Source organism: Rattus norvegicus, chromosome 12, assembly GCF_036323735.1.
Source record: "Rattus norvegicus strain BN/NHsdMcwi chromosome 12, GRCr8, whole genome shotgun sequence".
Taxonomy (NCBI): domain Eukaryota; kingdom Metazoa; phylum Chordata; class Mammalia; order Rodentia; family Muridae; genus Rattus; species Rattus norvegicus.
In genome coordinates this window covers 13,359,024-13,502,326 of record NC_086030.1, presented here as the reverse complement: position 1 = coordinate 13,502,326, position 143,303 = coordinate 13,359,024, and the positions used below count along the sequence as shown (strand labels likewise).

General features: G+C 46.8%; 3 protein-coding genes, 1 long non-coding RNA gene, 2 other non-coding genes and 1 pseudogene across 14 annotated transcripts; 6 read left to right on the top strand and 1 right to left on the bottom strand.

The window, feature by feature from the left end:
• The first annotated feature begins 1,238 nt into the window (after positions 1 to 1,238).
• On the top strand, positions 1,239 to 3,399 carry LOC134481153 (uncharacterized). The gene is made up of 2 exons (XR_010056462.1): positions 1,239 to 1,607; positions 3,136 to 3,399. It is a non-coding gene; the product is annotated as an uncharacterized LOC134481153 (long non-coding RNA).
• Positions 3,400 to 24,779: 21,380 nt separating this feature from the next.
• On the bottom strand, positions 24,780 to 78,702 carry Usp12 (ubiquitin specific peptidase 12). Of its 4 annotated transcripts, none has more exons than NM_001166576.2 (9): positions 78,337 to 78,469; positions 52,134 to 52,214; positions 46,391 to 46,604; positions 37,214 to 37,443; positions 34,816 to 34,892; positions 34,622 to 34,705; positions 30,036 to 30,233; positions 28,849 to 28,927; positions 24,780 to 27,747 (listed from the first exon to the last, which is right to left on the bottom strand). In NM_001166576.2, exons 1-9 carry the CDS (start codon positions 78,382 to 78,384, stop codon positions 27,646 to 27,648), a joined length of 1,113 nt encoding a protein of 370 aa, NP_001160048.1. In that variant the 5' UTR covers positions 78,385 to 78,469; the 3' UTR covers positions 24,780 to 27,645. The 4 variants fall into 4 exon arrangements, with proteins under 4 accessions (NP_001160048.1, XP_063127514.1, XP_038945476.1 ...); XM_063271444.1 differs by lacking the exon at positions 78,337 to 78,469 and adding an exon at positions 75,704 to 75,821; XM_039089548.2 differs by lacking the exon at positions 28,849 to 28,927 and having other exon boundaries at positions 78,337 to 78,702.
• A 3,313-nt stretch (positions 78,703 to 82,015) lies between these two features.
• Lmbr1l-ps1 (limb development membrane protein 1-like, pseudogene 1) lies at positions 82,016 to 87,293 on the top strand (annotated as a pseudogene).
• A 28,880-nt stretch (positions 87,294 to 116,173) lies between these two features.
• On the top strand, positions 116,174 to 119,811 carry Rpl21 (ribosomal protein L21). 6 transcript variants are annotated; one of them, NM_053330.2, is made up of 6 exons: positions 116,174 to 116,188; positions 117,369 to 117,447; positions 117,747 to 117,808; positions 118,265 to 118,377; positions 118,830 to 118,980; positions 119,120 to 119,811. In NM_053330.2, the coding sequence occupies exons 2-6, from the start codon at positions 117,381 to 117,383 to the stop codon at positions 119,207 to 119,209; spliced, it is 483 nt and encodes a 160-aa protein (NP_445782.2). In that variant the 5' UTR covers positions 116,174 to 116,188; positions 117,369 to 117,380; the 3' UTR covers positions 119,210 to 119,811. The 6 variants fall into 6 exon arrangements, with proteins under 6 accessions (NP_445782.2, NP_001395924.1, NP_001395929.1 ...); NM_001408995.1 differs by having other exon boundaries at positions 116,174 to 116,334; NM_001409000.1 differs by having other exon boundaries at positions 116,174 to 116,441.
• Snord102 (small nucleolar RNA, C/D box 102) lies at positions 118,107 to 118,177 on the top strand. The gene has a single exon (XR_005492134.1). It is a non-coding gene; the product is annotated as a small nucleolar RNA SNORD102 (small nucleolar RNA).
• On the top strand, positions 118,419 to 118,547 carry Snora27 (small nucleolar RNA, H/ACA box 27). Its single transcript, XR_005492143.1, has one exon. It is a non-coding gene; the product is annotated as a small nucleolar RNA SNORA27 (small nucleolar RNA).
• A 7,731-nt stretch (positions 119,812 to 127,542) lies between the features above and the next one.
• Rasl11a (RAS-like family 11 member A) lies at positions 127,543 to 130,304 on the top strand. Its single transcript, NM_001401113.1, is given in 4 exon segments — positions 127,543 to 127,743; positions 128,043 to 128,099; positions 128,217 to 128,296; positions 129,456 to 130,304. Coding segments are annotated over 4 exon segments (729 nt in total). The 5' UTR covers positions 127,543 to 127,619; the 3' UTR covers positions 129,924 to 130,304.
• Positions 130,305 to 143,303: the final 12,999 nt, after the last annotated feature.

Sequence of the window (143,303 nt, the reverse complement as noted above, 5' to 3'; positions counted from 1 at the left end):
CTGCATCAGCTCCTGCCTCCAGGTTCCTGCCTTGGTGATCTGGGACACGTGAACCTTTCTTCCCAGGTTGCTTTTGGTCACGGTGTTTATCATCGCATCAATAGTAACCCTAGGTCGACACTCGGATCTACAGACCTACAACACACATGCACGTGTGCACGTGCACCCTCCCCACCACACACAAACACACGCTCTAAACCAAACCAAACCAAACCAAAGACAAAACATGCCCTGGAGCGCTGTATTCAACCTTTGAGGAGGGACAGGAGCTAACAGGTGACTTGGTGCTTTGACTGAGTCTTGAAGGAGACATAAAATGCACCGGGAAACTTGGGCACGAGTGAGAGATCCCACTGCCCCAGCTTGGAGCAGAACAAACCGGATACAGCCTGGTTAGAAAATCCAAGCACAGAGACTTCGTTCTGAGGGTCTCAGTGAGAGAACACACAGCAGAGAGTCACTGAAGTCTACAAGGGTCAAACCCAAGTGTGGGCACAGATCACCGGGGACCACAGTGGGCCACACTCTTCATCCCAGCACTCGGGAGTTTGAGGCAGAACCCTAGCTTTGGATTAGACCGGGCTATGTAGAAACGCCCTCTCCTAAGGAGAAATAAATGGAACTGTGGGTGTGGCTTCGCAAGAGGACACTTGTCTGGTGTGCATGACATCTTACATTTGGTCCCCAGAGCTGCAAAAATCAATCAGTAAAACAAATATATAATTAAAAAAAAAAAAGTAAAGTAAGGGCTCTGGGAAAACCAACAGGCTGCGCGTGATAGCCTAAAACAGAGCGTCTACTGCTGTCATTGCTGGCCCTCACAGTTGATAAACAATGTGTTTAATATGAACACTTTTGGTAGTAAGAATTAAACAAGAAGTTCTGTCTCATAGGCCAAGGAGCGTGGGCCGAGTTGGCCATAACAGGTTCAGTGACTCAACAATGACACCAGAGGCACAGCTCTCTCTCCCTTGCCATTGTCAACAGAGCTCTTGACCTCAACTGGTGTTCTTCCAACCCAAAGATGGCAGTCCTAGCTCGAGAGAGCTGCCATGGGGACCATTGTTAAGGCCTAGGTAAAACATCAAGGCCTAGATGGAATGTTGAGTCCTAGGTGACTGTTACCTGACTGGCCTGCCATTGTAAGGAAACTTTCTCCTATGTTTCTGCTGTTGCTAGGAAACTTCCTCATGCCCAGATTGGTTGCGTACCCTGTTATGTTCTGTGCCCTTGGAAACCAATCACGATACACGTCAATAGAACTGCTGTGTATAGTTACCCACAGTAAGCTTGGACTTGCATCAGCCACCCAACAGCACCTCCTGCACCAGTGTGTTAGCTTTTATGGTATAAGCTGCCTCTGGGATGGACCCCAACGTAGGAGAGACACCCGCACCGATAGAAGAAAGTATTTGGAATAAGACTCCCATTTTGAGTCATGGTGTCCGGTGAAGTTTAAGTTCTCAAGACTTCCCTGAAAACTGACATCCTACTTGGCAGAAAGAGACATGGACGTGGGTAACTGACATCCTGGTTGGAGAGTTAAGACATGAATGTTAGACAAGTCCCATCCTGGTAGACAAGTTAGGACGTGACTACTAGACAAGGTAAGTCCCCTGTCTCAGCTGAACATGCCAACGAATGGGAGCAGGATAAATGTACAAGAAAGACACGTTCCTAATGAAATCCCCTACCCCTAAATCCTGATTGGTGAAATAACTTTGGCACAAATATTTGTGGATTTTGGGCTTAAAAAAGTCCTGTAGGATCTTAACTTGGGGTCATGGTTCAGTTCCCGAATCTGGGCCATGGTTCTGGTCGACCAGTTCTGGGGTATATGCTCAATAAACTATCCCTGACTGACTGAGTCTGGTGTCCATGTGGTTTGTGAGGCAATTCCTGAAGCCCAACACCCACAGCAGAATCCTAAATAGAGCCACAGAGGCTTCTCCTCACAGGCTCATTCTTTACAACAGAGAAAGAGAGCTTTCTCAGAATGTGCTCTAGAGAAACAGAACCCACATGTATAAGACTTCATTGGCTCATATGAGCACGGAGGCTCACAAGTCCCGAACTCTGAAGGTGTGCTGGCAAGCTGGAGACCCGGGGAAGTGAATAATGTAGTTCTGGTAAGTTCAAAACCCAAGAAGAGCTGCCTTCTCTTCATGACACGAAAATCCGTCATCAGCCTTCAGCTCTCGCTTTAGACCTCTCTGTTGACAGACCTCAGGCTTCAGGGGCTGACAGCTTAGCATCGAGGAACAAGGATGCGGATAGCTTCCACAGCCAGCCTGCCTGATGGGACAGTGCTGCAATGCAGAGAAGCAACTCAAGGGCCAATGGTCCATCAAGACTTCTTCCCCAGCTGGGTGTGATGGAGCACGCCTTTAATCCTAGTGACAGGGAGGCAAAGGCAGGCAGATCTCTGTGAGTTCAAGCCCAGTCTGGTCTACAAAGCGAGTTCCAGAACAGCTAGTGCTGTTATGCAGAGATACCCTGTTGGAGGAGGAGAAGAAAAGAAGGGGAAGAGGAGGGAGGAGAGGAGGGGGAGGAGGGAGAAGAGGAGGAGGGAGAGGAGGAGGGACAGGAAGGAGAAGAGGAGGAGGGAGAAGAGGAGGAGGGAGAGGAGGAGGGAAAGGAAGGAGAAGAGGAGGAGGGAAAGGAGGAGGGAGAAGAGGAGGAGGGAGAGGAGGAGGGACAGGAAGGAGAAGAGGAGGAGGGAGAAGAGGAGGAGGGAAAGGAGGAGGGAGAGGAGGAGGGGAGGAGGGAGAAGAGGAGGGGGAGGAGGGAGAAGAGGAGGGGAGGAGGGAGAAGAGGAGGAGGAAGAAGAGGAGGAGGAAGAAGAAGAGGAGGGAGAGGAGGAGGGACAGGAAGGAGAAGAGGAGGAGGGAGAAGAGGAGGAGGGACAGGAAGGAGAAGAGGAGGAGGGAGAAGAGGAGGAGGGAAAGGAGGAGGGAGAGGAGGAGGGAGAAGAGGAGGGAAAGGATAAGAAGAAGAAGGAAGGAAGAAGAGGAGGAGGGGGGGAGGAGGAGGAGGAGACATCTTTCTTTCTCCTTAACACACACTGTATCATGACCAGCATTCAGAACCCTTCCAGGGGCTCAGAGCCTCCTCTGCCTTCGCTCTGTCCTGCAGATCCCTTGATAAGCCTGTCAGCTGTTGCAGAGTCCTCTACATCCCAGCTCCTGTCTGTCCACAGTCCATGCCCCAGCCTCCACTTCACCACTGAGTGCTCATGGAAGTGGGCAGAGCCCTGTTTTGGATATACCCTGGGATACCCCAGAACCCCTCTGCTTTCACTGAAGTCATCAGTCGTTGAACAGACATCTCAGGAAAAAAGAGCTCAAGCGTTTGGGGAGACAATCTTAGTAGGAATAAAGATCTTTTTCTCTTTTCTCTTAGACACTGTTTCATCATGTAGCCCAGGCTAGATCCCAAACCGAAACATAACTGGCTAAGTAGTCCGTATTGAGTGCTGGGAGTACGGGTGTACACCACCACCACGTCCTGCTAAAGTCAGAGCAACGCTGGGAAATGAAGTCGGAAAGGTGTATTCACTCACTCAGTCCTTCAGCAAACAGTTTGGAGGCCACACTGTGCACCAGTCACTTCTGCACACACTGTGCACCTGAAACAGTCGAGTTCTCTACCCTGAGGGCATGTACTGCACAGACTGTAGTTACCTTAGAGGCCTGCTAACTTGTTCTGGAGGGTGGCACGAGGTGACTTTCATTTTTCAATGTTCCCTCCAGGGCCCACGTGGAGGCCAGATGTGACATAAGCTCACACAGTAACTTACATAAGAAATGATCAGATCTGGAACTAAATAGTGGCCAGTGGATAGGGAGATCCCCTATAGAAACTCCCCCAATTTCGCCAGTGACATAGTATTAGAGTGTGATGGAGGGGAGACTCAACAGGGATCCACACACCCTTGACAAAAATAGTAGGAAGGGCAGTAGGCAGAAAATCACCCTGTGCATCTGAGGAGAACAGAGCAGGAGAAAGTACAGAGGAGTGTCTGAATTAAGTCAACGCAACTAGATTGAGTTCCTTTTAAATGTGCACATCCATCCCAAGAACGCTATTATGGAGTGGAAAACATAGATTTAAATACCAATTAAAGATTTAAATAATACAGCTGGGCAGGGTGGCTCAGGTCTTTGACCCCAGCACTCAGGAGGGAGAGGCAGATTGGAGCTACAGAGCAAGTTCCAGGCCAGGCAGGGCTACACAGACAAACCTTGCCTCAAACAAACAACCCCCCCCCCCAAAAAAAAGGCAGATTGTGAAACCAACACAAGAAGCAGAAAAAGAAGGGCCCTTGAGACCTATAAGGGCAAATATGGTAAAAGAAAAGACCAGGAAAAAAATATATATGTACAGACTGTGCCAAAACAAAACAAAAACCCAAAACGTTTTAATAGCAATGTAGAGGAAAGGAGAAGCAACACATGAAAATAAAATATAATAAAATATAGTCGCCTGGAAGATGGTGTGGTTGATGATGTCCACACACCTGACTACAGATCCCACACCGTGAAACCTGACAAAAGGTTCTCAGGGGAGAGACAAGCCAGCTATCAGGTGGAAAATCCCGTTCTTCTTTCTTAGCAATCGATAGAATGATCAGACAGAGTAGCAAGCAAAGATATAAAGAACTTTGAAAATACTTCTCAAGACAGTAGACACACACCTTCAAGGGCACACACACTCTCTCCAGATTAGAGTGTATTTTAGTCTAGGAAAAAAAAAAAGTGTCAAGACATAAAGGAGAATGGAGTGAGACTTCAACCATTCCCACAAGTCCCTGAGAATTAATGAAAGATCAGCCATAGGAAGAAGATTGCACAAGAACCAACAATTTGAAAGTTAATACACATTTTGTTTTAGTTAGGGTTTCTACTGCTGTGATAAAACACCAAAAGCAATGTGGGGAGGAAAGGGTTTCACTCATTTTACAGTTTACAGTCAGTCACTGATGGAGCTCAAGACAGAAGCTCAAGCAGGAACCGGGAGGCAGGAACTGAAGCAGATTCCAAAGGGGAATGCTGCTTACTGGCTGGCTCCCCCTGGCTTGCTCAGTCTGCTTTCTCCTGCCATCCAGGCCAATCAGAGGGAGATGTTTGCTCAAGTGACAGGTCTCTCTTCACAGATAACCTTAACAGGGAAAAACAAACAGCACAGTTTGCATGGGGATGCATATGGGAAGGGGGTAAAAACAACAAAACAAAACAAAAAAACCTGAAGTCAGGTACCTAGGTTTCTGCCCAAAGAAATTAAAGGAAAAAAAAAGGACAAATATGGGGTTGGGGATTTAGCTCAGCGGTAGAGTGCCTGCCTAGCGAGCGCAAGGCCCTGGGTTCGGTCCCCAGCTCCGAAAAAAAAAAAAAAAGTAAAAAAGGACAAATATAAAGTTAACAGACAAGGGGGAGAGGGAAGGGGGGGAAATAAAGTTAACAGAAATACAAGTCAATAAAATATAAAACAGAAACACAAAGAGAAAAATCAATGTAATCAGAGTTGGTTCTTTGAGTCAAAGATGTTTCTTCTGCACTGATCAAGACAAAAGGGGTTAATGAAAGAGGAAGCTGGATTTACCAAACCAATCTAAATGCCTCCCCGATGCATATAGATAGATATGGTGACCCGGTGTTACCCTGTTCTGTAAGGACAAGTGGTGGCATGCGCTTAGCCCTAGACAAAGGCAAACCATCTCATTCGTGACAACGTGGATGACTGTGGAGGACTTTAGGAGGCAGAAAGTATGAACGTGCGATTTACCGAAGTCAGTGTTTCTATTTGTCTTCATAAGGACAACTCCCTAATGCTTGGCTCACGGTCACGCTCCAGGGAGACGATGCTAACAGCAAGCAGGCAAGCATGGGACCCGCTCTTCAGACCCAGACCGTCTCACGCACCTCGCGCCTGGGGAAGCACGTGACCCAGTGACGTCACAGCTGCTTCTGCAGCCCTGGGAAAACCACATTCGGGATGAGGGATGAGATGAAACGTTCCGTTTAATTGGCCTATGAATTTTCACAACCTGTTTCTCGGCTCTTCTCCGTTTTATAAGTGTCTGGGAAAGTCATCTCCCACTGTCACCATCAGGCCCGGACGTGCCTTGTTCCACTGTCATTTGTAAAGGCCCTGTGGATGGCTCTGAGTTCACCGCAAAAGGCTAAAGTGGACCGTTGTTTTTGTTTTTTGTTTTGTTTTGTTCTTTTTTTTAAAGCAGCCAAGAGGTTTAAGCACTTAATTGGTATCAAGAAAGATAAGGCTGGGGGTTGGGGATTTAGCTCAGTGGTAGAGCGCTTGACTAGCAAGCACAAGGCCCTGAGTTCGGTCCCCAGCTCCGGAAAAAAAAAAAAAGAAGAAGAAGAAGAAGAAAGATAAGGCTGTTAGCTGTCGAGTGAACCCTAGTATAGGATACCTCGTGCTTACTACTCCCCAGCGAGTCTACGCTTCAAGTGTAGACTTCAAGTGTAGACTTGAACTTCACTCACTTCAAGTGACACTTGGTGATTGAGGCAGAAGTGTGCTTAGACACAAAGAGGATGGCAGGAGACAACTGGAAAGAGAAGAGAGGTTCTTGAGCAGGTAGGTCACTTTGATGTAGGCCCAGGAGCAAACTTAGGCTCTCCTCCCCAAACTTACTTTACTGAATATGAAAGCTTTTATTGACTGCACCGGGCTTGAGACCGAGGCATAGAAATCCTGGAAGGGAGGGTGGGCTCCATGTCCAATTGTCATGTGATGACTTCAAGCTGACCAGTGACAGTGTCAGCTGATCTCACAATAAATCAACTTAAACACAAAAGGGAGCAGTTGAAAGACCCCCAGAGAGGACCTTTCCCTCAGGAGGAGTCCCAAGCGCCCAATGACCGGGCCGAGTCCACTCGGATGCAATCAGCAAGAGGGTTTATTGGAAAACACAGCTACCTGCGGGCACACAGTCTCTTCGGAGGACTTGCGCGCCCAGCAGCTCCAGCATGGGGCTTTTATAGGGTTTGGGGAAGCAGGAGCGGGCGTACAGAAGCAGATGCATAGTTACGGGGATTGGTGGATTCAAACGAGGCACATAGACATGTTCACATATGATTGGCTATTTCACATGATGAGGTAATAAGGTATAGCTACACACATTGGCAGGTTTGGGGCGTCCTGGATGTCGGGGGCTGGGGGCTTATCTCTTCCTGCCAGGTGGCCTGAGAGTCAGATCTGGTACTCCTGGTCTGTTCTGCATTCCTTTCCTTTTATGGTCTGTTAGTTCTAGCGGCAGGGCAGGGCTGCCTGGGCTTGCTTTTCACAGTGTTTAGTCCTGAGTCTGAATTTAAAACTTATTCTTTTAACTTCATATTTTTAAACCTCAAATCTGTATAATTTTCCTTTCACAGTGACTCAAAGTCTGTGGGTTTCTCACTTCCAAAAAAAAAGTAGGGGCTGGAGAGATGCCTCAGCAGTTGCGGGCATTGATTGCTCTTCCAGAGGACCAGGGTTCAAATCCCAGCATCTGCATGGCAACTCACAACTGTCCGTAACTCCAAGATCTGACACCCTCACACAGACATACATGTAGGCAAAACAGCGATGCACAGAAAATAAAGATCGTAGCAGCTTGTGTTCTCACGCTAATTATGGTACCCCAAAACCTGTTTGCAGAGTCCTGCACGTGGGGCTAAAGGAAGTCTGTTCACAGTTGGTCTTTTGACTGGTTAATAAAGTTACCAGCAGCCAGTGGCTGGGCAGGGAGACAGAGGCAGAACTTTTAGGATTCTCAGGAAGGGACTGAGGAAGGAGGAAGAAGGGATTCTACCATGATGAGGGATTAGGAGACAGGCCACCACGCCGGAGAGGTGCGGGAGGGTGAGACAGTCAACATGTAGGTACAGGGAGAAAGTGGCCTCAGGAGGGCCGTTCAGCAGGGTCCAGGGCAGCAAGGACGAAACGTAGATTTAGTAAGTACTAACTCAGGAATATCGGAGGGGAGTGTGCCTGGGCCATGAATGAGTAGGGAGTGGCCTAGCCACTGAGCTGCTTAGGGCATATTAAAAATAAGTCTGTGTGTGTCTTTCATTCTTGAATCCAAAACATCTGGACGGGTAGCAAGGAGCACACGCATACTCACTGGGGAGTTTAGAGTGGATTAAAATACGACCGCTTCAGAAGATTAAAAAAAAAGCAGCCAACCACGTTGTTGGAGCAGGGTCCGGGGAATGAAGCAGAGTGAGAATTCTCCATGCTTGTGAGAACGTCCTCCCTGCCAGAGAAAACTCGAGTCTTGTGACCTCAGTTCCTTCAAAGCACGGAATTGTTCTTAGAATGGTTCTGTGCTCCTCCCGGGTATAGCAGACAGGAATGAGTTTACTTCGGGCTACTCATTGTCACTTGTTTCTGCAATTTTATTAAATGTTGAAACTCTCCTTTGTATGACTACGCAAAGCCATGTTTTTGGTCATCTTGTCCTTGTCCTTGTCCTTGTCTACGGCTTGAACCTGTGAGAACTTTACTCGTGTAATTTCTTTCTGCACCCTCGGAGTATAAATTGTCTGAGGCTCTGAACAGAGTTGGCTGTCACGTGAGTTTAGCCGGCTCACTTGTCGGCTCCGTTCTCCCAGATCTCACCGCCATCTATGTCGTCAGAGACAGCTTGGTGTCGCAGACCTGTCACCTCACGATTCAAGAGGCTAAGGCAGAGGGTGACGAAGATCAAGGCTACTATGGGCAAAACAACAGGACCCCATCTCAAGAGTGGGGTAGAGGTCATTGGGGTACCCCTCCTTATAAGTCGTCGGTGAGGTCTCTGAAGTCTCTAAACTAAGACAGGTACTCGCCGAGATTGAGCTCTGGAACTAGGCAGTGAGACCCCGTCGCTGAAGAACTCCTCTGCTTTGGTTGTAGAACGTTGAGAAAAGTCGGGGCAGAACTAACCTGGAAGTTTCCTCCCTGTTGGGTTAGTGCTTCAGCAACTGTTCTATTGCTGTGAAGAGACGCTGTGACAAGACAACTCTTCTAAGAGAATGCATTTAACAACGGCTGGCTTAGTTTCAGACACGTAGCCTCTCATCAGGATGGGGAGCAGGTGCTACATGTGGTGCCGGAGAAGCACCTGAAGGAGTTAACACCCTGATCCACAGGTAGGCAGGCAGAGAAGAAGACAGAGACTGGCATGGGGTTTCGAAACCTCAGAGCCCATCCCTAGAGACACACTTCCTCCAAGGCCACAGCCGTGGAAGCCTACGGGGGTCCATCCTTATTCAAACCACAGGCAGATATCATAGTGTGGAAAAGTGCCAGGCGTTATCCAGACATCTGGGAGAGAAAAGTCCATCCTAGTGGGGAAGCTGTCGCTGTTCACTAAACGTACATTCTCTGGCCATCGAACTGCCCTGAAATATTTATGTCCGTCTCTGTAGATTAGTGCTGCTCTCGGCATTGGTCGGGGAAATCTTCCCATTTTGCTGTGTATCCTGCACACTGCACTGCAGCCTGCTAGGCAAGGTGTGGGTACTGGTGCAATAGTGGCAGGGCTGTCCCAGGGGCAACTCACCACTCTCTGACGGGTGCCGAGTCTCACACCAAAGGAGGGAATCCATGCCTGTTACTGTAAGCCCATTCAGAAGTCTGAGATAAGGCCCTTCGTGACAAGTCGGGATTCAGGACCAGTACTTGAGCAGAGGAATACTATCTGATTCAGCTCTGCGCCAAGAGATCGCCATTTGTGCCTTACCCCAGTGCTGGCTCTCAGTGGAGGCTGTAAGAGCTTCCCAGGTGACAAGTGGAATCACCTGATGGCCTCTGCGTTATACTTTGGCACAGAATGAGAAGCCAAACCTCTTTGTTCCCACTTCTCATCCAGCACCAGCGATACCAACCAATCCTTACCCAACATGCACTTCATTCTTGTACCATGGGCTCATATTTTTATAATCTTACAGTCATCTGTCACTTCTGTCAATTTTACTGGTGGGGAACGGAAAGACAATGAGACAGAAATTCAATGGAGTTTCAAAACATTCACACACACAAAAAAAATCATAGACCCTAGAGGGGAAGTGTCTAGTGTTGTTCTACTAAGTGGACATACATGTGTCCATCAAACGGCCCTGAAATATTTATGTTCAGACCTATAGATTAGTGCTGCTCCCAGCACTGTAGGACCGGGAAAGGCACCCTGGTTTCCTGTTGGACTAAGGCTTGAAACCTTGATGACCCTGAAGGGAGGTAAGTGTTTCTCCTGACTCCCTGGATACTAGGCCCCTGTCTCTAGCCTCAGCACCCCCCCCACTCCCGCATAGATTTGTGGGCATCAGTAATGGCTGAAAGGAAAATTATACAGATTTAAGGTTTAAAAATATGAAGTTAAAAGAGTAAGTTTCAAAATTCACAAACTCAGGGCTAAACACTGTGAAGAGCAAGTCCAGGCAGCCCCGCCCTGCCGCTAGAACTAACAGACCATAAAAGGAAAGGAATGCAGAACAGACCAGGAGTACCGGATCTGACTCACAGTCCACCTGGCAGGAAGAGATAAGCCCCCAGCCCCCGACATCCAGGATGCCCCAAACCTGCCAATGTGTGTAGCTATACCTTATTACCTCATCATGTGAAATAGCCAATCATATGTGAACATGTCTATGTGCCTCGTTTGAATCCACCAATCCCCGTAACTATGCATCTGCTTCTGTACGCCCGCTCCTGCTTCCCCAATCCCTATAAAAGCCCCATGCTGGAGCTGCTGGGCACGCAAGTCCTCCGAAGAGACTGTGTGCCCGCAGGTACCTGTGTTTTCCAATAAACCCTCTTGCTGATTGCATCCCAGTGGACTCGGCTCGGTCACTGGGCGCTTGGGTCTCCTCCTGAGGGAAAGGTCCTCTCCGGAGGTCTTTCAGGGCAATGCTCCAAGCCCCTCTACAGGTACATGATGTGACCACAGATCACACAGGCTCAAGACAGATCTCTGTTATAATGAGATGCCCAAAGGCCTGGAGGCTTAGCCAATAACCTCTCCTTCCCAGACACTCCTCCCTGCAAAAGGTATTTAATCTCCAGGCCCACCCTGAGAACTGAGGTACGGTTTGACTCATCCACTTTCCGCCATGACAATAAACGTCTTAAAACCGTGGACTGCCTCTTTTCACTGGGATCCACCGTGGGGAGCCACAGAGGAGGCCTTGCCTACAGAGCTGTGTAACCTCCTGTAGAAGGCCTCTCTGTGCTCCCAGCCACAGCTGCCACAGCCAGCAAGCTCAAACCGGCTAGCAGCTCCTACTCCATTCTCTGCTCTTCCAAGGCATCCAGCGGTGCCTGGATATCCAAGAGCCCGGATGCCCAAGAGCCGGAGAACCCAACGGCCCCGCCCTCCTTGCAGCGCCCCCCCCCCCCCATCCAGTGTCTCAGACTGCACTTCCCCAACCCCAGAGTGGTGTCCCGAGGCTTCCCTACAGTTCAATACCTACCCTCGCCTTCCCCCACACACACACCCCAACCCCTGTCATGGCGTAAGCATGATCAAACTTCCCTAGTCCTGCCTCCCTGAGCAGCTGAGCCCTGTGGTGGAGCAGTCGTGGGACCCACGCTATATAGCACTGGTCAGAGCAGCCTCTTTTTGAAGTAGGTGGTGGTTACCATAGAGACTCACAATTGGTCAGAGAGCTGACAGTAAGTGACTGTTGAGTATCTAGTGCTAAATGGAACATCTGTGTCACCCCCTCCCAGCCAAGGGAGCATCACAGAGGAGGGGACGGGAAGGCTGCAAGAGCTGGAGGAGTGCTGTATAATGAATGCCGTCTAATAGGTATGCCGTGACCATTGACGAATGAACTCACACAAGTAGGAAACAAAGAAAACTCCATTTCTATATGATTATTAAACTGACTTCAGGACACGGCCATTAACTATCTGAAGTATGCGGGGTTGGGGATTTAGCTCAGTGGTAGAGCGCTTGCCTAGCAAGCGCAAGGCCCTGGGTTTGGTCCACAGCTCAAAAAAAAAAAAAAAAAAACTATCTGAAGTATGTAGGCACCCAAAGATAGAGCTTCAAATTCAATGAGGAAAAATGTCAGTGGAGGCATAACACAGTCCGGCCAGCTCATTTGATCAAGCAAGGGATGCTAAAAAAATCTCCACAATTACCGCTGGGGTGTTCAACATTCTTCTCACTGGGAAAGAGGATCAGCAGAAAAATCGATGAGAACATAGATGAACAAGACAAGAGCATCAACCAACTGCGCCCGACCGATGAGGAACGGGGTCTGGAAGAACCGCAAACGATGTATATTTTAAGTGCACATGACACCCGTGGACCATACAAACCAACCTTAACGACGTTTTAAAAACTGAAATTGAATGAAAGACAAGACAACTAAGCTATAAATAACAGAATACACTTATGTCAGCAGGAGCAGATGGCTGGCGTTTGGAGCTGGAGAGCTGGAGAGGGGACGCATGCGCTGGCAGGCTGTGAAGTTGAGCAGAGCCGGGCTCCATCGCTGCGAAGTACCCACGTGCCTATGACATTTCTCCTCCGTCGCCATCGGCAACAGGGGGAAGAGGTTAGCGGGGAGTGGGGGGTGGACGGGTGAACCGCAATCCCGCACGGGCTTCAGTGGCATTCCGCGCACACACACGAAGGACGAGTGATCCTGTACCCATCCCTAAGATGCCAGGCTCAGAATGAGTCATTTCAATATCCACACCGCAGCAGGAAAGCAGCCGCAGGAGCCAACCTCTAGGCCTGGGGATTTTCCCTTAAATCACATTCCTGCGGGACACCTGCGAAGCTCCCCGTGCATTCCTGATCTCAGAGGAAGCACACCCTCAGCCTGCTACTTCCCACAGGAAGCTGGCACGCAAAGGTTCGATGTTCTTCCCTGCCCCTGAAGACACAGGTGGCTTTATAAACTGTCCCTAAAACCAGGCACTCTTGGGGTGTTTGGGACAGGTGGTTTGGAGACACTCCTGCTAGGATGGGTGTTGAACTGTAACAGCGTTGGAGAACCTGGCTTTTCATTGTAGATGTTTCTGGAATGCTCTATGTATCCCTCTTTGCCCAAGACAGCCTTAGCTTATAGCCTATCTTCCAGCAGACAACTTAGGGTCCCATCCATGACTCTCAAAAGCATCCCGCTTTGACATTATGATTTTGTCATTCTGGACAGCCCAGGTCTTGGGGATGAATGTTAAAGCTATTGTCCCTAGCATGTCTAGTGATTCCCAATCTCGTGTAACTCCAGCACCAAGGACTCTGATGCCTTTTTTTGGCCTCTGTAGGTACTGCATATATTCTTCACACATACATATAACTAAAGATATAATAGAGCTCAGTAGTTAAGATCACTGGCCGCTCTTCAGAGGACCCAGGTTGTTACCACATGGTTGCTCATAACCATCCATATGCAACCAGTCCTTGGCAAGGCAACATCTCCTTGAGGACCACTGATACTGGCCAGGCAGCCTCCACTAAGGGACCAGTGCAGTCCTCTTCAGCCACCACAGCATTTTATATCACCAGTTCTTTAAAAAGATATGAATACCCATCCTCAAAGCAGATAAACTAACTGGACAGTGGTGGTGCTCACCTTTAATCCCAACACTTGGGAGGCAGAGGCAGGTAGATCTCTGAGTTTGAGGCCAGCCTGGTCTACAAAGGAAGTTCCAGGACAGCCAGGGCTACACAGGAGGAAAAAACATCACACCATGGCCACCACCAAAAGCAGGTGAGCTAAAATTAGAGTTTACAGTAAGCCCTTTTCAGAAGCACCCAGAAGAGTCTCTAAGCATTGGGAGCTAACAGCCACTGGCATTATGTGCTTCTCTTCCCAGAGGGCAGAAAGAGAGACCTCCTGCTCTGGAATTAATCCCAGTGGCATCGTGCTCTGCATCCCACGAAATGCCTTCGCTGTGGGCTAGCCACGTACTGAGGTCGAGTTCTTAGACAGGATCTCATTTCACAGCCCATCCTGACCCCAAACTCAAGGCAGTTTTCCTGCCTCACTCAAGGGCTGGCTGGGATTACAGACGTGAGTCGCCTCACCTTTTACACACAGTGTCTGAACCGCCGGAAAGCAATCCTACAAAGCAGCTACCTTTTTTTTTTTTTTTTTCCCTCCAAGTTTTATTCTATTCGAAACAGCCCGAATACGGTTAAGTGATGTGAAGTTTACACAGCTGGTGGGACAGAGAAGTCGATATCGGAGTCCAAAGCTTTTGTCTTCAGCCCATGCCGTCTTCAGACAGCCTTCAGTGGGCACAGGAGCTGTGACTCAGTGTGGGGATGATCAGTACTTCCCCCCCTGGTAGTTCAGGAATAGAAAATCCGTGTCAGAAGCCCATTTCTCCGGAGTCCTGGCATCAGGACAGCTGCCTGAGTACAAGAGGCTCTGCTCCTGTATTACCATAATCTCATTTTGGAGAACAGTAAACCAGAGGATAACTCAGGACTAAATCACATTTGTGTTTTTAATCAAGCGGCTAATGTCATTGATTATGGAATAATTCCATCCTCTGGTTATGTTTAATCCTCAGGAAAATAGTAACTCTCCCTATTAAACTCTTTCTGACCCTGATTTTGAAGACTTGTGGCAATACTCGAATCTGACAAGACTCACACCCCAAACACGGAAATGAGGTGCATAGAACACCAAAATGGAGAGAGCCCCTTAAACGGCAGAAGCGACTTCCTACAAGAACCCAGACACCATCCTAAAAGGGCTTATGGAGAAACTTCCTCTGTCTTGTTGCCACAGTGACTGCACTGACCCTGACACCCACCCTCTGTTTTGATTTTATAACTGCTGCTGGGAAACCAAGGAGCTTGGCTAAGTTAGCCAAACACAGCATCGCCTGGTACTCTGATAAAGTCACGAATTGCTTACGAGGTTAGACCTGGGACAGCCATCCTCACTTCATTTGAAGTGGGAAGACTCAGTTCTTTTTTTTTTTTTTTTAAAAGATTTATTCATTTAGGGGTTGGGGATTTAGCTCATTGGTAGAGCGCTTGCCTAGCGAGAGCAAGGCCCTGGGTTTGGTCCCCAGCTCTGAAAAAAGAAAAAAAAAAGAAAAAAAAAACAAGATTTATTCATTTATTATATATAAGTACATTGCAGCTGTCCTCAGACACACCAGAAGAGGGCATCAGATCCCATTACAGATGGTTGTGAGCCACCATGTGGTTGCTGGGATTTGAACTCAGGACCTCTGGAAGAGCAATCGGGTGCTCTTAACTGCTGAGCCATCTCTCCAGCCTGGAAGACTCATTTCTAATCTGGACCTTCCGAGGCCAGAAGACCATTAGAGCCTACTTCTTTGGGATTCCAGGCTATACTGAAGACCAGCTGAGACACTCAGCCTCATGGACTTCTGGATTCTTGGACCTTCTGTTGGTTAACAGCCATTGTTGGACTAGCTAGACCTATATGCCATATACTATGGCCTATAAGCCATTCTAAAAAATGTCCATATACATACATATACACACACACGTATATACATACACACAGACATATATACACACATATATACACATACATACATACATATACACATACATACACATAGACATATACACAGACATACATACACACATACACATACACATAGACATACACACATACATACACACAGATGTACATACACATGCATGCACACACACATACATACACACACATACATGTACTCACACACACACTGTGGGTACTGCATTCAAATGCACATACTACCCCTACGCACCCTCACAAACATAATTTAAAAAAAAAAAGACAAGGCTCAGCAGTTAAGAGAACCTGCTGCTCTTGCAGAGAACACAGGTTCAATAAATATACATATTCATTCTGTAAGTTCAATATCCTTCCACAAACCAAAAAATTAACCTTCAGCAGTCATTGTGTAGGGGACATGGGCATGTGCAGGACAGGTCAACTAAGAGGCCTCATAGAAACAGAAATGGACGACCCATGCTGACACTGGCTTTCCAGGTTTGTGGCAGTCTGTGGTTTTGCGAGTATTCCGGGTTGAAACTAACACTGAGCGCACACACAACGGTCAGCCCTGTGCATTAGCCTTCAAGGAGGCTCATATTTAGTGAGAAGGTGAGGGAGCTGAGGGAAAGTGGAACACACGTCCGTCCAACGTGTAGGCAGAGCTGTACAAGCAGACTGAGCTGTAAAGAGACCTTCCTCCCTTCACACAGAAGTGTTGGGGCCAGTTTTCAAACCAGTTCTAATTGTGAGCTTGACCTTTCTGTGTTTTTTTTTTTTTTTTTTTTTTTTTTTTTTTTTTTTTGGTTCTTTTTTTCGGAGCTGGGGATCGAACCCAGGACCTTTCTGTGTTTTGTTTTGTTGAACTGTACTGCTTATCGAGAGTGTGGGAAAGCCATGGTGTACTGGTTCTGCCGACTTGACACACAATAGAATCGGCCATCTTTGCTACACTGCAAGGAAGGACACTGAAACTCGGTCTTGGGACACTTGAAATGGCAGCCCATTTCAACTCTACCTAACCTCAAGTCCCAGTGGGATGGTTTGGCCCCTGACTGGGTGCGGCCCAAGCACGAGGAGTCTAGTTAATGGCTCGCTGTCTTCTCATTAGCATCCCCGGCCTCTGGGAATAATAGGCAAAGTCAATTTACTGGAAACAAATGCTAGTACCGGAACTCTAACCACCCCATGCCGTTGCCAGGTAACCGTGGGGTGGAGCCTAGACGAAATGCTAAGGGCCCACCCACTGCACTCTCGGGTCTTTCCCATCCACCTCCGGAAACTGGGCAAACGGGAATCTTCACTGGTGCCCCGACCGTCCCAGTCTTACAGCCGAGTCCCACCTGAGTCTCATCACAGCCTCCACACGCCCTGCCCCGTACCGTAGCCCAGGAGCACCCTGCACCAGGCAAAGCTTTCCGCCGTCCACTTTGGCAGACCATCTCGCTCTGCGTAACATCAAATTAATGTACTTTGCAATTAGCACTAAAAGTTTAGCATGAAAAACAGAAAGTCAATAATACATATATATTGGCATCACAATGTTCATACTCCATTTTAAACGGGCCTTTCTTCTTGGTGGGTGTGTTGGTTTGAAAGAGAATGAACCCCGGAGGCTCATATGTTTGAATACTTGATCCCCAAGTTGGTGGAAGTGTTTGGGAAGGATTAGGGGTGCCCTTGTTGGAGGAGGTGTGTGTGTCACTGTGGACTGACAGTGTGGTTCCAAAAGCCACTTAGCATTCCCAGTGTTCACCTCTCTGCCTCTTTTAGATCAAGATGTGACACACTCGGGAGGCAGAGGCAGGTAGATATCTGTGAGTTTGAGGCCAACCTGGACTACAGAGTGAGTTCCAGGACAGCTGGGGTTACACAGAGAAATCTTGTCAGGGGGGAAGGGAGGGGAGAGAATGGAGATGTGAGCTCTTGGCTATTTCTGAAGCCATGCCTTTGCCCCACCACCACAGATTCGAACCCTCTCAAAGTGTCAGACCAATTAACACTTTTTTTATAGGTTGCCTTGATCGTGTGTCTACTCTCCAAGTCATGTGATCAGCACCACACCCCCACCTGAAATCCAGACACAATTTTGGTATACTATTTTTTTTTTCCTTTTTTTCGGAGCTGGGGACCAAACCCAGGGCCTTGCGCTTGCTAGGCAAGCGCTCTACCACTGAGCTAAATCCCCAACCCCCAATTTTGGTATACTATAAAAAAAGAAAAATTAGTTGCCAGTAAAAGTCTAACCAAGAACATATCCATGCTTGTGGCCTGAAATAAACACCACTTGGAAAATGGTCTCTAGCCAAAAAGCTTCACTGGCAAAATTGTGGCTAGGAGGTTAAAAACTAAATGGTCCAAATATGCACACAGAATATTACGCTTGCAATGGATGAAGGCTTTATAAATTGTTTGATGGTTTGAAGGAGAATGGCTCCTTATAGGCTCATTTGAATTTTCTTTCACCATCCACGTCTTCCCCCACCAGGGTCTTTCTGTGTAGTTCTGGATATCTCGGAACTTGCTCTGTAGACCAAGCTGGTCTTGAACTCAGAGACTCACATGTCTCTGCCTTCCCAGTGCTGGGATTAATGCTTGCGCTTCTTGTTTACACCTGGCTGCTTCAATCCTTGCCCCGCCCCCCCATTGGTGGAAGTGTTTGGGAAGGATCAGCTGTCAGGGACTGGTAGACTTTGAGGTTTCCTGGTATTCAGTGTGCTCTCTGCTCCCACGCCTTTACTCAACCACCATGGACTCTAACCTTCTTGAAACCATAAGCCCAATTAAACACTTTCTTTTATAAGTTACACTGGTCATGATATTTTATAACAGTAATAGAAAAGTGTCCGACACACCGAGAGTAGCATTTTTTAAAAAAACGTGGTAAAATTGTTTTTCTCTTCCTTCAATACTGTCTACAAGTGGCCCAATGTGTATTTTCAGGAATTTCTGGGAAGTTATTACAAATTGATACTATGACGTGGTAGGACATGTTGCTGACACTTCATTTTGGAGACAGGGTCTCATGTGGCCTAGGATGGCCTTAAATCTCCTGTGTAGCTGTCGCCACCTTTGAATCCCCAATCTTGCGTCTACTTTCGGTGTGCTGGGTCTGTAGGCACACATCACCATGCCTGGCTTCCTTGGATATTTTTAAATGTAAGCCTTTCATTACAGAGGCTATAGAATAAAGTATCTTCAACCGCCCAAGTCTGAACCTCCTTCTGGGTAAGGTGTTCTGTGTATGCAGAGCGGATGTGCCCAGTGCCACCGACTTCACTTTGACACATCAGCTCAACTCTTTCTCTTTGAAACCTGGATGCAGGCATATTCCACTCACCCTCCCCATTTCTTAGGTAGAGGACCAGAGGCAACTTCCCAATGGTCAACTGCAGCAATCCATGATCATCTAGTATGAACAGGAAAGGGCAGCCTGAAGCCTCGAACTCAGACACAGGAAGAGAAAATGTGGGACCGTCTGACTGCAACTGTCAGTGGGCTTCCACAGCTGAAAAGAAGGGTGAGGCTCCTAATGCGACTCTGAGTAGGTTCAAAGAATCTGACTTAGCTTACACTGGGGGATGGCAGAGGCAGGGGGAATCTCTGAGTGCACGCACACGTGCACACACACACACACACACACACTCACACACAGCTGAACAAGCAGTCCCAGGGATACAGTACCACACTCTCCCTGCTTCCCAATGCTGTCCCAGTTTAACTCAAGCACATCAACCCACAAGGCAACTTTCAAGCACTGTGCTCTTACACTGGCTAAGATGTGTTTAGGATCTGGTTGATAACTCTCAGGTCAGATCAATGCTACACTGCACGGAGCCATATTGGATTTGGGCCTAGCCGCTTTTTGACTGCATGGTTCAAAGTGACTCTGGGCTGTTTGGCCACAGAGACTCACCCCAAAGATGACTGCCATAAATCTTAAGATTGTTGGATAAAGCCTCTCCCATGAATTTACGGCACAGGAGTATAACATTCAAGGGATGCCTCAGCTCGAGCAGATACCAGTTATCTCCTCAGTCAACACCCAGTGTCTCCACCACCTGACCTCATCGCCTGACTTCTTTGCCTCCAGCTATCACTGCCTATACCCTCATCTCCCCCTCCTTCATATTTCACAAAGGTCACTCCCCCTACCTGAAAGCCTTAAAAGCTGTAATGTTCATCCCAATAAACGAGACCTTGACAACAGAACTTTTGCTTGGTCTCCTTCTTCTCTTCACCCCCATTTTGGCCCACAGGTAGAAAGCCTCTTCGGGACCCTGAATAACTGGGTCCCCGCTGGCGGGGACACTACACTGACAGTGAGCTCACAGAAATGGGATGCAGAACTCCAAATCTGTTCCAAACTTGTTGAGATTCGGGAAGCCCAGAATCTGATTAGACCCTCCTAGGTTGAGGAGGTGGGGGAATTCTTCATCTCCAGTCAGTGAAAGAAAATCTTTCAGGATTTATCTCAGGAGTCAGAACATTCTACAGTTATCCAGATTTAAGAATGACGAGTCTGACCGTTGAAACAGGGCTATTTTTCTTGATATTAAGCCAGTGTGTGTGTGGTGGTGGTGGTGGTGGTGGTGTTGGTTTTTAGTTTTTAGAGACAGGGTTTCTCTGTGTAGCCCTGGAACTCACTCTGTAGACCAGGCTGACCTCCAACACCTGCTTCTGTCTCCTACATGCTGGGATTAAAGGTGTGCACTACCACCACTGTGTGTGATATTAAGACAGTTCTTTTAAGTTTTTTTAAATTGTTTTTTGATTATTTATTTAATGTATATAAGTATACTGTAGCACCAGAAGAGGGCATCTGATCCTATTACAGATGGTTGTGAGCCACCATGTGGTTGCTGGGAATTGAACTCAGGACCTCTGGAAGAGCGGACAGTGCTCTTCACCGCTGAGCCATCTCTCCAGCCCTTAAGACAGTTCTTAAAGTGATCACACTGTGAGCTTTTTTTCCTCCCCAAAGTTTGAAACCAGATTAAAAACTGAGAAAACACTTGAAATCACCGTGAACTACAATAAATGAGTGTGGTGTGAGATATTTTACAGCTTTTCTCAGGAGTCCGTGGCTGCCTCGATGAGTGACTTCGGAAGCGATCAGGGCAAAAGTGAAATACTTGTTTCGGCATGGGCTTCTCATTTCTGTTCCCAACCACATCGTTAATTAGCATCCCTCCATCCCCAGTCCTTTCAACCAATCTTGACCTGCAATCCATGAGTACCACTGTCACCCCCCCCCCCCCAGAGCTGGGGACCGAACCCAGGGCCTTGCGCTTCCTAGGCAAGAGCTCTACCTCTGAGCTAAATCCCCAACCCCTCACTATCACCTCCTTAAAAGCTGTATGTTCCTTCCCACCAAACGAGGCTGCTTTTGCCTCCTTAGGTGATTTCTTTTTTCTTTTCTTTTCTTTTTTTTTTTTCCGGAGCTGGGGACCAAACCCAGGGCCTCGCGCTTGCTAGGCAAGCGCTCTACCACTGAGCTAAATCCCTAACCCCTTAGGTGATTTCTTTAGTGACAAAGACTGTATGGCTTCCAATTCCTCAAGAATGACAAATATAGGTGTCAGTTACTGGTTAAAAACAAAGAAAAACAAAAACAAAAAACAAAAAACCGTTGCTCTTACATTGCCCCAAATGTCTAAAGTCTAACGGAGGACAACTTCCTAACTCATTCTGCGAGGCCACTGTCACTCTGATAGAAAGGTCAAAGACAGTACACAAAACAGAAATGAAGTCTGGGGTACAGCTCAGTGATAAGAGGGTCCAAGGTCCCAGATTTGATTCTCAGCATCACAAGAGAAAGGGAAAGGAAAAACAAAAACTACAGACCTGTATGTTATGGGTTTGTCTAAGACTCTTGTGTCTTAGGGTTTCTATTCCTGCACAAACATCATGACCAAGAAGCAAGTTGGGGAGGAAAGGGTTTATTCAGCTTACACTTCCACATTGCTGTTCATCATCACAGGAAGTCAGGACTGAAACTCACACAGGGCAGGAAGCAGGAGCTGATGCAGAGGCCATGGAGGGGTGCTGCTTACTGGATTGCTTCCCCTGGCTTGCTCAGCCTGCTTTCTCATAGAGCCCATGGACTACCACCAAGGGATGGCACCCACCCACCCTTGATCATTGAGAAAATGCTTTACAGCTGGTTTCCTCAAGGGGGGCTCCTTTCTCTGTGATAACTCCAGCTTTTATCACGTTGACACACACAACCAGTCAGTACGACTTATTTGGGTTCCCTCAATATTGTAAGAGAAGGGTCCCGGCCCCCAGTAAATAAAGTTGCCAGCAGCCAATGGCTGGGCAGGGAAGTAGGCGACACGTTAGGATTCAAAGGCAAGGGGAAGGAGAGAAGGGAGAATCACCATACCAGGAGAGGAGTAAGATCCAGGCTTGAGAGTGCAGGAGAGCACATCGATCAGTAACAAGCAGAGGAAGAGCGGCCCCAGTCTCTCTGCTCCCAATTAGGTCGAGGGTAGCAAAGACGGAATATAGATTTTAGTAAGTAATAACTCAGGAGTATCAGAGGGGAGGCATTAGCAACATGGAGGTTTGGGCGTGGCCCAGCCATTAAGCTGATTAAGGCTGCATCTGTCTTTCATTTGGGAACTCAGAACACTGGGGCGGGTATCGAGGAATGCACGCTACTGCTGCTGCATCAATGTCAACGGGGGAACCGGCCAATCAAATTCTACCAAATGGAACTCAGGAGCCACATCAAAAGCCTACATACCGAAACCTTGTGGCGCTCACTTCCAGAAGACAAGGATAGCTCCTTAAATGACCAGAACTGTCACATGCCATACTGATACAAGGGGCGAACAGCACCTGATGACCTCAGTAGCTCAGACATGTGAGGGAATGTGATGTTTTCAATCTGCCCTCGAAATGATAAAGGCCACGTAGGGAAAACTATAGATTACGTCATCCTCAGTGTAAAAGGCGGAAGGAAGCTCACCCTGGGGAATCAGGAAGATGCCCTGCCCACTTCTACAGCTTCCGATCAGAGCGGTGCTGGAGGTTCTAGCCCTAGCAACTGGACAACAAAAGGAAATGTGAGACACCCGAATTGCAGAGGCCCGGCTACTGGTCTACAAGCACCTCGAGTATCACTGCTACAATCTTAGGGTCAATGGGTGTGAGAGCGGACAACGGGGGTTCACAAACCAAACCATTAGGGGATACATTACTTCACACCTATCTTGATGGCAGCCACTCAACCCAAAAGCACAACAGAGAGGGGTAAACACCCGGAGGCTGAGAAGGCAGAAGACTGGAGAGGTGCTGGCATGGTTGGTTCTTTAAACTTAATGGCATAGAATTCCCTATGCTCCAGCATTTCCCACACACTCGCCCAGGAAGACTCAAGGGCTCCAATGTGCACACCAGTCCTAACCTGTCATCAAATGATGCATGGGGGCAGGGACAATGAAATGTTACTTAAGCTTTATTTATTTCTTTGGGTTTTGTAAAACAGAGTTTCCCCTGTGTCATTTAAACTTTATAAGAAAGGAAATTCTCTCAGAAGCAGGATGGTGAGTATAGGATAGCAATGACCAGCCTGTGATATTTACCAAAACTGAATTAAAAAAAAAAAATAAAGGAAAGTAAATGTTGGCACACTCTACTGCACACCTGAGCCTTGGGAACCATTTAATAACAGGCAGGAAACAAATCCTTCCCAATTCCACCTGCGAGGGGTGTACATCAGTCACACGGACACATCTGTGGTGACCAGAGGCTCAGCAAGTGGGAGAGCGAGCGCCTCCCAGGTAGGCAGATCCGGTAGGGAGAAGGGCCACGGCTACATAATAAAGATGGAGAATTCCCAAGGTGGCTGGCTTCCTTACCTTCCGGATCTGAGGCTTAGACAAAAGCTTTGTGGGTGCCTATCTCCCACCAGCAGCAACCCCCATGCCTGCACCCCACAGTTGGACCGGCTCAACAAGTTTGAGGCCAGAACAGGACAGATTATAAAACAGTGGTGAGCCAATCAAGCATTTATCTTCAATTTGACTGACCCTGATTACAGGACACCTTCAGGTACTGAAAACAAAAGACTGAAATTGTCTGTTCCTTGAATTCCCGCCCCTGCTTTGCAGAGGGTCTGTGCCTGTGTTTCTACCCCACCCCAAACTGCCTTTCCTCAACCACTCAGTCTGCTGCGGTCTTCTGTGTTTGAGATTTCTCCACTACCACGTCATGCCAGAGGTATTTTTCCTGCCTTTTGACTCTAACTGACAGAGAAAAGTCACTGTTTAACATGGACAGAGTCCTGCCCAGGTGGACAACATGGGCAACTGCACGAAATGCTAGGTGCACGTGGCTCCGTTATCTGGACCCACAAGAAGGGTCAGGAGTGGCCATCATTTCACCTCACCGCAATGAGAAACCGGCTATGGCTCAGGTACCCAAGTCATAACCACCTAGAGCATGATGGGATATTCTCATCTGAGTGTGTCTGGCAGAGCTCTGGTAAGATGATGTCATGACTGACTGACAGCAGAAGTCAGACACTCTGTCCAGGATCAGAGAGACCAGCATCCAAACACTCTTCCTTCAGAAGCCAGTGCGGAGGGCTGGGAGGGACTGAGAGGGACTGTGGGGGGTAGGGATGGGTTACTGACCAGTGAGAAAGGCTTTGAGGCTGTGAGCAAACCTGGGAGGCGTGACTTCATCTGCTCCAGGCTTGGAAAAAAGGAGTGGCCAGGCCTAATGTCCTCTCACTGCTGGGAACTGTCTTTCAGAGCCCTAACAAAGCAGCCGCAACAGGCGGCCCTCAGGACTCAGGACAGAGGGCTGCTGGGAAAACAAAGGGAGGCGCAGAGATGCTGACCTCACCTACTCAGATGCTCGGCCCAGAGCCTGAGTACATGCAGAGGAGGAGGGGCAGACGGACACTGGCCTCTGGGAACTTACCTCTAGGATCTGTCTCAAAAGGCATGCCCCGAATGGCAGCCAGTCTGGACCTGGCACTCCCCCAGGCCACAGTTGCTGGGGCCAACAGTAGGAAGTTGACTGTGGCTTCCACGATGCAAGGTGCAAGCCTAGATCCCTTGCCCAAACAAACCTTTCCCTGTTATAAGATGTTCGACTTGGGGAGTCTGTCACAGGCTGGAGAACGAGCTGTGGAGAACGTGGGCTGGAGAAAGCACTGTTTTATATGTGTGTGGGTTTTTAGGGGCTCTGGAGAACAAAAGTTGCAACTCACAAAAGGTCTAATACATATTCCTAAAATGTATGCTTCTAATTTCAAATACATTTTGGGCAAAAGGAAAAAACATATAGTTAAAAACCGACAAGCACAAATAAGCCAACTTTAATAGATATTATTTTGTATTTATATAGCGCCTTCTTCAAGAACCTTTTAAATGCTTTACAGACTTCCTCTCTAATTAATCCCCACAACAACCCTGTGAGGTAGGTATTACTCCCATTTACAAGAGGGAGACTGAAGCACAGAGAGGTTAGGTGACTTGCCCAAGGTCACACAGCTAAGTTCACTGCAGTCCCTTGCCTCCCAGCTCCCAGCCACATCCCTCACGAGAGACTGCTTATGAAGAACATCTTTACAGAAAGCATCAGGAGGAGCATGTTATCAAAGTGAGGTCTTCTATGGCCATCATGGAAAGAAAACCCCGAGGGATGCTGATGGCTGAGGCCACAGGCCGCTACAGCACATTTCCTTGCCCCTTCCTAAGCCACCGGCTCCTGTCTTGAGTAACCTTCTAAAGGTAAAATCCTCGTGACAGAGGCTGATGATCGCAAGTGGGCTCCACTTAGAATATTTACTTTAGTTATGATAATTCATAGAAACTCTTGTTCTAATATACAAAATTTGGGACGGCTGCCCAAGCAAACATGTACATAATTACAGAGCAACCAGCCTTGTCCAAACTCGCATCTGCCCTCATCATAATCACAGGCAAACAATCACCTGAAATGTGTGCTGGGTGGGTCACCTTTCTTTCTCACTTCTTATACCTGTTATCCCAGTCCCCAACCCAAACCCTGTATGTTTTTTTAAGTTTACTGAGTTTCTGATAAAATTCAAAATGTCTTACTCAGATCCATCTGCACTAAGGATAAAAAGTAAATTTAGAGCCAACACCCAGGATTCCGTCCCCTGCAAACCGTACAGCACAGACCTGAGCCAAGCAAGGCTGCCTGCCTGGAGCTTGGCCCCCTGCTATAACTTGCCTTGTGGAGAACTTAACTAGGCTTTTCCTGCTTCAAAATAACGTGTGCAAGCAGACACAGTACTTCAGGGCTGCGCACGGCAGCCTCAAGGCCTCAGCCCTACTTTATGCCTTTTCTTTGAACACAAAGCTGCAGAGAATGCAGTTCTGAATTCCAACACAGTCTGGTGTGGGCCCGACGGGCGTGTGCTCTCTCGCGCGCAGCTCTAACCCCCGTGCTCTTGGTTGCCGTTCTCTGTGCAATGCTGGCAGATCACGAAACCCAGCCAGGGTAAGGCTTCAGAAACTATCAAAATGAGTTTGCCAAAAGGTCATCTTTTTCTCCCAGCACATCTGTCTACGAAGCCCGATTAGCTAAGTGACCCCGTTGCAAATCTGCTTATGGGATGAATAGATGAAGTCATTTCCTGAGCTAAAGGTAGAAAATAAATGTTAATCATAGCAGCACAAAAAACATTTCTTTTTGCTGTTTTCTTCTCAGTCAACAGTTTTAGTAAAATAGCTTTAGAAAACCAGGGGCTTTATCAACAGGCCGCCACCACACTATGAGGAGTGTGTGTGAGGATGGCTACCCAGAGTCTGAAGCTGGACTTTGAGTAGAATCCTCAACCACTTACTGCAAGTTACATTCAGCCACTGTCATACACTTGATGCCTGGCCATATGTGGAGACTCCCGTACTGTTCCCTAAACTCCCAACAGATCTAGCTGTAAGTGTCTGAACAGCGCTCTAATAGGACACTCAGGTCAGGAGGGCGAGGGGCTTCTTTTTGAGATTACTACACTACCAAAATGTAATCTTCCAAAGGGCTTGAGCTGCCCTGGCTGATGGGGTTCTGGCTGCTCTATTAGTCCTTCCCAAGGCTAAAACAGGACTAAAGACTGCCACAGCTGTACGCACCGACGTCCTGGGGTTCGGGCTGGCAGCACGCCAGCCTCATGCTGGGGCTTCCTTTATCACTCTAGCAACAGGGAACTCCTACTTCACTGCATTTAAAGCTTTAAAAAAAAGTGACAAACTATAACCAAGGAGCAAGTGCTCAGCCAGAGACAGTCCCTCGGGACAGCACTGACCCCCCCGCTCACTGCTCAGCCAGAGACAGTCCCTCGGGACAGCACTGACCCCGCTCACTACGATCCTCTCATGATTACCTTAGTGATTCAGTTACAATGTTCAGTTCACCTTGAAAACAGAAACGGACAACAGGACTGCCTCAGCTGACAAACTAATCAAATACGCCAAGACTAGCTGGTAGAATCACGGGCACTTCATACAATGCTTGGACTCAACCAGTTTAAGTAAAATAAATAAGGAAAAAAGATCATTACAAAGCCAGTCTCTCCCCTTGGGGAATCAAGAAGCCAGTTTTGACCAGCTGTTCCCTCCATGTACATACACTGTATATGATCACACGCTTCTCCAGAGAAGCAGGTATCTTTGACCTCCTGACACTGGGCTCCGTGTCTGTGCTCTGTGCGTCAGGAAGGCAACTGCAAGTGTTGGGCCCAAAGGTACTTTTCGGGATGCTTGAAGAGACCGTCACTGCTCCATGCACAGTGCACACACGCATCCCGCGCGCTGGCGCACAGTGCGGTGTGCTCAATCACCCTAGCACATCCTAACTCCTCCACTGCCCTCCCGAAGAACTCACATCATCCTTGGTGCGATGACTACGGAAACCGTGTCGGCAGCTGGCAGCTGCTTCACAAGAGCTGGTATCTCTGATCACGTCCTTGTGTGGAACTGCAGACAGCATGATTCCTGAGCAAAAAATTCAACTAACGTGACCGGAAGGGCGTGTTAATCCAGCCTTTGCTTTATTGTATGCAAAGTGAGCTACTGCCCTGAGCGTCCTGCGTCTGTCTGTCTCTCTTTCTCTCTTCTTAAACATCAGCTCGATCCTTTCGGAAGCAACCAGAGAAGCAAGCAGAAGCTTCTTTCCACTGCGGCACCTTTCAGTCCCGAGACTGATAGAAAAGGATGTACCCAGACTCAGAGTTCTTGGAGATGTCAGATGTCAGTCCGTAGAATTCTTCAATAGCTTGTGCGTCTATTTTCTGAAAGGCAGAACAGAGGCATGAGCACTTCCGGCTTGGACAACCATGACAACCGTGCTTAAACTCAATGAACAAGTGTCCAGTGTTATGAAGAATGAGGCCAAAGAGTTGGGGGAAGTCATGTTGGAAACACCTTGAGCAACAGGTTCAAAGAACACAGTAGCTACCCTGGAGCCAGCACCTCTCCTTCCAAGTGACAAGTAACAGCTGAACCATGTGAAAAACATTAACTGTCAACTACTTTGGATGTGTAAAAATGGTCAACCCAACAGTGTAGCCTAGAATCAAGAAAGGTGAGAGACGCTGTTGGTGAAGCACCAGCACGAGGAGGACTGTTCAGAACGGTCATCCTTGATGACCACCACATCTCAAGTGCTCTATCCATCCATACCGCAGCCAACTACAGGGTGAGCAGGAGCCCTGGCGCTCACAGCAACGTAGGAATGAGAGGCAGGCTCAGAGCTGTGAGGATGTGCTCACAAAGCACAGGACAACACTAGTCGCCATGGTAAAATGAAACAGCAAGTAGCAGCAAGGAGGGCAGAGATGTGGAGTGCTGTGCTGGCCAAACAGGAACCCGGGAGCCTGTCAGGGTGCGGACAGCACACTCTCATCTGCCCAGTGGCTATGAACATCCATGAGAGTATGTTCACCTTGGCAAAGCAAAGTTCACAGTAGGTTTGGTGCATTGACTGAGAATGGCCCCTAGGAACTCGGATGTTTGGGTGCCTGGTCTCAGTTGGAGACGCTGTTTGGGAAGGGTTAGGAGGTGTGTCACTGGGGTGACACTGGGGGTTAGCTTTGTACTTTATTCCCACTCTCCCCACTCCCACTGTGGTTTCTCTGCCTCCTGCATGCAGATCAAGGTGTGAGCTCTTCCTGCCTCTACCATGGGCTCGAGTCTGAAAGCATAAGCTCAATTGCAAGCCTATCGTATAGGGCACCTTGGTTTTATCACGGCAAAGCCTTACTACACTGCTTTAGGTGTCCATACTTGAGCTCTGACTTCTCACTATGCCACCAGCCACACATGAATGAACAGCTCTGAAGGGAAAAAGTAAAGAAAACGCACAACTCCAAGGAAATTAAGAAGCTACTTACTTCTACAATGTCGTCATCAAATAACAACCAAAAATCATGACTCTTAACTATTGCAATATAATGGCCTCGATTGGGACCACTAAAACAAAAGAAAAAAAGCAAAAGTTAATTTAAAAAGAAAACATTTATATTACCTTCTTGTCCTAAATTTCAAAGTTAAAAAAATTCCAGTGTGTGTCTGTGTGCAGTACACGCTCACACTCTTGCACGCTTGCACTCAAGAGCAGGTGCCTCAACAGGCCTGAGGAGGGAGGGCTTCTGAGCCCTTGGGCAGGTGTCAGCCTCCTGAGGCGGGTGCTGGGAGTTAACTTCCCTGCTCGAGAGGAATGCTCTGTCCTCTTCGAGGTCTGGGCAGGCAGCTGGGTGGAATGGCATTTACTTGTCTCGTGTAAGACTCCGGGTTTAGCCCCCACATCACAAGAAAGGGCTATAAGCATATGTGTCCACACAGGGAACACATGTCCTGTGGATTCGAGTGGGATTCGAGTGGGACTGTCCGTGAGTCTGGCTGTCTGGGAGTGGAGGTACAATCAGAGCGGTGAACTGTTGAGTGGAATGTCCACCACCACTCAAAGGCTTCTCGCAGCCACTGATGAGAACACACCCTACTAACCACACTCGGAAACAGTCTGTCTTGCAAAATCTATTCAGGCTGCATCATTTCAACACCAAAACCAACAGACAGTCATATTGTATAAGCTGTGACATCAGGCCCTCAGACTAAGCCAGACAAGAATAAAAATGAAAGCATAAATTTAAAGTGTTGAAGGTTTAAGGAAGGGCTGATGAAGTATGTATTTCAAAAGCTAATTTCAAAGCAAACTGATCTTGAGCAAGATGAAGGACATCAGTGTCCAGCCAGGAGTGGGAGCGCAGACCTAAGACTCTAGCACTGAGGAGACTGAGGCCACCCTGGGCTTCACAACAAAGATTCCGTCTTTAAAAAAAAAAGGGGGTGGGGGGCTGGAGAGATGGCTCAGTGGTTAGAGCACCGGCTGCTCTTGCTCCCAGCACCACCCGGTGGCTCGCAACTGTCTGTAACTCCAGTTCCAGTGGATCTGACGCCCCCTTCAGGCCTCTGAGGACACCAGGCAGGAAAAACACACACATGACTTGTTTTTTCTACACAGTCTCTACTTTTGCTCAGTCACTGTGAACACCCTGAACATGCTCTCAGTCCCAGTTACCTTCCACAGTGAACCACAACAGCGACCAGGTCATACATTCTGTCAGGGTTGGTTGCGTCTCCTGAAGTGTTAAACAGACGGAGTTCTAAAGGAAACACCACCCGGTAAGAAAGCTTTGTATATCGATGAAGCTGGTCCATGTACTTAAACCTCTTCAGGTGCAGAGCCAGGATCATGGGTAGTTTCTTAACTTTCATCCTGAAAAATAAGACTGAATTTCAGAAAACATTCACTGTGAGCTGAAAAGAAGTATTAAGTTGGTGCAAAAGAATTGCTTTTGCCCCTGTTGTAATCTAACGTTGATACTGGAGTAATTTACTGGAATAATTTTCCCCCTCTGTGTAGCCCTGGCTGTCCTGGAACTCATTTTGTAGACCAGACTGGCCTCAAAGTCACAAAGATCCCCTGCTTGTGCCGCCTGAGTGCCGGGATGAAAGGCGTGCACCACTGCGTGCTTACTAGGTTTGCTTCTGTTAGACAGCATGCCAGAGCACACACCTCACTGCCTGTTTTTGACAATGATTTATTTACTTATATTCATTTTACATTATAGAACTGGCATTAGACAGAGAGCAGACGTGAGAAGCTTTCTTGTTTGAGTTGAAAACGGGTTGTAAAGCAGCAGAGACAGCTGGGAACATCAGCGGCTCCTCTGACCCAGGAGCGCTAAGGACGCACAGCGGTGCTGGGTGAAGATGGTTCACAGAGAGGAGTCCCTGATGATGAAGAGCACCGCGGTGCATCAGAGGCTGACAGTGACCAAGTGAGAGCGGCCACAGAGCCAGTCCTCCTGCAGCTGCAGAGGTGGTCATTTGTCCCCTCTTCCCAAAGGTTACCCACTCTTGCTCTGACTGTGACCTGGGAACAAGTGGAGTGTGGCCAGTGGCAATGACTGGCTAAGCAGCAGCTGCAGCAACCCCAGAGCCAGCCGCTGTCCGTCTGCTGCCCTCGGAGCCACTACAACCTTCTGGATCCCAGCAAAGCCCGTGCCTCTGAGGCAATGCTCACAGCAAAGTGCACTGCCGCAGCCGGCACTCTGCAGACAGGTTTGTTTCTCTTCCACAGTGAAGCCAGACCTCACACAGCTCAGCCAATGCTTCAGTTAACTAGTAGGGCTGTGGAGCTCTGTCTCTCTCGACTACCATGTTCACCCAACCAGTACTTTCCAGGCATCTTGACAGCATTTTCCAGGGAAGACCCTTCCATAAGCAGAAGGGTTCAGAAAATGCTTTCTTGGAGTTTGATGGGTCCCAAAGCGCAGATTTTTACACTAAAGGAACAAATAAACCTATTTCTCACTGGCAAAAATGTCTTGATTGTTTTAGTTCCTACTCTGATTGATAAGCATATGCTTGAGCCTCATTATGACCTAAAACATCTATGCCCATGTAGTAAGGCGATAAAAGGAGCTTTTCCCAAGAGTCTCTGTATCAAGCAGTGGCCCTTAAATTCGATCAAATCTCTCAACATTAATCCTATTGGTTCTTCTCCCTAGGAAACTCAAACTACTCTGGGAAAGGGAAGACTCTTCCTGGGAGCAGCCTGCACACTGAGCAGGGAGATCCAGGGACGTGGTCACTGGCCATGCTTCAGGGGGCCACTGCAACAAACCCAATGCTATTATACCGAGCTAGACATGCAATCGCCTTGGTCTATCTTCTGTACCCGAGCTGAACTGAATGGTTACCTCCACGAGGAAACTCCCACAACAGTACTCAAGATGAATTCAGACAGAGTGTCTGCCACAGTTAACAGTCACAAGGTGTAACAATGACATATATTCTACAAGGGGATAAATTCATCTGGGAATCAAAGAATTTGGCTTTTAACTGGGAAACATTCTAACACTGTATTTGTTTTCTTCTTTACTGCTATTTCTCCCACTGTTGCTTACCCTCACAGTCCTTGCTCAACAGTCAATCCTCTTAAAAGCAAAGCTCATCTTACTGCTCAATCCTCCACTTTACATGCTGGCCTTGACCCCTGCACTGCTCCACGCCCCAATATCATCTTTCCCCCCCTTCTTTTTATGAGCAACCCATTCAAACTATTGGGACCAGAAAAGAGCAATTTGCATAAGCAAGGAGGAGGGACTGAGGGTATCTGCAGGAGGGTTGAGAGAAGGTCAGGCTGGGTCAGGCTGGGAAAGAGAGACCAGCTACTTACAGGGGTGCTAACCAAAAATGGAGTAAATGTTGCAGGTTATTTGATCACACTGTGAACCCCAAGACTGTGTTGTTTACTGGAAAAACTTGTTTTTGGTTTGTGGTGTGGCTCAGACTTAGCACACACCTTTCATTCCTCTGCTGGAATACAGACAAGCTCTTAGCACACACCTTTAATCCCAACAATGAAGGTAAAGTTTGTAGAAGGAAGCAACCATGTTTGAAAGTGATGTCTAGTTGAGAGGCCAAGAGACAAATCAGAGAAAGGTTTGACAGAATAGGATATGCCCACCTCTCATGAGAACAGAGAGCAGAGCAAGTCTACTTAAGAGCGGGCAGAGAGGGAGGAGGCAGGTGTACCAGGACAGCTATAGAGAAACAGGCTGCAGAAAGAACAAGCTAGACACAGGTGAAGACAAAAAAAGCCAGAGAATGAGAAGGAGCCAGATTAGAACAGACTGTCAAAGTTCGTCTAAGGCCAAACAGCAATTCCATCAGAAGCTGGGAGAAGCAGACTAAATCAGTCAGCTGAGAGAGGAGTTTGAGCCAGGACAGCCGAGCTGACCGGCCAGCCAGAGCTCAGAAAGAACTAGAGGGTGAGCTTACTGAACTCACTCTGGCCTGTGTAAGATTGTACAGAACCTAGCCGCTTCCAGGACTAGGTCCAGATTAGTAAACAGAGACAATAAGCCTCCAGGCAACAGTTGTACCAGGCAAATAAAAGATACTTTTACGAGTAGAGACAACAGGAGCCAACCTTCACTACCAGAGGCGGGAATTAAAAGGCTAAAGAGGAAGCACGGCAAGGAAGCCATGCTGTCGGCTAACGGGAGCCACAGCAAATTCATGGCTTTCAGCACACACAGGTACAGACGCAGACACATGCCTGTGCACACGCCTGCTCAGTTCAGGAAAGGCTCAGGAGTCCTGACATCTCACCAGCAGGGCACATATCCAGAGTCCTGGGTGCCATTTCCCCTAGAGCAGGACCACAGAGCCGAGAGGGCTCAGCTAGGTCCAAGGTGAGCGAAGAAGCTCAAGTGAGGTCAGAACAAACATCACCCAGGAGCCACAGGGGCCTCCCCGGCCACCAGCTGGGCTGGAATAGCCAGAACACAGAAACAGGAAGAGTAATGACTGTGTGCGTGTGCCTGAAGTTTTAAATGGCAGCTTAATGAAGGAGGAAATATTCGTAATCCTTAAATATCCCTACACTAAATACTTAAAAACTCCAACAGGAGAAAACGTAGCTTTCATGAGGAATTCTAGGAAATACCTTAGCCAAGAGTTGGGTGACAGTGGTGGCAGCAGTGTCACGTACAGAGACCCAGCATGGCCAGCAGACTCCCAGGAAGCCTGGCTCTAGGAATTAGAGTGAGTGGCACTTGGGAACTCAGGTCTAAGGAGCACGTCAAACCCCACACATCAGCTATCCTCTTGGGCCCAAACTGTCTGACCAGTGTGTGAGTGCTGAACACCTGCTTCCCTTCTGAGAGCCTGGAATTCAGTGTGAAGTAACAGAGAAAGCCTGTATGACGAGCACAGAATGGGAAACCCGGGCATGGAGCCTGCAAAGAGTTTCCCATGCAAAGAGTTTCCAAGAGTTTCAGGCAGGGGAAATTCAGTTTCTTGTGTCACTTCACTGCAACAGGGCCTCTGAAGTCTGCCTGTCTTTGTCCTTTGCTCTGTATCTTTTTCAGTGATGATATTAGCCATAAGCATGACTACATACCAAGTACTGAGTCCTAGAAAATCAGCAAGCATAGGGACATTCAAACACCAAGAGCACACTACAATTACACATCACGAAACACGACGCTGCAAGACTCCGTTCTAAGACATCTGAGCCAAACACCCGAAGACATGAATCCCAGATGTAAGGTATGGTTCCAGCCTGGGTAGCTGCCGCTCATCTAGCAATTCTCACTGAGCCTTCACTGCTAACACCGGCAAGAAGAATGTGGGGCTGGGGCTGGAGCTAAGGCTGTGCTTAGCTGGAGAGTCGGCTCAATGGGTAAGAACGCAAGCATGGGACTCCGCATTTAGACCCCAGTACCCATGTTTAAAAAGGAACAAAACAAACCCTGAGTCAGGCATGTGGGACATACCTTTATCCCAGCACTCAGGAGGCAGAAGCAGGCTGCATGATCTCTCTCTCTCTCTCTCTCTCTCTCTCTCTCTCTCTCTCTCTCTCTCTCTCATATGCACACGCACAGAGTCAAGAAGGAGCACTCGATGCACAGTCAAAGAATCATTAGAATAATTTGAAAAAGGCTGGCAGAACAGTTCTGCCCGAAGCCCAGAGTTCGATCCCCAGGTGGTGGAAGGACCGAGTCCTGACCCAGGTCCTCTGATCTCTCTGTGGTCCCCGGGGCACACACACAGTGTGCACACACACTCACAGTGTGGCGTCCGGCCTACCGTTTGTGTGCCTCCTGCTTGCTCCGGCATTCTTCACAGTAGTATTTGTATTCACTGCACAGAGTCTCCGTGTTACTGAACCCTCTAAAACACAAGACGAGCTTGTTAGGCATCCTGAGGCTTACTCATCCACTTACAAATACTCCAAACCAAAAGTAAGCATTACACTGCAAAGGAAAGGCTCTTGCACAAACCTTAGGCAGTGAGTGATTGATGTGTTTTGTTCCACGTCAACAGAAAGGTCTAAAAAATCTTCATCTTTGCTGCTTATCTGTAAAACAGGAGTTATTTCAATGACCAGGAGAGCAGGTTCCAGCCGCCAGGTTAAACGTACAGTGCTCAGAAGACAACTAACTGGTCTGAGATACCAAAGAAGCACCGAGCAACTGCCCGCCCCTTACATCTCCCGTATGGGAAGACACTGACCACCCGCCATCTCCTGGGCTGAGGACGAGGGGATGAGAATGTGCTGCTCCCAGAGTGATGACACTCAAAGTTCGTCGTGTCACACACTCTGGTTATCAGAGGCCCAGTCGCTCTGGACTAGATCCTCAAGACCAGGACTTGTAGGAGGAGCCATCTAGGTTGGAGATCTGGATGGGGCTCACACGACCCGTGTTAATGACTATGGACTGATGCCCCTGATGCAGAATGAGAGCCACATACAATGTAACTCGGGAACATCCACATTTAATGGGAAACAGTGGAAAAAGGAAAGACAAGGCGTGTGACGGCAATCAACCTTGGGGGAACACAGAGAGGTGCAGCAGTGGTGGCCCAGCTCCCTTCTGAACCCTTCCACTGTATCCACTGCACACTTAACTCAGGATGGAACCCGTCCTGGCCTCTACTCTAACACCGTCTGGACACCACTGCTCAATCTTTGTTCCCTGCTGGGCATCTTGCAGGTAAGATTCCAGCTTAATAATCTTCTACTACCTTCTACCCTGGCGGGATTGTGTCTTAAATGAGTGTTATAAAGGAATGACGTGTATTTACACTCTGGAGAACGCCGCGATTTCACCCCCAGCTGATTTCGATAAAGGCAGCAACCTGAGCACTTACTGATGGCTTAAGATCGTAAGGAAATTCTCTGCGATGTATACTGCAGGCCACAGAAATTATTGGTAGAACAACAGTACCCATCCCACACAAGTCATTTTAATAAATAGTCAAACATTTGAACAGAATGGCTAATATCGCTTTCTCCTTCAAAAAGGTTTCTTCTCTGTCTTCCTCATCCAATACAAACCTTCAAAGGCCTGGCAGAGCACTCCAAGTCTACCAGAGGCCTTAAATCTACATGAGTCTTACCTGTTACTACATTTCTCAGCATGTTAAGTAACTATTTTGTTTTATTGACAACTGAGGTGTATGTACCACACACGTACATGTATACATATACTGATGTCTTGTAACAGATCAAAGTTCATTATAGTACACATAAAAAACGTCGGGGTTGGGGATTTAGCTCAGAAGGGGTTGGGGATTTAGCTCAGTGGTAGAGCGCTTACCTAGGAAGCACAAGGCCCTGGGTTCGGTCCCCAGCTCCGAAAAAAAGAACCAAAAAAAAAAAAAAAAAAGTCTACTTCCCTGATCCTATCTAATATTCCAGTGGCAACATTGCTGTAATAATTAGCAATCAAACATTGCCCTGCACCACTGACTGCTGGTCCGGGCAATGAAAAGGCCCACTTGACAGCCAGCCTTTCTCTAGCCAAAAGCATCTTCACACAGTGCTGTGCAGTTTGCCTCTGCCCTGACCCGGAGGAGACCCACCACTAAGACTCACACAGGAAGGGCACTTTTATTTATTTCCTAGTCAAGGCTATTTGATTCTTGGCAACAAATATGAAGCTTCGTCTTGACCAAGTGTCCACCCAAAGGGTGCTCCTGTCCTTCAGGGCACACGGTACTGTTCTATTCCAACAATGGACACATGCACAACTGTAGAAAAGGGGAAATAAATACCCAGTCATGGGCCACACTGCTGTCCTAACAGCCCACACAGGACAGTGGCCTTGTATAAGTATTCTGGGACTGGGACGTCCCCATCACCTAGCAACAATGTAGCCACCTCATAGCATGTGTGCAGTTGCTAACACAGGTCCTGGAGACGACCATATCAGTAACCACTGTGCTGCTGGTCGGGCCAGAGGTAGGGCACATCACGTTTAACTGACATCAGTTAATGCTCGCTCCACCCTAGTTTCTGCTTTACATTCCTGGACCTTAGCAAATATTCACAAGAGAAGAGCGCTGTGTCTAGTGGTGGCACCACACGCCCCTATGCTGAGCATGTCCTTTGATGCTATTCAGACTCAGCAGACGGACCATGCTTGGTTCAGTACTGTCCCTGAGGTGAAGACCTGGAGCTATGCTTCCAAGTGTGCCCTTCCTTATGTGTCCTCTAATCTCACCTTACAGAAAGTTTCAGTGACCTGTCGTTCTAAAGCCTCTTAAACTAAGCAACATCACGCTGCAAACTGCAGCGAGCACCCTTGCATCCTCCTCACAGGCACGCAGCACCTGACAGGGCTACACAAAAGCACAGGCAGGGCCTTAGACTGACAGCTACGCTGATGGACTTACAGTTTCACAAGTAAGACACCTGGTTTCATTAGTTAATGTTCCCTGAAAAATCTCGTGGACCCACGTTGGGTCTGGTGTGCTGTTGTTATCCTCGCTGTCCACATCCCCGTTACGTAATCGGCCATTTTGCTTCTCCTGCTTTCTTTCTTCTTGTAGAATATCAGCAATTGTATTGAGTAGGTAATTTAAGAATTCATGGGCATCTTGTTGCATGTAGTTATCAAACAGCTCTAAAAATAAAACAGGAAAGTCAATGTCTGGTATAAAATCTGGAATTTTATCAGAACTAGAAGCACATGTTAATTATACACAATATACAGGAAAACAGACAACTTCACACCTAAAACTTCTGACTGAATTGGAGGGAAATGAAGTTAGGATGAATGAAGGCTTTGAAAACGCAGCACTACAGATCCATGACGAGGGGCAGTGGGGGTGCGGAGTGGGGATGGCGAGTGGCAGCTGATTGTCATCACCTGGGTCCTTCGGCAGATGCTTCAGCAAAGGCAAACTTGTCAGCAGGAGCGCGACACCGCTCACTGACAAGGCTGGGTGTACGCTGAGAGCTGGTTTATGAAAGGAAATTACCAGGCCATGTAGAGTCTGATTTAGTAGGAGAGGGATGAGGCTTTTCACTCCTACAGGTGACTGACATGCAGTCAGGTGTGGATGTGGCATCAAGAACTTTCCACTCAGGCCACATGATCACTACAGTCTACTTGGATTCTGAGCTCCACGGCCACTCCTCCCCAGCAGCCATGGATACATATGACAGACTGGATGCTCCTCGGATCCGCTAAGTGCATGTGAGTTCCCTGCAGTCAACAGGCTCACGCCCTGCTTTGGACTGGGGACCTTATTTTATAAGGACTGGAGAAAGTAGCCTTCCTGCCAGGAAAAACAGACCCAAAAAATAAAATGAAGACGCTCCCGCACCCCCAGCAATATACAAAGCAGACCTACTAACTGCAAGCCCACAAGCTGAAAAGCAGGCCTACTAACTGCGAGCCCACAAGCTGAAAAGAGCTACACTAGCAATCTTTACTTTTATATCCTCACTGCATAGTTAAGGAAAACCACAACTGCCTCTTTTTAAAGCAACACAGGGCTGGGAATAAAGCTCAATGGTGGAGCACTTGCCTAGCATCTTGAGACCCTAGGTCAACTCCTAGCACCTCAGTACATACATACGCATGCATGCCAACAAACGCAAGGGAACAACAAAAATACATATTTAGAAAAAAAAAGTAGGGAATATCTAAGACAGAAACTACTGAATGCTGTTTTTAAAGAACTCCAGGTAAGCACATTAAAGTCAGTTCTGTGCATTAAGTCATTTCCAAAGCCAGGGCCTTTACAACATTCTGGTGGCGAGTGTAGCTGTTGGACCAAGAGTGTCTGACACCGCAGACCGCAGGAAGTGTCATTCACCTGAGGCACCGTCTTCACTCAACACCAGGGGCCCGCCTCCTGCAGTTGTAACAAAGAGTCTGTGTGCTGAGAACACAGCACTATAAGCTCAAAGGCCACTGCACTGGCCCCCACGGCTGCTGTCGCTGATGGGGACACCAGCTTCACAGACAGCAAGAACACAGGACAGAGCAAAAGAGGAGTGCACACTACATAATCAGTAATCCATGTGTTCTAGATCAAACATAAGACCAACTCCTAAACCTTCTTTGTAAAGGTAGGAGAAAACCAACAGAAAACTGGCAGAGGAGATGAACAGGTGACACAGACTAAAAACTCAGGTATGTAAACAATACTTAACTGGGAGACAAAAATTAAAACAGGGAAACCACAACTCTGGCTATCCCTTTGACAATAGTAGAACATGGCTTAGTTGGCTTGAGTGGAAAGGGTCAGTCTCTAGCACTGGTGCTAGGGCCATGCAATGGCACAGCATGTGCTGAAGGGCTGTGTGGTGGTTCTAATAAAATGCAGTCTAGCTCTCGCAAAAGTGCATCCAGGTAAATCTGACCCGGACATTGAAAGCCTAGGCATGGCCACCCATTCATAACAAAAGTCTGGAAATATTCTAAATGCTTATGAAAAGAATGGGTAGCTTACTTACGTCATGATATGGCTCTGCTATGGACGAGAGGAAACAGGTCTCCATGAATGAGAATGGCTACATTTATCAAACAGTAGAACGGAAGTGGAGCCCGTCAATCCTGACCTGCACGCCATCAATCCTGCTGCACACCATCAATCCTGACCTGCACTTTCTGTGGATGTGTGAAGTGCATACAGAGAACTCTGCTAAGATCCAGTTCTTCCTCAGGAGCTTCTAGTTTTTCTGGAGAGTCTCTTGGACCACAGTGCATACTGATTGTATACTAATGGTCTCATTCCATAACTCATGGCAATCCTCATGCTTCAACCCCACAAGTGCTGTGTAGGAGCCATCATTCCTACCCATTTCCACCACAGCTTACCAAGTGTAGGGTGCCTCCCCTTACTTGGCCCACAAAGTCTCCCTCTTCTCTATACTGAGAATAACAAGTTTGACTTGCAGATCTGAGCCTTTCTACTTCCTGTACTGCAGGGTAAATTCACACAAAGCCTGCCCGGCTTGTTCCTGAATTGCTTCTACATACTGCGAATTTCATTCTCAAACTAATACAGCAGTAATGTAGCCGGAGCGCCCTTCCCCTCACTGCCTGCTGGATTCCAGCCCCTGAAGCCTCCTGTGATATGTGTAAGAGTCCAAACAAACCCCATGCATCCCAAAGCTGCCTGCCACATGCCCCAGTCCAAACAGACTTAACTAACATCAACTTGATCTCTGTACGTACATGGGGTTTGCCATCAGCGACAGTTGATCCAAAGCACTGTGGCCCACTTCCCATCCCTGCCCAGCGTGAGCACTGCAGCCTACCCCTGCACTTGTGTATGCTGCCGGCCACTCTACGACCCCTCTCAGAAAGAACATTCCACCTGAAGCCATGCAAATCACACACTACAAGCACCAGACAGCTCCAACAAGGCAAGCTCTAAAGTGAAGGTGAGATAATGGAAGCCAATGACCTTTGACCTTTGCTCTCAATGGGGCAAACCCTCTCCTGAGGCACTACTTCTAATGCTGGGGCTCCCTTCACAGTCCACCCTCCCTGATGCTTCTGGAGTTGTGTCTCACCTACCTCTGCTGCTTCCCAGCCTGCAGCTGCCACTTCTTTTTTTTTTTTTTTCTCTTTTCTTTTTTTTTTCGGAGCTGGGGACCGAACCCAGGGCCTTGCGCTTGCTAGGCAAGCGCTCTACCACTGAGCTAAATCCCCAACCCCGCAGCTGCCACTTCTAACTTACTCTCACTTGCTTGAGTATCAGAAAGGAAAAGCATACGATCTAGCCACACAGACAGCCTCGCTCCTTTCACTGACTTCATAAGCCAACTTCTCCCAACTCACGGACCACTTCAACATCCTAGTGTCAAGGTCACTTCCTTGAATGGAATCTCTTTTTCTTTAAAACACAAAAACAGCAAACAAAGCAAAACAAGAGACAGCTTTTCACTTGCTCTCCAGTTTTAATGACCAGAAGAATGATAAAAAGACATTAGAAAACAGAAATGGCCTGGGTGATACCTCTTGCCTGTGACCTTGACACTGGAGGCTGAGACATAGTGAGTTTGATGCCAACCCAAGCTACAGAATTCAAGGCTGGTGCAGGCTTCAGAGATCCAAGGGAGAGGAAAAGCAGAGAGTGGGGAAGGGAAGGGAGGCACGAAAGCTTTCTAAGAAGAGCTGGGTGCCTAGTTGGCAGCCTTGGGTGATTACCTCACTGCAGTGGGCAGCAAACGGGATCAATGCCACCATCTACAACCCTGCAATCCTCCCCCAACCACTCTCACATATATGCATGTTCTTTCAAAATAACTGCTACGTTTATCGCCCAAAAATGCAAGTGAATTTTTAATGAAAATCTTCTTGGGGAGGAGAAAGGGGTGGTCCACATAACAGTGACTTCAGATCCATTAAAAATGCCCTATCTTGGGCTGGAGAGATGGCTCAGTGGTTAAGGGCACCGACTGCTCTTCCCGAGGTCCTGAGTTCAAATCCCAGCAATCACATGGTGGCTCACAACCATCTGTAATGAGATCTGATGCCCTCTTCTGGTGTGTCTGAAGACAGCTACAGTGTACTCATATATATAATAAAATAAATAAAATATTAAAAAAAAAAATGCCCTATCTTCGGGGTTGGGGATTTAGCTCAGTGGTAGAGAGTTTGCCAAGCAAGCACAAGGCCCTGGGTTCAGTCCCCAGCTCCGAAAAAAAGAAAAGAAAAGAAAGAAAAATGTCCTATCTTGAACTTTTAGAAACGGCCCACGAGGCTGCTGCCTGGCCTCGTGTGGGTTCAGTAAATGTTATGCTCGGTATACCGCCATCTTGCCATCCCTGGAAAATGGCTACTTATAGTTTAAAGGGATCAGCAGGATTACACAATATCAACATACAAGCCAGAGAGAAGAGCTGAGGGTTCGCACTGTCTCATTTTAAAACACTGGTTTTCTTATGGGTGGTTTTCTACTCTACTAAATATTATAAATGAGAAAGATGGACTTCAAAATTGCTTTGGTAAGTTATACAAATTCATTCATTCACTCAACAAATATTCAGTAAGCACCTACTATGTGCCAGGAACTAGGTTATGTGCTGGGAATTCAATGAGGAGGGAAAACAAATGGGTTCCCGCCATCAGGGAACTCACAGTGTAGTGGGAGAGGCAGGAATTTCAGTATTAAATAGTGGATGGAAAGAAGCTCAAGTCCACTACAGCTGCAACATTAACACAAAGAGTAAGGATGACGTCAGTGCTTACACTGGCCATGCTTTCTTCCTAATACAGAAAGAGCTAGAGCTTCCATAGGAAAGCACTGTGCTGTTCTTGGGGTGAACAGAACTGGATAAAGTAAATATGAGAAACTTACTCAAATCTTTCTAATTAGTGTCGCTTGCACACGACTGGCATCTGCGCGTGTGACGCACACCAGGCTTAAATACACACATTTAGCTTCCACAGACACACGCTTCTGTCGGTGTTCCAGAGCCCAAGACACTGCTCTTCACACTCGGACTCCTTCAGAGCCAAGCCCTTAGTCAGCCACAGCTGCAGCGCTAGCACCACAGGGGTGGTGGGTGGGTGGGCAGGCGCTATCAGGATGTGCTTAACATTTTTTGATGAACGAATGAATAAATGAACTGAACAAAAGACAGGTGTTCAAATAGCTATGATGATATGTGCAAAGAAAATGTGACTCCTAACTTGAAAAATGTTAACGCACACGAATACACACATGCACACACACATACATACACACACACACACATGCACACACACCATGTATAGTACACATGCTGGGGTTTATGAAGTCAGACCTCAAGCCTGCCTTAATGCCTGAGTTGTTCAGGTGACAGTGAGCACTAATGGTTACCTCACTGGCCTGGGCTGCATTTCCTCCACAGTAAAATGGTGAGTCTACAGGAAGCTGCACTGGCTAGAGGGTCTCATGTCCTCCTGAGGCCTGCAGCAGCCTCTGCTGCAGCCCTGCTCAACCCCTCGAATGCTGTTCTTGCCAGCTGACACCCATCCATAGGGCTCTTGCCCTAATGACAATGACTTCCCTGAGCCCTAACTTCCCAAGCTCTGGGCTCAGGCCTGCACCTAATGGTCTTCGCAGTACCACACGGTTGCCAACTGTGAACTTTCTAGCTGGCCACCCTCCAGTGCACCTGCACAGCACTTCCGGCTTCCATCATGCTTCCCCTAGGCCATCAAGTGACTTCAACATGTCGAGCCTCTAATCTCACTTGATCAAGAGTGTCCCAACACCCACACCCTAGGTGGCTGCTCGCACATCCATGCCACCTCCACTTGCTTCTCCTTCCTCGTAAAGCCACACCACACACATAGCTATTATCACCGCCCTTCCCCTGTGGAGGGTCAGACTCCTGAGGGCTTATTTCTAGATTCCCAGGCCTCCACAGAGTTATATAATAATCAATGTGAACAATTACCCAGGGTCCGACCTATCATCAAAGACAGCATAGCTGTGAAGCTGGGGGAGCCATGCTGCCTGTGAGAGCCCCTGTGCTCGTGCAGATACCTGGAGTTAAAACCCAAGAAAACAGACTTACTGAATGAATAGACATCAAATCTGTTCCTTCTCCAAATACCAAACCATCAACCAGTGAAGCAGCACGCGTAACCATAGCCAGGGTGACGCTGTACTGGGAGCACAAGCCCCTCGAACCCAGGATGGAGGCTATGTCAGGCAGGAGGGCCAGCAGCAGGTACCAACAATGCTGAGGTGACCAACATTCTCTCCTTACAACAGAGCATCAGAAGGAAAACATGCGACAGCAAAAACACTTTCGCCTGTGTATCCTCATGCAGTTCTCAAGGAGAAATCCAAAACCCTGAAGTAAATATTAATGTATTCCAAAACATATTTACAGAGGCCAGCAATACCAAGAAATAAGAATTCTTTTCTAGCAAACTGATTTCTGAAGTTGAGAAAAAAGAATAGAAAGTATGAGAAGACACATTTATCATAAATATTTATTCAGGCATCTGTCTCATTGAAGCAAGTATTAAGTAGGTCTGTTGCTTTATCAATTTACTCTTCCTAAAAACAAAAAAACTTTAAAAACTCTCTACAAAAATCTCTCAGGTTTTGGCAAGCAGGAAAAGTCTTTAAGCACGTAATTGAATAGGACATTTAAAACACTATAACTTCAGGGCTTGGGCCTGTGTGTGTGTGTGTGTGTGTGTGTGTGTGTGTGTGTGTGTGAGAGAGAGAGAGAGAGAGAGAGAGAGAGAGAGAGAGAGAGAGAGACACCTGTGTCCAGCATGAATCAATTAACCTTTAAGAAAAACAAGACAAAGTGCATTTAAAAAGCACAGGTAATCAATTTAAATGACAATAAGGGCTTACTGCTACACACATGAAAAACAGTGTGTGCTCTGTATAAACACAGAGGCATGGCGCACAAGTTTCCCAGCAGACACACCTGCAGAGGTGAGCATCGACAGGCAAGAGGACAAGACTGCGTTATATTAGTTTAAACCATAGTCCAAAGGCTTTGTGTCTGTCTGTCTGTCTGTCTGTCTGTCTGTCTTTCTCTCTTTCTCTCTTTCCCTTCTTTCTTGGTTTTGAAGACAGGGTTTCTCTGTGTAGCCCTGGCTGTCCCAAGAACTTGCTCTGTAGACCAGGCTGGCCTGGAACTTAGAAATCTGCTTGTCGGGCTGGAGAGATGGCTCAGCAGTTAAGAGCACCGACTGCTCTTCCAGAGGTCCTGAGTTCAATTCCCAGCAACCACATGGTAGCTCACAACCTCCGTAATGAGATCTGATGTCCCCTTCTGGTGTGTCTGAAGACAGCTACAGTGTACTCAGATACAAAATAAATAAATAAATCAGATAGGTGAATTTAAAAAAAAAAAAAGGAAATCTGCTTGCCTTGGAGGCATGCCACCACCGCCTAGGCCTGTGATCTTAAAAATAGAAAAAACTGCAGGTCTGGAATCTAAACCTCTCATGAGAGGGAAATGTGGTCTGCAAGAAAGACTCAAAGGTTCCGTATATGAGGAAAACAAACGCCTCTTACATCTCTTCAGCAATAGCTCTAGCCCACCATTCAGGCTAGGAGTCGGGACAGCTCTTACAAGACTCATTCCAATTCACTTGGTGTCCAATGTAACTGACTACCTTAAAGGTACAGTACATTGCACATCCGTGTACTCAACAACCAGTCATAAAGTCACACCTGTGAGTCTCTACAAGATAGGCAGATCAAACTCAACAGCTCAGCATCATTTCTACTTTGACTGAAATATCTACACGGAACAGAAGGCTGGACCCACAGGTTACCCAACTCTCACTCATGTTTCTGAGGCAGCAGCACTGTCATAGGACACAGAGCTGGCTTGTGAAGGAAGGAAGCCACCGCCAGCTCTGCCACTTCCCAGGAACTCTGTAGCCTTGGGCAAAATAATGCCCATCTCCTGGAAGGACTGTCTGACTTACAGAAATTACATGAGAAGTACCTCACATTAGAAAGAGATGGGGGCCAGGCAGTAGTGGCAATGGTCCCCACCTTTTAATCCTGGCATTCAGGAGGCAAAGTTAGATGGATTTCTGTGAGTTCGCGGTCAGCCTAGTCTACAGAATGAGCTCCAAGACAGCCAGGACTACACAGAGAAACCCTGTCACAAACAGAATAAAACAAAAACAAAAATGAGAAACAAAACAACAACAAAAAACAGGAAAGAAAAAGATGAGGCTTCTCAGTAGCTAAACTTAGGTGACTTTTGGGGCCAAAGTGAGGGGAATAATTACCCTCTATCTTAAGATTTTTGTTTTAAGAGAAATGAATTAACATAGGAAAGCAATGGACAACCAAGAAATCACACTCCATAGAAAAGTTTTGTTTGTTTTGCTTTGTCTTACAGGGCAGATGTGGGGATACAGCATCTCATGTGGTCCAGGCTGGCTACAAACTGGTTATCTCCATGTCTCTGTCTCCTGAGGGCTAGAGTTCCAGGCACATGCCACCACAGAAGGCAAAAAACAACCACTCCTGGGAGAAATGTCAAGCGGGCAGAAGAGAGCAGGGCTTCCTCACTCGCTGGTGCACAGGATGTCGGCTGAGTGACACACTCCCAACACTGATCACACTTCCCATGAACCTCTGGACCTGAAACAGGAGCCCCACATCTCTGCTTCCCCATGGCTCGTGCGTTTGAACTTGGGTCCAGTTACTGATGCTTTGGGAAGGTTATGGAACGATCCAGAGGAGGAGACTTCCTAGGTTAGTAGTCACTGGGGAAGACGTGAACTTTTACAACTTGACTCACTCTACTCCGTGTTCTTTCTCTGTGTGCTTCCTGTGTCAGGTTGAAATGTGGTCGCTCTAATGGGCAGCCTCTCAAGTTCCTGCTGCTATATTTTTCCAGACAAAACAAAACACATGTCCTTCTAGATGAACATCAGAACAAACAATCTCCCCTGGCCTGCCTTAGTCAGAATATTCTAGTAAAACGGCTAACACAGAATGAAGTATAAACAGATGGTGCTCGAAACAAACAAACAACCAAACCCCCAGCAACCTGCATCACGGCACACTGTTTACCTGCCTAGGACACAAGCAACAGTACACAGGAAACAGACGGTTTACCGTTTTCCTTCCGCAATCTGGTGATGAACTTCTTGGGCGGGATCACGCCGACCTTCTTCTTCTGGGTGGCTATGCTGTGGAAGAGGTCTGCCAGGCAGGTGAGGAGGCTTTCCTTTTTTCTGGGCTGACTCTTGTATGCCAGAACTTTGTCCCGAAACGGACGACAAAAATAAAGTGCTTGGAGAACGGAGTTGCAGTAGCAGGTATTCCCAAACTACAAGAGCAAAGAGTGGAGCGTTAGTGCATGGAGCGCATGAGTGAGGAGCCTGAGGAAAGCAGAGGGCTGCATGTGCGCTCTGTTCTACAGCCCGTCGCGATTACCTCTGCCCTGACCCTAAGGGTCTCACAGAATGGTTTAAACAGACTCAGGCTGCTTGTGGTCCCCTTTGATCCCAGCACTCGGGAGGCAGAGGAAGGCAGATCTCTGAGTTCTAGCCCAGCCTGGTCTACAGAGTGAGTTCCAGGACAGCCAGGACTACACAGAGAAACCCTATCACAAAAACAAATAAACAAAACACAAACCCTCAACAGAAACCCTTCAAGAAATAAACTAAACATTTTCTATCAAGGTCTCACAGGCGCCACATACCAAGCACAAACAGAAAACAAAAAACTAAAACCAAAGCTGACTGGGACGTTAGTCATGGAGGAGACAGCCTTGGAGGATCAGAGAAGGCAGCAGGCAGTGCTGGCAGCAGTGTCACCCACATAGGTCTTGGGGAAGTGCTGCTTACTCAACTCCTACTTCTTCCCTTCAAAAGCACAGAGGACACTACCTTACGGAGCAAACACAGGGCTGAAAATTCCCTTCTCTGGGTTAAATGGAACCATCATATGCCAAGTTAAAAGCAAATACAGAATCTGTGTAGAGTAACAGCAGCAAGGCAGAAGCAGGCCTAGCCCACAGTTGCAGAGTTAAGAAAGCTCACAGCACAGCAACAGCAAACCTTCTGTTTGCATGTCCTTCTCTAAGGGACAAAGCCCTCAGAATAGCTGCAACTTTTTTTGTTTGTAAAGAAATCGATTTTAAAAGCTATGAAGGCCCAGTGAGAACGTGTGACTTCCCATCTCCACACCTGCTTGGGAGGGCAAAGCACTGGCTTCAGGAACAGTGTGAAATGTAGACCTCCCAGGAAAGATACTCAATCTAGGCTACGGCTCGCTAGTACTGTTGGCTATCTCTGGAGAACGTGCCCCTGCAGAATACACATCACTAAGACTCATCACTAATTAGCCAGCTTCATTTCATCTGCAAAGTAGAAGCCATACCACAGCCATAGAAGTCTAGTGGTCAGCACACTCTGGTTCTGTCAAAGAGAGACGACATCCAAAATGTAGAAAATAACCAGCATTTGGAGATCCTTACCAAGAGATATGTAACAGATATTTAACAACTTCACCAGAAATAAGAGAAAAACACAGCACCTCACACCATGTCAGTTGGCCCTTGGCAAATTCTAACTCCAGTTCCAGGCTCTTACTCCCTCTCCTAAGTTTTTAAAACCGAGAATGGTGGCACACATCTTTCACCCCAGCACTTGAGAAGCAGAGGCTGGTGGATCTCGGTGAGTTCAAGGCCAGCCTAGTTTACATAGTGTGTTCCCGGACAACACAACCATGGCTACACAAAGAGAAACCCTGTATTGAAAAACCTCACGTTACATCAGAAAGACAATAAGGGACTCATCATCTGTTCTAAGAAGCAAATGGCACAAGCTGAGAAACCAGGGGGCATCTACGACATGTACAATACAGAGAAGACTATAAACGAGGCTCTGACTGCATCAGGGTCACTACTGCTGTGATGAATCACCACGACCAAAGCAACCTGGAGAGGAGAGGGTTTATCTGGCTTACACTTCCACATCATAGTCCACCACTGAAGAAGGCCAGGGCAGGAGCTCAAGCAGGACAGGATCCTGGAGGCAGGAGCTGAGTCAGAGCCCATGGAGGGGTGCTGCTTACTAGGTTGCTCCCCGTGGTCTGCTCAGCCTGCTTTCTTACAGAACTCAAGACCACCAGCCCAGGGATGGTACCACGTACAGTGGGCTGGGCCCTCCCCTATGAACTACTAACTAAGAACATGCCTACAGGGTTACATGCAGTCTGATCTATGATTTTAGTCTGCATCAAGCTGACATAAAACATTCCAGTGTAGGTCCCTACTATGTCAATACAGCCAGTCCATCTTCTGAAGCAGCACATACCCAGCCCTGAGCCCTGCCATTGGGTCGTTTTTCCTTTACATATTCAGTTCTATTAAGGAAATCATTAAAGAGTCAGGATTCTTTCTCAACAATCAGTTTATATTAAATCTTCTTTATCATCGTCATCATCATCATCATTGTCATAATAACAATCATCATCATTAACATCATCATCATCATCATCATCATCATCATCATCATCATCATCATCATCATCATCCCCCTGTGGTGGTTTGAAGATGCTTGGCCCAGGGAGTGGCACTAGTAGGTGTGGCCTTGGAATAGGCTTTGAGACACTCCTCCTAGGGTGATCCTGACTTCCTTTGGATGAAGATGCAGAATTCTCAGCCCCTCCAGCACCATGGGCACTGCTGTGCTTCCTACCAGGACGATAACAGACTCCTGACCCACTTAAATGTTGTCCTTTATAAGAGTTGCCTTAGTCATGTAGTCTGTTCATAGCAGTAAAACCCTAACTAAGAACACACACACACACACACACACACACACACACACACACACACACACAAACACAAACACATATACCCTCTTCTTTTGTTTTTCAATACAGGGTTTCTCTTTGTGTAGCCATGGTTGTGGTTGTCTGGGAACACACTATGTAAACTAGGCCAGCCTTGAACTCACCAAGACCCACCAGCCTCTGCCTCCCAAGTGCTGGGGTGAAAGATGTGTGCCACCATTCTTGGTTTTAAAAACTTAGGAGAGTGAGCCTGGAACTGGAGTTACAATTGGCTGAGGGCCAACTGACATGGCGTGTCTAGAGCCAAATTTTCTCCAGCCCCTAAAATACTTCTTATAATTCATATTAATTATATATGGGCATGCATGTACACAACAAGGTAGCATTTTTACCTGTTCAGCTATCTCCCTGGCCACTAAGAAAATACCTTCTTCAACCAGTGGGCCCTGGTGACCCCAACCTCTGTATTCGCCCAAGTGGTCCAAAGGTTGTTAATTGAACTGGAAGCCTTTCCACCCCTGCACGGACAGTGATGCTCACTCCCACTCTACTGCCCTTGCCTCCTTGTGGGGGCCGACTCCTCTCCACATCCTGTCCAGTAGCTGTGTCTCATCACATCTGTGAGGGGACAGGGCACCTTGACAATCTAGCTAGCATCCCTGGACCAGCTTTCTTTGACCAGGAAATCTCTGGCATCTCTGGAACACATCCCAAAACCAGGCTGTGGTTGTCAAGTAGAGAGTCACAGGACAAGAAAGAAATTGATTTTAAGAAAACAGAACCAGGCGCCTTCACCTAATCAAGTCCATAACCCACGGAGGCAAAGAAAGCAACTTTATTCTCTCTTCTCCACACCAGGCCTTGTTCCAAACAGCTCAGCTTAAACAGTCATCGTAAGAGGAAGGCAACGTAATTTTTAAAAAATTTTTAGAATTTTATTTCCATTTTATGTGTACAGGTACTTTGCCAGCACACGTATGAACCTCTTTATGCAGTGCCCAGGGAGGCCAGGGAAGGTAGATAATCTCCTGAGACTGGAGCCACCATGTAAGAGCTGGGAACTGAACCCAGGTCCTCTGTAAGAACAGCCAGTGCGCTTAACCTGAGCCTTCTCTCCGGCCCCAGCAATCCTGATTTTGCCAATGCGGCTCCATAGGAGGCTCGCAATGGAGTCACTGTGCGTGTACAGGAAGAGTGGTGTGAGAACTACATTGCCACAGGAGGCGCACACACAGCAGTGAGGGGTTAGCATTCCACTCTCTGCTCTCCTCTGTGACCTGCACCACACACATTCAGAAGCTCGTTGGTCCTGCAAGCTCCTCGCCAGCAAATACCAGATGTGCTCACACATGATCAAAGTTCAAAACAATGTTTTCAAAGAACTTAGCTAATACAAATTTTAAAAGATTAAAAACAAAACAAAAACAACCTGTAACTAAAAATAGATTAACCAGTTGATCATTAACAATGCTGAGAATAACCCCGTTTGTCTCTGGTAGGTCAATTAAATTGGTTATCTCACTGTTTTGCAAACACAAAGGGCCTGCTCCCACAGGTGAGTGTTTATTATGAACCCTCCTTCTTAGCCTGAAAGGGACCCAGAAGGTGGGTCTAGCAGCAACTCTTCCACATGTACTCCTTGGCAAAGCAAAGAAGCCTGGACATGTCGCTATTACAGGCTGATGGAAGCGGTCTCTCTCCTTTACCAAACCCCAAAGTTTCTTCCCCCTCCTGTAAGCCCCCTTGAAGTTTGGGAGCATGGAATCCAGGGCGGTGAGCACACTGCACAGTGCTCACCACCCAGATGTCTGACCCCGCTTCAGAGTTTCTACAACAGCTCCATGGATGCAGTACTGCTCACAGCGCACATACGTTCCAGAGTCAGAAACGTGACTAAAACACTGGCCTCTGAGTTCCCCACCCATCCCTACATCACCGCCCCCAGGCCATACTGTTGTTTTTAAGCAAAGCTGGAGTTTTGATACAGACTTAATCACACACAACAATATAGAAAGCCGTGCTTGTGAAGGACAGACAGTTGTACACCCCATGTGTGGGTGCAGGCGTCTCAAGAGAGTTGAGCCAATCTTGATATTTAAGGGACACCTCTATGAGTAAGCAGTGTTATAACTCTAAAAATAAAAAAGCAGCCAAGCTAGTGAGAGAAAAGCAGAGAGACGGAAAAGTAAGGGCTGGGCAGAAGAAGGGGAAGCAACAGAAGCTGTCTGAGAGTGTAAGTCACAGAGTGGAGTCCAAGACTCTCGGCCACCTTACCTTGCGGTCGGTCCTGAGACCCCTCAGAGGTGGCAGGATTTGTATAATAATAGTTATTGTTATTGTTGTATGTATATAATTATTATATATTATATATAATAATGAGACAAGAAGGTCAGAAGCTGCATTTCCATCCATCAATGCAGCCATCAACTCAATGGTCTCTTCTCAGCTTATGCCTCCGTTTTTCCTGACGTGGCTGCTATGTGGCTTCAAGGGAAGCACAAACACTGTTTATATTTACACTGACTCAGGGTATCTTTTAAAAAAACTCAAAATTAACCGGACCTGAATATGATATGGCTTTATGACTGTCTAGCAAGAGCAGCCGTTCTGGACAGGGCTGCAGAGTTTCACTATCAAATGCATTTTTATGCCGTATCTACACCAAGACTGAATATCCAGGACAGACCTGGAACTAGGAAAATAATAATTTTTTCTTTGTTAAGTTTCAGTAGTGTAAAGTCGTGTTCAGTTAAATTCCAAAGTTCTTACCAGGCTTTAAGGACACAGGCACCTCCCAGCGGGGAGCTTTTACGTAGCCTTACATGTGCAATGCCACTAGCTAAAGAACTCTTAAATACTGAGAGGTCACTCTTATAATTATAAGTCAAACTTTTGCTAGGAGAATTCTGTTGCCAGAACTGTGAAATTAGGCTGAAAGTGTTACCTCCTTTCAACCACAGGTCACTTTAAATCCTCATGACACAAGCGGGTCCTGTAAGGAAGGGGGAAGTACACTGACTCAGTGCTCGAAGCGTCAAGGCTGGAGCGCACTTACATTGACTAATCCAAAATAGTGCTCGTTGACCGGAAACTGTTCTGGACCAATCTCTTTCTCTAATGCCGAGGCATTGGCGCCCTGTAAAACGAAAACCACAAATATCAGGATTTATAGTATTTCTATAATGTCCAGTCATATAGGCTGAGACATCCTTTAAAAGGCCATACTCAAATTACAGCAAATTAACATTATTCAAAAACAGTTGATATTGAAAATGAATAGCTTTTAGTCATATGACTTAATACTAGTTTATACAAATCAGTCAGGAATCACGCTCCTAGCACACTCCCCACCCCCAAGTAATCAAGGAAAACTTCTGACTTGTATGCCGTAATAGGACAAGACTTTGCTGGCAACCACCGTGGAGCCAAAAGGAAGGAAGGGAAGGCTCGCACAGTGCAGGACCCAGCCAGCCTGGGCAGCAGGACCCCTAAAGGACGGGAGATCCAACTGGACCAGTGCCGATAACCTACTGTCCTACAGGAAGACCCAGAAGTATCAGTCAGATGCCCACAGGGTAAGCAGCATCAATGACCCTGCATGGCACAGGAACTCCCAATAGGGAGGCAGACTTTCTGGACTCAGAAACACTAGAAGGGAGCCAGAAGCAAGCAGACAGACAGACAGACAGAGCATGCACTTCCTCCCATTCACATCAATACCCGTGCAGCCCCTGCTCTGTGTCCTGACCTCCCCACTGCCCCCTCCCTAAGGCTGCTTTCTTCCCTACTCTCCCTTTTTCATGGTCTTCTCCCAAAGTCAGCCACTGGCCTGACTGCTGGGCCCCAATGTCCCAGCCTCCTGAGAGATGGCACTTTTCTGAGCATATTTATTATTTTTAAAAATGGTTTATATTTTTCCTATTTTTTATGTGTATGTGTGTACTGAGTGTGGTTATTACATGCATGTGAGTGCAGGTGTCCCGGGAGCTGGAGTGACAGGAGCTGGGAGCTGTCCGACATGGGGGATGAAGTGGCCTCAGGTCCTCCTGAAGAACAGCTGAGCAAACTCTCCAGAACCTGGTCCTACTTCTTTTTTTTTTCTTTTTTCTTTTCTTTTTTTTTTCGGAGCTGGGGACCGAACCCAGGGCCTTGCACTTGCTAGGCAAACGCTCTACCACTGAGCTAAATCCCCAACCCCCTGGTCCCACTTCTTTACCTTTCCTTTCAGTCTACTTTTAGCCAAGAAATAGTTCAGCCCCACAGGAAGACAAGAAGGAAATGTGCCTGACTCATGGCTACTGCTGAGAGGGCAGAAAGAGAAAATAAATCCCTTCCAACGGCGACTCACAGCCACAAGCTGGACCCTATGAAACCTAACATGTGGGTCAGTGCAATTACCAACAGCGTCAGACCCACCCAGGAAAGCAGCTCAACCGTGCCTTAAAGGAAGTGTCTTTTCTATCCCACAAACGGCAAAATTACTCACACTGTGGAAGGTGGATTCAATTCCCCCACACAAAAAAAGTTGGAGCAACATGCTAAGAAGTTTGAGTTCTGAGTGAGAATTACTAACGCAGGTTAGCGCACATGAAGAGCAAAGGCAACAGATCACAAAGCTCCAAGGCAGAAGTCCCCAGAGCGGCAGCGGCAGAGAGAAGCCAGCACTGCCAACAAAGAGCAGGCACCGGGCATGAGCCTGAGACCCTAAAGGTCAACAGTGTTCCTAGAAAAGACAGAATACTTCAGCAGTCATAATAAAACCTGTGATGTCAATCAAGCAAGGTTGCTTTAACCCATTTTTCTGCCAATGGGTGGCCAACTAAAACTCATTTTATTAATAACAGAAATGGTGGTGCACACCTTGAATCCCAGTGCTCAGGAGACAGAGGCAGGTGGATCTCACCAGCCTGGTCTACAGATCGAGTTTTAGGAGAGAAACCCCTGTGTTCACCCCCTACCCAAATATTTTACAAAAACCGATCAAATGAGAATATGAATCCACTATGGAAGGGACGGGAAGCAGGCACGCTAGACTGTAAAGCTACAGGCCCAAGTCTGGCCTGGGCGCTGCTGCTCTGCCTGGGCCTGGGTTTCCTGAGGAGCACAGTCCCATGCCTGCGCTGTCTTCCCGTCCACAAGTAGGCATGGCAGCTCACTACACTTCACTAAAGCATGGGCTACAATGTAGCACACTCCGCCAAAGACCAGCGTCTAGAACAAGAGACAGAGGAGCCAGTCTCACAGGTCAATTGTTACAGAGAATTATGGTGTTAGGTTATATTAGATACAGATAATTAAGATACACAGACAGTAAGACTTGCCGGCCACAGGCAAAGGCCAGGTGTACCTCTCCCAACCGCTCACAACATATTTTTGGAAAGGTGAGGACTTTCCATACAGAGAGATTATCATCAAAGGATGACACTGGCCTGTCGCCCTGACAGTAAGAAAGCAGTAATATGCTAGCCTCTGCTGGTAAAGCAAGGAGAGCATCTGACCGTTTCCCTCTCCAACATAGGAACTCATCCAACAAGTCTTCCTTCTACCTGTTTCAGAAATACAAAATCACACGAAAGCACGCTGATACCCTGTGCTGTTTTCATTAAAATAATTCACTTACTTTAGGATAAGCATGATGTCTGTAGAAATAAGCTAGAAATTAGAAGTCTCCTGCCTCCAAAGTCCACATTCAAGGCCAGATGTGTGTGTTTTGGGGACATGAGGACATGCTACTTTGGAAAGTTAATTATGAGTAATGTTCATGTTTGTGTGAAATGGTAATGCATGTCACTGAGAAATAAGTGATTGTGTAGCATCTGGACCTGCTACCTAAGAAATGGAAGTATGCATTGTGTTTGCATGCTACACAGTTATTCTAAACTATTATATCTCACTTTTCCTGTTGTTTAATGAGAAAATTCAATAAATTCTTCTCAGTTTCATGTTTCAACCTTATTTTAGAAGCTAGCACTTCTCATTGCCAGGTTGAGCACTGAACAGTCGGCTGAGGTAAGTGCATTAAAGAGAACAGCCAAACCAGGAAGGAAAGAAGCCGCTGTGGGGTGAGGAAGCCAGTGACCTTGGAAAACTAAGAAAGCTTCTGGAGGGAAGGAAGGACGGAAGCAGCCGTGCAGTGGGAGGGCATGAACGCCACATCCTGAGAGCAGGCAGAACCTTCTCAAGTACAGGGCAATGCCCACACCACAGCTTCATACCGTACAGGAGAACGGAGCTTAACCCTCTCTCACACCTGTCCTAGAATGAACTAAAAATCCACTGAGGTCAACAAATGATACAAGAAAACAAACCCTATTTATACGGAGTTAGGAAGCACCAGAGAGAGAGAAAACAGGCCAGGATCAGAGAAGACGTCTAATCTGATGTCTGCCAAAAGGCTAGGAAGCAATGAAACTCCAAATGTGTGTGTCTCTCATCTCTGGACTTGCTTGCTGAATTTGATTCTTGAAATAAAAGCCACATATGCATTTAATGCTGGTACTCAGGCGGTTGAGGCCCTGTGGGTTCAAGGCCATCCTGGTCTACATAGAGTTCCAGGCCAACTTGATCTACATAGTGGGTTCCAGGACAGACATAGTTGCACAGTGAGACCCTGTGTAGAAAATAAGGGGGGGGGGGGGGAGGTGAGGAGGAAGAGGGGGGAAGGGAGGAGGAAGAAAAAGAGTAGTAGAAGGCAAAACAAAATAAAAACCCATGCTCCAACACTGACCAGCCAGCCTATGAGGACAAGAGTAGACGACACTGTGGAATATTTGAGGTGCACATCAGGGATTTTCCCTTTAGGGAACCTTACTACAGTTACTGGGTTATGACACTGGCCTGCTGGAGCCCACAGACAGGCTGGCAGTGAACTGGCTGAGCGGCAACTGCCCATTCGGAAGCTGCACCCCTAACCTAGTTCTCACATGAACTGCAGCATCACCCGGGATAACCAGGTGGCCTCAGTCTTCTCCCCGGCAAAGAAGGGAGCAGAGAAGCATGCACTGCAGGCCCTCAGCACTGCCACACAGAATCTAAATGGTGACAACGAAGTGGAAACTTAGGAGTTCTTTGGAAAGTTGGTTGGATGATGCTTTGCTGGGGCAAACACGTGAAGAAATGTTTTCTTAAAGTGGACACAGGTGGGAGCTGGAGAGATGGCTCAGTGGTTAAGAGCACCGACTGCTCTTCCCAAGGTCCTGAGTTCAAATCCCAGCAACCACATGGTGGCTCACAACCATCTGTAATGAGATCTGATGCCCTCTTCTGGTGTGTCTGAAGACAGCTACAGTGTACTCCTATATAATAAATAAAATATTAAAAAAAAAAAAAAGACTCAAAGGGGCATGGGGACCAGCCCTTCCTTTAAAAAGTGGACACAGGTGTGAAAGGCTAAGTTGGACTTCACTGAGGCAGACGCAGGAGAGAGGACGTTCTGCTAAAGCAAGCACGTGAGAGGACACGTGATGAAGGATTCTGAGCTAACCACACGCATGTATTAGTCTGCCTTACATTGTGTAGTTGGGCTGCATTTGTCATGATGCCGTAAAGAGAACCCGCACCAAAAACCTTTTGGGGGTGTGTTGCAGTTTCTTCTGCGGACTCGGACGGGCTGACTGGATGCACGTGCTGAGACAAGACCAATGCTGAGGCAAGACATGTGGAGACGCGTGCTGTTTGGAGGGTATAAATAAGACTCCACAGAATGACAGAGAGAGAACATGGCTTGCTGGTACAGTGCAACCCTTGTGAGTGTCAAGTCTTCGCTGATCTTCTCTTCCCTGAGAGAGGCACATTGGAGAACTTCTCCTGGTGTTCCTCCTGGTCCCTCCTGCTGATTCGAGCCGAGGCTGAGGCCGGGCTGTCTCTGCTAGGTGTGTCACCACTGTTGCTAACCCAACTCTACCAAACTAGACTGCTGGTGTATCCGTGGAGTGTTTGTGAATGGACCAAGCTGCCACTGCCTGCTAACCTAGGAGCTGATTTCCAGACAACACAAATGGGAATTGCTCCAAAGAACCTTTCTAAAAAGGTCCACTCCACCCCCAACCCTGTAACCTTTCTTTTCCACTACCTCTGGTAGGTAGGCGGTGGGTTACAAGGGAGGCTAAAACGTTTAAGAACCATCATTAAAAATAAGGTTTGAAGAAAAGAGTTACAGTGTCCTAGTACAGACACAGCTCAAGTCTGACTTGTGAGGAAGATTGAGCTCCTTTGAGCTCCATATTCACAAAGCCACAGAGCAGGGTAAAGAGCATCAATCGAGGCCTGCTTCTCTAGAAACACGAAAAGGAAGATGGAAGCCAGTGCCTCTCAGATGAGGACTTGGCACAAAGCTGGATAATCACCTCCTACGACTGTGGCCAAATGGAGAAGGAGCAGGAAGCTGGTACGGTTTGCTGTCTCTGGGAGAGATCACACCCTGTACAAGCTGCCACCATGCTCTTCAATAGCAGTCGCTCTGCCTCTGCTGCCCCAAGGCCGTGGGGAAAGTGGCTCAGGGCAGGAGTGAGGCCTGACTGTTTCCCAGGAGCATCTAGGCCTGCTCATCTCACCCTCCCACCTGCTGTCCATCACTCCCCAACCTCCAACCCCAGAGGGAAACCTTCCAGCAAGCAAGTCTTCCAAGTTTTTGATGTTTTTTTTTTTTCTCACGGGATAGTATAAGTGGCTGTTTTCTCTTTTATCCATCATCTCAACAGCACATGGATAACACTGAACATGACCATTAGTCAGCTCAGAAAACCTCAAACTATGACTAAATTAATGGCCAATGATTGCAGATCTTACTGTACTCCTTCTCATCCAATGACATAATACGTACCACCACATCACATAAGAACGCCAAGCAACAAGTGACAGTTGCCTCTTTCTATAGTTCATTAATAAAATTATCAATAAAAACAACAGGCATGCAATATTAACCTATTAATAAAACAATGTGCATACACATACATATACACACACGTATATGCGTATACATGTAATTGCTTAGTCCACATCATCTTACCTGTGTATACAATTCTATGGCTAATCAACTGGTACTGGATAACCAGTTAGGGTGCTCATCCCTAAAGATGATTTCTCCCCCTCTCGGAGGTCATTAGTTTTCTGTCCCTTTTAGTCTGGGGGCCGGGCCCTGTGAGAAGTCCCTTTCCATGTGAACGTGTCTATTGACTGGTGGTGTACCTGTCTTGTTTAGGCAGTAAGCGTACTTAAGGGACCATGGGAGAAGCTTCCCTGCCATTTCTAGAAGACACTCATTCACGCACAGCACATGTATGCACACTGTTTTTGTGCCCTGTGTAAAGATTTTCCTTGTATTATTCAAACGCTGAGGTCTCTGCTCCCAATCAGAACATGACACTGCCATGCTCATTCTAAGTATGGCCTGCCTGAATGCTGTGTAAACAGTGCTCCCCATTTATTCTGACTTGTTGATAGAAAACGATCAACAGTGGCTGACAGACAAGAGAACAGGGCTGAACTCCTATCCATGGGATTGGGGGACGGGGGGACTGGGGGGGACCAAGAGCTGCCTACCATGGAACACACCTAGGGCAGAAAGAGCCAGCCAGATCCATTCTGAAACACTAGTATCTCAGGGACTTTGGCTGGGAGGTGGCCAGATCAGCTTAGAGGAATAGAATAGATTGACAACTGCTCAGAGTTCTCTGCTGTAAAGCTTATTAAATAAATCTTAATAGTCTCTGTCTCTTATCTGGGAGGTAGCCAGGATAGAGAAAAACCATCACCTTTAAAATTGACTCAACACACATTTCCTGGTCCTCTGACTCTCACGATTTCCCATAAGCTCTTTAGTGATGGTCCTTAAGCCCTGCAAGAACTGTATTGCAGACGGAGGCTAGGTTCCCTGATCACTTTTCTACACACTTTAACCAGTTGTAGGGTTTTTTGCAATGTCTCCACCTAGTGCAAAGATAAGTTTCTTTGATGAGAAGTGGGAGTTCCATTTATCTGTGGTACAAGGATAAGTACTTAGAACACAGGGAGGAAGTATGCTGGTATTGCTCTCCACCAGGGTCCATGATTTTACATTCAGTTACCTCCTATTAAGGTTGGTCTTAAGCTGTGGTTGCTGCCAAGACGTAAGTGCCACAATTACCCCCACCATGCTAGACACTGCTGTGGATCCTAGGCGCTACAGCTTCCCTCTCTGGGAAGCTTGACTAGCACCTTCCAGCACTATGAAAGCTTGTCCTCAGGGAGGAGGAGGCTTTCTGGTCAGATGGAGGTCAGATCCTCCAAGTCCTGTGTTTAAAGTGAGGCATTCACACAGGCCTATTTAGTCTCAAACTCAGTAAGGTATATGCTTACGTTAAACTTTCATTTTCAAGTTGTATAGTTCTAAGTTTTAGAATATGAGATTTTAAATCTACATCACAAGTGTAGAAACATGTAAGCATGAATTTCATGCTCTTTATGCCTATTAAGGATAATATTCATCTACAGTAGAAAAGGCCCCAGTTCAGTTCCCAGCACCCATGTCAGATACCTTACTACCAAGAACTCAAGCTCCAGGGGACCTGACACCCTCTTCTGTTCTCCACGAGTACTGCACATACCCACAAGAAAGCAGGCACACAGGCGGGCAAGCAGATGCAATTTGTAAATATTTCAAAAAGGAAAAAAACCTACACCTAGAAATTATATACATTACCTTAAAAATTTTGGAACTTAATCCTCTAAACAAACTCTTTAGAGATTCTAATTTTATATACAACAAAACCAGTATTTTCCGTTAAGCCCTAAGACATTTCTATTAACTATATTCTTTCTTCACTATGTAATAAGAATTCTTTAGATAGAACAGATCCAGACATTTTAGCTTGAAATACAATTTTTCACACTTTGAAATGTTCATCCGCTCTAAGAAAAGAGGTCAGTGACTGTTCAGCCAAAAGAACGAAGCAAAGTTATGCTGAGTTTCAGAAATGCCATAAGAATTCTTCTAAAGCAATCTGTAATACTAATTTGATTTGAAATTATGATAAACTCACAGAAGGAAGGAAGGAAGGAAGGAAGGAAGGAAGGAAGGAAGGGAGGGAGGGAGGGAGGGAGGGAGGGAGGGAGAGAGGGAGGGAGGGAGGGAGGGAGCAAGGAAGGAAGGAAGGAAGGAAGGAAGGGTGGGGGGGGGGGACACAGGAAAGCACCTGTTTGTAAGCACTATTCTCCACTGCAAGGCACTGCAGAGTGCAAGGCGGGGTGTTGCGGGGGTGGGGGAGGGGACACACAGAGGAATACAGAGCAGGACAAGGAGCACAGAGTCCGTCTGACGCCCGCTGACCATGCGGGGCAATCGGAGCCTTCACTGTCAGTGTTGACAAGGATCACAGTCTGTACAGGCAAAGTCCATGCTGCTTTAAGGACACGAACAAATGAATGACAGGAACCCTCCTTCTTAAAATGAACTGCCAACTCCACACAGAAAACCCCAAATCTAATGAATAAAATTTGATGAGAAACAGTATATTTACAGTCATCTTTTTTTTTTTTTTTGGTTCTTTTTTTCGGAGCTGGGGACCGAACCCAGGGCCTTGCACTTCCTAGGTAAGCGCTCTACCACTGAGCTAAATCCCCAACCCCTATTTACAGTCATCTTGAAAGCATCTCCCCAGAAATTAATTACAAAGTAAAAACACTAAGGTAATGTCACACTGGAAAAACTTGATGAACCAGTTTCCGTACTTGGAAAAAAATGTATAATGTGAATCTAATCATGAAGGAACATCGGCCAAACCCACCTGAGGAACAACATGCAGAATGGCTGGCTTGTCCCACTCATCACGTCAAGGTCAAATGAGACCAAAACAGCTGGCAATACTAGGAAAGACATTATCAGAAGGTCCAGAGAGATGGCATATGTGCAAACATCATATTTGCAAAGCAGATTTAGCAAAATGCAAATAAGCAGTAGAGAAAGTCTGGGCAACTCTCGCACTTGCAACTTGCCTAAGACTTCTGAGCAGATTCAGTCTCCACAATGGGGTAGCCTCCACTCACAAACCTGGAGAACTCGTGCGTGGAACGTGAAAGTGACTAGCATGCACAAGGGCCCGCGCGGCTTCTCAGCACACGGCACCCTTCGTTATTCTTGTGGGACAGCACAGTCCTAATTCACTCCTCCTGCTGTACTGATGGGCAGCTGTCTCGGGGACTGCAGTTGAAGGATAGCTCCTATACTCTAAGAGCCAGTGCTCAAGCCCCCAGTTTCCAGTCTTACTGTGGGCAACCGGTGTGCACAGCCTGCCCACAAATGCTGTGCTGAGCCGCCTGTGCTGATCTACCCTAACTGTTTTTAAGGTCACGCTGGAGTGCTCATTCAGGATTGTAGCTGGCTGTTGACTCAATAACTGATCACTCTTCTCTCCATGGATGCCCTGTGGAAGGCGGTGGCAAAGCGGCAAGCCCCATGACTTTGGCTATCTGGAAGTAAAGCGATTTGCTTACAGGGAGGATGCTTCAGTCTCCATCTGGAGCAGTGGCACTTCTCCCAGCTCCGTCCCACAGTGAGTCACTGAGCATTCTTCCCAGCACACTCCAGGCCTTAGCACCTACTTCCCCTTTACAGCAAATCAAAGGGCAAAGAAGCACATCTAAAGACCACAGGAAACACTCAAACACAGCAAGTTCTCGGTGTGACAACCAGCCTGCCTGCTCAACAGCCATGGAAAGGAGGAGGCCGCACTTGGTTAATGGAACACGGCACCCAAATCAACAGCATGAGTCACTACTGGACCATGACTCCGAAGAACAGAAGACAAAAGACCACACAAGACGTGCTGGAGACAACCCGAGCTACTGAAATGTGGCCTGAATATTAGTCAGTGTTAGTAAGGAAATCACATTAGTCTCTTTGGGTAAGAAGTGGAGATATGGGGCTGTGGAAATAGCTCGGTCAGTTAGTGGTTACTAAACAATCTATTTGGAGCCGAGTTCAATTAGGAGAAACGACATGTAAAAATAAAAGTAAAGTCTGGTATGGTGGTACACACCTTTAACCCAGTGCTGGGGGAGAGGGGACAGAGGCAGGTGAATCTCTGTGTCTAAGGCCAGCATGGTCTACATAGCAAGCTCCAAGACAGCCAGGACTACAGAAATTCTGCCTCTAAAATGAAGAGGGAAAAAAAGAAAAGAAAAAGTGTAGTGGAGGGAGGGAGACACAGACAGCCCCACTACTTGTTGAGCTCCACGTCAGTGAAAGGCCCTGCCCCCAGATCCCCCCCCCCACAAAAAAGGAAGTGGATAATGCCCAATTGACTGAATTACAGCTGAGGTTGTCCTCTGGCATGTTCATGCACACATGTGCACGCGGGGACACAAGTTACGGCGTCATGGAGCAGTGGGGAACTTAGACAGCTGGGGCCCTGTGTAGTCTGGAGATGCCTGCAGTTTGGACTGCTAATGGCAGTGGGTCAATGCCCCTCTACTTGACGACCTCTAGGTAACCACACTAGCTTATGGCAGAGCTGTCTCAGGACCACCCAGTCACCTTGTACACCAGAAGGGAAGTCCTGCTTGCATCCCCACTGTTGCTCACCTGCCCCGCAGCCACCTAAAAGCATGCAGCCTCGGCAGCCTGCACCTTAACCTCTGCGCCCCTCTGCTTCATGAGCACCTCTTTTGCTTTCTAACAATCTGCACGATCTACATGGGTTTCAGACCTCATTCCCTGCAGGACCGATGAGGCTCACGATGATTGCTGTTAACAGATCTTGCACTTCCCTCCAAATGTCAATGTCCCCACGTGACTGTCAAAGTTCAGATACTTCCCAGGGAGTTCCCCTCTCGGTGGACAGAGCGCTGCCTTGCTTCTAGCAGAGGTAACCCTTCACCAACTTTTCCATCAAACTAAGGCTACAGTACAGATGAGGTGACACCTGGCCAAGGAACTGTATTTCAACACTTTCTGCAGAGAAAACTAAGCTCCAAGAGAGAATCTTTGGAACTCAATTGGTTCACTGATGTCCTCCTACACAGCATTTACTTCCAAAGTTTGTTGTTCCATACGGGGACTTTTCAGGGGGAAAGGCAAACCAATAACCTCAACCCAAACTAGCCCCACGGACCTGCTCTGAATCACTGGGCTGCACTCACTCAGACTCTACTCACTACCGTGAAACACGAGCTCAGCTTAGTCCCACAGCCAGACTTATCTGTCACAAAAGAATCACTGCCCCAAAGTCCTTTCTAACAGTATTTTTATAACACTAAATTTTTATTATAATAGACTAGCAATAAAAATGTGTTAAAAGACTACAGAATGAGAAAAAAAGTTAACAGCAAAATGTCCTTGATTTTAAGAGTACTGGGGTGCCAGAGATGGTTCGCAGTTGAGAGCACAACCAACCCTCCAGAGGAATCCAGCCTGGGTCACACACCCACGTGGCAGCTCGAAACTGTCTGACTCCCACTCTACTACAGCACCCTCTTCTGGCCTCCTCTGGCACAGCATACACCTGGTACACTTACTTGTGGCCAAAACACTCAGACACAGAAAATAAAACCAACCTAAAGCATGAGTTGAAAACAAGTGGACAGTGAGTGTGGTGTACACACCAGCAATCCCAACACGTGGGAGGCTAAGGCAGGACGGCTGTGACTTGAGGCCACCCTACCCGCATAGCAAGACTGTCCTAAAGCCAGACCATCAGAAACAGCTACACTGCTCCATGAAAACTCACGCTCTGTGCTGCTTAAGCAACTAATAAAGGAAGAGTGTGTTGTAGCTCCAGGTTTGACTTTGGTGGGAGAAGGCATGGAGGCAACCTGAGGCAGCTGGCCAGACTGCACCCACAGTGCAGAAGCAAAGACCGATGCTGGGGCTCAGTTCAGGTCTGGAACCTTCATCCACGGAAGGGTCCCCACCCACACTCAGGCTAGGTGACCCCACCTTAGGTAAGGCTTTTAGGAAATCCTCTCAGGCATGCCCGGGGGCTTGTGCAATAGGTGATTATAAATCCTGTCAACCTCCACACATAATACAGAAATGGTGAAGGGAACACAGACACAGGCAGCAGAAAGCAGACATGAAAACCAGATGCTGCCTCACTAACACCAGACATGAACAGGCCACACAATCTAAACTAAAGGTAGAGGTTAGCAGACTCAATCAAATAGAATCCTAGGCTGGGGAGGTGACTCACGGCTAGGAGGGCTTGCTGTCAAGCACGAGACCCTGAGTATGGACCTCTAGCACCCACATAAAAGCCACTCAAGGCCATAAGCAAACCCGGATCCCCAGCACTGGGGAAAGCTGACAGGGCTTGGCTGGGCAGATGCCAGCAGAAAATCAGTGAGTTCCAAGTTCATCAAGAGACTGTCTCAGCAGAGTAAGGTGGAGTGACAGAAGAGGCCTCCACCCAGCACACACTCATACTCCATTCACACACACAAGAAAACAAATCCCACACCAGGCACAACTGTAGGCTTGTCATCTAGCTACTGGGGAGCCTGAGGCAGGAAGACTTAGGAGTTCTAGGCTAGCCTCAGTCACATAGACAAAGGAGAAGAAAATAAACTGGTTTTCTAAAAGTACACACAAATCTCCAACACTGCCCTAGCAAATGACCTCATCGACACTCCAGAGGGCCATGCACCAGCAACCCCCAGAGTCACCCCAAGAATGCAAGGGTGGTTTGACCACCTAAAACTAATCCCTATCATAGAGCGTGCTACCTGAATTTAAGTAAGATCATGCGCTCACTTCCATAGACACAAGTGACACCTTTTCATGACCAAAGAAAAGAAACACACAAACCCAACAGAACAGGGCACAGGAGACATTCTCAACCTGATAATACGGAGACTGTTCGCCTGTTTGCAAAAGTGTGTGCCATGCAGGCACACACACAGACATGACTGTGATCCCCAGAACCCATGTCGAAAGGCCAAGAGCAGTGACATGTCTGCCATCACATCACCCAAGAGGCCAAACTAGCAGATTCCTGGGCCATCCACCTTGATTTCTGAGACAGGATCACACACACACACACACACACACACACACACACACACACACACACACCTGCACATGTACAAACAAACACAGGAAACATCCATAAAAACTCAACAGCAGGGCTGGGGATTTAGCTCAGTGGTAGAGCGCCTACCTAGGAAGCGCAAGGCCCTGGGTTCGGTCCCCAGCTCCGGAAAAAAAAAGAACCAAAAAAAAAAAAAAAAAAAAAAAAAACCTCAACAGCAGGGCTGGAGAGATGGCTCAGTGGTTAAGAGCACTGTCTGCTCTTCCAGATGTCCTGAGTTCAATTCCCAGTAACCACATGGTGGCTCCCAACCATCTGCAATGGGATCCAATCTTCTCTTCTGGTGTGTCTGAAGACAGCTACTGTGTGTGTGTGTGTGTGTGTGTGTGTGTGTGTGTGTGTGTGTGTGTGTGTGTCTTTCTTTTTTTGTTAGGCAAGTGCTCTACCACTGAGCTAAATCCCCAACCTCATGTGTCTTTTTAAAAAAGCAAACCTCAGTGTGAACGGAAGAATTAGCCTATCTCTACCCACACAGCACAATCTCACACCAAGATCTTAGGCTCATACAAGAGCTGCTGGGACAAACGGGCTCTGAGGAGCTGGGCATAAGACAAGACTGCTTATTTCCACATCTTTTACACTCAACAATCTTTAACAAGACCACAATTTCATCAAAACCATCCTAATACACCAGAATACACTCAACAAACTCTTTTAAAATTACTGAAAAAATTTAAAGCATATTGAGGGGAACAGAAAAAAAACCATCCCCACACACTATGGGCCATGTAGTGGCAATACTCCACAATCAATCCATGTAATCCCTATCAGAATCCCAGCAACTTGTTTAGACACTGACAAGCTGATCTAAAACCCATGCAGAATCAACATGAGACCCAGAAGAGTCGACTGTGATCATGAAAAGAACAAAGTCTGAGAACCCCCACTTCCTGATTTCAAAACTCACTTCAAAGCACCCATAATCAAAGCAGTAACACTGGAGGGTGGTCATATGGGCAGCTCAAGGAAACAGAGCTGAGGTTTCAGCAGGAGTGGAGGCCAGGCCTGTCACCCCAGCATCTATCTGTGAGGTCATCCTCTACTTAACAAGTTTGAAAACAGCCTTGACAGGATCTCAAAAACAGAATTAAAAAAAACCCAAGATTCCAGAAATAAAGCCGCATATTCATACATTTCTGTTTTCAGCAAGGGTACTAAGGCCATTCCATGGGAAATAGGCTGTGCATGTGTGTGCATGAGTGTGTGGTTAGAAAATGTGAGTTGCACATGCAGAGGACAGAGAACCAGAGTTGGTTCTCACCTTTACAAGGATTCCAGGGCCGGAATGCAGGCTTGAGTGGTGAAGACCTTTTCCTGCTGAGCCTCCTCATTGGCCCTAACCCTGCGATTCTAAGCAGATGCCCAAGATAAAGAGAAGGCAGGACCACCCAAAACTTACTGTCCTGACTTCACAGCAGCATTTATCCACCAAATGGCAAACAACTCAAAGCCAATGAGCCAACAGATAAAACATGTGATGTAAATACAGTAGAAAATACATCCGCTAAAAGTGACAAAATACTGGTACATCTTCTAACACAGATAGGCCTGAAAATGATACCAAGTGCAGAGAGCCAGTCACAAAAGCCACATAAAAAATACAATGGTAGCTGTCTGAGGCTGGGAGGGAGGAGAGTGGGAAAGAAGGTACAGAAGGATGGCTGCTGAAGGGAGCAATGTCTTCTGAGATGGAGAAATGTCTGACAACTGACAGGATGGTCAAAATGCTAAACCACTGAACTGTGTCCCATAAAACACAGATTACATGGAGTATGAACTGTACCTACATGTTTTAAGAGCTAGGCCTGGGGGTTGGGGATTTAGCTCAGTGGTAGAGCGCTTGCCTAGCAAGCGCAAGGCCCTGGGTTCGGCCCCCAGCTCCGGAAAAAAAAAAAAAAAAGAAAGAAAAGAAAAGAAAAAAAAAAAAAGAAAGAAAAGAAAAGAAAAAAAAAAAAAGAGAGCTAGGCCTGGTAACACAGGCTTGTAATCCTGGCTAGTACAGGCCAAGGCAGGAGAGTGGCAAATTCAAGGCCAGCTTTGCCAACTCTGCCCTTTCTCAAAGTAACACAGTAGGAAGAAGGCTGGATTTGGGGGTTGGTTATGTTTGTGAACCTAACTTGGGTGGCAGACACAGAAGAATCATGAGTTCAAGGCCGTCCTCGGCTGCACATACACTTCTAGCCAGCCTGGTTATACACAAGACCCTGCCTTTAAAAATAAATAATAAAGACAGACCCTGCCCCAGAAGCATGAAGGAGACGTAACACTGTGGTGGAGCACCGCCCGTTGGAGAAAGGCAGAAGAGTTAGATTCACTACTCCAGAACCAGAGAGCAACAGTTTTAAGAAAGAATATGGGCACCAACTGTCCAATGAGGTGCTATAGCCGATGTATTTAAACTTACTGTGTCCAAACTCAAATCCAGTTTTACTCTTCAATATAAACTTAGTTGTGTACACAAGGTACAGATCCACACAATTATATATAAAGTTAAAGTGACAGAAAGTTCCACAAACTCTAATAATAGACTTCAAAATGGGACAAGAATGGACCTTGGTTCCAACATGAAAAGCCGTCCATCATCCACTAGTTGGTACAGCGTCAGATCTTGCAACCTGCTGCCTCACAAGCTCTCAGGGAGCACCCACCTGTCAACAGTGCTCTCTGTCAGACCCGAGGCTCACCTCGAGGCACGACTACCCTACCTTGTGAACCTGAAGCACTCTCATCCTTATCCAGCTCAGACATAAATATTTGGTGTTTTCTCTCTCCCTCTCAGTATGTTTTTTTCTCTTACACTGTCATGCTGAATGTCTAGACTTAAGAAGACAATGGGAAAGATTAAGTTGTTAACTGTTTGTTTTGTTTTGTTTTGTTTTGTTTTTCCTCTGCCTAGCCAGTAGCTTTACTGAGATTCCAAATCTAATCCCAACAGTCCTGGCAGCTCAAACCTTGGGATTCTTCTGACTGGACTTTTAGCCATTTGACCCTACCTCCTTCCCCACAGCAAGCTGCAAACCTTTTGACTGGCTTAAATCAGTACCCTCTCCTGTCCTGCAGTCCTCAGAGGCAGAGTGTGTCCAATCTTTCCTGTAACCTCAGGGTAGGTTTTAATGAAACCCACCCATCCTTTTGATAGGAAGCTTTAAGACTAGCCAGGAATTTAAGACTAGAGAAAATTAGGGGGATATGAGGACCCCCTTACTCCTGCTGGCTGAAAATATCTTAAGCTTTAGAACCATGCTTGCAGTCAACCTCCCTGACTTCCTGTGGAGCACATCCGGAAGCACTCTCTGGACCTTTCTGTCTGTCTGTCATCTGTCTCACTGACTCATCTGTGCTCTTGGACTGTGACCCTCAAGATGAACCTCCAGCCACCTTGGTTTCATTCACTAAGGAAAGTTCCTAGACCAGACATGAGGGAGAAGTTTGAGGCCAGCCTGGTCTACAAGTGTAGTCCACAACAGCCAAGACTAAACAGAGCAACCTTCTCTCAAAACAACAAGCAAACAAAACAGTTCCTTGGATTAAAAACAAACACATCAGAATATTGTTTTAGACTTACTTTCACTTTATTTTATGAGTGTTTTGTGGACTGTATGTGTGTGCACCATGTGTGAGCTTAGTGCCCTTGTAGGCCAAAGGAAAGAAGCCAGCACTGGATCCCACAGAACTGGAGCTCCAGGCAGTTATGAGATGACATGGAGGTGCTGGGAACTGAATCTGGCCCCTATGAAAACATTTTTAATTTTTTAAATCCTTTGTGCAATGCAATTTCAAAAGCCACAAACATCCTATATATAGCTGTGGCTGAGACATTTAAACGTGACTCTCTTGCCTTAACATGTACTCAGTCTGTATCAAAACATTTTCTTAATAAATTCTAACTCTATTTACACAGGTATGTTCTATAATTTTTTTAATCAATGTAAATCAATAATCTCCTTCAGGGCTAGAGAAATGTCCCAGTGGTTCACCAGCCCCACCATAGGAACCCCAGAGAACCAAATTTTCTCTTCTAGTGTCTGTGGGCATCTGCACACATTAAAACAGACACGCATATATAAAAATAAAATCTTTAATTTAAAAAAAAAAAAAAACAGTAGTGGCGGCACATGCCTTTAATCCTAGCACTTAGGAGACAGAAGCAGGTAGATCTCTGAGTTCGGGGCCAGCCTGAGTTCTAGGACTGCCAGGGATACACAGAGAAACTATGCTGGGAACCCCAGCTTCACCTGAGCAGAGGAACTGGTCAGAATGGGGGGAGGAAGGTCTGCAGCAGCACAGGGCTGTCTCCTGCCACCACTGCCAGTCACATGATTCCAAAGCACTCACTGCGGCCAGACCACATAGGATCCACCTCATTTTTATCACCTCTCGAGCTACAGATCTAGCAGCTGACTCCCACAGTAAAGACTGCTCCGCTGAGACTAAGCATGGTATCAGGACTCAAGTAACCGCTCTTGTTTGCTATACTGGTCAAAGTGCAGACAGGAGGCCCATCCTACACAGGCCCCTACATAGGCCGTGCTACAGCCCTCAGAATGCACTATGTGAACTATGTGAGAAAAGCCTTCCCCAGCCCGCACCGGCGCCCGCATCCCCCCATCCCCACCCCCGCCATGCTCTAATCCCCAGAGCACGTAAATATGATGCGTTACAGGACAAGGGGAAATTAAGGTTGCATAAGGGCTTAAAGTTGCTAAAATCAAATGGCCTTGGCTTGGAGATTATCCTGGATTATCCAGATGGGCCCCTCCACCCCAAGTGTCAGTGACTGACAGGAAATCAGTATCTGAGGACCAGACATTGCTGACCTAAAGACACAGGAGAAGCTGGGGCCAGGGAACATAGGAAGCCTCTAAGGTAGAAAAGATTAAAAAAAAAAAAAAAAAGAAAGAAACTTGGGCTTCCCAGACCCTCCCAAAGAATAATCCCTCTAACATCCACTTCAAAGTTCCGGCCTCCAGAAGCACACAGTAAACGTATGGGTTGCTGTGAGTACACAGATGTGGCTACAACTGTGGCATTTATGGAGCCACTGGAGATTAATGTATACACAATGGTTTGGTTTGTTGTAAACATTACATATAGAAACAAATGCACTTTAAGTATTTAAATATTTAATATGAAAACTAAAATACTCGGCTCATCTTTGTGAATTACATATTTAAGATTCTGAAGTAGCTTTTTTAAACAAATTGGTTTAATAAATATGTGACCTCAAAATGTTTGTTTTAAAAAACAGAAATGTGCTGGGTGTGGTGGCGCGCCCCTTTAATCCTAGTGCTTGGGAGGCAGAGGCAGGAGGATCTCTGCATGAGTTCTAGAAGAGCTAAGACTGTAAAGAAACCTTGTCTCAAGGGGGGTGGGGGGGAGCGCAACCTTGAACGAATGAACAAACGACCTTTGGGGGAGTATCTGATGTCCTCTTCTAGCCCACATAGGAACTCCATGCATGTGGTTCACAGATAAACACTCACACACTTAAAATAAAATAAACAACATATTAAACATTTTAAAAGTCTAGAAAAAAAATGTCTTCAAAGTCATAAGGAATTGACAACAGGCTAAGATACTCACCAACAAAGCAGAAGAATGTCCGTTCCACAAAGTGTCCACTAAAACTGTCTACCCTACAGAGGGCTCTGCTCTAGCCTATCCTCTCCAGGCCCCTAGACTTCCTTCATGCCTTACCTGACCCACACAGGCACTTCTAACTTGGAAGAATTATTCAAGTTCTCTTCTCAGATACCCTCGAGAAAATCCAGTAGACGCAATTCTGTACACATTAACCCAACTTCTACAACTTCAGACCTTTTTAAAAATGTTATAGCATTCAGACTTTGCAGACATCAGAACTTAGCAGCTCTTAGGCTGAAATGTAGTAAAGTGCTAGCCTAGCATTCACAAAGTCCTGGGTTCGATCCCCAATACCACATAAAACCTAGCACGGACTCCTAGCCTGTAGTTCTAGCACGCATGAGGAAGATGCAGAAGGATCAGAAGTTCAGAGAGATGTCAGCAAGACGGCTCAGTGAGTTAAGACATGGACTACAGAGCCTGAGCTCCTAACCTCAATCCCCCAAACACAGAAGAACTAAGTCTGAAAGGTTGTTCCTGACCTCCACACATGCACCATGACATGTGCGCATGCATATGAATACATAAACTTTTTTTAATTAAAAAAGTTATTCTCAGCTACTGAATTCCATGTCAGACAGGGAAGCAAGGGAACCTACTTTATAAAAAAAAAAAAAAAGGTGCAGGGCACACTGAGCCTTTGATTCCAGCACTCAGGAGGCAGAGGTAGGGCGATCTCTGAGTCGGAGGCCAGCTTATCTACAGACCAAGTCCAGGACAGCCAGGGGTACACAGAGAGATCCTGTCTGAAAAACCAAAAAGAGGTTAACTGCTCTGTATCAGCAAAAGAACCAAGCTACAATACCTTACTGTAATTTTTTTAAACAAAGAGTTTAGCATCGCAGCCAGCCAGCTCCCTGGTTCGCATCACACTGTACCATCAGCAATCTGGGATTTTAGTTTTCCCCTAAGACAGGGTCTCAATACATGGCTCAAAGGTCTGCTGTTAAAGCTCATGATCCTCCTGCCTCAGCCTCCCAGGTACTTTAATTATAGGCACACAGTACCACACCCCACTTCAGTCTTGATATTCTTCCAAAACAAACTCTACACCATTCCTACCTCCTTCTATACAAACTGTGCGTATTAAACAATTATCTATATGAACATGGTAATAAGGTAAAAGCTGGCTGCTGGGGTGGCAGAGCATAGGTTTAGCATGTGCTTAGCATGTACAAATCACTGGATTCAACTGTTCTCCTCACAGTGTGCTCAAAGCTACCTGAATCTTTAAAGTAGGCCAGTCAGGCACTGCTGTTGCCAGACGAAACAAAGTAGTTCTCAAACTTTTCAAACCAGAAGATAATCAACTTCATTCTTAGCTTTAGTGTTATAATTTAATTTAAATATAAGTGAGTGTCCTCAGAGGCAGCTGCTGCTAATAACTAATGCTGGATGAACCGGTAAGTTCAGGCTCAGCAAGTGTTTGCTGGGCTGTAAGATTCACCAGGGCAACAGAAACAGCTTAACCCCACCTCACCCCATCCCCATTCCCATCCAGTGGCCACAGCAGGAGCAGTGCAACACTCCAGGCAACAGGTTACTTAGCCCAAGAAGTCACAGTTAGGAAATAAATGTGGACTCTTACATAAGGGAACCAATCCAAGTGCATGCTTTTTCTTTCAACAGTACAGGCAAAAAAGTGTCCAAACTGAGAAAGCCAGGTGTGGGGGTGCAGAGCTGTGACCCTGCACGTCCAGCTCTCAGGAGCTGAGACACATTGATCAGGCTAGAAGCATCTCAGGGCCATACACCAAGACCCTATCTCAAAGGCCAAAACTAGAACAAACAGAAAAGTGTCAAGGATGCAGCTTAGTAGTAGAGTGTCTCCCACATATAAGGTCCAGAAGTCGGAGGTTAGTAAGTAGCTATCTGGATTAGTCTGATGGTAATAAAATACTGAAATCATTAATCTGCAGTGAAGACTTGAAAGGGGGAAAATGTGTATTTACAATGGGGTGTAATTTTGCATAAATTCTGCAACACTAAAAGATGCCAGGAAAATCAAACAAGACTATGAGTTCCTGATGGGAGCACAGACAGCATCATGACATCAGCTACAACTTCTCAAAGAATGAGGCCTCAATTTTAGATCTAAAAGGAGTCAACGCAATGCTTACCAGAAGACTGTCTAATCTGGGCCAGCAAGATGGCCCCATGTGTGAAGGTGCTTGTCAGCAGCCTGACAACCCAAGTTCAATCCCCAAAACCCACCTACCCAGGAGAGGACATGCTCGCCAGTGCACACATATTTACATACACATACAAGTGATAATTTTTTTAATTAAAAGAGACATCTGATGCAATCCTTGCATTCACAGATGACAAAAAAAAAAAAAAAAACCAGTTTGGAATTATAAGAAAACTTTTTCCCACACACACATCTAAATGTCAAAATCTGGGCTCGAATTTACCTTTTTTATTATAGCATAATGCAGAATAAAATACATAATAAAACAGCCTATTGAGTTTCTGGAAGCAACTACTCAAAGAGAAACAGCCCGCCCCCAATGTGGTTAAATCTCAGTTTCTGGAATTATAAGAAATGCACTCAGGATAAGTGTTCCCTGCGATGGCAAGGTGTAGAAGTAGAGTTAACATTACTTTACAGACAGGAAGAAGGAATGTGGTCAGGGAGCAGGAGCAGCCTCATCTGCAGTGACCTGGTCAAAAGCATAGATTTTTTAAAAGCCTTGTGTGAAAGAGGGTGCTGTGTACAGATTCAGTGGCAGAAACTAACCGAGTGGATCAGGAACTAACTGGGTGGTAACTGACCAACTTGGGATCTATAGTAAGGTTGTGGAGAGGTGGGAAGGAGATATCAGGCCACTTGGCATGAGGCAGGTCCACTGTATGTACCCCATGTGCTGTTTTACTGTAGTTCAGCACAGTACCTTTACTTGTGGTGAGTGTCCAAGATTAGCAAGAGACTGTGTCTTATATATAATTTCATGCCTAATAACTATATCACTTTACCCTCTAACAACACCCACAGACGTCACATATTGATTGCCTGCATATCAGATATTACATTATGATTCATAACTAGCAAAATTACAGTTATGATACAGCAATAAAATAACGTTATGGGTGGGAATCACCACAGCATGAACGACTGTATTAAAGGTCTCAGCATCAGGAAGGTTGAGAACACAGCTCTGATCTCATAAACACAACCTGCTGGCCACCTAATTACCTACCCCTGTGACCCGGTCATCTTGCCAATTATCTTAGAGCATCCAACTCTCCATGCTTATTGGTCAACTTTTGAAACAATCATGATAGTGACTGAAGGGACAAACTGGACTGTCACCTGGATCCTGGCTTGGGGATCAGAGCAGAAAACAGGCGTATGGAATACACAGCCCAAGACTCCACTTCTTCACCAGAGTCTCCATTCCATGATCCCACAGGGACATGACCTGTGACAAACTGGGCAGGCTTCTAGTGTGTGTGCATGAACAATCACCCAAAATTAATTCCAAAATCAAACACCAGGCTTCATTAGAAAGCTCCAGGCTAAGCATTGCCAAAAAGAGAAAGAAAGAAGTGGGGTGAGTGGATGGTGGCATCTGAGGAATATGGCACCCAAGTTCCATCCACTGCCTCCACATAAAGAATTTTGATTTGGGATCAGGACAGACCAGCAAAGTTTCTTAAATGTCCCTAAACATCCTTCTGGCATTTCACAACATGTTTTATGGGAAGCAGTTTCTCACCATAGACATAAAATCAAAATATCAATCCTGATGACCACAGAAAGGAAGTACACCAAGAATGGTGGAGACCACTTTTAATCTCAGCCATTAATGGATCAGAAGACTCAGGAGTTCCAAACACAGAAAGAAGTTGGGGGGGGGGGGTGGATAGGAAGGGAAGGCAGTGACCTCCTTACTTCTCCACATTCCTTCAAATAAAGCTAAGCTTTAAGACTGTGCCCCTTCCTCTTCTGGAACGATGCTAAGTGGCACACACACACACACACACACACACACACACACACACACACTCACACACACACACACAGCAGTCAGGAGGAGCAGGAAAAGGCAAAATAGGCAGGTTTACCTGAGACTGCTTCAAAGAGTGGTTTAAAGTTTTTGCTTCAGGGTCCAGTTCACCTACACACACACACACACACACACACACACACACACACACACACACACACCTCCCTGCTTAGCAAGCAGCCAAGCCAGTGCCATCTCATGATGAGAAGCCTTCACTCAACCTCCTTGTTTCTGCTCTATCCAATTCCCCTCCCTCCCAAGTAAGTCGTTCCCACCTAGGATTCCCACAACCAACCAGAGCCAGCGGCCAGCTTCAGCCAGTGCTGCAGCTAAGGAACTCCCAGTGGGAGCACCTGGATTAGCTAGCCAACCAGAGTCCTCTGCATGCATAGATGGGCCACTTTCCCTGCCGTTTGCTGATTATTAAGTACAGAACTCAACATCTCATCAACTACACGCACCAGGCTGTGAGAAGAGAATTTCACTGAGGAGCACCAGCCAGCACATCAAGCTGAAGGTGTGCCAACAGCGGACAGCACGTAAACGATTCTGGAGGCACATGCAGAACAGGCTGAAGTCAGTCACTCTCTGAGCCAGGCTCCGAAACCAAGACCAACACATCTCATTCATCTTCACACAAAAGCAGAATAGCAGGGATCTAAATCGAGGCATATCTCACAACTTATGTTTAATCCATTTCAAACAATAAAGCTACTGCAGGTTTGCTCTCCACCTTATTTTGACAAGTGAATAAATTATGTAAACTTCCATATTTACAGAATAAAATTTCAATTCATCCTAAGTGTTCCTGTAAATGTTTCCAAAGCTGCTGACATTCCAATGCATCCATGTCTAAGTCCAGGCCCCCAGCCCTCCACTGTTCCACAGGTTCACCTCGACTTCAAACTCACCTTTTGTGAGTCAATGAAGATCTTTTCCCATTGTATGAAGATGCCAATCAAATGGCAGAAATAAACAGTAAGTTTTTCACTTTAAAGTCCTCACAGTCTAAGCCTGGTGTGATGGTACATGCCTGTTATCTCAGTGGCTGGAAAGTAGAGGCAGGAGAATCATGAGTTCAAGGCCAGCCTCCACCGCATACCAAATTCAAACTCAGCATGACCTACATAAGACCCTGCTTCAAAACACCAGCAAAGTTGGAAATCAAACAAATAAACAGACAAGGGGGACATATACAGCACAGGACACCTGAGATCACAAAAGGCCTGTGCCACTGTATAAGGCAAATGGGCAGGGTGGTGTTCAGGTCAGGTAACCGGCTTAAGAGAGAGTTACTCACTCACTGGACAATTCACATTCCAAGCAGGGCAGGACCTTTGCTGATTTTCACTTTCATTCACTCTCGGCAGATGGACAGCAGCCTTGCCTACACTCAGAACTGCAGATCACTGTGATGATGCTCAGCTCGGACTCTGGGAGGGCAGTGGGAACAGACACGCCCAATCTTAATAGCACCTCGGTAACAACCTCTCTTTGGCCAGGAATGGATGTCTATGCATTTGCCAAAAAGCATACACACACCATGTGCAATTAATGCATCTGGGCAGACGCCCTAAGGAGATGAGCTCCCAGTACACATCCTTCACCTCGGCCTCTCACTAGGTACAGAACCCTGCCTGGGCTCTGCCCTGCTGCTCTTTCTTGTTCTGTGAAGGTTGGTTTGGGTTATTTTTTTTTTTTTGGGTGGGGGGTGTGTTAGGTTTTGGATACAGGGTTTCTCTGTGTAGCCCTGGCTGTCCTGGAACTCACTCTGTAGACCAGGCTGGCTTCAAACTCAGAGATCTGCTTGTCTCTGCCTTGAGAGTGCCACCACCACACCCTTTGTGGCTCTTATTTGAAGCCCTGCTGTGGGAACTGTCTGGATCACTGCTGTACCCCTGGTTCCAGTCAGCTGCTGCGAGAACACCTGACAGACTGAGTGAATGAACGGGTCTTGGGGAATCACACCACTCCTGAAACCCTAGACTCTGTCAATGAACCATGACCCCAAAATATGTGGAGCTCGGCAATCTGGCAAAATTATCATCATAAAAGATTCAATTGGGGCTGGGGATTTAGCTCAGTGGTAGAGCGCTTACCTAGGAAGCGCAAGGCAGGCCCTGGGTTCGGTCCCCAGCTCCGAAAAAAAAGAACCAAAAAAAAAAAAAAGATTCAATTGTCCCATGTGGCAATCTAAAATTAATTACCACAACCAATCCCAGAAACTGTTAATATAGCCCCCTTCTCAACACCAGGAAAACACAATTATTCACGTGGAAAATGGATCCTTCAGTGGTTCCATAATCTTATGACTTTTTTGATGCTGTGTATGTTAATTCCACCAATTCCATCCCCCCTTTTTTTATACTGTTCCGCAGAATGCAGCAAAGAATTGACTTTTCCTACCTGATTCTCCAACACACACACACACACACACACACACACACACACACACACACACCCAGAGAGAGATCACTTGCAGGTGGGAGATGGAGAATCTCCTACATAAAATTCAAGACACAAAAAACGGAACTGAAGGGTGCAGGTCTTTGGTAATGTAACCCCGGACCCACATTGCAAAGAGTAACTCTTTTCATTGATTCATAAATCGCAACCTCTACGTCGAAGTTCATAAAGGAGGTAATGAATTTGCCATATCACGTGGGAAACCGTGGTGCTTCTGGCAATGCACAAAAGCACGTTTGGAACCCACTCGCGTTTCGCTTTTCTGGAGGGAGTGGGGGTCTGTGTACTTCAACACCACACAGCGGCATCTGCTCTATTAAAGTAAATAAATGACAGGAAAGCTAATGCAGCATTTCAAGATTAACACGGATTCCCAGAGACAAGGCTGCCATCTGGACAGACACAGGTTGGAAGCCGCAAGAGTTCCTTTCTCCACAGAGTTGAAAATAAAGAGAACATTTCAACAGCACTCTTAAAAAGTTTCCACCTTCACACGCCCCCTTCCCGAGCCCGGGCCCCGGGGCTCCACCTAACCCGAGCAGGAACTCTGCCAGGACTTCCGTCCTCCGGTAGGATCGAGACCCTTCCTTCCTGCCGCAGACCCCCGCCCTGCCCCGCGCAGGGCCCCAAGGAAATGCCTCGTCCCTTCCTCTGGCCCAATCCCCTGGCTTCCCGGTACCAGTGCCCAGTTTAAAGTTCCGGCTCGAGCCCCCGGTCTCTAGTCCCCAGCCCCCAACCTCGGTCCCCACCTCGAGTCCCCAAGTCCCCAGCCCCAGTCCGCAGCCCTGGCCCCCAACCCCGTCCCTGAGCCCCCAGGCCCTAGTCCCCAGCCACAATCTCGGAGTCCCCGGTGTCCAGACCCAGAGTTCCCCTTCCTCAGCTGCGACCCCCGGTCAGTACCCAACCCCGAGCCCCGCTCGATCCTATCCCTAGTGCCCCGGCCCCGCCTGCTGTGCCCAGCACGCCTTCCCCGCGGTCACTCGGCCCCGCGCCCCGTCCGCTCGCACTCGAACAGGCCCGCGGGCGGCGCCTCGAAGGCGGGGACCCGCCGCCCGGGCCGCGCTGCCGCCGCACCTACCATGGTACAGATGGAGGCGAATTTGGAGACTGTCATTAGGATTTCCATCCGCCCGGCGCCATCTTCCAGACAGTCGCGGCGGGCGGGGGACGCGGGGAGCCGGGCCGCCCGCTCGCTCCGCAGCCCGCGGCCGCACCCGGAGCAGCCGCGGACCCACGCTTCTAGCCTGCTGGGCCGCCGCTGCCGTCGTCGCCGCGGGCGCTCAGGCTTCCTCCGGCCCAGCCCCCGCCCGCCGGCCGCCCGCCCGCCCCCGGCTCCGCCCCGGCGCACGGCGCAGCCGCCGCCTCAGGGCCCGCGCCTGCCCGGGAAGCCGCTCGCCGCACACCCCGCCCAGCGCGCTGGGGAGCGAGCTCCGCGCAGGCCCTACCGCCCGGCCGACCTGGCAGCGTCGTTCCGCCCCGCCCCCTCCGGCGCTGTCACGCCCACCGCAGCTGTGCCACGCCCATGCTGCCCCGCCCTCCCACGGGGGAACGAGTTTGGGAGAGACGGCTCCACCCAGTGCGCGTTGGGGCGGGGCGAGACCGGTGCCGCGTTCCTCCTGCAGATGGGTCCTAGTGCCGACACAAAGTCACTACCCTAGCTTGCTAGAGCGGGTCTTAAAGGGGGAAAGCTCTATCTTTTGCTCTGCGGTGTCTGTGGCATCAAGCAGCCTTTAGAGCGACTGACCCACAGCTCTAAAGGACAGTCAGCCCCACTGTTGAAACAGAAACAGAGATCATGTCTGGGAAACTGGATGGGTTGGAAGGCAACCCCGCCAGAGTCCCAAGCACTTGGATGTTTTTCTGGGGTGAATCATCTGAGCCAAATTCCCTAAGAAAAGACTAATTAGGTTTAAACAAAAGACAAGATTTAACTATGAATTAGATAGCGGAGGAGAGGAAGCGGAGTCAATCCTGCCTGACAGTGTGAAACCAACTTGGAATTTGTAAGGGGGAGGGGGTGGGGTATGATGACCCAAGAAAGAAGCTGAAGCCAGCGTGAGAGGAGCACATACGCAATGTTAGCTAGTGGGTGGACCCTTTCTATTTTCTACATGCAGAAAATTCATAAAACTTCATAAATTACTACTTTAGAAAACCTGTGATTTGTTTTGATTGGTGACCCGAGGGTGGGACCTTTTCTACCTTCCACCCAACCCCCACCACACCCCGTCGTGTGGAACTTGCGACCCAAATTCCGAGGAAAGCCCTAAAATCTGATAAGCCTCACTTCATACTCTCAAAGCATTCAAGAGACAAAGAATGTGAACAAAATTTAGTGGAGAAACAGATTTCTGGTACGTGAATACTGTTTCCATAGCAATTCCATTGTAAGCGTTGGGGGAGGGGAACACCCACTGAATACAGCTAAATTCCTCAGGCAGCTGCCTATTCTCCAGGTATCTACCTGCGCGGAGGCGGGGCCTCCCTCTTTTCCATAGATACCACGGCAGGGGCTTGGACTCTGATTTACACCAGTACAGGTCTGTGCAGCATTTGTCTCCTCGCTCTTCTCTCTAGCCTCCGCAAGCATAGAGCATGGGCGTACGACATCTATATTTTAAAGGTCAGGATGGGAACTGGACATATGGCTTAGTTGGCAAAGTGCTTGTGTAGTGTGTAGGTGTTTCATAATCAGCACTTCATAAATCCTAGTATGGTAAGGTAATGAGCTATGTAGTGAGTTCAAGACCACCCTGGATCGCTTGAGTTCTTGTCCCAAAAAATAAAAAAATAAAATAAATGAACGAATACCCAGCCACTGGGTATGGTGGCAGGCACCTATAATCCCAGCACAGGAGACAGAGAAAAGTGAGTCTCTGTGAGTTCAAGGCCAGCCTGGACTAGATAACAAGTCTACAGATCAGCCAGCTCTACATAGGGAGACCCAGGCTCAAAACTAAGTAAAAGAGAATAAATAGTACATGTATGAAGTTGTCAAAAAGAAATTAGCAAAAGTCAACAAATAATTATTTAAAATGGCAAGCAAATAAAACCCTCGAGCCGCCAGTTTGCTGCTTCAGAATTCCTGTCAAATGCTTGGTACTCTGCTAGGTGTATTTTCTTTTTTAAGCTTTATTTATTTTTACTTGATGTGTATGGGCGTTTTACTTGCTCATAGGCATGGAGGCCAGAAGAAGGCATCAGATTCCCTGAAACTAGAGTTCTAGAAGGTTTTCAAGTCGCCACATGGGTGCTGGGAATCAACCCCAGGTCCTCTGCAAGAGCAGTCAGTGCTCTTAACCTCTAAGCCGGCTCCCCAGCCCCTTTGAATGCACTAAGTGTAACCCTTCCAGTGACCCCAGAGATCCATCATCTCAGGCTCGTTTTCTAAGTGAAGTATGGCACTCATTATTGCAACCCCAACGAGGACAGAGCCCAGGTCTACACACCCAGAGCACAGGCTCTGTCCCTGAAATCTGACGTCTTTCCCTACCTCTACCCTACTTCTTGCCAACTGAATGAGTCAACCTCCTTGGTTAGGTTAGTAATGTTGTCTAGCTGTTCAGATAGTAGGTGTCGATCAAAACAGCAATAGCCCTAAATCGTCCTGTTGGAAATTGTCTTAGTTAGGGTCTCCATTGCTTGCGAAGAAATAACATGACCAGGGCAACATTCTTAGAAAGGAAAACATTTAATTGGGGCTGGCTGACACTTTCAGAGGTTCAGTCCATTATCATCATGGCGGGAAGCATGGCAGCATCCAGGCAGACATGGTGCAGGAGGAGCTGAGAGTTCTACATACTGATCTGAAGACAGCCAGGAGGGAACTCTCCACACTGTGTGGAGCTTGAGCACTAAGAGACCTCAAAGCCTACTTATACAGTGACTTCAACAAGGCCACACCTCCTAATAGTGCCACTTCCCGTGGGCCAAACATATTCAACTCACCACAGGAATGGAACCCAGGACCTTATGTAGGCTAGGCAAGTGTCAAACCACTGAGTTACGCTCCCAGCACAATACCTTTTCAAACCTCACTTCTAATCCAGCAAATTAAGTTGAGTATCTATACAATAGGCATAGCTCTTATATAGGCTGCTCCAAATGGCCTATAACCTGTAAATCTAAAAATGTGTATTTATTTATATTGAGAAATATATATTTATTTATATATGTGAGCACACTGTTGTTGTCTTCAGACACACCGGAAGAGGACATCAGATGGTTGTGAGCCACCATGTGGTTACTGGGAATTGAACTCAAGACCCCTGGTAGAGCAGTCAGTGCTCTTAACCATTGAGCCATTGTGCCAGCTCCCATGTTTGTATTTAAACACAGATTTAAAGCCATTGGAAGGGTAAGATGTAGTTCAGGGGGAGAGCATATTCTTAGCAAGGGGTCTTAGGTTCGGTCTCCAGCATCAACAAAACAAAACGAAACTAATGAACTTAACTAAAAGAAGAGAGTTATCAGCTTCTACTTAAAATTGAAACATGGTCTCATTCATTTGAAGATAGATAGATTAGACAGATAGACACCATCAAGTTTCTGTCACAGACCGCAGTGGGAAGGCTCCTTGGCTGAGTCCTGGTGCTCAGCAGGGGGTTGCCTCTCCTGAACCCAGAAACACCCCACCATACACCCTCCTCACCCCATGCCTCGAACTCCACCCTATTCACCTCTGCTCCAGTCACACCGACCACAGTACAGAAGCAGCTGGCTGCAACATGCTCTCCTCATAGAGCAGCTGTTTCACAATGGTGTCCAGACTACGTCGCCTGGATACTTTTCTGTTTGTGACAATATGTCTTCTGCAGCTGTTCCTGACAGCCGAGTTCCTCACAGTGAGTGAGGAAGATGTCAAAGGCAACAGAGATGGTGCGGGAGATGTGCGCCTTTACCCCTGGTTGGTCCTGCTGAGAGCTCTCTAGCTTCTGCCTGCCTGCTCCGTCCACATCAACATCCCTGATGATGTTGGTACTCCTCGTTGCTCCACATCAGCCATAGTGGACAGCGATAAAGCCAGCCGTGGTTCTGTGACTTCTGGAAGATACTACCTCGTCTAAATATACTCCTGCATCTTCTTCCTTGAGGTCCTGCTGCTCCTGGTGTTCACCCAACTAGGTCTCACCTATATGTTCCTGACCACTGAGAAACTGCTGGTCAAGCCTCAGCTATTAGAACAGCTGAACCACTCTGCCTTTGAAAGGGTTGCTAGGACCCTCCTGCCCTCTTCTGGCTAGCTGCCTTCTACTCAGGGCCGATGTGTCAGACGGGTCCTGGTTCTGCAGACATAGAGGGTCCCATTGGAGACCCGGAGGAAGGCTTCAGCACAGCAACAGAACCGGGGCTACCCTCCGGCCTTGCTGTGTTTGTTGGCACTCTCTGTGGTCACCCATACCCGGAAGCTGCTCATGAACGAATGACTGTCAGTGCCTCCTTGGGCCAAGTGTCTTCCAACTGGACTTCTTTTTACAGCAGCATCCAGATGTATCTGTCCATCTCTTACCTGCCAGTGTCCTCAGTCACCAGGCCTCTCCTACAGCTCTTCTCTTCCAGAGCCGGATGGCTTGATACAGATCATTAGAAAACACGTCTATTTCCTGGCCCAAAGCTCAGCAATTCTGTCCTCTCTGGAACTGAAGAGGTCTTACTTAGCTTGCTTTGACTTGCTGTATGCCCTGGAAGTTGTGTGTGTGCGTGTGCGTGCGTGCGTGCGTACGTGTGTGCGTGCATGCATGCATGCATGTATCCACGCATGCACGCATGTGTGGCAAACTTGCTGTAGTTGGGTTTTTTTTTTTTTTCTGTTTTCTTTTTTTTGGAGCTTGGGACCGAACCCAGGGCCTTGCACTTGCACTTGCTAGGCAAGCGCTCTACCACTGAGCTAAATATCCAACCCCGGTTCTTTTTTTACCATGTGGATTCTTGGGGTTGAACTCAGGTCTTTTAGTCTTGACAACAAGTACCTTTATCTGCTGAGCCATTTCACTAACTCTGCTAAGTGACTTTGGACGTTTCAACTGGCTGGGCAAAACTTCTACACCAGGTTCCTCTATAAAGGCAGCTTTCTATGACCTCAGCACATACCCTCATCATAGTTGTGAAGACAGAGCAGATACATGTATATACACACACACACATACACATACACACACGTACACGTACACACACGTACACGTACACACATATACACTGCATATACATATACACACATATACATACAAGCACATACATATACACCGCATATACATACACATACACATTCATGCACCCAAATTTGCATGTGCACACATAAGCTTGGGAAGGAGCCTGTGTCAAAAACCAGCTAGACAACCAGACAACCAGTAAGGGGCACACGTTCATTTGGGTGGTCTCAGAGCAAGGCTACTTAAACTATTTATTGTACCTTCGAGCGACCCTGAGAAATAGCCGTGTGGCCTCAGGAATAACAGCATATAAATCATCCTGCACAAATTAGCCAGGGTGGCCCAGGTTTAAAAAGCAGCATAGTAGCTGGGTGTGGTGGTGTGGTGGTACACACCTTTAGGCCTGGCACTTGGGAGATAGAGCCAGGAGGGTCTCTGTGAGTTCAAAGCCGGCCCGGTCTACAGCCAGAACCACATAGTCGAGACCTGTTTAAAACACAACACTTACTGATAAACGTAACAGGGCCCCAGACCTTAGCATAACTGTCGCCATGATGAAAGTAACATTTCGGCTATAAATTCAGCACATGGACAGTTACCACCTGCCTAAAGAACAAAACCTAATCTATCAAAGACCACAGTTCTAGGAAAGTCTCTGAGTGTACTAACCGTGCTTTTTGGCTTCTATAGTTCTGCTGGCTAACTGTTCTTGTTAATTGAAGTATGTCAACCCAAAACATGGTTTTGGTGCTTAAAAGCTCACACTGAGGCTGGGGATTTAGCTCAGTGGTAGAGCGCTTGCCTAGGAAGCGCAAGGCCCTGGGTTCGGTCCCCAGCTCCGGAAAAAAAAAAAAAAGAACCAAAAGCTCACACTGAGAAAGACTCGGGGCTATACTGGGCTCCTGAACACCCAGTGTCGTTGGCAGCTGGCTAACAGATTTTTTTTATTGGCTTAAACCCACATTCAAGCAGTCCTCTCTGGTGAATTCCCCACCACAACAATGAACCATTATGATGGTTTGCATACACTTGGCCCAGGGGCTGGCACTATTAGGAGGTGTGGCCTTATTGGAGGAAGTATGTCACTGTAGGGTTGGGCTTTGAGACCCTCCTCCTAGCTGCCTAAAAACACCCTTCTGTTTGCCTTTGGAACAAGATGTAGAACTCTCACCTCCTTCAGCACCACTCTCACCCAGACACTGCCGTGCTTCCTCATGATGGTAATGAACTGACCCTCTGAACCTGTAAGCCAGCCCCAGTTAAATGTTGTCCTTTATAAGAGTTGCCTTGGTCGTGGTGTCTCTTCACAGCAATGGAAGCCCTAACTAAGACTGAGGTATTGCTGCAATAGGCCTGACCATGTTTTTGTTTGGAAGAATGTGGATTGGGGACTTTGGATTTGGAAAGTGGTGGAATGATTTAAGTGGGGCTTAATAGGCCATCCTAGCAGGAATATGGAAGACTTTGTTGCAGAGGGTGATTTGAACTGTTGGAGTCTAGCTCAAGAGGAATGTTAGTGACCTAGAGACTGTTCTTGTGGGTTTTGTTTGTTTGTTTGTTTGTTTGTTTGTTTTTTGGTGAAGAACATGGCTGCTTTTTGCCCTTTTCTGAAAAGTCTGATTAAGGCTGAAGTGAAAAGATTCAGATTAATTGTATTGACAAAGGAAGTCTCAAAGAAGCCTAGCTTAGGCTTTATCCTGTGGTTTAATCTTATGAAGAATATTTTGGTCAAGTATATCAAGGTTAAAAAAGAAAAAGTACAAAATGTATGGTTCAAGTCATAAAGGGGAACCAGGAAGTGAAGTATCTTGTGTTCAAGAAGATAAACAGATGGGGCTGGGGATTTAGCTCAGTGGTAGAGCGCTTACCTAGGAAGCGCAAGGCCCTGGGTTCGGTCCCCAGCTCCGAAAAAAAGAACCAAAAAAAAAAAAAAAAAAAAAAAAAAGAAGATAAACAGATTAAAGAAGTGATGATCTCAGGGCAAAGATACCACCCAGCTGGGTTTACTGTTTGTGTTTGCGGTTGAACAATGGATAGTTAGATTATTCCTCTCATTTGGACATAAGGAGATATGATCAGGTATCAACTTGACATGGGATGACACAAGCTTTTGATCTGGATCTTGAAGCATCATTGCTATGAAGAGCTTAGGCCCAGGCATGGTGGTGCATGCCTTTAATCCCAGAAGACAGAGGGCGAGCAGTTCTCTAAGTTCTAGTCCAGCCTGGTACAGAGCAAGCTCCAAGCTTAGGCAGGTGAAGGAGTTGGAAAACAGAAAACTGGCAATAGAACAAGGGGCCACGTTCCAGCCCCAGCAAGCAGTAGAACTCGGCAGCCTCAGGTATGTGGCTCTGGCTTTAGAGTCCAGAATAAAAGGGACAACTGGGACAATTAATGCTGGTTAGTTGGAGCTAAGCAATTAGCGGTGATTAAGAAAAGATCAGCATTATAAGGTGAAATCTTCTGGAAAGTGTTTTCTGAGAGCACAAAGAAGCTGTGTTCCAGAGGTAGCCAAGGTTGTACCTCATGCTGCAGCTGTGCTTGGTAATGTATAAGAGTCACCCAGGTGGCACTGGTTTTGAAGGCATGAAGGGACCATGAAGAGCAGCTGAGGCTGGGCACTGAGGGAAGCCATGGAAGGCCATTGGTAAAGGTGCAGTCTCACTTGTTGACAGCTCAGGACTGAAGAGGTCATGCAAAGAAGTTGAGGCTTGGTACCATGAAAAGAGTCTGTGAGAGGCTATTATTGGTGAAGCCTAGTTGCAGCAGAAGACTCCAACATATTGGAGATACCAGTACCATGGGATGATCACCGAGAACAGCAGCATCAGTGGAGTGGATCAACCTGAGCTTAGAGTGCTACAGAGGGCAGAGCTGGAGAAGTGACCCATGCACCTTTGGAGGAGCCCAGAAGATCATGTGTGGATCCCAGACATTGGAAAAAGAAAGAAGCTGTGAAGTTGAAGTTGACCTGTAGACCCCAGGATGTTGGAGATGCCAGAGCCATGGGCTATCTGCTGAGGAAAGCTGCTAAGAGGGAGAGGAAGCAGCCCAAGAGAACAGTTTGTTGCTGCTGAATGCCAGATCTGCCAACAGTGGTCAACAAGGATGAAAGGAGTTGGAGATCTGAAGAGCTCTTGGACGTCAGATATGGAGATACAGAGGTTGGAGTTTGCCCAGCTGGCTTCTGGTCTTGCTTTTGTCCTCTATTTCCTCACTATGACATTTTGAAATGGTAATGTACATCCTGAGATGTTAAAGGTATGCCATCTCCTTTTTTTTATTATTTTTGATTTTATAAGGAGTTATAGTTCAGTGTTTGGATGAATCTCAGAAGAGACTTGGAACTTTGGACTTTTAACATTGTTGAGACTGCTATGGATTACGCGAACTTTGGAAGTTGCACTAAATGTATTTTTCATTAGACTATGGCTAGGTGTTTGAATGACTCATGTGTTTGAATAACCCTATGTGGCGGGGCAGAGAGTAGAATGTGGTGGTTTGAATATGCTTGGCCCAGGGGCTGGCACTATTTGGAGGTGTGGCCTTGTTAGAGGAAGTGTGTCACTGTGGGTGTAGGCTTTGAGACCCTACTCCTAGCTGCCTGAAAACAGTCTTTTCCTGTTTCCCTTTGGAACAAGATGTAGAACTCTCAGCTCCTTCAGTACCAGGCCTCCCTGGACGCTGTCATGCTTCCCCCTTGATGATAATAAACTGAACCTCAGAACCTGTAAGCCAGCCCCAATTAAATGTTGTCCTTTATAAAAGTTGCCTTGATCATGGTGTCTCTTCATAGTAATGGAAACCTTAACTAAGACAAACATAAAGAAATTTATTTGAAAATAATTTTTTAGCACACACACAATTTTATCATTAAAAACTAAAGTAAATTGACCTAGTAATGAAATTATTTACTTGTTTCTTTTGTTCATAAAAATGTAAATCTTGGGCTAGTGAGATGACTCAGTGAGTAAAAGTGCTTGTTACTATGCCTGATGACTAAATTTGATCCTGGAACCCACATGGTAAAAAGAGAGAACTGGGGTTGGGGATTTAGCTCAGTGGTAGAGCGCTTGCCTAGCAAGCACAAGGCCCTGGGTTCGGTCCCCAGCTCCGAAAAAAAGAAAAAAGAAAAAAAAAAAAAAAAGAGAGTACTGACTCCCATACATCCTTCATGTGTGTGCATGAAACACACAAAATACACAAAATAAATAAATGTTTAAAATTAAGCAATTAAGGTTTGGCTGAATGTTTGACATGGCAGGACGCAGAACATTTTCTTAGCTGAATGATATTTTTATTTTATTTATTTACACATTTATTTAAGTTTTTTCAAGACAGAGTTTCTCCATGTTGGCTGACCTGGAACTCACTCAGTAGACCAGGCTAGCCTTGAACTCAGAGCTCTGCCTGTCTCTGCCTCCCAAGTGCTGGGATTAAAAAGTGTGTGCCACCACTACCAGTGATATTTTGATTTTATATTTGTCAATGCAGAGGATGAAGCTTCCCCTCAACATATAGTACAAAATGGCAGAAGAATTTGGGGCCACCATGAAAACTGTTCTAACTAAACCCAAATGAAATTATACTGAATCACAGGGGTCTCCTGTTTCATAAGCTGGCCACCTCGATGACCTTGAACTTTTGGTCTGCTCTCCAAGGCTAACATTACCCTGAGGTTCACAAATGTTTGACAAGCACTCTACCCAACTGGACTACAACCTCTGGCCCTTAGTACATTTTTATGAAATTCCTTTTAGCGATTCAAACAGTAATTTGAAAACCCAAATACTTTAACACAGTACAACCCAGAGCTATATTAATTCGATACTTATACACTGAGGAATGACGGTAGGGAAATGTTCAAAAGCCTATAGTTTCCCAAACTAAATCATGTTTCAGCAAGAGCAGAACACTTTGTGTGTACAGTAGAAACCCGGCGGTTCAAGATAGAGAAAAGTCTAGAACCAGAGCTGAGGTGTTTGGAGTGGCATGACAGCATTTGTAGCCCAAAGTCTGGGTTTTGTAGGAACAGACCCAAGGAGTCACCTGATGCAACCGAGATAGTTGCTTCCATAACACCTCAGACACAGCGTGGGCTAGATTTTCAATTAGTTTCTAGTTGTTGCATATTCAAAACAGTTTTCTTGTCAACATTTTCATAACTCCCCCATTCAGTGATCTCAACTCTGTTGGGTCTCCAAACCTACGGTTTTGAAAGCTGGGGTTTAGAACACACTCGAAAGTGGCTAAGCCTCAGTTGAGAGGCAGATACCTTCCCCTCCACCCACAAGACAAGAACCTCACTATGTAACCCTGACTGTCCTGGAACTCTAAACTAGGCTGACCCCAAACCCACAAAGATCCCCCTGCCTCTCTCTGCCTCTGCCTCCTGAGTGCTGGGATCAAAGACGTGTGCCGCCTGCCCAGCTGCAGATTCCCTTTTGAATGTTCTCACGAGGCACATTTTCTGTTTCCCTTCACCAAACAGAAGAGAGCGCAGCCGTGCAGGCTCAGCCATGACTCCCTCTGGCTGCCTCATTGCTACCTGGGGCGGGAGGCGGGGAGCAGGGGAAGGAGCGCAAATGTGATTTAAAGAAGGAGGAGTTTATTTTGACTCGCAGTTCAAGGAAGTGGACGGCAGTGAATGCAACTCCTGTCCGGACACCTTCTTTCTTATATGGTCCAGGATTTTGGGCCTGGGGAATGGTGACTTCTACTTTTTTTTTTTTTTTTTTTTTTTTTTTTTTTTTTGAGTTGGGGACCGAACCCAGGGCCTTGCGCTTGCTAGGCAAGCACTCTACCACTGAGCTAAATCCCCAACCCCGTGACTTCTACTTTTAAGCTGGATCTTTCCATCTTAACCTAATCGATGTGATCCCCAATTCCCACATATGGTCGTATGTCCAGAAGCTTGTCTCCTGAATGATTCTAGATTCGATCGAGTTGACCATCAACACAATGCGTCATGGTAGTAGCTCTGATGGGATGTTTAAGAAACAAGAGATGAGGGCTGGAAAGAGGGCTCAGTGGTTATGACTGTTCTTCCAGAAACAATGAGAGATGCTCAGGCCTCGTCTCCTAAGCCTATTTTTTTTTTAAGATTTATTTATTTACTTAATGTATAGAAGCACACTGTAGCTATCTTCAGACACACCCAACCCCATTACAGATGGTTGTGAGCCACCATGTGGTTGCTGGGAATTGAACTCAGGACCGCTGGAAGAGCAGTCACTGCTCTTTTTTTTTTTTTTTTTTCTTTTTTCTTTTTTCTTTTTTTCGGAGCTGGGGACCGAACCCAGGGCCTTGCGCTCTACCACTGAGCTAAATCCCCAACCCCTGCAGTCAGTGCTCTTAACCACTGAGCCATCTCTCCAGCCCGTCTCCTAAGCCTTTAATCCTAGCACTCAGGAGGCAAAGACAGGTGGATCTCTGCGAGCCTGCTCTATACAGTGTGTGTGTGTGTGTGTGTGTGTGTGTGTGTGTGTGTGTGTGTGTGTGAGAGAGAGAGAGAGAGAGAGAGAGAGAGAGAGGAGAGAGAGAACATGACTGCATGGTTTCTTGAAGAGAGATATTTTAGGGGCAGTACATCACACCTGGGGTTTTTCTGAAAAATTCAGGCAACATCCCCATTTGAGATAAACAAGACAAGTGCCAATCATGTGGTTTCTATCACAGCAGGGTTCATTGAGGATATACTGTCTCCTTTGTAAAATCATCTAGTGGTCACACACTAACTACATTCCCCTTCCTCTTTTCTTTCCCCTCTCCAGCTCTTTCTTGTCCCTCCCCCACTTCTGATCCTTCCCTTTCTGCCTTCCCATCCTCCCCTCCTCTCACTCTTTCCTCCATTTTTTCCTCAGATACCATCAAGTTTCCTCGAGCCTCTGAGTGTCCACACTTGCCATCCCTCCCTTCTAGAACTCGTTCCCTCCTTTTTACCATGGGAGACATTCGACGCCAGATCTCTACCTACATAGTACCTCAAAGAGGCCAGGCCTGAGCCTGGTGTCACACCCGTGCCGACTGGGAAACTGTCAGGTGACATTTTTGTTCACTGGCAGAGAATAGTACATGCTCAGTAAGTCATTGTTACCGAATGAACTGAAACATATAAATGCCTGTCCAACTCCAGAGGAGGTAAAAACGAACTTCTGCACTTAAGGTGTTGCCTGTTTGCCCAGAGTGTAGGAGGCCCTGGTTTCATTGCCACTACTGAGGGGAAAAAGTAAAATAAATTCTGATGGATATGCCCTGCAGTGGTGGTGCACACCTTTAATCCCAGCACTTGGGAGAAAGAGGCAGGTAGATCTCTGAGTTTGAGGCCAGCCTGGTCTACAGAGCGACATCCAGGGCTCCACAGAGAAACCATGTCTCAAACAGTATTTTTCTGATATATAAAGTTTATAATGTTCCAGCCGGCATAATAAATGTATAGTCTCCTCTGGCGCTGGCGATATTCCTCCCCACTGAACTCCCCATTTGAGGGGTCACACATCATGCTTTTGTTCCCCCAATTTGTTCCTCATTTTGCTCAACTCAAATAACTCTGGGAAATGTAAAACCCCCTGGGAAAGTCTCAAGCACTGACTTTAACTTCCCCAACCCAAACTCTCTCATTTCCTCCAATGCTGCTCACTTCTCCCTGAAAGCTGTCGTTCCCCCCCCCCCCCACATCTGCAGAGGCCCAGTTCAACTGTCTGGAGCCTGCGCTGCAAATTTGGGGCTCTGACTTGTGGCTTTGCTGTCTTCATCACATTTGGATTTGTACATCAGCACCCAACGGACCTCCTATGCCCTGATCCTGGTCAGCCCACTGAGGATGCCTTCTGAGAGGCAATGCTTCCCTTGGAGAACCCCTAAAATGTCTAAGCTGGGTCCTCAGTGGTAGGAGACAGGTGTCGCTTTCACTTCTGTGGGAAAAAAAAAAGTTGTCCAAACAAACAAACAAAAAACCACCCTGAAGCATTTTTAGAATAAAGAAATGTCTGGAGCTCCAACAATCACCAAATTGATAAAGCGTTTGGTGGGCAAGCAAACTGAGCTCAGCCCCTCTGAGCTAAAGCAGGGCACAGACCATGGGTAGCTGCACTCCCAGAGATGAGGAGGCAGAGATGGGAGGATGAGCTTCCAGGTCCAGTGAGAGACGCTGCCTCGAAAACTAAGGTGTAGTTTAGGGATGAGCCTGACTAGGGCATCAAGGGAACGAAGAAAAGACAGACAGGCAGGCAGACAGACAGATAGATGGAGGAACACCAGTTCACAGTGCTAATAGAGTTACATAGAGTTGAACATAGAGGTGGGGTTTTTGCATACAGTCAAACAAGGAGTGGTCCTATTGCATACAGTTTATGGTTTACAGATGGGTAAAGAGGGCAGGTTTAGCTGATCTAGGTGCGAGCAGTCTAGGTAGGGAAGCAGTCTTCAGGCCATACACTTCTGGATGGTAGAAAGCTAATGTGGACTTCCCCACTCCCAACCTCCAACCCCCACCCCTGCACAGAAACCTAACTTTTTTCCACTAGCTGTCACCTCTTCAGGTTTCCACTATCTCCCAAGAGCACCACGGGGTAGGGACCCAGGGTAAGACAGAACGCCAAGTGGTCGGTTTTGAGCTTGTCCACCCAAAGAACCCATCGCTTTGGCTGCTTTGCGGTCCCTGCAGAGCAGCTGTTCTCAACCTGTGGGTCGCGACCCCTGTGGGGGGTCATCACATAGCAGACGTCCTGTACGTCAGATGTTTACAGTATGATTCATAACAGTAGCAACATCACAATTATGAAATAGCAAAAAAAAAAAATTATGGCTGGAGGTCACCACCACATGAACTGTGTTAAAGGTTCGCAGCACTGGGAAGGTTATCACCCAGAGCTGCAGATTCTCCTTTTCTGTCCCCCACCCTAAACCCTTTCATGTCCTTTTGGTTCTTCCTGGAGGTCACCTGCTGCCATCATGGTCTTAATGCAAAGATGGCGATGCACAAAGCGTGCTTGGTGCCCGCCGACCAGCATCCGTGCATTGTACTTTGTGCTAATAGACCTTTCCGGTCCCGAGAGGCACCTTCACCCTCTCTTTTGCATCGATGCTCATTCTTTCGATTTAGTGAGTCAGCTTCTGAGTTGGCCGCTTGCCTTCTGTCAGATTCAGCACCTTGCCTCTCCCTCCCTGTAAACTCTCAGAATCAACCAAATAGTGGAGGCCATTCTCTCTCCTTTAAACCACCTTAGGGGGAGCCAGGCAGAAGCCACCAGTCGCCCAAGTTGGAGACCTGGGTACCGTCCTTTTTTTCTTTTGCTTCCCAGCGCTGTCTCTTCTGGATGCCCAGTCATTTACGTCTCTGGAGTCACGTGTTGGGTACATTTCCTTCGGAACCCCCACCTTCATTCTGTTGGGGGTCAGGACCTCATGACTCCCCCGCAGCTCGCTGCACCTGCCTCTCTGCCTCACCTCTCTCTTCTCTAGTCTGTGCTCCTCCGGTTCCTTCTCTACATGCTTGCCCAGTTATCCCAGTTGCAGATCCGGTCACAGTTTCCGTTGCCAGCCCCTCCCCGACTGCAGCCCCATCTTTCTTCCCAACCACTTCCAGACTCACTCCAACTTCCGGAAGTTCACTGCCTTTCAAGGTTACTTCCTTTAGCCATGGAGTCTGCCCACAATTGCCCCTTCTGTCCGGAGAGATCATGTGGCTTGTTCTCTGTTGAACCATCTGTTTACCAGTGCTGTTCCTTGTCATCACAGTAGCTTCCTTCCCACGGAGTCCTGGCTTGGCCAAAGAATTATTCGATCAGGTTATGGTTGCTCTTCATTCTGGGAAATCTCTCTCCCTCCCACAAGATCTGATCGGGTGCTAGAAGTCCTGAGAAGGACCTATCCTGCAGGGAAAATGGGGTGCACCGTCTTACGTTTCCTTTTATGCATCGAGTAATACTGTGTGTTGCAGAGGGATCGTCTTTTCATCTTTTTAAAGAATATGTATTATTGACATTAATGTGTATGCATATGTGCCTGGGGGTATATATGTGCACCATGTGCATGCAGGAAGACTACGAAAAGCACCAGATCACCTGGAATTGGAGGTATAGACAATTATGAGCTGTCATGTGGACTTTGGGAACTGAACCTAGTTCCTCTGCCAAGAACACTAAATACCCTTTCTCTGTGTAGCCCTGGCTGTCCTGGAACTCACTCTGCAGACCAGGCTGGCCTCAAACTCACAAAGCTCCTCCTGCCTCTGCCTCCCCAGTGCTGGGATTACAGCCGCCTGGCAAACACTGAGCACTCTTAACCCCTGAGCATCTCTCTAGCCCTTGGATCATGTGTCCATGACCTCATGTCTGTATTCTCTGTTAGAATTATTTTTTTTTAAAAATCATTTATTTATTTATTTGTTCATTCATTTACTTCCTTTTCCTGTGTGTGCATATGTGGAGTCACACATGTGGAGGTCAGAGGACAGCTTGTAGGAATTGATCTCTCTTTCCACTGCTCTAAGTCCTGGACCTTGAACTCAGCTCATCGGCCTTGGCAGTAAGCACCTTTACCCACTGAGCCACCTACCCGTCTCTCTTGAGCGTAGCGTCTCTTCGCCTCCTCTGGACTCAGAAGAATCCCTGGCATAGAGCCAGTTAATGTTTAATTCCTTCTGAACTTTCTGTCATAAGGGGGTGTTGTGAAATATAGGCGGGTCCGTGCCAAGGTCTCTCCCTGAGAAATTATGCCATGCAACAGATCTAGAATAAGGGGCTTTAGTTGGGGGAAGGGAGGAGAAGTAGAGGCAGACAGATGGCTGAGCTATGACGGCAGAGAAAAGGATGGGGCACAGAGAAGGAAAGAGAGGGAGGAGGAGGGGAGGGAGGGAGGGGGAGAGGGAAAGAGGGAGAGAACAAGTGGGAAGAGAGAGAGAGAGAGAGAGAGAGAGAGAGAGAGCGCTGCGGTGGCTAGCAGTCCTTTTATATGCTGCCCACACCCGGTACCTGGCAGATGATGCTGTGAGCTGTTGTTAGGTCCCTGGGAGGTGCCTAGTGGAATCGTCTGTAAGCTAACAGGGAGGAAGCCATACATAGGTGCTAAGTAAAGATGTCCACCCCAGTCCGAAAGGGAGCTTGCATTCAGGTCAGAGCAGCCTTTGGAAAGGTGTTCTTTAGATCAGGGTTCTCTATATCCTGAGGTAGGCTCAGACTTACTCAAGAAGCTTTGTTTTATTTTGTTGAAACAGGGTCTCCCTATACATATCTACAGACCCATGGCTATACTGAAACTCTGTAGATCAGGGCCTCGAACTCGCAGAGATCCAATCGCCTCTGCCTCCAGATGGCTGGGATTAAAACCATACACCACCACCCCCTCTGTGAGATTAAGGTCAGCCTGGTCTACAAATCAGGTTCCAGATTCCAGTTAGCCAGAGCCACAGAGTAAGACCCTGTCTCAAAACAAAACAGACAGACAAACCAAGAAACAAACAACTTTATGTCAACTCTAGCCATCCAGTCATCACCCCATCCGCATGGTGACAGTCCAAATGTTTCCTCATGAGATCTGAAGAGAAACTTGGGTGTTTCCTCCAATCAGGAGCAAAGGCTACCCTCTCACATCACTTCTAGAGAGGGTATTGTTTTCAAATGCTTGTTAACAGGAGACTTTTAAAGCCACATCATGGTTCACCCCGCTTTTCCATGCTTGCTCACTACGGTAACTTTTCATACTCCTTAACAATGGGCACTTCGGGGGCTGGAGAGGTGGCTCAGCGGTTAGAGCACTGACTGCTCTTCCAGAGGTCCTGAGTTCAATTCCCAGCAACCACATGGTGGCTCACAACCATCTGTAAAGAGATTTGATGCCCTCTTCTGGTGTGTCTGAAGACAGCTACGGTGTACTTATATATAATAAATGAATAAATAAAAAAAAAAACAATGGGCACTTCCTGGTTTTGTCCATTCCATGTCTGTAACTTTGCCAGCGCCTCTATTGTCCCTGGGCTTCCTAATGTCCTTTTCGGGAGATTTCTATTTTTATTTTAACTATTTCTATATATTTAGAGCTTGCCATTTCTTTTTTTCTACCATGTGTTGGCCATAGATAGCAAAGATCATTTTTCTCTTTGTAATCAAAAATACTGTCTGTCTCTTCTCAATTCATGGCCTATTATTTGGGTAACCAAGTTTTCTACCAAAAAAAAAAATTATGTTGGGTGTTTCCTCCTGTGTTGCACCTGGTGTTAGGGTCATAACGCATCGAGAAATGATGACTCAGAGAATTTGCAAAAGCGACTGGAGGTCATTATGTGTAGGGTTTACACGGGGGCTCCGGGTGATAGGTCACTCTGCAAGTTTCCTTTAAAAGGCTGTGGGCTTATCTTTGAGCATATATTATAGATGCACGAGGCTTTACTATAGGATTTCACAGCAAAGCATAGTCTGGTTTGGGCTGATTGCTGCCACACTAGCTGCTTGAAATGGGCATGGAAGTTGTCTGCTGTTCAGAAAGACTGAAATGATAACCGGGTCGTAGGAGCGCAAACCTTTAACTCCAGCACTCAGGAGGCAGAGGCAGGTGGATCTCTGAGTTGGAGGCCAACCAGGACTACAGGGTGAGTTCCAGGACAGCCAGGGTTTTACACGGAGAAATCCTGTCTCAACAAAGAAAAACCAAAGCAAACCAAACCTGAAAAGAAATCATGGAATGATAAGGAGGGTGATTGAGAGTCGTTGGCAATCAGTGTGAGAGAAGGAGGAGCACCATGAGTCAGGACCAGTGGAGACTATGTCGGAGCCAGACCTGAGGTGAGACAGAGGTTTCGTGATCAACAGTGTTCAATTTTCTAAAAATGAGATCTTTTGTGTGTGTGTGTGGGGGGGGTGTTTGAGATGAGGAGTCTCAAATAACTGAGGCTGGCCTTGAACTTATTATGTTCCTCTTACTTCTACCTCCCAAGTACCGTGATGTGCGCAACTGTATTCAACAAGGAACTTTTTTTTTTTTTTTGGTAACTTTTTCTTTTTTCCGGAACTGAGGACGGAACCCAGGGCCTTGGGCTTGCATAGGCAAGCGCTCTACCACTGAGCTAAATCCCCAACCGGAACTTTTTTCTTAATGCTCCTCTTTTAGATTGTAAAAAGAAACTCGAAAAAACAAGCTTCCCTCCAACCTCGTTTGCAGCTTAACTCATAAAGACCATCCACAAGTGTTATTCCGATTCTGATGGATCGCTTTAATTTTATGCCTCATCTGCTTTCGTTCCCACAGCCCAGAGCCCGGATGTGGGTGAGTGAAGACAAGGCATACCTCGGTGTGACCACTTTCCAGAATTCAGGTATGTCCACAGTATGAATAACATCCTTTCTGACTCCCAAAACGTTCATCACGAAACAGGAAAACCCAGATATAGCGATTTGAGAGAATAATTTTGATAAAAGCACAGAAGAAGAGAGTGCTGGATTATGGAACTTCAAAGAGAACTCAGCTTGCAATCACAATTTCAAAGCCTCTCAACGGAAAGAGAAGAAATTGCACTGGCCAGCACTGGGGAGAGGTACTCGGGACACAGAAAGGCTCACCCACCACGCTCCCAGCCTGTGGCTGTCCCCAGCAGCTCTGGCCTGCTTTTCCTGAACTTGCCTTCTCTCCCTCCCTCGAACAGGGCAAGAACTCAGTACTTGTTTGCTAAGTGCGTGGGGTGGAATCGGCATTGGGAGTTCCACAAGGTCAGTTGTGGTGGTACACAGCTATAAATCACGGTTAGACGCCAGCTTGGGCTACATTGCCAGTTCAGGGCCAGCCTAGGCTGCCTGGTGAGACTGTATCGCAAAAGCCAAAATAAGGCCGGCCAAGTAGCTCTGTGGTAGGCTGACTGGCTGATGTGCGGCAGGCTTCCTGGGACCGGATTGGTCACTTTCCTTTTCTCATCTCTGAGCCTTCCTCGGTCTTTCGTGTAAGGGATTTTTGTTTAATCACCCTCTAGCCTTCTTTTGCCCTGGCTGACTCATTCCTGTTCCCTCCAGGCGATTGTTTTGAGCTATTAGTCATCTTGGTGGCTTTCTTTGAACCCATCCCCCGGCACCTTAGCTTTCCTGTAAACCCACAGAGGTTACAGCAGACGGATGCAATCTCCACCAGACAATCCAGAAGAGCGGAGGACACGATTCCTTTTCTGATTCTCTAACAAAGTAGGAAAAATTATTAGCAGTTGTGTCCCCAAGGAGTAAATAAGCAAATCAATGGATCTAGTGGTATCCTTAAATCTTTAAAGAATATCATTAAAGGGGTTGGAGAGGTGGCTCAGTAGTTAAGAGCACTGGCTGTTCTTCCAGAGGACCTGAGTTCAATTCCCAGCATCCATGTGACTTCTCACAACCATCTGTAACCCCAGTTCGCCCTCTTCTGGCCTGCAAATATACTGCATGCATATAGCGCTCATACGTTCATGCAGGTGAAACATTCATTGATTTTTTTTTTTTAACAAACTACACACATAGTATTCCACGAAGGAAGTCAAAGCATGGGGGAAGAAATCACACAGATTCCAGTGGCTCCTGTGTTCTACCGTCACCCTCAAGCTTTACCCCTAGGAAAAGCATTCAAATACCACAGCTATTGGGATTGCAATGTAGAAAACTGATGTTTATATTGACTTGGAAGGCAAGCTTTCAGTTTGCATATGCACAGAAAATAAGTAAGAAATTTTCACACGAAGCAGAGGAGACCAATACATTTTTTATTTTTTAATGAGCAACTTTTAAAAAAATTATTTATTTTTATTATATATAAATACACTGTAGCTGTCTTCAGACACACCTGAAGAGGGCATCGGATCCTATGACAGATGGTTGTGAGCCACCGTGTGGTTGCTGGGAATTGAACTCAGGACCTCTGGAAGAACAGTCAGTGCTCTTAACCACTGAGCCATTGAGCCAGTCTGAGACCAGTACATTTTAAGTTTCTTTCTTTAGTGTGTGTGTGTGTGTGTGTGTGTGTGTGTGTGTGTGTGTGTGTGAATTTACGTGTGTCGCATTTGTTCAGTCCACAGAGTTTAGAGGAAGGCATCTATCTGATCCTGCTTGAACTGGAGTTGCAGGCAGTTAGCACTGCTGTGTGGATGCTGGGAACGGGATTCTCTGCAAGAGCAGTTGGTGCTCTTACCATTCTACAGCTCCCTTAAAACCGCTTTTGCGGGGTTGGGGATTTAGCTCAGTGGTAGAGCGCTTGCCTAGCAAGTGCAAGGCCCTGGGTTCGGTCCCCAGCTCCGAAAAAAAAAAACAAACCGCTTTTGTGTCCCTCTCTTGTTTTTAAACTATTTCGATGGTTTTCCCAACAAGATGACGCGGTATTTCATCTGCTACAACGTGAAGCATTCGCCAACGAAATCAGTGGAGTCGAGAGGATTTGAAGTTTGAGGGCGTCCCTGGAGGAATAGTGCCACTGAGCCCCTCCCGGACGTGGGATTTGTGTAGGGACTAATCCGAGGAGAGCAGTGTTGAGTCGTGGGAAGGGACTGGTGTCTGTCTTCTGGTGCTAGGCCAGGTCTTAGGACTTCCAGCTTCCATTGTGGTTCACTCTAAAGTGAGTTTGGCGGCCTTCCTCTGCTGCTTTGTTCCCCTCAGCCCCTGACCTCCCTCACACGTGCTCTCCGAGTGATCCCTTCTGCCACGCCACGATGCAGTCACACATAGACGGGAGGCCCAGTCTTGACATTTCCGTTCCTAGAACTATGAACTAAATATCTTTTTTCGGGCTAGAGAGATGGCTCAGCGGTAAAGAGCACTGGCTGCTCTTCCAGAGGACGTGAGTTCAAATCCCATCAACCGCATGGTGGCTCACAACCATCTATAATAGGATCCAATGCCCTCTTCTGGTGTGTCTGAAGAAAAGACAGTGTGCTCACATACATAAAACAAATAAATATATCTTTGAAAATAACCTTTCTTCCTCTCCTTCTTTTATTGTTTTTAGAAACAGAATTTCTCTGTGTATCCCTGGCTGTCCTGGAACTCATTCTGGTCTCAAACACAGAGATCCGCCTGCCTCTGCCTCCCAAGTGCTGGGATTGAAGATGTGCACCACCATGGCTTAGCTAATTTCTTTTTTCTTTTAATATACCCAATCTCTGGTGTTTTATTATAATGACACAAAGAGAAAATAACAAAGCTATAACCGGACTCGGAAATGAGATAGTTATGAGAAGCAGAAGCAGAAAAAAGAGCCACGAGAGGCAGAAACTGGAACAGAGGGGTGTGGCTCTCAGATCAGACAGTGGAGACTGACTGGTCTTGCCTTCTCTTCGATGACAGTAAGTAAATGCACTCTAGATCAAATTAGACTCCCTGGAGAAGCCAGAGGCTGGAACATTGAGTCTTTCTTCTCTGCCCTCTGCCCTCCATTATGGTCTCCAAATCCCACTTCCTGGTCTCCGCTTGGTTTCTGGGGATCTGCCTATAAGGGAAGGGCATTGTGGCATCTCCCACGGCTTCCCGCCTTTCCTCCTCCCTCCCCAGCTGTTTATGCCACGCCCCCTCCTCTGCAGTCTGTTGTTTGACTAAATCCATCAAAAAGTCTGCGTAGTCGTTGTCGCCTTAGGGATTCGTTGCTCTGAGTCTGGGAGGTCGGTAGCCAACTGAGGCTGCATATTTATACCTGTGGGTTTCTCTCAGTGTGGTCGCTGTGGGTGGAATGCTCAAGGAGACACCCTGCCGCCCCCCCCAACCCCGTTTGCTCTGAATGATCTAGAGACACTTTTATTCCACTTCTCTATCAGCAAAAGAAGCCAAAAGCTCTTTACTTTCCCGATCAAGGACAGCAAAACATCACCGCTGTCTGGTCTCAGGGCAGAATTGACTCCTGTTAGGATTCCATACAGTTCACCGTTTTTGTTTGACAGTTCACAGTCACACTATAATTGGACCCAGTGAGCAGGAGAGACATAGAACCATATGAATGTCACTGGAGAAGTTCCGAGGGTCTTGGGATCTATGGGGACATTTTTTTTCCCCTGTGGAAGATAACAGTATCTGTATCTGGCCCTGATGACAATCAGTCGTGTCTGGATTGTAGAGGTAATTGAAACCGTGTTTTGGCTTTTGCCTTAGTCTAATTCTTGGGTGGCTCATAAGCTCCCAATTCTAAGTGGGAACAAGTATGAAAAACACAGCAACAAGTCCAGGCTGCATCACACGAAGCCTGGGACGACTCGGAGGAAATGAACCCGGCAAACAGATACACCGATACACCAACCCTCTTCACCTTTTAACTGATTTTATTTTTCCACTTGAAAAGACACTGGGGGGAGGGTGCTGGGGGGGGGGTGTACATGGCTCTGGGTCACAAATGCCTACATCACAAATGCCTACTTCATGACAATTGCTCGGTATGGAAACACTCCGTAACCTTCACTGTAAAGCTTAAATGGTATCGCCGTGGGACGGAGTCTTCACCCCACCCATGAGCTTCACACCCGGGCCCAGTGGTGTGATGTCTCAGCAGCGAAAGACACTTGGGTACAGTTCCTGGAACCCACAGAAGCGTGGCAGGCGAGAGGCAACTCTGCAGGGTTGTCCTTTGATCTCCACGAAGCTCCCTGGCGTCCTCCCACATCTACTCAGCTTCTTCTGTGTCTCTGCTTCACCTCCACTCAGAACGGGGCAGGGCTCATCTGAAAGGAGGATCTTAGAGTCCATTTTCTGGAGGAAAGCCAGCTAACTTTTATGGCTGCTTTGGGAGGAAAGGTCAGGGGGGAGCTCTTTTTAGTTTCTATGACAGCTCCAGAGTCCTTTCTAGTTTCTAGGTCTCTCCGCGTTCACCTATGGCCTTAACAGGGACATCCCAGAAGTCACTTAACGCAGAAAGCAAAAAGCGGGGACAGCTTTATGTTCAGATCTGTGTGCTAGGATGGAACCTTCCACACATGAGCTACTGATCTACAACCGCCTCAGGAAAGGCCTGAAAGTGGGAACTTCAGGCTCAATGCATTGCAAGGGCAGCAGTGGGTTTTGGAGACACATAAATTAAAAGAGGAAACAGAATGACCGTATGTGGCCTTTACTTGAACCCTGGCTTGGAGATAGGAGGCAAAGAGCAGGCAGACCCTGTGCCCTTTCTGCATCTTCCTGGCCCATACTGACAACCTTGGCCTCCACCCGGGTCCCGGTTGTCGCTAGAATCGAGTAACTGAACACACTTGACCCTTTCATGAACCCAGCATCAGGTTCACCCCACCCACGAGCCCTTTGTGATGGGGTGTTATTAGAACCTGACATGTTTGATTTTTTTTTTAAAGATTTATTTATTTATTATATATAAGTACACTGTAGCTGTCTTCAGATACACCAGAAGAGGGAATCGGATCTCTTTACAGATGGTTGTGAACCACCATGTGGTTGCTGGGAATTGAACTCATGACCTCTGAAAGAGCAGTCGGGTGCTCTTAACCGCTGAGCCATCTCTCCAGCCCGACATGTTTGATTTTTATGTCCTTATCAGACTGAATAATATGCAGAAACTAGTTACCATAACACCATGGAGTTACGGTGAGCAAAATCCAACTTGTGAGTACGACGACGCAGGAACAACTGGTTCATTCCGCAAATAAATGGCAAGGGGGGTGGGAGGGGAAAGGGTCTTGGAGAAACACATAGATTAAAAGGAGTCTAGGAAACAGAAAGGATAATCCCACGTGACCTTTTTTTTTTTTTTTTGGTTCTTTTTTTTTGGAGCTGGGGACCGAACCCAGGGCCTTGCGCTTCCTAGGTAAGCGCTCTACCACTGAGCTAAATCCCCAGCCCCAATCCCACGTGACCTTTACTTGACCCCCTGGCTTTTAATTTACAATTTTTAAATTTAAGTTAAACTATAAGCAAATTGGAATGCAACCAGGAACAGGACAGTTCGTGGTGTTAAGGTATTGGCCTCTTGGAAAGTGCGGTATTGGTATTTTGGTTGTTTTTAAAGGTTGCATATTAAAACGTTTCCTGATACAATAAGCTGACAGCTGGCTTTTTCCCCCTCAGAGCAATTCGAAAGGGGGGAAAACGGATGCTGGAGTGGGTAAAGAAAGATGAGCCACCGGGTGGGCAGGTGTTCTAGTATACTAACCTGGCTTTTTTGGAATTTTTTGGGGGGGGGAGGGGGACTTCTAAAAATCTTTAGTAAGAAGCGGGAGAGTCCAAAGCACCACCAGAGGAAAACTTCGTAAAGAAATCTGGATGCAGGATCATCCAGGGACAGAACCCTGGGTTGGGGCTGGGGGACGGAGATCCCCAAATGCAGTGAAGTACTGAGACGGAGAACAGCTCTACCTGGTGCTTTTCTTTCTTCCTCCCCGCTTCTCCTCCTCCTCCTCTCTCCTCCTCTTCCTCTTCCTCCCTCCTCTTCTCCCTCCTCTTCCTCCTCCTTTTTTCTTTTTTTTTTTTTTGAAGACAGGGTTTCTCTGTGTAGCCCTCGCTGTCCTGAAACTCACTCTGTAAGCCAGCTTGGCCTTGAACTCAGAAATACACCGGCCTCTGCCTCCCAAGTGCCGGGGTCAAAGGTGTGTTCACCCCCATGCCCGGCTGTGCTTATTCAGATTTTAACCTCGGAAGCTGAACTCTGGTTTAGAGGACTTGTCTGTGAGCCCTCCATCTTCCAAAAAGTTCTCAGTGCCCTCTAGAAATCTCCACTTTCTGCTGGATTTTTTTCCTCGGTTACTCGGTAATGAAGTGAAACCCTGAACAGAGTCCTTCCCACAAAATCCACACTCGACTGCTTCTTTGGGAAGTAGGCAATAGCAGAGGAGAGCCAAATTAAACAGTCTAGACAAGGAAGAGAAATAAAAATCTATTTCCAGTTCTATTTTATTAGAGGTGACTTGTTAGTCAGATGACATGTTAAAATTACCCAGAATAAAAAAAGAATGAGTCATTTTAAGACTCCCTTCTTTGTCCTTTAGCACTTCAGGAAAGGATTACACCTGACATTACATTCTAGGTGATCTCCAATGGGCCAGGGATGAAGACCCTTGCCTCCAGCACTTTGGGGAAGGCATAGTGTCTATTTTGTTATGATTATCCCTATGGGTGTCCCCTCATCGTATGCAAAAGCTCTTAGAGGTTACATTCTGGTGCTACTGCTGGCCTAGAGGGGACATAAGGACTCAGCTGCACATGACTCCCAGCCAAGTAGGACAGGCTAGGAACTAGGCACTCGGGTCCTTGCTAGTGGGTGATTGACAGCACACACATCTCTCCTGCCTCCTCCTTTGGACAGTTGTCAGAGCCAAGGAAAAGAATCATAAAAGTAAATATTCACAAAAGCAATGAATGAGCTTTCAAAAAATGATCATTTTTTCCCAAAACCGAGACCTAAGCAAAAACATACGGTCACCGGCAGAGAGCTTTTTTCTCCTAAGCATCCTGTGGTATTTTGACTCACCTGGTTACTCCTCTGCTCACTCCAGCTTGGTGCCTTGGCTCCACAAGTCTCCAGTGGTGCAGCCTTGAGGGCAGAAGCCTGCACTGCACCACTGGTTCAAGATGAACCAGACATGGAAGTTCTTCTGGGGAAATAATGGCCCCATTGCCTCGTCCCAGAAAACTGTCTAGAAGACATGCTCAAGAACTTGTCTTTTTTTTTTTTTTTTTTTTTGGTTCTTTTTTCCGGAGCTGGGGACCGAACCCAGGGCCTTGCGCTTGCTAGGTAAGCGCTCTACCACTGAGCTAAATCCCCAACCCAGAATATTCTTCTAAAATGAGTTTGGTTGCTGGATACTGCATGCTGTTGTCGCAACTACCCTAGAGGCTGCAGCAGGAGGATTGCTGGAGTTCAGGAATTTGAAGCCAGTGTGGTAAGCACAATAGGATCCCATGAGAAAAGGGAGTTCAGAAAACTCACTTAGACATGGAGCAGGAACGATTTGGGGGAGAAACCCAGAGAAAGCACATGACGCTTTTCAAAATGTCCCAGTTCTCAGTTTAAAAAAAAAAAATGTGAGGAATGTCCGTTCATAGGGGAAAAGTAATGTTTAACACTTGCTTCGAGGAAGGCTTACTAGCCAAAAAATTTATTATACTTTCAAACACTTAAATCATTAAAAAGACCCAAAGGAATTAAAGAGAAAAACATGTAAACAGAAATGATTAAAATGGGGTTGGGGATTTAGCTCAGTGGTAGAGCGCTTGCCTAGGAAGGCCAAGGCCCTGGGTTCGGTCCCCAGCTCCGGGGGAGGGGGGAGGTGGGAATTAAAATGAATAAAACATAAAATGTAGAATTTAAAAGTATAAAGACATCAGCAAAATTTGACTAGAAGGTTTGAAAAGGAAAATTGATCAGAGAAGAAAGATGGGGGAGGGAAGAGAAGAAAGACATGTAAAAGAGAAAAAGGGGGGAGGAGAAGAGGAAGAGGAAAGAAAGGAGGAGCAGACAGGGAGGATGATCCCAAATCCAAGATTATCCTCAGCTATAATACCCTGGAATTGTGAGGACAAGACACTAAATTTTATCTTTAAAAAAGTTCTCAGGCTGGAGAGATGGCTCAGTGGTTAAGAGCACCTACTGCTCTTCCAGAGGTCCTGAGTTCAATTCCCAGCAACCACATGGTGGCTCACAACCATCTGTAATGGGATCTGATGCCCTTTTCCCTCTTCCTGGTATGTCTGAAGAGAGTGGCAGTGTACTAACATTCATAATAAATAAGTAAATCTTCTTTTAAAAAAGTCTCTAAATGTTGCACAGAGATTGTCAGAGACTGGGAAAGGAGAAAACAAGGAAGGGTGGGTGATGGAAACTCAACACAATTAGGAGTAAGTTGTAGCATTCCTCGGAGCAATGACCTCTCTGCTGTTCAGGATAAATGGTTCTATATTCTCCAGGATCTAGAAGAGCAAAGCCTGAAGTCTGTAAAATCAGTGGTGTTGAGGAAATGGGGCACTAATCGCTTTGGTTTGAAGTCCACAGAAGACATATGTATTACAGCATCACAATATATTTATGTATAAACACAACAACGACCAGTTTAAAAACTATACCAACCTACAGTAATTAGGCTGTGTGGTTTTGGCAGACGTGTGGCCTACAGAGCAGTGATTGAAAAGCAAAGCCGGAGGGAGGGAAAAAAAAAAAAAAAGAAAGAAAAGCAAAGCCACAGTAAAACCGCCACATCAACTGAGCCTTAGAAAGATGGCTCAGAGGTTAAGAGCACTGTTTGCTCTCTTGAGATCCTGAGTTCAATTCCCAGCAACCACAGGGGTGGGTCAGAACCATCTGTCATGAGATCTGATGCCCTCTTCTGGCCTGGAGGTATACATGCAGGCAGAGCACTGTCTACATAATCTTTTTTTTTTTTTTTAATTTATTTAATGAGCTGGAGAGATGACTTGGGAATTAAGGGCACCAACTTATCTTGCAAAGGACTCGTTTGCTTCCTGACACCCACGTGGCAGCTCACAATCATCTGTAACTCCAGCTCTAGTGGATCTGAAGACTTCTTCAGGCCCCCAACAGGTACCCATACATACACGTCTACAGAAATTTAAAAGGTTGTAGCTAGGTATCATGGGCAAGTCTTAAATTCCGATGCTAAGTTTTCCTTTCTCATTTCTCTTTTGCTTTTAAAATTTCTATTTAGAGACTAAAGTGATAACTCGGTGATTAAGAACATTGGTTGAGGGGTTGGGGATTTAGCTCAGTGGTAGAGCGCTTGCCTAGGAAGCGCAAGGCCCTGGGTTCGGTCCCCAGCTCCGAAAAAAAGAACAAAAAAAAAAAAAAAAGAACATTGGTTGAAATCCTCTCTCAAAAACAAACAAAACAACAGCGAAAGAGCGCTTGTTGCTCTCGCAGAGGGCGTGGGTTCCATTCCCAGCACACATTGGGCAGCTCACAACTGTCTGTAACTCCAGTTCCAGCAAATCTAACGTCCCCTTCTGACCTTGGTGTGCACCGGGGAAACGTGTGGCATACAGACATGCATGCTAGCAAAGCACTCACACATACACATAATACATAAATCTAAAACTGTTTGCATCAAGTTTTCTTCGTTGACTTTTTTTTTAAACGCTGAACATCAGCGTCCATCTCCCTCGGCTTCCTGAGTTTCGACACATGTGGCCAGCATCTCAGCCTCCACCGCAGCTGAGAACCGCCTTCCCACTATGACGGACTGAACCCTCAAACTACAAGCAATGAAACAGTAACGAAAGTGCTTTCTTATCGCCCTCTCTATCCTGGCCACGCCCACACAACCTTCGCTTGATCTCCCGGCTGGTTCGGCCCTCTTCTGAGCCTCTGTCCCTCCCTTTCTCACACCTTTGCGGATAAGCCCCTTCCCCTTCTGTCTTCCCTGGATACCGTACAAACCGGGATTTGTAATTTCCGCTTTCTTCTAGCCCCTGCCTCCACCCTCCATGACACACATATTGTGAGGAAAGGTTATAAACAACATTGGACTATGTATCACTGACTACCCTCCATGGAAGGGAAACTTCAAGAGCACAAGGATTCGTCTGTCATCTGAACCCCTAGCACCCATCATAAGCAGTCAGTGCGTCACGAGTGCTGCTGGACTCCAGCCACTGAGCAGAGTCCCCTCCCCTCCCCGCCCCACAAGCTGATCATCCTGGTAAGACTGCAACAAGTGAATGAAAATTTCTCAACAAGACCAAAGTTGGCATTAAAAATGGCCCCACACTAACATTAATCCAGTTGGGCAAGATCGTTTTCTTTCCATTCCACAGTCCTCTCTCCTCCTAAATATATGTATGTAATATATTCATATATGTGTGTGTCTATACTGCACAGACACAAAGTGCCAATCTTATAGGGACAGAACACCCCTTTAAAAAAAAAAAGCTTTATTTATTTTATGAGTACATGTAGCTGTCTTCAGACACACCAGAAGAGGGCATCAGATCGCCATTACAGATGGTTGTGAGCCACCATGTGGTTGCTGGGAATTGAACTCAGGACCTCTGGAAAAGCAGTCAGTGCTCTTAACCGCTGAGCCATCTCTCCAGCCCCAGAACACCCCTTCTTATGGCATGGTTTTTCTGAGGAGTCAGGCCGCTGTCTCAGGAGGCTTCCTGTTAAGTGTTACCAGTATCAAGAATATTCTAGACCAAATAAAATATAAACAGAATGTTAGGAGATAATTTAAATGGGATCATTCCAATCAAAACGTGAGCAGGGGTGGGGGTGGGGGTGGGGGTGGGGGGGTGTTTGGGGATTTAGCTCAGTGGTAGAGCGCTTGCCTAGCAAGCACAAGGCCCTGGGTTCGGTCCCCAGCTCGGAAAAAAAAGAAAAAAAGAAAACGTGAGCTTTCAGGGTATCACAAAAACCCAACATTTAAGCATCACCATTTTGTATTAGTTTCTTGTTGCCTTGACTGAAATGACAAGAGCAGTTCAGGGAGGGTAGGGCATGTTGGGTCACCGTTTGAGAGGAGCCCATCATGGTGGGGAAGACTTGACAAAAGGAGGTGACTTCCTTACATCTAAACCAGCCAGGCACTGTGTGTGTGTGTTGTGCATGCTTGCCATGGCACATGTGTGGAGGTCAAAGGCCAACTCTGTGGAGTCAGTTTCCTCCTCCCACTTTTACACAGGTCCCAGGGAAACACTCAGGTCATTGACCTTGTGTGGCAGCAGGCGCTTTTCCTACTGAACCATCTCACCAGCCCCGCTTTGTCCCTTTTTCTTCAGTCTGGCGTCTGAAATCGTAGGATGGCCCCTCCTTCATTAGGATGGGACTTCTCAGTAAGAGCTTTGCCGACACACAGACACCCAGAAGTGTGTCTCCTAGGTGATTCCAGAGCCAGTTGATCTGGTGCCAAGAAGTAACCAGTACATCCAAAGGCAAAATTCAAGCATCATGGATGGTTTAAAGTCAGTCTGAAGAAAACAGCTAGCCGCACGATTCCACCCTCTGAGGCTGCAGGTGTGGCTCGAACTAAGTATTAACGTCTGACAACTGCTTAGACACTCCATGGTCTGCTTCAGCTACAAATTCCAGCTAAAACCCTAAAGGGATTTTGGTATCAATTATTTTACAGAAATATTTTGATGCCACTGTGGTCATCGTGGTGACTACCGTCTGTTTCCAAAAAGGAGGCTATTTCAAAATTTCCTAGCATGACAGCAAATTTTGGCAGAGTGATTTCTCTAATGGACACTAAAGTTTCGTTTTTGCTCAGCCAGTATGACGGCCAAAGTAATATTCCCCCACGTTCTTTTTATTCTGTTAAAATACAGCCCGTACCTGAATGATCGCTCAGAGGCAGAGGCCATCTGCAGAAATCTTCTAGTGTCAGTACACACAATCCTAACTGCTCACAATTTCACACAGCGACTGGAAACACAACCTTGAGAAAACATCTGCGGATCTCTCTTGGAAAATGTCCCCCAGATAAGAAGTTTAAATAAGGGCTGGAGAGATGGCTCAGTGGTTAAGAGCACCGACTGCTCTTCCCAAGGTCCTGAGTTCAAATCCCAGCAACCACATGGTGGCTCACAACCATCTGAAACAAGTCTGATGCCCTCTTCTGGTGTGTCTGAAGATAGCAACAGTGTAATCATAATATATAATAAATAAATAAAATATTTAAAAAAAAAGAAGTTTAAATAAGCATAGCAACGACTAGATTCCTCTTCTTTCCTCACACAGAGCTGGTTGGATTAAGGGCACTTTTTCTAAATGTCTAAAGATATGCCAAAATCAGCGAAGTAAGGTAGGAATAGGATGCATTTAGATCTGTAATCCAGCCTTAGGAAAGCAGAGGTTAGACACTTCAAGCTCGGGCTAACCTGGGCTACGCAATAATAATCTTTCAAAATAACAACTTTTTTTTTTAAAGCAGCATGTTTACAGGACAAATCCAAGTTTAAACAAAACAAACAAAGAACAAACAAACCAAACAAACAAAAACCCTCTAGCGTCCAGCCTGAGGCAATCAGCAAGGCTGCACTAAAATCTGTTAGAATTCACGCAGAGAAATGGAAATGAGCTTATAAATCCCGGTTCCTGGAACATTTTGCTGGTCTAAGACCACTAAGGAAGCATGCATGTTGGGGTCAGAGACTCACCCAAAAAGCAAAATAAAGCTGAAACCAACCAGTCAACAAACATTCTCAACTTTCTTCTGAATAACAGCTAGCCCTGTGTGGGCTATGTCAGTTTATGTCAAATATTTGTTTGTTTACTTATTTTTGGTGTTTTCGAGGCAGGGTTTCTTCATGTAACTAGCCCTGGCTGTCCTGAACTTTGTTTGTAGACCAGGTTAGCCTCCAGACCAGGCTGGCCTCCAGCTCTTAGAGATCCACCTGCCTCTGCTTCACCAGTGCTGGGATTAAAGGCGTGAGCCACTATCCTTGGCCATGTCAAATATTTATAATCACTGATTTTCAGTGAACTTGGAATTTAGCCCCAGAAAGTTCTCAATTCGAGTTTCCATAATCAATCCATCTGTCAATCAGGATAAGGACAAAAGCAAATTGTATCAGTATTCCCACCTGTATGAAGTAAGTATGTGGACCAGTGTGTGTGCCTGCCTTTTTTCTCACACTGAAAGATTGACTTTTCCAGGAAGACATGTTGCTGTGGGACACTTTTCCTGGGGAGACACAGCACAGATATCTATTCACCTCAAGAAGGGAACTGACAAGAGACCAAAAGAATAATACCACAGAAATCCAATTCAGTGAACCAATAGTTTATTGGGGTTAGTTCCTGGAATGTGGGTGAGGGGTGACTTGCAGAAGCAGGGATGACCCAAAGTCAACTGCATCACCGAAGCCCACCCCAGAACTGGAACCATAGAGCTCTCTGCATAACTTACAGGCAACTCAGACAGGACAGGGAATCTCTTCCAGACAGTTCAGTTGTCTTGATTCTCGGGAGTAGTCTTTACCAGTTATACAATGTTGAGGAGGTACGGGTCTTACGCAGGAGGTATGGCTCAGTTTTAGGGACTTCCTGGGATTTTTTAATTGTTTACTTCCTGAGTCTTAACAAGCCACCCTTCAGAATTTCCTGAGTCTTGAGGATGTACTGAGTCTTTGTTGTTTGCTTGTTTGTTAAGACAGAGTTTCTCTATGTAGCCCAATAAAACTGGCTCTGTAGAACAGGCTGTTCTGGAACTCACAGAGATTTGCCTGTCTCTGTTTCCCAAGTGCTTGGCTTAAAGGTGTGCACCACCACTCCCTGGCTTGGATATACTGAATCTTAAGAGCTTCCTTCCCTGATGGAACACTTTCATTTGGAGGAGATTGCTACACATCACAGGTGTATAGCTTCAGATGATGGTTATGAGGGGAAACAGACAACGTCACTGGAAATGAATATGGTTACTAGTCATAGGGATGCTCCCCAGCTATTACAAACCACCAACACATCCTGCCACATTCTCCATCTATGTTCTACTCCCTGCACACAGTAGGGCCTCAGCCAAAGCAGTTACTTCCCCAACTGTCCTCCTTGCTTCTACATACTTATGGTCCCCAATACCTGACCATTTCATTAGCTCTGCCTCACATGGCCCTCACCTTAGAATCAAAGAAAGCTGAAGACAGCTTTGACACTGAAACAGAGCACAGGACTCAGGAACAAAAACATTCAGATGAAGACAATCCTGGATGGGTCTAGAGGACGGGATTCAACTGGAACATGCAGCTACTTGCTTCCGAGCCTGTTCGTGCCTTCCTGCGTTCAGCTGATTTTTAAAACAATATTTTAGTTGTTTTATTATTCTGCTTCTTGAGATTGAAAATGAAAACTTCAGAGGGGAAAAGGGTGCTTATTTAACTATTTTTTAAAAGATTTTATTTATTTATTTATTTATTTATTTATTTATTTATTTAATGTATGTGAGTACATTGTCGCTGTCTTCAGACACACCAGAAGAGGGCGCCAGATCCCATTACAGACGGTTGTGAGCCACCATGTGGTTGCTGGGAATTGAACTCAGGACCTCTGGAAGAGGAGTCAGTGCTCTTAACCGCTGAGCCATCTCTTCAACCCTAACTTTTTTTTTTAATATTCCTAATGATATGCTTTTTAATTATCCATAGCATTTATTCCCCCTCACTGATTATAATTTCAGGAATATTTTGCTGAAGATGAGAATTTTGTGTAGACGGCAGAAACCCTTCCTCCCTTCTGTGTGTGTGTACACACATTAACAGGAACTCGTGTAGCCCAGGATGGGCTTGAGGCTTCCATGTAGCTAAGGATGACTTTGTAGTCCCGATCCCCCCCCCCCCCCCCCGCTTCAGCCACCCAATTAGAATTATGTGCCAGCACATGGACATCCTCCTCAGTTCTTATCTGCAAGAATCCTTCCACTGATTGTTCCTCTTCCCAGGATAAAGGGCAATCAGAAAAAAGAGGAAAGACCCTCAAACAGGGCCTAGATAGAGCCTTAGACATGGAGGACAGATCTTCTATCTTGATGGCCAATGTCTTTGGGAGAAGGAAAAAGTAGGAAGAGGAGGAGGAGGAGGGGAGGAGCAGTAGCAGCAGTAGCAAGAAAACACACTTTTTAAATCATCCTTCTGGGGTTAGAGACATGGCTCAGTGGTCTTGCAGAGGACCCCCTGTTTCAATTCCCAACACCCAATGGTGGCTTACAACTTTCTGTATTCCACAGGATCTTACCACCTTGTCTGTCCTCTGGGGGGGCACTACCTACACACACACACACACACACACACACACACACACACACACACACACACGCTCAGGTACACATTCATACACGCACATTAAAAAACTCTTTTGCTTGTTTGTTTGTTTTGAGACAGAGTTTCTCTGTTTAGCCCTGGCTGTCCTGGAAGGTACCACACACACCAGGCTGGCCTCAAGCTCAAAGATCTGCCTGTTGCTTCCGAAGTGCTGAGATTAAAGGCCTGTGCCACCAGCTGGCTCATCAAATAATTCTTTTTTTTTTTTTTTTTCTTTTCTTTTTTTCAGAGCTGGGGACTGAACCCAGGGCCTTGCGCTTGCTAGGCAAGCGCTCTACCACTGAGCTAAATCCCCAACCCCTCAAATAATTCTTTATGAAGTCCTTCATACGTCATGAGGCAAATGCATACTGCACAGAGATGTAGATTTATATTCAGGACCTAAACTGTTTTGTTTTATTTTTGTTTTTGTTTTTCCAGTGCTGGGACAAACGATGTTCTGCATGCTAGAACAGTTTCTGCCCCACTCAGCTACACCGCCAGTCCACAGCTGTGTTTGGTTTAGCGTCTTAGTCAAGTCTGCTGGTGCGTGCTTTGGGGGAGCCACCTCTCACTGCTCACCTTCCTTCCTGTAGTTATTAGGTGATTTCATTTTTCTGAAAATTCAAGTTGCGATCTGACTCTCTGTCTGTTCACAAGCTTTCTTTCTGCCGGAAGCACTCCACTTGCCTTTGTTGACCTTTCATTACGTTAGACTCTCTGTGTGAAGCTTCCTCATTGGCTCACTTCCTCCAATCCAGGAACACCAGTTTCCTCAATGCTCAAACTCGGTCTCTTCTATTAGGTCACCTGGGACAATGTATGAGCTTACCTTTCTCTCCTGCCAGTCTCCCTGCCATTGTAACCTCATCTTGTGTTACAGTACCCGACTGAATCTAGATGCTCATAAATACCCAATGAAATGTGAATTTTTGCACTTACTACATAGAGACAAATCGATCATGAGGAGCTCAGGAAAAAACTTTGGTTTGCAGATTCGTACAATGGAGCTGGTGACACAGTTATTTTTAAACGTGGCAGAGCTGGGGACAGAGGTCAGTGGAAGAACACTAATACATGAGGTCTTTGATCCCCAATAGTTTACAAACGATAAATCAAACAATCAGAGGTGGTGGAGCACGCTTTTTTAAGACCAGCCCCAGGGAGGTGGAGGCAGGAAGATCTCTATGAGTTTGAGGCTAGCCTGATCTACATATTGAGACCTTGTCTCAAATAAGAAACCTGCAGTACTAATTAATTTCTTGTGGATGGCAAAGTAGCGAACTTAATAGCCCAGCTGCCGGGGAGCCTGAGGCAAAAGGATGACTCAGCCCAAGAGTTCAAAGTAGCCTGAGAGACTTAATGAGACCCCTTCATCATAATAAAGTGCATATATGGTCACTCCTTCAGAGGAGAGTGCTAAATAAACAAAGCTGAGGTTCCCTTTGGGCTGCTTTGGAATGCTTTAATGAAGTAAAGGCCTAATATATGACCAGAAATGTACTTGCTACCTATCACCCCAACAGAAGTAAGAACGAGCTCATGAAAACTTGCGCTTTATTAAGAGAGAGAACAAATAATTTAATTTTTATCAAGAGAAAAGTAAATTGTCATGTACCTTACCCGATCTTAGTCAAAAGACCAGGAATGAAGTCACATTTCAGTATATCCATACAGTGCCATACTAGTTAACGCTAAAAAGTGTTGAACTACTGACACGTGCAACTCGACCGAATATCGAAAACACTAAGTAGAATAAAAAATGAGAGGAAAAAAAGAACATAAATATGGTGCTGTACATGCAGTTAAACAACAATATTTTTACAGAACCCGGGATACTGAGCAGGGGTGTAGCCTCACAGAGCTTGTCTGGCATACACCGTGCCTTAGATTCAGTTCTCTAGCCCCTTTGTTTCAAGAAAGAAAGAGACAAAAGAAATAATGGAAAGTAGAGATCAGAAATGAGGCTATTTCATGATTCTGATGAGAGAGTAGATTGACTAGGAAACATTTTGTATATTGACTGCAGGTACAGGTTATGAAGCTTAAAAATGTTAGTATAAAAACATCCAGTTGTGGGGTTGGGGATTTAGCTCAGTGGTAGAGTGCTTGCCTAGCAAGCGCAAGGCCCTGGGTTCGGTCCCCAGCTCTGAAAAAAAAAAAAAAGACAAAATAACAAAACATCCAGTTGTGCACTGAGGGTCTGAATATTTAGCCTAAGTCAACTTATGCTAGTTGCTTATTAGCAACTCTCAACTTATATACCTGAATATGTATGTGCATATACACAGAGGCATGCTAACACACACGTGCGCACGTGCACACACACACACACACACACACACACACACACACACACACACATCACAGACAATGAGTAAGGTCTAAAACAATGGCCCAGAGCAAGAACATGTTTCATTCTGGTATTCATTTTTGTATAGCATTTTCATCTTCTTAACTCTTAGGCTAGCACTAGTATTATTTTGTTTACACTCAACCCAAATCAACTCAAGTAAGCAATATGCTAAAAAAAAAAAAAAAAAAACAGAAAAACTGGGCCAGATATGGTGGTGTCCACCTTTGATCTCAGCACCCAGGAAGCAGAGGCAGGCAGAATCCTCTAAGTTTCAAATCTGTCATAGTAACATAATGAGACTCTATCTCAAAATCAAACAAAAAATTGCTTTGGGGATAAAATTTTGCTATGACCAAGATAAAAATTAATTATAAGCAACTGTACATAATTTGGTCATAGATATTAAAGTTTGCAAACCCCTGGTTAATTAAATCAGTTATGTTTTTCACACACTCTGAGATGGGGCTTCAATGTTATCCCACAGTCTTCCAATTAGACGGTCATCAGCTAGCATGAATGAATGGGATTTCAAACAACAAAACCTAACCCTGGCTGGACATGTCATTCACTGGATTTTAATGAATTTATTATTGGGGTTTATTAGCAGGATACAGTGGTTTTTCAGAGTTCATAAATATTCAAGGATGAGGCTTGGAAGCAGGCAGAAGCCGCGGGAAGTGAGCGGACTCCAGTCATCAGGCTCTCCCTGAGCAAGGCTGGACAGCAATCTCATCAGCTCGGTCCCAACACTATACAGTCCAGAGTAAAGATCAGAGATCTCCTGGCTGAACCAGCACATTGGGGGGACTATTGCATAAGTGCAACGAGGATCCCAATAGCTATTATAAAAACGTCCGTCTCTCAAAGTCCTCGTCTATTATCCGGGCGTTTCAAATATCCAATTCGGTTTTGCCAATAAATTATTAGGAATACTGCGTCCAATATGACTGACTAAATAAACACCCTTATCTATAGCCAGTGAGGCAGTCAGGAAGGGAAGTGAGGCTAACGGGGGTGAATATGATGAGAGTATTTTACACACACACACGCCTGCCTTAACCTATCATTTTGTACAGTTAATATACACTAATCAAGATAGGCGAGTGTCTGGACAGGTTCAAACTACAGATACAAGAGGAAGGGAAACCAAAATGAGGATTTTTTTGAGACAGGGTCTCAATTATATGGCTCAGGACAGTTTCGAAATTTAGGAAGATGTTCTTGCCTCTGCCTCCCGAAGGCTGGGATTATGAGCATGCGCACCATGCATGGCTTTTCAAACTTTAACATATCAGTAGGTGCGTTGTTTAACAACTTCTGGAGAAAAACTTGAAATACACACAGACAAGGTTTTTGTCCACACGTAACTGTTTGCCTACGCGACTCACGCTACGAACACTAAGACGCAGCGCACCACAGAACGTAGGACAAGACAGAGGAGAGGCGGTCCCTCACGTCACATGACGCAGGGTAACGTCAGCACGCTACGGAAGTCGCGTCTGGCTCTAAGCCCGCGAGGGCCCCATTCTGGGCTGTTTAACACGATGCCTGTGTGAGTTTCTGTTGGCCTGCTGTCTTCAATCTGTGCAAAGGAGAGCATGCTCACGGAGTCTCTAGGTTATCGGGGCGATGGAGGTTCTCTCGAAGATCCTCTCAGGCCGGCCGTTTCTCTTCAGGCGGCGCCGTGGGCAGCCCGCGGGCCTTGTAAGAGCGCGCAGCCCCTCCCTCTTCCTTTCCGCCGGGGCAGCCATCTTCCAGGTTGGTGTGCGCGTGGCTCTCTGGTCTTAGGCGCCGCACACGCTGCGTGAGGAGCCCAGGCCGCGGAGACTGCCTGTTAGGGTCGTGGGGAGACTGTCTGGAGGCCACTCCCCTGTGCGGCGTGTGCTAGGGGGCTTCTATCCGGGGTAACTGGGCCTGGCCCAGTCTTGGTTGCCGGGCATCGGCCTAACTCCAAACTTGAGCATGTGCTGTTGGGTTAGGACTTACGATTCTGGGTCTTAACGATATCTGGGTGTGTACAATCCTGGAATTGGCTCGGGCGAGAAGGGTGCCCGCCGGGTCAGCCTGGTAATGATATAGATGTAATGGGGATCCCACCTCCGGATGCATGAAACACTTAGCAATTTGCAAATTTTGGCCCTTAGAAGACGAGAGTAGGGAAGGAAGGTAACATTAAGGCTGCAAGGTCAGTTGGTTACCTAGTACACCATGCTTTGGGGCTTCCCATGTTGGTTAGGAATGGCAGGTATTTCTGCCCTGTATGACTGGAGTAATCCAACCTTGTTGGTTCGTGGGAAAACAAGATCTGGCTCTAAGTATGTGTAGTTGGTAAGTTCTTAGACGGTGCTAAATTAGCTGCCAATTGAGTAGTCTTAGTCTTCCTGTGCCAAAAATCTGCGGGTTCTGTGTTATCTTTGCTGCCTATAGAACTAGTCTATTTTCAGGGAGGAATGTGAGCTTAAGTGTTCTTTGTAGCAGAGAGCATTGGGGCTTGCATTAAATTTAGTGGGAATCTGGTTTTTCTCTACATGCTTCCTAATACATTAGCAAGTGGAAGTGTGGAATTAAGAGTTTTGATAGAAAACTAGGTTGGTAAAAATGAAACTAGCATCGAAGATCAGGCTGAGTTTGGTGGTCTCCAAGTTATCCTGGAGTTGTAGGCTTCATTGTCTTGGCATTCTAGACCCTTTTACATGAAGATAATGAGTATGTTGGCTTAAGTTTTAATATACAGCCCTGCTGGTTCTAATGACGGAATTTGGGCTCTTCTGCTAAGAGGAATAGTGGGCACCCATCTTTAATTCTAGTGCTTCATGAGGTTGAGGGAGCCTGCTCTGTGTGACATCCCCCTGATAAATTTAAAAGGCAATGTAAACACTGGAAGGAGGTTAATGGGACAGTGCTAACATTAAATTTGAATTGTTATTTCTGGTTTCAGTAACTCGCCAAAATGACGAACACAAAAGGAAAGAGGAGGGGTACTCGGTATATGTTCTCTAGACCTTTTAGGAAACATGGTAAGTGGCACGATCCTCTTTGATACTTATGATTGCATTTATCTGTGTCCCAGCTTGTTAAATGGTGGCTTGTTAGCAGCATTCGCTTGTGTTCTGCCATAAGGAGAAGTGCATCTCATAGTTCATAATTGTCTGCAGGCTCACCCTGCAAAGAAGTGGCATGTCTTACTTTGACTGGCTTTGCTTGTAGGAAAAAATCGTCCTTTACAGTGTATATAACTACTAAACGTATACTTTGTGTTGAAAATTGGTACCCTCATGAAAGTGTACATGTCTTTGTTCTTTTTTTCCTGTTGCAGGAGTCGTTCCTTTGGCCACATACATGCGAATCTACAAGAAGGGTGATATTGTAGACATCAAGGTAAGTTAGGAAAAGGCACCACAAGTTAGGAATGCTGATGTAATTACTTGAAGTTAATAGCACAGAATGGGGGAGGGGTAGAAGATACCATTAAAAATAACATTAGAAATTGAGAGTGGTAGCTCATGTATTTAAGCCTAGATGGCTCTCAGGTACAAGGGAAGGCAGGTTTCTTGTTTTAAAGCCAGGTGGGTCTATACAGTTAGACCCCATCTGAAGACAAAATTCATTATTAAAGGAAAACCCCAGTGAAGTCTACATTCTGTGATGGGTAGTTGAATATATTCTGGTGCTCTGGAACTTAATGATGATTGTCTATTTGATTGCTTGATGCAATGTGAAAACCACATTTCACCGGCTCTGAGAGTTCTTGAGTTGACCTTGAAAGGGGGCCTTGGTTAGTTACAAGGATTTGGAAGGAGGGATTGCTGCAGTAATGCTTTGTCTGTTGACTAGGGAATGGGCACTGTTCAAAAAGGAATGCCCCATAAGTGTTACCATGGCAAAACCGGAAGAGTCTACAATGTCACCCAGCATGCCGTGGGCATCATTGTGAACAAGCAAGTTAAGTGAGTACAACACCTTTCTTTGTAACTAAGGAGTTGGTCAAACACCCCCTTTCACTTTGCCAATTGGACTTAATGTCTTCATTGGCCATTCAAGTGGGGCAAAGGAAATAACCTTTTAAAACTCAGGCAAACTTAAGTGTTTGTCTTGTAACCTGTCAGGGGAAACATTGACATTGGGGAGGGAGGATTCTGTGAGTGTGGTTGGTACTGGTTTTTATAGCATTAAAACTTCATTACAAGCTTAGCCTACTGGGGCTAAGTTACTATGATTTTTGGGCTTGTTTTCATCAGAAAAGCAACTAAGGTATCCTCTACGGTCCTCTAACTTTGGGTGAGAATGATTGACATGTCACCATGTTGGTCTTAAGTGAAGTGTTAGTGTACGTTAGTGTACATTTTTGCTGTCTTTCTGAATGAAGCACTTAGAATTAATTGGTCTTTGGTCATTCCAGAGGCAAGATTCTGGCCAAGAGGATCAATGTGCGGATTGAGCACATCAAGCACTCAAAGAGCAGAGACAGCTTCCTGAAGCGGGTGAAGGAGAACGATCAGAAGAAAAAGGAAGCCAAAGAGAAGGGCACCTGGGTTCAGCTGAAGCGCCAGGTGAGAGCCGGCTTGGCGGTATTTATTAATGTTGAAGTTGAGGAATCTATAAGACTTTGCTCACTTTGTTAATAAGTTTAAGAATTGAATGCCTGTTAATTCCAAAGGACTCTAAACTTTACCATAATTCCTTTACCAGCCTGCGCCACCCAGAGAAGCCCACTTTGTGAGGACTAACGGAAAGGAGCCTGAGCTGCTGGAGCCCATTCCATACGAATTCATGGCCTAATGTATACAAAGGAAATAAAGAACCTGAACTGCAAAGTCTTCTCCTTAGGTTGAAGTGTGGTGTCTTCTCCCTGAAAGAAAATGTTAAAGCAAATTTTCATTGTCTTTGCTGTTCAGATTTTACTAATTGTTCTTCTAAATGATACTGCTTAGTGTGCAGAAAGTATACTCTTGAATAGAAAGTAGTCTAGAATATTTACAGAATATGTACCCTAGTTCTGAATCACCAGGGGAAAGCTGAGAGAAATTAGTTTGTGGCCAGGCATGGTGGCGCAGCTCTAAACTAGCACCTGGAGGCCGAGGCAGGCGGCTCTAGCCCTGCAGGACTTGCATAGTAGCATGTGAGGGTCCCAAGGTGGAGTATCAGAGAGTGCGTGCCTGGTGTGGTTCCCACATCAAAGACTGAATTCTCCAGAGCGGGCAAACAAAACCAAGCCAAGGACAGGGCTGGCCACAGACATTTTGTACTACTTGCTGAAAAAGCATTGATTGTTTTCCTGACCTAAAGAGCAAGGACAAATTGGCATTGGGCTCACCTTTCTGGTGTTCTTTCAGGCTGTATATCACAGGTGCATTTAATAAATGTCACCACAGAGTGTTAAAGATGGAGTCTAATTGGCTGCCTTTCTGCTTCTCTGATGGCCATTTTGGCAGTGCTTAGGTTGTAACCCAGGATTGGAATTTGCAGTGCCAAACTGGTAGCTCCTTATACTCTGGCAGCTATACTGAAACTGGACAGTGAAGGTAAGGGTGGGTTCTCTAGAAGTACTCTTATTACCTTAGTGAAACACACGGCTGCTAACATCCTGTTCTAGAACAGCATGTGAAGTCCCGTTGACGACCTTCATAGGCAGTGGAACTAACATTCTTGCTACCTGTCTGTGTACACATGGTGTGAGTGTGGGTACACAAATGTCCAGTACACAAACCACAGAACTGCCTTAGTTGTCTCTGTGGATGCCCACCCCAGTCCCTGGTTGTGATTCTGTTAGAATTACTTAAATGCACTGAAAAGCTTCAACCCTTTTATTAGGGATGGTTTTTAAGAGCCACTTTTTCCCTAGTTCCCAAGGGTAGTGCCTTGGTCTTTTGGTATGTTTTTCTTTTTCACTCACAGACACTATGGTCTGTTACATTTATGGGGCTTGCTTTCCTTCAGACACTAAAAGCCCCTGAGTTGTCAACTGTAGGCTTTGTTTTCCTCAAGTGCAGAATCCCTCAGCAGCATCCAAATCTAAGCAAAATACTTGAAAATCCAGCATGCTGGGGTTGGGGATTTAGCTCAGTGGTAGAGCACTTGCCTAGCAAGCGCAAGGCCCTGGGTTCAGTCCCCAGCTCCGAAAAAAAAAAGAAAAAGAAAACCCAGCATGCTGCTGTGATACCTGCACACCTTACCAGGATGCAGGAAGCAGGCAGATTACAAGCTGCAAGGTCAGCCAGGGTTACCTAATGACACTGCCTCAAGAAAGCCTCGGTCTTCAGACACATTTTCTGTCTCCAGCTTGAAGCTCTGCAGTTGTTGGCTACTACGTTTGACAGGGTACATAAGTGCAGTGCACCTAGGTGGTGGCTGTCCGTGTGCGTGCAAACACCTGCCCTATATTCTCTTGAATATTCTAGGGTAACTGGCCCTGGTTGTCCTAGACTTGTAGACAAGGCTGGCCTTGAATTTAAGAAACATCTGCCTGGGGTTGGGGATTTAGCTCAGTGGTAGAGCACTTGCCTAGGAAGCGCAAGGCCCTGGGTTCGGTCCCCAGCTGGGGGTGGGAGGAGACATCTGCCTAAGTGCTGGGATTAAAGGTGTGTGTCACTATGGCTGGCAGTGCCAACATTTCTTCATCTGATAAGGGTGTACAATTTTATCTTCATTTGAAATGTGAGGGCTGCTGAGTTGTATGTGTTGGAAGACTGCAATATGGTAGGACTGAGACATGATGCCTGTCATGGGGAAACTGGGGTCTTAATTTCTGCTATGCTTTGCAAAACTACTGTTTCTCTGAAGTTGTTACCATTTTGCCCCTGGTATGTAGAAAGACCTGGAGACTTAAGGATGCTTTGTTCCTTGCCAGGAAGTCCTGGTATCTTGTCAGTAACCTGAGTACACTGGACCAGAGTGAAGGATTCCTAGATGTCCTTGTACATGTACATGATTTATGATTTACCCGGACCAGAGGAGAAACCCCATTCAGGAAGGCTAGTGAAGTGGCATAAGTGGTTACTCACATGAGCAGTGGCTCTTAGCCTTCCCAATGCTGTGCTGACCCCCAACCATAACAATTATTTCATTGCCACTTCATAACTGTCATGTTGCTACTCTGAGTCCTAATGATGTTGGACCCCCTCAAAGGGTTGCCACCCACAGTTTGAGAAGTGCTGGTTAGGGGGACTTATTTTCAAGACACCTATTCAGGAAAAGTTGTTTGCGTCTGACATGAAGCACAGCAGTTTAAGATGGGCTTCTTCAAGTCTGAGCAAAAGGCGAATGCCGCCGGCGCTTGAATTACTTTGGTAAGTGGAAAAGAGCAAGGGGGCTGGAGAGACGGCTGCTCTTAACACAGGACCAGGTTCCGTTTCCAGCACTCACGTGATAGCTCACAGCCATCAGTAGGCACAGTTCCAGGGGCTCCAACAGCGCCTTGGGGTCTCCGAGCGTACTGTACACTTACATAGACGAAGAGGTAACAGTTAGTTTTGCCTGGTCGAGGTGGCAATCAGATTTCAGAGGCAGGCACACCTCTTGAATTTAGGTGAGCCTGGTCTACAGAGCAACTTCCGAGACAGCCACAGCTACACAGAGAAACCCCTGTCTTTAAAAAGCAACAAAGTGCTTGCCCCAAGCTTTTTAGTTAGGCTCATATGCTAAAATTTTGAAAACTGATAGTTCCTTGTTACTGAGTTTAAGTTTCATTTCATCTTTGCAGTTTGTGTGTGTGTGTGGGGGGGGTGTCTTTCTGACCCCTTATGAAGTACATCTATTCTCCAGCTGATACTGTTTCATGACTTGGAATATTACTTAGATCCTGACAATGACCCTGCCCTATAAAACCATCAAAACTGTGGCTTTCTGATTAAGTGACTTCTAATCCAGAGCTTGGATATGGCACTTCCCCTTGCTGTGCCTTTGATATGGTGGGCACACACTTCTTCAAAGCCCTTGTGCATGACATTTCCTTTGCTGGAATGCTTGTCCTACATAGATGCCTGTGGTCTGTCCCCTTTCCTTACTCAACCTCTGGCCAGATTTTGTCAAGACTGCCTCTTAACGGCCTATAAAAATAGCAAGCTCCTTTATCTTTCTGTTCCTTTATTCTTTATAGTACTTAGGACCCAATATATCTTTTCCTTGGGGAGTCTGATTTTTAATCAACGTATTTCCAGCTTTTTGTTGAGGTCAGGGATACTTATTGGACTCTGCCAGGGAAAGAGGACAAAGGAGACAGTGCCATACAGCCTTTCTCCCCCCCCCCCCAACCCCCGGAGTTGGGGACCGAACCCAGGGTCTTGCGCTTGCTAGGCAAGCTCTCTATCACTGAGCTAAATCCCCAACCCCCATACAGCCTTTCTTTTGGAAGAGGTGACAACCTGGAAGATGGGAGGGTCCTGGGGGTGTAAGGGAGGGCACAAAGGTGTCAGGGCTCTCATTGGCTGCCTATCCCCCATAATTGAGTGCAGGAAGAGGGCAGTTAGAAGAAGGCAGTGGGTTGACAGTAAGAGCTGCCTGAAACCTGCTGCCCTTGCATGGTGCACCGATTGCCCCCCAGACTCCATCTTGTCCCTCTCCACTTGCTACTTCCTAGACTTGAAGCCTACAGCCTCGGGAAGATGACAGACCAGTCTCTCTCGTGTCTTCTGGTCCCTTTTGTAGCTATTTTTCTGGTTACCCACTACAAATCTGGCTCCCACCTCCGCCATTCTGATGCAACTATCCTCAGAGGTTGCCAAAATCTCGTTAACACATTTAGAGCCTTTTCAAATTAGAATTTTATCTAATAATAATTGGCAGTGTCAACCAGCTTTCTATTCCAGGGGCCTCTCAGATGCCACTGTCAGGCTCCTCAAGGCCCCCACCATGTGTTGCTTTTCTTTGGTTCTCTAGCTATCAGCACCAACTTGAGAACTTGCTGAAGATGGAGATCACACCAGCACTTGCATGCCTTAGATCCCAGCAGGGAGGTGGAGGCAGCAGCCTGATGTACAGAGTGAGTTCTAGGACATCCCAGGGCGGCACAGTCTCAAAATAAAAACAAAAACCCCCAACCAAACCAAAACAAGCAACAAGGAATAACACTCAAGATTGACTTGACCTACACACACACAAGCACGCACACAGAGTGGGAGATAAGGTTTAAGAATTTTTGTAAACAAGTAATATATAGCTGAGGGTTAAAGTCAATTCCTTCGCTGCTGGGGTATCTGAGGGATCGTCCAGGAATGTCCGATAAGCAGTTCTTAACACAGCTGTTCTTTTGTGTTCTGTACCAACACCCAGCACAGCCTCGAAAAGAGGGTTTTAGTTATCTGGTGCTTGAGATAATGGAGGGACGTGGTAGAGGGCACAGGCTTGGTTCCTGAGCTTCCGAGAAGCTTACAGCTAGAGCCTCCAAAGCTCCCCTAAGGTCAGCAGTTAAGGACTTTCTCAAGTAAAGCCGGGTGGTTGTTGCACATACCTTTAATCCCAGCTCGGGAGGCAGATGCAGGCAGATCTCTGAGTTCCAGGACAGCCAGAGCTATATAGAGAAACACTGTCTCTAAGAGAAAAAAAAAGACATTGATTGACCCTCAGTTTGGATGGTGGGTGGGATTATCAACTATAGTGGGCCCCTGGGCAAACCTCAGTGAAGGGCTGGAATTAAGCTTTCATGTGGCTGGAAAGGGTTAATAGCTTGCCCAACCTGCTATTACTGTTTGCCAATTCTGCCCTTCACACTCATTCTAGACACCCACAGACTGGTGCGGGGTTTGTGCCCACGCATTCCTATTCTCTTCCTAAAATCCATCCAGCCTGCCTTTGTTCCATTGGTTACACCACAGCTTTACATAATTCTAGACACAGATATAACACGAGATAGGACCCAGGCAGCATTGATTCAGGAGAGCCTATTTATAATTCTCTGGTTTGGTGGCTTACTGTCTTCACAAAAGGGTCAGGCTGTTTTTCGAGTCTGAATGTGAAGAACCCTTCCAAGGAGAATGGAGACACACTTCAAGCTTTTCCAAGCCAGGAGCACTCCTGAGGGCATAATTTCCTCTGGGCAGAGAACAGGCTCTGGAGTGTTCCTTAGCGAATGATGTTAAACCGGTGGTTCTCATCCTGTGGGTTGTGACCCCTTTCACAGGAGTCACATATCAGATATTTACATGATGATTCATACCTAGCAAAATTATACTTACAGAGTAGCAACAAAAATAGTTTCATGGTTGGAGGGGTCTCCACAACGTGAGGAACTGTAAAGGAACTTATGACTGCTGAGAACCTCTGCCTTAAACAGAGGGACTGGAAACACGGTAAAGGAGTGGGGAGGTTAGCCTCAAGCTTAAATCAAGGCAGTTCTCTCTCTCTCTCTCTCTCTCTCTCTCTCTCTCTCTCTCAGTCTGCATTTCTGTCACAGGAAATTGCAGGGTGTTTGCGACAGATTGTATTGGCCCCTGCTCAACTGTCCTTCTCTGTGTTTTATTTTTCATGATATCAATAGTGTCTCTAGTCCTTCCAGGAGGAACCATGAGCACCCAAGGTAGAGTCATTGCGACCCCAGCCTTTGCCATCTTTTGGAGCACTGCTTGCCTTCGTTTGCGTTTATTTGTCTGCTCTGGTTAGTAAGATGTAATGGACAATTTCTTTTCTTTTACACGGGCTCTCATATAGCCCAGGATGGCCTTCAGTTTACTGTGTAGTCAAGGATAGCCCACAAGATGAGAACCACCGGTTTAACATCATCAAGAATACTTGTTATCTTCCTGTCTCTGCTTCCTGGGTGCTGGGATTATAGGTGAAGGCCACCACTCCTCATTTATTGGATTATAGGTGTGAGCCGCCACTCCTAGTTTATTCTGAACCAAAGCTAGACAAGCCCCACGGTGTGCTAGGCAAAAGCTCTGCCACTGAACTAAGTCCCCAACCCAAAGACTTCATTTCATAGTTCAAGAGGCAAAGCGAGATAGTCCTCCCCTCCCTCTATTTGTGTGAGAACTGGACGCTGCAGAAACCATCTTGTATCCATCAAGGAGAGGCCAAGAGACTCCAAGAAACAACCACCTCCCCAGAGCTTCTCAACAGGCTTTGGAGAACAGAAGTTCCTCCGGCTAAACTGAACGTTAGTGGAGGATGATTGCCTTGTGAAAAGATTACAGTCTATACCACTCAACTATGGCAGGCCTCTCTTGGAACATCTTTTTCTAGGATCATCAGAACAACAGACATAAACGGGACTTTTGGCCATTCCATTTCAAACAGTAGAGTCAATGTCCATCCATTTAATCATTCAGAAGGCCAACCAAGTGGTGGGGTGTGTGTGTGTGTGTGTGTGTATGTGTACACATGTGAGTGCTAGGGGCAGGCTCCTTGGAAATGTTAGGTATCCCCACTTGCTGTGGAAAAGGATGCATGGTAAGACCTCTTCCCAGTGGAAATGAACAACAATCAAATATTCCAACTTTGGTAACAGAGGAGATGGGGACCCTGAGAAGTTACAATGGAGGTAAGAATTCTGGCAGAGATTTCCCTGTGTCTTTGAGAGAGGAACAAGAAGAGGTGCTGACTCTTCTAGCTGACTTCATGAACATTCTTCAGGTGAGAAAGAAGGGGAGTGGGGGTACCCAGGAGACACTCAGAAATATGAGGAGAAGAAATCATGGAACTTAACCAGTGATGTGAAGGGAGTGGTTGAGGTCAAGGAGGACTCACAAGACTTGGGCTACTCGGTGTGTGGGAGGAAGCACATTCATTGGCATTTTGAACAGCAAAACTAGACCCTGTCCCTTTCTGTGTGCCAGCCCTTTTCTTATGTGGCTTGCTGCTCTGTCATTAAAGGGTAGAGCATCATTTCTCCATCTTCTGAGTTCATGCTGGCCAACAGAGCACACCAGGGATGATGGATTCTGCCCATCCAGCCTCCAGATGTCCAACCTTACCTACTGTCTTGGGGCCATACTCAGCCACTCTGAGGACAAGCCTTGCCACAGTCCCGCAGAGCCAAACTTGAGCGAGTCTGTGGTGGAGCAATATCATTTCATTAGGCTCATAAATTCTCAGCTCAGGCAAGCTTGTCACCGCCTGATGTAGATTAAGAACAGAAGTGGGTGGAGAAAGTGTGATGGAGAGATGGCCCAGCGGTTAAGAGCACTGACTGCTCTTCCAGAGGTTCTGAGTTCAATTCCCAGCAACCACATGGTGGCCCCCAACCATTTATAATGGGATCCGATGCCCTCTTCTGGCATGCAGCTGTACATGCAGATAGAGCACCGGCAAAAGTAAATAGATCTTTTAAACGTTAAGTTCTGTGTAATATTTGAATAGTAAAGTAGGTCCAGGAGCCTCATCTGTCAGGCCAGAACCGGTGGGATGCTCACTGAGTTTGAGTGAGTCAGTTCACAGGAGAAAGGGGCTGTTGTCTGGGTTTGGATGCTGAGCTGTGGGCATGACTGCCCCCTAAGGGAGTTCACAGGGAAGTGACTGCAATTACCTTGATTCATATTAAATTAGTAAAATTAGGCCCTGTGCCCTGTCACCCCTCAGTACCCTTTAAATTTTTTTTTATTTATTTATTTGTTTGTTTACATTTGAGACCGGGTCTTATGTAGTCCAAGCTGGCCTTGACCTCAAACCCTATTTGTGGACAAGGATGACCTAGAACTTCTGACCCTCCTGCCTCTACCTTTTAACCACTAGGATAGCAGGCCAGTGTGCCAACATACAAAGTTTACAGGACGCTGAAGATCAAAGTCAGGGTTCTCATCGGTACTGTTTAACAATCAAAGACACGAAAAAGGGATCTCTTTCGCGTTGTCCCAGAAACATCCAGCCAATTGCAGCTTTTGCTCTTCCAATGGCTCAGCTCCACTCTCAGGTTCATGCTCCAGGCTAGCTGGCGGCTGCTTCCAGGACCCAGCAAATACAATTTGAGTAAAGGCTTCCCCTGGGCTCCATCCGCAGGAACCCGCGCAGCTGGGCAAGCAGAGCGCATCAGGCAGCCTGGGGGTGCACACACCAGCAGATGACAGTGCTCTGCTCGCGCGCTGCTCCCACCATTCCAGGAAGGGGCGGAGAAAAGGAGGCGCCAGAGGCAGCCACCGCGCTCCCCGAGCTCTTTAAAATCCCAGAGCCTGGGCTGCATCGCTGGCCGCGCCACATCTCCTCGCTCTGTGTCCGCGCGTATCCAGCCGGCTCTTCTGCAGCGGGGTCTCGGGACGCGCCCATGCGGCCACTCACCATGTCTGGGCACTTTCTGCTAGCGCCCATCCCCGAGTCCTCCTCCGACTACCTCCTGCCCAAGGACATTAAGCTGGCGGTGCTGGGCGCGAGTTGTGTGGGCAAGAGCGGTGAGTGGGACAAAGGCGCGCCAAGTCACCCAGGGACAGCGGAGGATCCCCGTCCGCAGGGATGCCGGGATGCAGAAAGACCCCCTGCCTGTTGCTTCAGCAGTCCATTTCTGAGCTCTGGAAGGGGTTGGCGTCTCTTGAGGGTCTTTCCAAGACCAGTCATTGTTCCGCGGGGAAGGCACTTTGGGGCGGCGGAGCTTTGTCCCGGGAACCTGGGGGGAATGCCTACTGTTCTTTGAGGGCCCAGTTTGGACCACCTTGACCCCTTCTTCGGCTGATTTTCCTATTTCATTTTTCAGCAATGATTGTGCGCTTCTTGACCAAGAGATTCATCGGCGACTACGAACCCAACACAGGTTAGAATGTTTTCATGCTCCCTGGCTCTTGTACTCTATTAGCCCTCCCTTCCCTTCTCTCTTTCTTTTGCCGTTCGGGCTGTGGGAACTTAAATGCAAACTCCTCTCGTTGTACAGGCAAACTGTATTCGAGACTCGTCTATGTAGAGGGGGATCAACTCTCCCTACAGATCCAGGACACTCCGGGAGGCATCCAGGTAAGGACTGTCAGGAGAGTGTATGGTGCAGCTACAGCTGACATTGAAGTGATTGACTCCAGGCCCTCAGTGAGATGTCTCAGCATGTCCAATATTCAGGTGTGGACACAGGGTGAGCTGAGGGTTAGGATGTGATGCTGGATGCCCTCCTAGGTGGCAAGAAATGGTTGGTTAGATCTAGTTTCCTCTTAAATGCCACTTTTAATGAATGATTTTAAAGATTGTGTCTTGCTGTGTAGCCCTGGCTGGTTTATTACTTGCCTCGTAGTTCAGGTTTGCCTTGGGCTCGTTATAATCTGTATTGCCTCAACCTCCCAAGTGTTGGGATTACAGGCTGAGCCACGCCCTCCCAGCGGGAGCCCTAGCTGACCGCCATTGCCTGGGTTGCCTAGGCAGGTGTTAACACTTTCAGAGCACATCCAGGAGCAATTTAAAAACCACAGCCGTAGGATTAGGGGTCCACCACAGCCGTAGGATTAGGGGTCCAGCTAAGTAGTAAGCATTCACTCGAAAGTCCAGGGTTCAATTCCCAGCACTACATTAAAAAAAGCAAGAAGTAGGTGGGATTCTGGAGGAAGGGGGTCTGCTTCCTGGCCAGGGCTGTCCCTCTCACCCCTACCCCCAAAAAAGCTGGGGGTGTTTTCTCAAGCCAGTAATTGCAATCAGATAACGGTTTGACTATCACTGTGGAATGCAAGTTAACTAATTGCTCAGTCCTTCTAGGGAGGAAAAGGTTGAGTGGAGAGCCCAGAGAGAGGAATTTGTTTCTGCAACATTCTCAAGAAGTTGACTGCTAAAAATATTTTTTTATGGGCTTGGGAATAGATATTTATGTTGGACTGTTTCCAGGGTTTTGTTTGTTATGAATTAGTTCCCTGAAAACTAAGCCATTTTGGTCTGTAATTATTCTTAAGTGGTTGGAGTTCACTGGAGGCTGCCTGTCGGAAAAACTAGGTTACCGGTCTACATCCAGACCAGCTCAGAAAATAATCCAGGTTGAGCACTTGTCTGAGGCTTTCTGTGTCAAAAGCCTCTCGCAGAAGCTAGGGAGAACCAGACAGCTATGCTTTAGTGATTTCTTTGTCCAGTGCTCCTTCAAGGGCTACTCTGGTGTCATGTTTGAGCATCTTTGACCAGGTCCCATTTTGTTCTTTCTCAGGCCCAAGACAGCCTCGGTCAAATGGTGGATTCTCTGTCCAAATGTGTGCAGTGGGCAGAGGGCTTTCTGCTGGTTTATTCCATAACAGACTATGAGAGCTACCAGTCCATTCGGCCCCTTTACCAGCACATCCGGAAGGTCCACCCTGATGGAAAAGCCCCCGTTGTCATCGTGGGAAACAAAGGGGACCTTTTGCATGCCCGGCAGGTGCAGACACACGAAGGTCTTCAGCTCGCCAATGAGCTGGGTAGTCTCTTCCTTGAAATTTCTACTAGTGAAAACTACGAAGACGTCTGCGATGTGTTTCAACATCTCTGCAAAGAAGTGAGCAAGCTGCACAGCCTTAGCGGGGAGCGGAGGAGAGCATCCATCATCCCCCGGCCCCGATCCCCCAACATGCAGGACCTGAAGAGGCGCTTCAGGCAAGCCCTGTCCTCCAAAGCAAAAGCAGCCTCCACCCTGGGCTGATCCATTGCAGACAGACTGACATAGTATTATCACTAAGCATTTGTGCTGCCACAAAGACTGGTCCTTTCCTCCTTTAAAACATATCCAGGGGTTGGGGATTTAGCTCAGTGGTAGAGCGCTTGCCTAGCAAGTGCAAGGCCCTGGGTTCGGTCCCCAGCTCCAAAAAAAAAAGAACCAAAAAAAAAAAAAAAAAACAAAAAAACAAAAAAACAAAAAACCATATCCAGAGTTTATTTTTATAATGACTTTATTGGCTTTCAAGTGTATGTATATTTCTGAAAATTCAAACAGTGGATTTTTTTAATGAGTTTTTTTTTTATTTTATTTTTTTTTTACTGTAACCGTTAGCCACTCTTCCATTAAAGGCAAAATGGCAATACCATTCCTTGTTTTCTGAATGTCTTTTTATAGCCATTTTGCTTGCACCAGAGCCCAGAAGTGCTCAATGCTTGGCCTTGAGTCTGAACTCCATTGGTGTCTTGCTTGCTGTAGGGAGGGGGCAAGCAGAGGGAGTCAGCTGTAAGAGAGAGAGGTATGTGGAGGAGGGAAAGGGTTTGAATAAGTACAGGATGTCCTTAATTAGGGCGGCTCTTCATAGTCAGGAAGACCGCACTGGTTTTCCAGCACACCAGTTGGTATGTTGGGAACTGCCCAGAATATAACAGCTGTACTTATTTATTTACGTTTTTATTTATTGATACAAATGTGAATGTAGCCTCTCTAATTTTAGACTACAAAATATTCTATTTAATATAAAATATTTAGAATATTTTAGAAAGCAAAAGCTGGGACGAGCTGTTGGCACAGGTTGATGATTCTAGCACTTGGAAGGCTAAGGCTCCAGTGTCGGGTCGCCCTGAGCCATACATGGAAACCAATCAAAAAAGCAAAGCGCGCGCGCGCACACACACCACCACCACCACCACCACCACCACCACCACCACCAAACCAATGTCGAGGGCTGGAGAGATGGCTCAGCGGTTAAGAGCCGGGGCTGCTCTTCCAGAGGTCCTGAGTTCAATTCCCAGCAACCGCGTGGTGGCTCACAACCGTCTGAAACTCCAGTTCTAGGGAATTTAACACCCTTACCCAGTCAGACATGCAGGAAGAACGCCAATGCACATAAAATAAGAAAAAAATTTACTTTTTAAAATGTCTGGGGACAGAGCTCCATGGTACAACGCATGCTTAGTGTGTGGTCAAAGTCCTTGGTTTGATTCCCCTGCACTGTTAAGAAAGGAAGGAAAATCTCCTTTGACAGGATTCAGTAGGTGAGCTTCCTTATTCAGAACTGTCTTTCATCTTTCCCATCCCTGACCCTCTGCTGTGTATCTAAATGAGATGGTCAAAGTATGATGTGTGAACCAAAACCACTTTGTTGTGTTCACGGGGCCCGCAGAGGCAGAGAGTGACGGGAAATAATTTCACAGTGAACACGCTCCATAAGGCATAGGGCTGACTGCCTGGTAAGCAAGGCCCAAAATTGTCAGGGTCTCCAACCCATCCGGAGATTCTAGAAAAAGAAGAATATAATTCAAGTTTGAGGAGGTCTTGGGGGTTGAATTCAGGGCCTCACACACTAGCACAGAACCGCACCCCAGCCCGGGAGGCATATCTTTTTTTCTTCTTTTTTCGGAGCTGGGGACCGAACCCAGGGCCTTGCGCTTGAATCCCCAACCCCCCGGAGGCATATCTTTACTGGGGTACTCTTTTCGAGAGATGCTCTTCAGAGGGCCTCTATGGACTTTGAGTGGGATGAGGAGGGAGGTGCAGGTGCGGAAGAGTAAGGGTTTGGAGTCTGCAACACTGTTGCGCCCGGGCATAGCTCTCCAGGAAGTTGTTAAGGATAGAGAGTCTGGCCACGGCTTTAGCTCAAGGTGCTGGTAAGCTGGTTTATGTATTTTGAAATCCTGTAGTAGAGATCAGAAGTGGGACACTAACTCACAGATGGAGTCTGATAAGGCTTATGGGACACGGACACGGCGTTCCCTTCAAGTACTTATGTGTATGATTTGGCCGGAAGTTATACCGGAAGCAAACGGGGACACACTCCAAACAAAAGCTTCATTAAAAACAGCTGTGCGCACGCGTATTTCGAATCATCTTAAAGCGACATGCCCGTCACACTCGATAAGGCACCAGGTCTGTCAGCATTCTTTTTTTAAAGGTCCTGCTTCTGCCTGTATCGAGGACTTTAGAGCTCTCCTCCAGACCAGGCACCAAAAATCAGTCAAGGCGTTGGAGAGACGGCTCAGGGATTTAGCTCACAAGTTGTTCTTCCAAAGAACCCAGGTTCGATTCCCAGCACCCATAAAGCAGCCCACAACTGCTTGTAACCTGGGTATCTATCTGATGCCCTCTTCTGGTCCCACTGGCATTGCATGCACAGGCACAGACTTCCATGAAGACAGAGACACCCACACAGGACAGCCAGGGCAACAGAGAGAAACTGAGGAGGGGAGGTGGTGGTGGTGCTGGGGTTGCTGGACAACACAGTGACAAAACAACGACAACCCCAACAAACCAATCAAACAAACAAAAATCAAACAAGCCTATTTCCCGAGCCCCTGAGCAATATCTTTCTAATCTTTCATACCAAAACAACCTCTCCAGCTGCGGTTCTTATCTGATTTCCGTGACTGAAGACACTTAAGTGCTGGGTTCCTCTTATCTATGGCATTCAATATAAATGAGAAATTGAAGGAAGATTATTGAACATTTCTCCTGCTTCATCATCTTCTCCCTTCAACACACACACACACACATACACGAGCACACACATACACACAGGCGCACACGCACGCACGCACACACACACACACACACTCACAGTCCACATGATAGCAACCAAGAGAACTGAGTGCCTTACGCAGTGCACTCCAGGCTCCTCCATGCCTCCTCCCTTGGTCTATCTACTTTCTCTCAGTCTTTACCTACGTGAGGGCATACTAACTCTTCTTCCAAGACTCACGTCACATGTTGTGTGTTAGAGTCGGCTCTGAGATGCCTTTTCTGGGTGTACTTATCCATGCCATGTAGCCCAGGGGATAGTGTCAGGAACACTGAAGTCAGAGGGAATGCCCCCAGGGGCAGTAACCCCGTTTTATGACATTGTATACCACCAGCTTCATTCAGCTAAGACCCACAACCCAGTAGGTGTTTTATTCTAGTTTGTTTTTTCTTGATTTTGTTGTTATTTGTTGGCTGGAACTCACTCTGTAGACCAGGCTGGTCTCGAACTCACAGAGATCTGCCTGCCTCTGCCTCCCGAGTGCTAGAACCAAAGGCATGCGCCAGCACCACCATATTGTTTTGTCTTGTTTTGACATGGTCTCTTGTAACCTAAACTAGTCTTAATTTCCATTATACTTTCATCCTTCTACCCCTACCTCTAGAGTGCTGGGATTACCAGCATGCACCGCCACACCCAGTTTTATGGAGTCCTGGAGACTGAACCCAGGGCTTCATTCTGAGCAAGCACTCTACCAACTCAGGAAAAATCATTTTCAGTAAGCATGTGATGAATGAATATACTATTTAGTGGGGTGTTTGTGTGTGTGTGTGTGTGTGTGTGTGTGTGTGTGTGTGTGTGTATGCGCACGCCCATGCTTACACCAAAGGAAAACAATAGAAAATTGAAGTGGAACAAATGATGCCATCTGCAAAATAAGACGGAGTGTTTTAATTAACTTTTACTAAGCAGTGAGAGCAAAGAGCTGGCAGCTCAGCTGCTGGCAACTGCAGCCTGTGTCGGGCAGCTCTCTGGCACTGTGACAAAATGCTAGAGGAAGTCAGCTTAAAAAGAGAAAAGGTTGATTTCACTCACCGGTGCTGGGGTTTCCGTGCATGGTCACTTTACCTGTGTGGAGACAGAAGGTCAAGGTGAGAACCTATAGAACTTCAGATGCGTGGACGCAGGAAAGCATTGAGGGAGAGGGAGAGGGGCTGGAGTCCTGTTGTTGTAAATATAAAAAGTAAAATGTTTTCTTTTATCCCCCACTAGATCCGGCCCTGCAGTTCCCCAAGATATCTGCTGAATATCTTAATCCCGGCTATCAAAGCGTCTCACCCGCTTTGCTCCATCCCCTATCACACTGCCAAAGGCCTCTCTCTGAGCCTGGCAGCAATCTCTCTACCTAGCTAGTTCCCAAGGCAGGCTGCCACCAAGACAGAAATATACATCCTAATTCCGCTGAGTCCCATACACTCTCCCAAATTCAATTCTCCACATGAAAGAACACACAACCCAATATTCTTTGATCCAATTGATAAGATATAATTGCCCACCTAAACATACAAAACCCTGTACACATCCATCGCTTAAGAACATTCATGGGGTTGGGGATTTAGCTCAGCGGTAGAGCGCTTGCCTAGCGAGCGCAAGGCCCTGGGTTCGGTCCCCAGCTCCGAAAAAAAAAAAAAAAAAAAAAAAAAAAAGAACATTCATAACAACCTGTAAAGGTACAGTGTGGAGTCTTAATATCAGCCTCCATGTTCTGTCTCCCTGGCAACTTCTCCACTTTCCTCTGTCTCTTCCTCCTTTCCCTTCCAGTCTCCTCCCCTTCCCTCAAACTTTTCTCCAGCCCATCCTTCCTTCTCGTCCAATGACAGGCCTCGTTCTATCTTGTACCTGCCTCACCTGTGACATCATCCCACAGAGTCCCATGATCCTTTTCAAGAACACAGCCTCCAGTGACCTAACTTCCCACTGTCAGCCCCCCCACCTCCTAAAGTTTCTATCAGAGTACTGTCTTTGATATGAGATCTTAGGGGAACATTCTAGATCCAATCTACAACACAGACCCTCACTTTTCCACCCAAAGGCACCTCTACCCAGACCTACGCTATCAAAGGAAGTTAAGAAAATTAAATAATTCATGGCTAAAAGAGTATCGAAGCAGGGCCTGGTGCAACAGACCTGTAACACCAGTTACCAGGGAGGCTGAGGCAGGAGGATTATAAGTTCAAGGCTGGCCTGGACAAACTTAGTCAAGGCTCTGTATCAAAAATTAAAATGAGAGCTGGGGCTAGAGCTCAGCTGTAGAGTGTTTGCCTAGCATGTATTAAAGTGGGAGGGGACACATTTCTAAATACTGAAAAGTATTACTTAGAATTCTATCACCTTCGGAAACGCGGCTTACTTCTTCCGGATGGGCTTCATGCCCTCCGACCAAACGTGATTGTTTCCACCCTGCATGTTTCAGCCTCTACTTATGAACCTTGGTTGTGCATGTAAACAGGAGAACAACTGAGTCTACTCACTGAATAACTGAGGCGTTACCATGACCACAGCGTGTGCACATCACCTCTTGGTGTCAGGGTCCCTTCTGCTTGCAAGAATCTAAGGTCAGACACCCAACCCCCATACTTTCAATATCAAAAGCTAAGCAGCTGGCTTAGATCACAGAGCTCAAAAAGATGAGTCCCAGGGTAGCTTCAAACCTCGGTGGGCTCAGGCCCAGTCATGGGCTAAGCGGGGAGTGGAACTCTCTTGTGTCTTTGATGTCCACAGCATCACTACTTCCAGATCCTCAGGATCTCACGGCTTCCTTTCCCCTCAGTTCCCTAGAACTGACTTAACTTGACTTAATGGGAAGCAGATTGGCTGTTCTCACAGAGTTTAAGGGCCTGTTGTCCCATCCCAGCCCCCTGGCGATTGGTGGCATGATCTCTTGGGATTCATAATGCTCAGAGAGTCTCTTGGAAGCTCCTGGGATGGTTGTCTTGGAGATGCAGGATGTTGGCACTGGCATTCATTGGGAAGTGGGGAATTGTTGGATTTCTGTGTTAGGAAAAAAAAACCTGAGGATTTGGACTCTGTTGGGCAACAAGGAAGCCATTCAAGAGGATGCTTGCTCTAAGCTGCACTCAAAAAAAAAAAAAAAAAAAAAAAAAAAAAAAAAAAAAAAGGAACCAAATCCAAATGCCGTCCAGGAAGGCAGCAGGATGCTGACAACTTGGGTGGGTGGGCAAGCAAAAGACAGTATCCAGGTACTTATGTCCTCTGAGGAGTCATATATTTCCATCCTTGTGGTGGGTAAGATCACGGCTGCCCATGGTCCTGGCTCCAGCTCAGATCTGTCACGTATCTCCTAGGCCCAGGTGCTGAAGACTGGGCCACCCAGCTCTCTTGTCCTTATTGGAGAGAAGAGGTGGAACCTTTAAGAGGTGAAGCTGAGTAGGTGGTCTTGAGGTTTTTGAAGGGATGTTCTCCAAATAGGATTGTGGGAGACATCTTTCCATTCTCTTTTTGCTTCCTGGTGACAGAGTGAATGGCCCCTCCGCTGCTTTAATATTTTATTTAATTTTTATTTTATGTGTATCCATGTTTGGCCTGCATGAATGGCTGTGCCACCACTCACATGCCTGGCGTCTTCAGAGTCAGAAGAGGGTGTCAGATCTCCTGGAACTGAAGTTAAGGATCTGTCTCGTGGGTGCTGGGAATCAAACCTAGGTCGTTTGCAAAAGCAGGCAGTGTTCTTTTTTTTTCCAGAGCTGGGGACCGAGCCCAGGGCCTTGCGCTTGCTAGGCAAGAGCTCTACCACTGAGCTAAATCCCCAACCCCACAGGCAGTGTTCTTAACCATTGATCCATCTCATCTCCCACAGTGAATGGTTAGTTGTGCTATAGACGCTTGCTCTGATGCCTGCCTCCTGACAGGCCAGAAGCAATGGGGCAAAAAGACCATGGGTTGCAACCTCCGAAGCTACGACGTTGCCTGAGGAGTCTCTTCTCTTCATGTGCTGCCTCCTGTTCCACTTCTGTTTGTTTGGTTTGGTTTGGTTTTTCAAGACGGGGTCTCTCTGCGTAGCCCTGGCTGTATTGGAACTCACTCTGTAGACCAGGCTGACCTGGAACTGCCTTTGCCTCCTGAGTGGGGGAGATAAAAGATGTGTGCAAGCACCCTCCCCCACCAGCCATAGGCTGAGTCTGTCCCTTCCCACTCCTGCCTTAATTGCAAGTTTGTATTAATTAATTAATTGTACTGAGGATCGAACATGGGACCTAACACATGATAGGCAAGCGCTATGCCACTGAGCAACACTCCAGACCCCCAGATCTGTCCCGCAAGCCCCCATCTTACTCTCCTTTGCCAGCGCTCCACCGTACATGATTTAATGAGCAAGATCAGTGCGGTCCTGGAGGAACGAAGTCCGAATATCTAAATCGCGTATCCAGGACACAGGCAGCCCTTTGCGCGTGACCCGTGAAGTGCAAGCTGGAATTAATGGAGATATAAACCAATTAAACAGAAGACAATAAGCCTGCCTTGCTTGTGCTGAGGTGAAGGGCACAACAGAAATCCGTGAGTTTATTAATATCTATTTACGCAATGAGTCAAATAGCTGTCCGTGGAAGGCGGCAGGAAGCGCAATGGCAGGCGGGAGGATCGGATGACTGCGGCGGGTTAATCCTGGGCTTTTGATCCTGGTGGATGCTGTGACTTGCATTTTTCTTTTTCTTTTCTCGTTTTCTTTCTTTTCTTTTTTTCCTTTTTGTGCGACGGGGTTTCTCTGTGTAGCCCTGTTTGTCTTGGAATTTGCTCTGTAGACCAGGCTGGCCTTGAACTCAGAGATCTGCCTGCCTCTGTCTCCAGTGTGTTGGGATTAAAGGCACGGGGCTACCACTGCCCAGCTGTAATTTGCACTTCTCAATATTCAGTCATTTCTGATGTATAGTCCAAAGACATTTGGTGTGATGAAAAACCAACCATTCTTCTTTTCCATCCTTCTCTTGAAAACTCTTGAAACTTCTCTTTGGAAAACTGTCAAAGTTAGTTTGAACCTTTGGAAAGACAATAATGAGAAAAAGTTCTCAAAATGGGATATGCTTAATCTACGTGATAATTTGGTTGTAAGAGAAGAGCGGTTCTCAATGACGAGTAGAAACTTGCCTGTCATTGATGGTGTCGTTGCTGGGCCTGAACTCCGTTCCCACTCATCCTCACCCCACCCCTGCTCAGATTCTGTACTACATCAGCTCTCTTAGACTTAGGTCCATCTGTCATTCTTGGCTGCTGCCTCTGGATCAGTTGTAATCAAATACACCGTAGGATCCTTGAAAAAACTTGCTAAAGCTGAACACTCAGAAAATTTAGGGGTGCGCTGATGGCTGACCTTGGTCATCAACTTGACGATCTCTCTCTCTCTCTCTCTCTCTCTCTCTCTCTCTCTCGGTGTGTGTGTGTGTGTGTGTGTATTGTATGTGAGTACACTGCAGCTGTCTTCAGACACACCAGAAGAGGGCATAGGAACCCGTTACAGATGGTTGTGAGCCACCATGTGGTTGCTGGGAACTGAACTCAGGACCTCTGGAAAAGCAGTCTGTGTTCTTAACCACTGAGCCATCTCTCCAGCCTGAGTTTCTTATTCTGCTTTGAAGCAGGAGGTTCCACCCTACAGGTCAGCATCACTTTCTGGTGGCATCCCCATGTTAAAAGATGTGGAAGAAGGAAGCTCTTGCCTTTGGGCTGCTTGCTTTCATTCTTGCTGATAGGTTCATCTACCCTTGCTTTGGGAGGTATTAAATTCAACCTATTCCAGATTCTAATGTGGACTGAAGACCAACAGCTCTCCAGGAATTCTCCAAGACTCCAGCACCAGATTGGGGAGGCTGAGATAGACAACCTCATGGACTGAACATCCACGGCGTTCTCAGCTTTTTTGGTGAGACAGCCACAATTGGACTACCTGGACTACAGCCTGTAAACAGCCTAATTACTCCCTTTACCACCTAATTCACTCCATCAGATCTGTTCCCCTAGAGACCCCTGCCTGGCACAAGTGCCCAGGCATGTGTGTCTGTTCTGAATTCTTTCTCTCACTGCCCCAGCTGCCCTCTTCCCCTCCTTTTCATTTTCTTTTTATTTCTTTATTTTGAGACACCCCCTTCTTCTCTAATTAGAAGTGAACATTCTCCAGAGAAGGACTCCTTGAACAAAATGGAGGTTTTCGATTTCCTCCTCACCTTTAAAAAGGCCATGGTAGCTGGCTGTGGAGGCTCGAGCCCTTAATTCAGCATCCAGGTGGCAGGGGCAGATGGATCTCTGTGAGTTCGAGGTCAGCCAGCTCTGCAGAGTGAGTTCCAGGACAGTGAGACCCTGTTCTTTCCCCCCCCCCACGCCCCAAAAAGCCATGAGGATAGTGATTTGCAGGATTTGAGTCACACTTTTCAAGCTCCCACTTCATGCAAAGCCTGAGCTGTTATGACTAGGGTGGATATGACTGTCAACACCAGGAGCCCTGCACAGTGGGGTTCTGCCGGGTATAACACTGTGCAGAAGAGACGTGATGATAATTCCAACCTCATCTGAGGGGTATTGGCAAAGTTTGTGAGGGTTCTGGCCACAGAGTTGAGAGGGAAACAAGAGGTACCCCTCAGAGAATGAGGGGGCGCCTATATGCACCCCCATACATGTGTGATCCTGTATGATTGTATGTGCACCACATGCATGCAGTACCAAAGGCAACCAGAAGAGGGCGACAGATCCCCTGGAACTGGAGTCACAGATTACTGTGAACTGGGTGCTGGGAACTGAACCTAGGTTTTCTGCAAGAGCAGCAAATGCTCTTAGCCTCTGGCTCTAAAATAAAGTTTTGTTTTAAATTGTAATAAAACACGATTTTCTGGGGGCTTGTTGCTCAGCGAAGAGTTAAATCATATATTAGTGACTTTTTTTTTTTTTTGGTTCTTTTTTTTTTTTTTTTTTCGGAGCTGGGGACCGAACCCAGGGCCTTGCGCTTCCTAGGCAAGCGCTCTACCACTGAACTAAATCCCCAACCCTGTGATTTTTTTTTTAAAGATTTATTTATTCATTTATTATATATAAGTACACTGTAGCTGTCTTCAGACACCAGAAGAGGGCATCAGATCCCATTGCAGATGGTTGTGAGCCACCATGTGGTTGCTGGGAATTGAACTCAGGACCTCTGGAAGAGCAGTCGGGTGCTCTTAACCGCTGAGCCATTTCTCCAGCCCATATTAGTGATTCTTACTAGCAACCATAGAAGAATGCATCTTATGTTGATAGGTAGATTTTGCCTAGAAATACTGGAATGAATCTCAGGCTGGGAAAACAGGAACAAATCCGGGACCCCTGTTGGTGACAAAATCACTCAGTGAGAAACAGTGCTTTGGGGGTCTGCGTGGGTATTCTAGATGACACAGTACCCACAAAGAAAGATATGTCCCCTCTTTCCTTCCTTCCATATTTGAAGGAGAGCTTTACAGGGAGCAGGCAGTCCTTCAAGAATAATCCTGACACTGATCCTTTACGACAGGCGGCCACCTCATCCATTGTCTGTTCTTGTGACTGATGCCACAGGCTGCGTTCCTCGCGGGGATTTTAGCACACAGATAGGAAGGTTGGGAAGTTTAAGACAAGGCAGCTCCATTTGGTGAGGTGCTTCCTGCTGGTGGGGACTCTGAAGAACCTGGAGGTGACATTGGGTGTTACAGCTCAAGACCATCCTTGTCTCATAAGTGTATTGTGCCCCTGGCTTCTCTATAATCTCCCAGTTGGGGTTCAATGCACATTTTTTTTTTCAAATCATTGGAACCTATTGCTTTTTTTCCTTTTTTTTTTTCTTTCCTTTTTTTTTTTTTTCCGGAGCTGGGGACTGAACCCAGGACCTTGTGCTTGCTAGGCAAGCGCTCTACCACTGAGCTAAATCCCCAACCTAGGAACCTATTGCTTTAATGTTCACAATAATCCATGAAGGCAACTTGATCACTCCATGTCTCAGATGAGGAAGCCAAGGCCACAGAGACCAAGCAATGATCTAAACTCCCACAAGTCAAATGCCTAGGAGGTCTGCCTCCAGTTAGGGACATACAATCTTTCTTTCTCTCTTTCTTTCTCTCTTTCTTCCTTTCTTTCTTTCAGTAGACTGTAGCTGTCTTCAGACTCACCAGAAGAGGGCATCAGATCCCGTTACAGATGGTTGTGAGCCACCATGTGGTTGTGGGACTTGAACTCAGGACCTCTGGAAGAGTAGTCAATTCTCCTAACCACTGAGCCATCTCTCTAACCACTGAGCCATCTCTCCAGCCCCACACAATCCTTTTATTAGGGCCATTACCTCTGTTACATGCCTGTGTCTGTGCTGCCCTCTTTGGGAAGCTTGTCCTAAAGGAGACGCTGGAGTCCTGCTCCAGGACCCACGGTTAGAGCTCTGTGGAGGAACATGAGAAACAGGTTTGTACCCATGCCTGACATCTTGGGTTTGTAGCTGGACAGCACGACCCCAGCGCGGATCACTCAGGCTTCCTATTTATCTAGGTCTGAGCTACTTGTGAAGGGACACCGCAGTCTTGGTGGTGGTGGACTGTCATGAGACTGAGGCTGAGTGAGAGCCCCTGGCTGGGCTGCATCTGGGCTTCCTCAGCTTTACCCGGTCCTCCAGTCCTCCATGATCAGCTAAGCCCTGAGTATTTCTTTGAGGGCCACCTGGGATCTGGTGGGAGATGAGAGATGACAGGAGATCACTGGAGCTACAGGCTCCTGGGACCTTTCCACAGTCACATTCTCTGTTCAGTCTCCCTTTGTTTGTTTTTTCTTTTTTTCTTTTTTTTTTCTCGGAGCTGGGGACCGAACTCAGAGCCTTGCGCATGCTAGGCAAGCGCTCTACCACTGAGCTAAATCCCCAACCCCTCAGTCTCCCTTTGACCAGTGCCCGGGGAAGCTGTCCCAGCGGCTCAGGCTTTCTTTCCCTCCAGACACAGCAGAGCAGACTTGGGGGGAGGAGGAACATGACTGAATGTAACCTCAGAGTTCCAGGGCTCTGAGAACCAGAGACTTACCACCAAAAGGAGAAAGGCCAGAGGCGGAAATTCACAGTGCATGTTTGGCAGCTAAAGGCACCCTGTCTCCTATCAATGGATCCAGAACTGACTCAATGATTTGAACATGTGCATGCATATGTGCATGTGTGTATATATGCATGCATATGTTATGTGCACATCCATCTCTGAGTGTGTGCACTGAGTAAGCCTGGGTCTGTTTGTATATGTGCACGTATATGTATGAACTTCTGTATGGATATGTACATGTGTGCAAATGTTTACATTTGTACACTTATACACATGTGTATGTGGGAGTTTGTATGTATGTGTACACATGTGGGTCTGCCCATGTGCATGTGTTCATGTTCATGTGTGTATGTGTGGGTCTCAGTGTGTGTCTGTAGCGTCTCCGTGTATATATGTACCTATGTGCATGTGTACATGTGCACGTCTGTGTGTGTGCATGTATGGTCTACATGTGTGTGTGTGTTCATATAAGTGTGTGTATGTGTGTGTTTCTGTGTGTGCATTTGTTTGTGTAAATATATAGACATATGGCTGTGCAGGCAATGCAAGTGTGTGTGTGTGTGTGTGTGTGTGTGTGTGTGTGTGTGTGTATTGTATGTGTGTGTGCTCCATGTGGGCTCAGAGTTTAAAAGACAGCCCAGGGTTGGGGATTTAGCTCAGTGGTAGAGCGCTTGCCTAGCAAGCACAAGGCCCTGGGTTCGGTCCCCAGCTCTGAAAAAAAGAAAAAAAAAAAAAAAGACAGCCCAGTGAGCATCTTGAGACATGGAGCTAAGGAGAGGCAGGTCACATTTATATGCAGTGATACAGATAATGGAACCACTCAGCTCCCATGGTTACTAAGCAGGAGCAATTATTTCATGCATTACGATCCAGGGTTGTCCAGGAAAACCGGACAGGCAGGATCTACACTTTCAGGACTCACCAGACCAGTATCAGTGTCCACAGACAGGGAAGGGGGTTAGGGCAGCAGGAGTCTCATGCAAAGGCAGGGACACCCAGGCTCTGTGTTCAGCAAGCTGGGACCTTAGGACAGCTGAGGTGATACAGCCCGAAGGCCATGGCGGCAGAATTCTCTCCTGCTTCTCCTCTTTTTATTTGGGCTTTTATTTGATTAGAGAAATCCCTCCCCATCGGGAAGAGCAATCTGCTTTTCTCCACCTACTATCAAAACGTTAATATCACCCAGTCTAAAACCGTCCCACAGGATGATGTCAGACCACACATCTGAGTGCCCAGTGGCCTAGTCATACTGACAAACAGCTGAGCTGTTAGACACAGTGCTCATCTGGCTTCCCCACACTTAAGACCTTGCTGGAATCCTCATTGCCTTTTGATGGGTTGGGGAAAAGGAGGCTCGGAGACATTAATTAACTGTCTCCTGGACTCCCAGTAAGCAGCACAGTTGATAGAAATCCAGGCCTTGCTGGTTGAAGCCACCCTACTGTGGAATGCGTGTACTAACTGTCTTGTCATTTGAGTCCTTATGCCTGTTCAAGAAGCTGCTCCACTCTCCGGACCAATCACCGAATAGTCCATAGACAGATGACCCGATTGTTTAGTAGAGTTACT

Excerpts from the sequence above, each read along its gene's own strand:
- Usp12 (NM_001166576.2), bottom strand. The coding sequence starts at position 78,384 with ATGGAAATCCTAATGACAGTCTCCAAATTCGCCTCCATCTGTACCATG. Across the intron at positions 34,706-34,815 it reads TCAATCACTCACTGCCTAAG|AGGGTTCAGTAACACGGAGA; the intron begins GTTTGTGCAAGA and ends CTTGTGTTTTAG. Across the intron at positions 27,748-28,848 it reads TTGATGACGACATTGTAGAA|AAAATAGACGCACAAGCTAT; the intron begins GTAAGTAGCTTC and ends TCTGCCTTTCAG.
- Rpl21 (NM_053330.2), top strand. The coding sequence starts at position 117,381 with ATGACGAACACAAAAGGAAAGAGGAGGGGTACTCGGTATATGTTCTCT. Across the intron at positions 117,448-117,746 it reads TAGACCTTTTAGGAAACATG|GAGTCGTTCCTTTGGCCACA; the intron begins GTAAGTGGCACG and ends TTCCTGTTGCAG. Across the intron at positions 117,809-118,264 it reads GTGATATTGTAGACATCAAG|GGAATGGGCACTGTTCAAAA; the intron begins GTAAGTTAGGAA and ends TCTGTTGACTAG.